Source organism: Xenopus laevis, chromosome 5S (assembly GCF_017654675.1).
Source record: "Xenopus laevis strain J_2021 chromosome 5S, Xenopus_laevis_v10.1, whole genome shotgun sequence".
Classification (NCBI taxonomy): domain Eukaryota; kingdom Metazoa; phylum Chordata; class Amphibia; order Anura; family Pipidae; genus Xenopus; species Xenopus laevis.
Window position 1 is genome coordinate 8,738,670 of NC_054380.1, and position 144,179 is coordinate 8,882,848.

The following is a 144,179-nucleotide window of genomic DNA, read 5'->3' on the forward strand; positions in this document are numbered from 1 at the left end:
CGAAGTTACGCTAGTGTTGGTTAATTTGCATACAGCGTGCAGTTAAAGTACAATGGACGTATATGTTGCAGCAAATACATTACATTACACAAGTCCAGGGAACCTTAATAAAATAAAGTTGTTATATTGCCCTACACATGAGCCCACTGTATAGTTTATGTGCCATATGTTAGGAAATGTAGGGGGGAAGCCGGGTACCCTAAAAAAAAAATACGCACTTTTTTCAGGCTATCAACCAGATAAAGGAAAAGACGCCAGAGTTTTTTGGGACTTGGAAAAATTTTCAACTAAAATTTCTACAAAAGTAAGTCCTATCTACTCCATTGCACTCGCCTGGTCTGAGGTGGCAAAGGCAAGTCTGGCGATAGAGGTAACGGTCCTTAAAATCAAAAGCTTAGTGAATTCGCGAAGTAACGCTCTTTTGCCTGGCGTTAGAGTGCGAAGTTGCACCAGAGTCTATCACCTTCGCCGGCGAAGTGCCGAAATGACGTCACGCTGGCGAATTTTTGCCAGCGTTAACCACTTCACCTTTTAGTAAATTTGCCCCTAGACTCAAATGTATTTTGATTCAAAAAAGTCACCGCAACAAAAATGTCGCCAAAAGACTTCCTCTGTATCAACACACCTAGAATTTACAAAAAAGGTTTAACCTGATGGATTATCATTATCACTAACTATGGCCTTGACACTGAACTGCTGTGGTTGTTGATTCTACCTTTTTTGGGGGGTTTTCTAATCTATAGGAAAAGCACATTGCCTAGCAACACATAGTGGCAGATTTACTAAAGGGTGAAGTGGATAACCCTAGCGGCATTTTGCTAGAAATCACATCCACAGGGACATCGCCAATTTACTAACAGGTGTAGGCGACAATTCGCTAGTGAACTAGACCATTACTAGCGTTCATTCGCACTCTATCACCAGGTGACTTTTCGATCTGGGGAACAGTTACCTACAGAGTTGACTTCGCCACTTCACACCAGGTGAACTCCTAAAATGAAGCTACTTCCTCAATCTTATGTCAGTGACATCATATCCTGTGTGCCGAAAATGCATCAAAGAGATACTTTAACTGACAGGCTGAGATGGGACAGTCAGGTTGGCAAAACAGTCAGGTTTAGAAACTTCAACTAACAATTACTTACAAAAACAAACCTCTCAGCAAAAAAACAACCAACATGGCCTATGGATAACTTTTTAATTTTAAAAAGTAGTTTTTTAGTGTCAGTATCATTTTAAAGTTGTAAAAACGCTGGCGACATTTCCTTTTTTATAGCGGGATTACCTGCAAAAGTCCTAACTATTGAACTTTTTTGTGTTAACATTTTTCCCCAGACATTTGAGGGCCATGGAACATTCATTTTACAGTGGGCTCATGTGTAGGGCATTATCTGATCTCTTTTGTCTTTATTCAGATTCCTTGGACATTTGTAATAAAAAGTGGCCACTTCAAGCATTTGCACCAACATCTCTAATAAAGACGTTCATACAACTTTAATGTACCCGCCCTATTCAAATTGAAAAGTGTAAGAGGACTAACGAAGTTTCGCTAAGCAGAAGCGATCGCTAGCGTAATTTTGCTTTGAAACGCTCGCACTGCCGAAGTATCATTAGCGAAAAGTCGCCAGCGTTTGGCACCCAGGATGCAACTTTGAATTTCAGTGTATTAGTGTAGTGGTAACGAATTCTCGCCTGGTGAAATGGTGAAAAGTGTGCGAAGGAGTCGCTGGCGACAATTCGCCCTTTAATGAATCTGCCCCCTGGTCTTACTCAGTCTGCACTTTAGGAATCAAGCTAAGATTTTCTCACTTAATATGACCCAAGATAGTGGCGAGAAGCAGTTTCCCCTCATCACTTTAGTATCATGATCATTGTTCCACAATGGAGTCTTAAAATACAGCATTTTACTTTCAGCAACTCAATGACATAAAGATCATTTTGCCTGACACTTCAATTGACATAAATCCGATTTGCTGTTCTGCTTCATAAGGTCAGTGAAGCATAGGAACATTTAGGAGCTCTGGAGAGATATACAGACAATTCACTGGCCAAATCTTCCACTCATCGTAAGGACACGAGCATTAAACTCTGAATACATTAGCAACTTTTCGCTTAGGAGAATGGCCGTTGCTCCGCAAATTCACTAAAGTGTGGATTTTATTGAACATTACCTCTTTTACCAAAGTTTTGGGCCTTTATCAAAGACTGTGAAGAACGTACCTGGTGGTCTAGTGGGGTACGGTAGGGACGCCCGCCGCGTCGAGCGGTCTCTGTTAGGCCGCAGGTGCCGGTGTCTTAGGGCGCACGCTCTTGTGAAATTTAAAGGCGTAGGCGCGCAGTTTAAACACCATTTAAAGCCCATAAGGGCTGTGGGACCTTGCCGTGATAGGACCTTGTTCCTGGTGCTTTGTGCTTTTTGAGCTTCTGTATTCTGATTCTGGTTTTGACCCCTGCCTGGCTAAACCACTATCCTGACCTCTCTATCTGACCCTTGCCTGAATATCGACTACCCCTTCTGCTGAACCCTCCTGTCTGATTGATTACCCGGTTTTGACCTTTGCCTGCCTGATTACGATTGACATCTGCCTGCCTCGACCCGGCCTATTCTGATGACGATTCTGGTTTCCTGCATTGTACCGTGACCCTCGGCCTAAAGACTCTCGCTAACAGTCGTGCCCCTCTGTCTAACCAGAACCTCTAGCCTTGCACCTCTCGTTTAAGTCCTGGTGGCATCCAAGTAGCTGAGGTTTCCTCCCGAGACCAAAGGTGGTCACACTACAAGACCAGGGTGCTTGGCATTTGTTCTAGTGTTTAGTGATGGGCGAATTTGCGCCATTTCACTTTGCCGAAAAATTCACGAATTTCCCATGAAATTGTGAATTTATTCACCGGCGGCGAATCGCGCAAATTTGCCGCGAATTTGCACCTGGCTAATAAATTCGCCCATCACTACTGGTGTTGGGTTCCGACCGTGACAAGGACCCCCCAGCATCGTTGTTTGCTGCTAAATTTACAAGAAATGGATGACGGTAGTCAAGGCTCTGCAGCTTTATACAGTGAAAACTTTATGGCTGAGCACTTGGAACTATGTATATATATATATATATATATATATATATATATATATATATATATATATTTATATATTTATATATATATATATATATATAGTGATGAGCTCATCTGTCCCGTTTGCTTCTTGTACAATTGTGAAAAATGATGCAAAACACATGAAATGCTACGGGCGACAGTCTTGTCGCGGCAACTTTTTGTAGCAAATTATAGATATTTGAGTCTATGGATGACATTTTTTGAAACTGACCATGTGGCAAATTTTTGGCACCGTTCTGTGAAATTTTTTGCCAGCAGCGTAACTCACTGTGAAACAATTCCTGCCAAAAATGTGCTCATCACTATATCTATTGTATTTATACTGTTTCATTTATTATGGAAAAGGGTCAATGAGATCAATCCAAGCCTGAGTCCCCTAGAAATAGAGGACTTTTCATTTTAGCCTCACTATTTCACCTTTGATCTTGAAAGTAAAAAACATAATGTAGTTGAGGATTTGATGAGGAATAGACAAACAGACAAGCTGTCAGTGGGGATACAAGGAGCCGATGTATTAGTTGTGTCTAGTTCTTTTTTTTTCAGCCTATGAATCACAAATTAGTGGCATTAGGAGGATATTTGTTGCAATAATTCTGTTCCTTTAAACTCCTCTAAGTGCTGAGTAATAAGGTCACAGACAACCGCAGATAATTGAAATGTGTGACGAGAAGTTTTTCTGTAACGGAATGAACCTGCGTCAATCGATTTTGCAGAAATATTTGAGTAAATGCTGAATAGAGGAAGCCCAGGTCACCTGTTAAGACCAACCTTGAATTTTAGCCAAATAACAATCCATATTCATTAATCAAAATTTATTTAATAAAAGTTTTTAACTGTTTTAGAATCATTAGATTCAAAATTTTAGAGCATTCAAGCGAATGCAAATCAAAGTATTTGCCCCAAAAAACTTAAGTCCACCAAATTACTCCAAATATTCTAGGTGGTCCCCCATAGGCTAAAACACCAATTCGGCAGGTTTTAGATGGTGAATGGTCAAAGTCTTAGTTTTAAAGAGACAGTACATTTTTTGAAATTTGAATCAATAGTCAAAGTACACAAAAATATCTTGAAAATCTAATGTTTTTACTGCAAATTTTCACTTCTACCCTTGATACATCTGCCCCTTATTGTAGGCATCTTGAGATAATGCGTGAACCTAGGTATGTGCACCACCATTCTTTGTTCCGTAAAAGCAAAGAATACATGAGATCAGAAAAATTAAACAATACAGAGAAGAGAATTGGGAGAGAGTGTGTCACGGGTAATTCTAAACAGGGCCACCATCAGAGGGGGGACAGGGGGGACAATTGCATGAAGGGGGGCCCGGCAGTGCTGCAGTTTTGAAAGAGCCGGGCCCCCCCTTATGAGAGCCCGAGCAGTGCGGCCATTTCGCAAGTCCCGAATGTGGAAGTATCAAAAAGCCGAAGGACCTGAAGCCACGAAAACAGCCAAAGTCCTGAAGCGGCGAAAAGACCCGAAGTCACGAAAGGAGGTGAAGTTAAAGTCCTGAAGCCTTGAGTTCAATTCTACTGAACACCACTGTGTGTTTTTTGTATTTTTTTTAATCCCCTGGCCACCAATGCATTATTTTAATATTCTATAGGCCCCTGCCACCTATGTTTTTTAAAAAAAAAATGTTGTCACAATTTTTTTAACTTTTAAGGGGGCCCCTGCACAAATGGTTTTTTTTTTGTGGCCCCAATTTTTTTTAACTTGTAAGGTGGCCCTGGCGCCAATGTTTTTTTTTAAAAAAATATTCTTTGGGGCCCCAATTTTTTTTTAACTTGTAAGGGGTGGCCCTGGCAACAATGATTTTTTTTAAAAAAAAAACTTTTATGGGGGGCCCTGGCGCCAATGTTTTTTTTTAACTGATAAGGGGGCCCTGACCATCAATAGCTTTTTATAACTTGTGTGGGGGTTACTTTTTTAGCGCTTATGTCTGTGTGGTCTTTTAACTGTCATGGTGTGGGTGGGATATGGGGTGGGGCTTGGGCGCCAGTGTGGGCGGGGCCCAGGGGGACCCAAAAATTTTGTTGTACGGTGCCCCGTGATTTCTAATGGCGGCCCAGCTTCTAAATGCCCCAAAGAACAAAGTAAAGGAAGCCATTGTGATAGAAATTCAGACTCCCCCTTAGTAGTCCTTAGGGATTTAGAGATGTTAATTTTTTCCTCTTGTGTCTACAAAGCTGATCCTACAGTAGTTAAATCTCCACATTAATATCAGAAATATCCCTAAGGGGCAGAGTCATAACCTGTGATCTCACCAGTAGTCTATTAGTGTTGGCCTTTTGGAGAATCAGCTGACTCTTTTACTATCTCCCAATTGTGAGTCAATAGGCTAATTAGAATGATTTGAAACTGTACAGGGTGAATTACCAGCAAATGTACTTTTTTGTGGGTAAAATTATATCTTTATTGTTAAGAGGAAAAAAATGGTGTTCAGATTATATTAATATTTAAAAGAAAATGATTCGCCACAAAGTTTTACTGTTCTCATTCCCTCTTGGGAGGTTTATTACATTACTGTTAATATAACTCAAAGTAAGAGATGAACACATTTTTTTTGCCATCTATGGTTTCACTTAAAATTTCTGGGTTTTGCCCCCGGCCATACGATTTTCAATCAATTCAGATTTTTAGAGGTTTTCTGATTTATTCTCTGCTGGAAAAAAAACTTGAATTTATTAATATAATAATAATATAAATTCGAAGATCAATTAAAGATGTGTTTGGAGACCAAGTTAATCTGACGGTTTACACTGTTAGGGGTTTATTTATAACTCCGAGTTTAATTCAATATTTTCTGAAAAAACCTCCAACCAAATCCGCAGGTTTTTTGAGCTTATTTATTAATAATACTTTCCCGTAAATTTGTTTGCGGGAAAAAATCGTGAAAAAATAAGATTTTCAAGTTTTTTAGGGGATTTTTCATAATTTTCACGATTTTTTCATCCGAAAACTCAGAATTTTGCCCGAAAACTTCAAGGTATTGCCAAAAACCCAGCGCACATCAAAAAATCATTGGGACTTCTCCCATTGATTTATAGGCAACCTCGACAGGTCTGAGATGCCGGATTTTCAGATTGGACTTTTCCATCCTTGTGGTGTAATAAATTCTGAAAAATTTGTGATTTTTTTAAAAGTCTGAAAAAAAATTACGCATTTTTCGTGATTTTTGCATTCGGAGTTTAGTACATAACCCTCTTATTGTTCACTAAAATTATCCACTTTAAAACCTGGCTGCAGCTCCTTTGCTTCCCCAGTGTTTCAGAACCAATGTGGGCGCCATGCCACCCCCTAAAATCCTGCTGTCCTACGCCCGGGCCTTGGTGGCCTTTCCACAAATCCGGGCCTGTAAGATACCGAATAAACTCTTTAGAAGTGATAGAACCACTAAAAGCAAATTCTGTGCTTGTACTTTGCCCCAAATATAAACAATGAAAACTTTGTATGGCTCAGAGGAACACATTAAATATAAATGTATCTGTGTATTATGGAGCTGTTGTGGATGATGATAACTGCTGATGGATGTTTATTAGTGTTTAAAGGGATCCTGCCATTGGAAAACTTTTTTTTTCAAAGCGCACCAGTTAATAGTGTTACTCCAGCAGACTTCTGCACTGAAATCCATTTCTCAGAAGAGCAAACAGATTTTTTTATATTCAATTTTGAAATCTGACATGGGGCTAGACATATTGTCAATTTCCCAGCTGCCCCTGGTCATGTGACTTGTGCCTGCAGGAGAGAAATGCTTTCTGGCAGGCTGCTGTTTTTCCTTCTCAATGTAACTGAATGTGTCTCAGTGGGAAATGGGTTTTTACTATTGAGTGTTGTTCTTAGATCTACCAGGCAGCTGTTATCTTGTGTTAGGGAGCTGCTATCTGGTTACCTTCCCATTGTTCTGTTGTTTGGCTGCTGGGGGGGGAAAAGGGAGGGGGTGATATCACTCCAACTTGCAGTACAGCAGTAAAGAGTGATTGAAGTTTATCAGAGCACTAGTCACAAGACTTGTGGCAGCTGGGAAAATTACAATATGTCTAGTCCCATGTCAGATTTCAAAATTGAATATAAAAAAATCTGTTTGCTCTTTTGAGAAATGGATTTCAGAGCAGAATTCTGCTGGAGCAGCACTATTAACTGATTCATTTTGTGCTAATCCTATTGGACCATTTTTAATCAATTCAGACTTTTAGAGGTTTTCTAATTTATTCACTGCTAGGAAAACTTGAATTTTTTAGTGGTCTTCATATTTGTAAGTTCATTGTTAAGCTTTTTGAAAATTTGTACTTTTGATATTCTGATCTTTTAATCAATTACTTGACATTCGTGTTTTTAGAGAAACTGTGTTTATTTGTGGTTTCTAAAACCTCTAAAATAAGAATGCTGATGAACTAGCTTCTAGATGTGACTAGCACCGCCATAGAAAGAAACACAAGCTGCAACACTCCGAATCCTGTGTCAATGGTTTATTGTGGCGATAAACTAGGCAACATTTTGGGCCAACGCCCTTTCTCAAGAGCATGAGAAAGAGCGTTGACCTGAAATGTTGCCTAGTTTGTTGGCATAACAAACCATTGTCACAGGATTCGAAGCACTGCAGTGTATGTTTCTTGGAGTTCTATGAGGGTCCCTGGCAGGGGGACCAGCAGCTTGCACCCAACGTTACAACTAGAGGTTATAGTTCAAAGCACTTCATAACTCTGCCCCACCCTACATCTCTGAACTCATCTCTATATACTCACCCAACTACTTACTACGCTCCTCTACTGACCTGCTACTCAACTCTTCTCTCATTACCTCCTCACATGCTCACATTCAAGACTTTGCAAGGGCTGCACCCCTCCTCTGGAACTCTCTCCCACGGTCTGTCCCACTTTCTCCCAACCTTTCTGCTTTCAAGAAATCTCTTAAAACGCACTTCTTTCGAGAAGCCTCCCCTCACTCTGCTTAACTACCAAACGCAACACCACATACAATACCACATTTCTCACCCACTTAATTCAATCTTGCCCACTCCCACACCTTGTGTATTACTCCCTTCCCTTTAGAGTGTAAGCTCTTTTGCATAGGGCCTTCCTCACCTTTTGTACCGGTATTGATTGTGATGTATGTAACTCCATATGTTCTATGTATATAATTCATATGATTTAGTTGTATAATCACATTTACTTTACAGTGCTACGCAATATGTTGGCGCTATATAAATACATGTTAATAATAATAATAATAATAATAGGAGACACGCGAAATGCATAGAGATGGCATTATTTAGCTATGACAAGATAGAACAAACGGTGATAAAGGATAAACTTATCATACATATGCTCCAGGCAGCAAGAATGACAATCCCAAAATACTGGAAGAGTCAACAAGTGCTTAGTAAAACCGATTGGATAAAAGAAGTAGAACATACTAGGATGATGGAGGAATTATTGGCAATAAAGAATGGGACAACCAAAGCCTTTAGGCAAACTTGGACAGGCTGGGTCCGATATTTAGACTCTAACTAGCTATTCCATGAAGAACGAGATATAGCGAATGCGGATATTAATAACGACCACCACTAGAGTGATAGTTACCTAAAAATGACTCTAGACCTGCTTCCCCTCTCCCAGTCCTTTCTTCCCCTTCTTCAATCCCCCTGCCGTGACCCTACCTCTATTCCCTGCCCTAACTTTCCTTTCTTCTTTTCTTCCTCATTCGAACCTTTATCCAGTGCTTAGTTGTCAGTTATCGATATGTAAAATTGGGAGACAATTGTTCATGTTCCAATAGATGAGTATTGCCAGTTGGCGAAATTGCAGTAATATACTATAATATACTGAATACTGAGTTGACAACTGTTATTGGAATCTGGATGACTTATGCAAACATATGACCCTTACCCCTTTTTCCTTTCTGTACCCCCAGTTAATATGAAAGTAAAATAAAGACTTACAAATAATAATAATAATAGTTGAACATCACCCACATTTAATTGTATCACAGCCATAGAAGCTAGATTTTTAGGAAGCTGCTTTCATTCCACCTCTCAATTTTCCTTCCCCGTATAATAATGTACTGTAACCTTCAAGTTACGCTTTGTGGCAATTGCTAATATGTTGGTTATTATACCGGTAACCGTACAACTGAAGCATTTTGCATTCATGCTACATGCTAACTGTCAATTAAGAACCCAACTTTTTACCACACCTTTATGAAATAGAGATAAATGCTCATATAGTATTGTTGGGTCAACATCAAGATGAATTGTGTCTATGAATTCCCAAAGTTTCTTGGTGATGGCCAAACCCATGGCTCCCCAGGCGTATGTGGAAATGCAGTGGCCTCTAAACATGTAGCTTTTCTTGTTTTCTTTGTGTGTTGAGGTTATTAAAACAGGCTGTCCATATGGTTCTATATTTTGTCTTTAAAGAACTTGCTTTGATGCTCAACTAGACCAAGACCTTTCCTGCGGGCAATATACCATTTAATGCATTTTAGAAGTATTTTTTAATCCGTTGTTATAGATAAATTTGTCATAAAGTTGTTTAACAAGTCTTTCTTCAAAAGTTTATATACAGCACTTTGTATTTGAATCTAAACTTCTAGCAAACAAAATCACTTTTTTTGTCCACCCACATCTTGGAAGCTAAAATCCTTTTAGGGCTCAATAAATCATTGGAAAAATAAAGCACAAACCAGCAAAATGAAATACTACGCTGCACTTTTGATGCCATTTATTTCTGTTTTCTTTCCCCCCAGTGTTTAGCCTCTCTCCTCTATATACTGTATATAAAATGTTTCAGTATAGGGAAGTCAAATCATGATTTTCTATGAGTTACAGTACAGGTTTGTTATGTACAGTTCTCCAGCCTTAGAACACACTGCAGCTATTACGCACAACAATTTTTGCAATTTTTTCAGGGATCAGATTTGGATTCAGCAAATTCAAATCCTGCTGAAAAAGATTTGGTGCATTTCTAATACTGTATATAGCAAAAGATTCTTCTCTGTTCATATAGTTAATATGAAACTTCTAAACTCTTTGAACCATAATAAAACTCTGTGTGAGTCGCCCGTACATTTTTGTGTTTTTTTTTGTGGCTCCTGTAATTTTTGTATTTTACATTTTTGGTTCAGTGACAGATTGTTCCTTGTTTTTAGCCATTTTATCAAATATCTAGTGCTACCAATCCCTATTTCTGTAGGAAATGAGAGCAGAGCAGACAGTAACCCTTCCAACACTTTCCCCTTGTCTCTATATATTAGGTACCTATCTAGTGTTACCAATCCCTATTTCTGTAGGGAAATGAGAGAGAGCAGACAGTAACCCTTCCAACACTTTCCTCTTGTCTCTATATATTAGGTACCTATCTAGTGTTACCAATCCCTATTTCTGTAGGGAAATGAGAGCAGAGCAGAAAGTAACCCTTCCAACACTTTCCTCTTGTCCCTATATATTACAGGTACATGTCTCTATCTAGTGGTAACAATCCCTATTTTTGTAGGTAAAATGAAGGCTGAGGCCAGACCATCTTATAATTTGTGCACTATTTATATTAAAGGCTTATTTGTATTCAAACATTCTGACAATATCCAGACACTATACACTAAACAACAGGCTACAGACATGGCACATTTCCAGAGTTGTTATATCCTCTAAATCCTCCCTGTCTGTTTCTTCCACTCTACTTTAATTACTATTTTCTTTTACAGACAAATAACCCTTTTTTTTAAGGCTCGCTATTATACACGCCAGTGCTGGCATTTTTTTAAAAAAAAATAATGCATTTTAAATTTGATTAGTATGCAAATTTTTTCCTAAAAGCGAGTGTGTCAGAATGATGATTATTCATCAGTGTTATTTTAGGTTACCTTTCAGTTGCAATCAGCACTGCAAATGTTTCCAGCTAGAAGATACGCACAGCATAAAATAGCAGCAGAATTTTGTTTAGCAGAATGGACATACTATAAAATATAAAACATATACTTGTGCACTTCTAGAAGCTTAGGGGGGAATTTACAAAGATCTAGATATCTTGGGTCCTTAAAGGAGAACCAAACCCTTTATATTAAAATCCCCTATCCTACATAGACCCTCCCCTCCCTGCTCCCCCCCCAGCCTAGGTGTTACCCTCGGTAAATGACCCTAACTCTTTACTTACCCCTCGTTGCAGATTCAGCGCATTAGAGTTCACGGGTGCCATCTTCTTCTCTTTGGTGATCTTCGGGTCTTCTTCAGGCAATTTCAGTGAAGAAGATGGCGCCCGTGAACTCCGATGCCCTGAATCTGCACTGAGGGGTAAGTAAAGAGTTAGGGGCATTTACCAGGGGTAAGAGCTAGGCTGGGGGGAGCGAGGTCTATGTAGGGTAGGGGGTAAGGTTTTTTAATTAAGGATTTAGTTCTCCTTTAAATCTTGGCTACATTATCCATGCTACTACATAAATCAGTTCCCTTATAAGGTCTGAAACAAGAGAAATTATATGGGTACCTACTCTTATTATCTTTTGAAAATATCCCTTTCATATCTTTTAATACTTACTCTTAAACGACATGAATGCTAAACGAAAGCATTTAATAATAGCTTTCAGCTAAGAGGTACAGAGACCAACTTCTTTTTATAATTCATAATCCTTTAATACAACCTTTAATTACCAAAATATGAGTAAATAAATGTTACTTATCCAATTCTAATTTAAAATATAACATATAATTAGTGTTCCGATAGGCCCATTAAAATTAAACGATGTACAGGCATGTTGAAATGTCCAAAACCGTAAGAATAAAAATGTTTCTTACGAAGACCAGAAAGAAAATCTTATACTTTCTTGCAGTATATTCTGCATATTCTGTTTCTGAGGTTATATTACATTTAGCATAGATCTTAAAAAACCTACAATGCCTATAAATAACTGGACTATTTCAATTTATTTTAGTTCTTTACCCTTCTTCTGACAAATCTTCTGCTCTAACCAATTGTTCTGTAATGTCCCCTTTATATTTATTTTTGTTAAAATGTGCAAAATATTCTGTGTAGAGACCCTAAAGTTTAGGTATTTTTGGACACCTAAGTGGTCCTTTGATTCACCCAGGGTCCATTGTGATTCAAGGTTTTGCCCAGTAGGTGGCAGAGTGTAAAAGTTTAAAATGGAAAACACACATGTGATCAGGGCTCTTTTCCTGGATCCCGCCTTGTGGGGAGGTGGGTACAGGAGTGGGTCTGATTATTTAGTATCAGAAGTTTAAGGGGCAAATTTACCTAGGGTCAAATATCGAGGGTTAATTAACCCTCGATATTCGACTGCCGAATTAAAATCCTTCGACTTCAAATATCGAAGTCGAAGGATTTAGCGCAATTAGTTCGATCGAAGGAATAATCGTTCGATTGAACAATTAAATCCTTCGAATCGAACAATTCAAAGGATTTTAATCCATCGATCGAAGGATTATCCTTCGATCAAAAAATTGATAGGAAGCCTATGGGGACCTTCCCCATAGGCTAACATTGGCCTCGGTGGGTTTTAGGTGGCGAACTAGGGGGTCGAATGGTCGAATAGTCGAACGTTTTGAAGGTCGAAGTAGCCCATTTGATGGTCGAAGTAGCCAAAAAAAAACTAAGTGAATGGGCCCCTTACTGATAGTTGCTCTAGGAGCAAGAGATAGTGGCAAGGTAATTTAGTGAGCAGTTTTCTGGCTCCGTCAAAGAAGTTACTTTCACAAAGTAACATTTATTTACTCATATTTCGGTGTGCTACACCTGCATTTTTAGTATATTGCGCATAATATAGTCAGTAGTGAATCAAGTACATTCATATAAAATGTAGTTTATTGTGGTGCCCACTTGTGCTGTCATATCTTGTGTATACCCCCAACAACGCACATTAGAAAAAGAGAGGGTCTGGGAAACCAGGTAAAACATTTTCTCAAAACAGTTATTCTAAAACATTAATGACCCATTTGAAGATTCCAGAGTAAAATTTTAAAAAATGTGACCTAATATGACTATTTAAAGGACTGTAAGCTTGTTCCTCAGGTTCTCACTCCCTTTGTTCCTTCTCTATAATTTGAGACAGTTCTTATGCTACTACACTTCCCTTTATATGGGAGGCAGATTTATTCACTTTCAATTTTTTCCCTGGTTGTGATTTTTTCTCTAGCATACTGTATTTATAAAGAAATGTGGGGTTTATTTATCAAAATCTTACCATTTTCTGAAAACTACTCCGACCAAATCCGCACGGACTTCCCCCGTATTTATCAATACATTTTCTTGAAAAATTTCTTGTGCAGGGAAAAGACTCAATAAAATAATTAAAAAAATTAGAATCATACAAATTTTTGGGAATTGTCACCAAAAAATTTGACTTTTTTTAATTTGACGCCCGAAACATGCAACTTTTCCGGATTATTGCCTGAAAACCACGAAATCTTCAGATTATTGAACGAATCCCAGCGCAGATCAGGATATCTTCCAATTGCAAACAGGACATCTGCCATTAATTTATACATGAACTCGGCAGGACTGAGATTGAGTTTTTTTTATTTGGCCTTTTAACGCCATCTGGGTTTGATAAACCATGAAATATTCAAGGGGTTTTTTTTCTATGAAAAAATTGTGTTTTCTCCTTTCAAAGTCCGACCAAAAAACATCAGACTTTAGTAAATAACCCGCTTTGTATTGATTCATTGGGAAAAAAATGGATTTCAATGGAAATTGCATAAAATATTGAAAATATACCTCCCAATGACTTCTATAGAAACTTGACAGGGTCAGTTCAGAAAATTAGAATTCTAGGAAAAAAGATTTTAGACTGTTTTATGCAACGATTTTCTCAAACCACAGAAAAAAAGATGTTTCAAATATCAATAAATGGGCTCCATATTGAAGATTTTTATTATTGTATTCCACCTGCTATTTTACTAGGGTAGATTCCTTGCATCTTTAGTCTTTCTCCCCTACTTGTTTCCATCCTCTTGACAATGTTGATTGATAAACCAAAAGCCAATTGATGATGTGAAATGGTTTGTTAACCAACAGTTTTATCATGAAAAATTGTACTATACCAAAAAGTCAATGAACTGTGACCCTAGGACCAAGGGCATAGCAACAGATTTAGCAGAAGTTGCACAGTTCGCCAGACACTAATTCTGGGCAAATTTCCACGTTTTGTTGCAGGCGAATTAATTTGCGAAACTGTAGTGACAATTTGCCAGCGAAAAATCCGGCGTGTCAAAAAAAATTGGTGTGTGTCAAAATTATTTTGATGCCCCTTGATTTCAATTAGTTTATGCCGTTTCGTGCATTTTTCGGTAAAGCGAAACGGCACAGATTCGCCCATCACTAATTGGAAGTAATTAACCTCACAACAATGGAGCTGAGACAAAAATGCACCATTAAAGCTTGCTCCATCTGTAGATTGAGAGAACGGATGGTATTAGGAAAGTGGTGATCAATGCATGAATACATTGGAGTATTTAAACAAAAGGAAGAAAAAAAACCATTCTGCCTTCACCGCAAACAGAATTATTACACTTTCAAGGGCTTTAGATTTGTATTTAGAATTTGACTTACCTTTTTAGTAATGTGTTGTTTGCCTTGGGCAGAGCCAGTACAATTTTCTGTTCCATTAAATATTCAATTTACCTTTTGCTCCTTAGAGGGTGGAAATGTTCTGTTTTGTGGTTTTCATGGAATTCCACTACTGTGACTTCCAGTTCTACAGTTAGGTCCATAAATATTTGGACAGTGGCACTGGGACACTAGAGTTTATCCATCATGTGACACAGGACAGAAGCACAAGATGATTTCTGAGCTGTTCAGAGACAGTGGGACTCATTTATCAACACTGGGCAAAATTGTCCATGGGCAGTCACCTATAGCAACCAATCAGTGATTAGCTTTTTAAAGCCAGCTCCAAGTAAAACAGTAAAAGCAGCAATGTGATTGGTTGCCATGGGTAATTGCCCATGGGCAAATTTGCCTGGTGTTGATAAATGACCCCCACTGTCTGCTCAAATCCAGCTAAATTCACTCACATTGATTGGGAGGCGTTTTATAATGACCCAAAACATACAGCCAAAGCAGCCCAGGAGTTTATTAAAGCAAAGAAGTGGAATATTCTTGAATGGCCAAGTCAGTCACCTGATCTGAACCCAATTGAGCTGCATTTCATTTGTTGAAGACTAAACTTGGGACAGAAAGACCCACAAACAAACAGCAACTAAAAGCCACAGCATTAAACAGGAGGAAACCCAGAATCTGGTGATGTCCATGAGTTCAAGACTTCAGGCTGTCATTGCCAGCAAAGGGTTTTCAACCAGGTATTAGAAAGGAACATTTTATTTTCAGTTTTTTAATTTGTCCAATTACTTTTGAGCCCCTGAAATGAAATGATTTTGTTAAAAAAAGGCTTTAGTTCCTCACATTTTTATACAATCTTTTTGTTCAACCCCCTGAATTAAAGTTGAAAGTCTGCAGTTCAACTGCACCTGAGTTGTTTCATTTAAAATTCATTGTGGTCATTTACAGAACCAAAATTAGAAAAAAAAGTTGCCTCTGTCCAAAGATTTATGGACCTAACTGTACCTGAGCTGAGAGTGGCCTCTGATTTAATATTTTTTTTTTTTTACGTCATCATATTTTCCTACAACAAATATTTTTGTGTCACAGAAGGGCTCTGGATTATAATTTAATACTAATTAATTTATGATAGATAAATTCCTCTGGTTGAATATAGTGTTAGTGCCTAATTGACCCTGTAGCTCTCAGATCCTTCAAAAGAACAATACTCAACAAAAGTCTGCAATACAAATCCCACGGGGGGTGGGTCTTCTCAAAAGTTCCCCTGAAGGACCAGAACATTGATTGAATAAACATTTTTTTTTACATTGTTTTACAAAAAGTCCCATGAACGTTCCATTTATTTTAATATATATTCTTTTTTATATAACATATTTTATTTCTTTATTCATTTTCAACACTTGTGCAACACGCAACTCTCCTTTTTCACTTTATTTCCCATTTTGTGAAATACCCAGATAAATATTATCCTTAAACAAATGATTGGATGATTCGTATGCTCTTGAGACCATTGACAAGGAGTCTTTATTTATTTAAACCCCCCATTCTATAGTGGTTTCTCTTCCAAGTACCAAAAAATACAACTTTTTTTCTTTAATTCTAGTACAAAAACACCAGTTTTCATTGCAGAATTTTGTTTACTGTACACTTTGTAGCAAAATGTATAATCTTTTTACGTGGACATATTTCTCTAAAACTCCAAGTATTAAACATGACCATAAAGGATCGTTACACAGCCAGGTCACAATATAGCTCTCATTTCTTTTTTTCTTTCTTTGTTTTTATTTTTTTTTCCATTTATGATAAAAAAAAATACACATTATATTCACCTTGATAGAATTTCTGTACAAAATGCTTGAGAATGCCAATGATCAGATAAATTGTTGAACACAGAGCTAATGGAAGTCTGCAACTGCTGAAAGTAAATGTTTCCCCCAGTAAAGTCATTAATGGGAATGGTGATGGTCCAACCAAATATCCATAAAAGTCCTTCGAAAAAACGTTGGTACTCTCCGGGGTATATTCTAACTAGGAAGTGCAAGCCGTCAGGGAAATCCTGCTACTCCCACTCGATACGCTCGATTGTGTTGCTGACATCTGGAATGACAATTTTATCTTGTCATATCTGATTAAATTCTGAGCACTCTGTATTTACTTACTGCATAAGGGAGGTACCTCAAACATACTTTTTATTCCTTGGGGGAAATCAATACAAAATTGGTACCTCCCTAATAAAATGTTTTAATAATAACACGGATGAACTAATGTGCCATTTGAGGCAAATAACGCCTGTGCTTTGGATAACCCTATCAACATTTCCATTTCACATGTTATAGAACTTGATCCTACAGCCTTCACACCCATTAGAAACTATTTCTTAAACTTGCTTTCCTATTGGTTTCTAAGGAAACAACCTTAACAGAGGTGTAAATAAAAAAACATCATCTAGGGATTTTTTTGTCTGCATTTATGTAGATTTCATATTATCTGAAAAGCTCTATCAAACATCATCTAGGGATCTTTTTGTCTGCATTTATGTAGATTTTATATTATCTGAACAGCTCTATCAAATATACAGTAATAAATAAACCAAAAAAAAATGGAAAAAATGAAGGAAAAAGAAAATCATGACCTAGAAATAAAATAAGAGTTGGTACACCCGCAAATTATGTCGACTGGGTTGAATGGTTGCCTCCATCAGTTGGCTGATGTCTTGAAAGTTCTTCAAACTGTTGCAATTAAGGGCTGGCATTAAGATGCCTTCTTCAGTCAGTTCTCCTTTGATTTCTTTGATAAGGAGCACTTAGACTTACACATGTGCTTCTTTTCTGCTTTAGTAGAACCGCCAACCACTGTCAGTGCTTATCACAACTGTCGTAACTCCTGCTGCGGATTGTAGTATTTAACCATCTCTGGTTCCAGAGATCTAGTGATACGTTTCACATTTTTTTGTACTCTAAACTTGCTATCAAAAAGCAAGTTTAAATGGCAACAATGGAACCATAATACTCTAGTTTACACTGTACTTTCCATCACCCATTCTGTGCTGTCATATGTGAATTTGGTTGCATTCCCTGCCAGTTCACTATCGGTGTATTGTAACAACATGCCATTAACTGAGAGGCTTCTCCTAGTCCAAAAGTTTGATATTTTTGTTGGGTAGCTACAGCACTGTGTGGTGGCAAAGTCCCCCATATCAAAAGAATGGCTACGTTTTGCTTTACCCTCCAAAGGTAACATGAGATAGCTACGGACTTTGGACTCATGGTGGCCCAGCAAAGGTTCTTTGTCTGACTGGTGGGCTGTAGTTGAAGTCCTGGAGTCCACAGTGTCCTCCTTTTTTTGACACCTCAGTTCTAGGGAGGCAAATGCTCCCATTAGTTTATCAATGTTATGCTTAGACCTGGAGACATGTCTCCATTTGTTAGACAATGTGCTTTGATTACTGTGTAGGCTATAATCATCCCCATCTGGACTATTCACAGAACTAGAAGAGGATGAGACACTACTGTGCGCAGAACCACACTGGAATTCCATTAGTTCATTCCTCACCACCACTTTTGGGCTGGTTTGTGGTGGGGCCCCATTCTGCACTGTATTTCCTCCATTAGTCTGGGAATATACATTGGTGGCATTGGCCATCTTCCCCTGGGAATAGTTGCAAATCTCATATCTTACCATTAATATAACAATGAAGACCAGCAATGTAGCAACTATGATTCCTCCAATTACAAGTATCATGGTTCCCCCCAAGAATTGGCTGTGCATGGACTGGCATTGTTGATAGTCCTCTTGTGTAAAGAACTGGGCACAACCCACTATGTTTGTTGCAGTCAGCGTTGTTGCAGTGTCATCCCATATAGCCAAGACGCAGAGGTCGTAAGCAGTCCCCGATACCAAGTTATTCACAACGAAGGCTTTGTTCGAAGCAGGGATCATCCTTGAATAGAGTAAAAGAAAGAATTTTGATTTACTCAATTAGCAAAGCAGAAGGCAAAGCCCATATACATCCTTTGCATTAAAATTCCCAGGAAACGCAGATATAAAGAACTGAAATATCATTGTGCCACAAGGAATTTAGGATATTCTGAACCATCTAACTCAAAGAAACTGCATGCTATGAGTTCTTATAGATGTAACTCCTTGCTTCAGATATTGATATTTAGGTAACACATGTATGAAAGAACATGTAACAAAGATTAAAGATCAGGAACATCACATTTTGCATGTATAGACCATAAAGTGATAGATAATGCATTATTGGATGAATACAATAAATAATATGACAACCAACTGATGTGAAAGGATGTTAAAGGAACAGTAGCACCAAAAAATGCAAATGTTTTAAAATCACGAAAATATAATGTAGTTTTGTGCTGCACTGGTAAATCTGGTGCATTTGTTTCATAAAAACTATTATAGTTCATATAAACAAGCTGCTGTGTAGCCATGGGGGCAGCCATTCAAGCACAGGATCCCCAGTAGATAACAGATAAGTACTACTATAGTTTATATAAACAAGCTGCTGTGTAGCCATGGGAGCAGCCATTCAAGCACATGATACCCAGTAGATAACAGATAAGTACTACTATAGTTTATATAAACAAGCTGCTGTGTAGCCATGGGGGCAGTCATTCAAGCACAGGATACACAGTAGATAACAGATAAGTACTACTATAGTTTATATAAACAAGCTGCTGTGTAGCCATGGGAGCAGCCATTCAAGCACAGGATACCCAGTAGATAACAGATAAGTACTACTATAGTTTATATAAACAAGCTGCTGTGTAGCCATGGGGGCAGTCATTCAAGCACAGGATACACAGTAGATAACAGATAAGTACTACTATAGTTTATATAAACAAGCTGCTGTGTAGCCATGGGGGCAGCCATTCAAGCACAGGATATACAGTAGATAACAGATAAGTACTACTATAGTTTATATAAACAAGCTGCTGTGTAGCCATGGGAGCAGCCATTCAAGCACAGGATACCCAGTAGATAACAGATAAGTACTACTATAGTTTATATAAACAAGCTGCTGTGTAGCCATGGGGGCAGTCATTCAAGCACAGGATACACAGTAGATAACAGATAAGTACTACTATAGTTTATATAAACAAGCTGCTGTGTAGCCATGGGGGCAGCCATTCAAGAACAGGATATACAGTAGATAACAGATAAGTACTACTATAGTTTATATAAACAAGCTGCTGTGTAGCCATGGGGGCAGCCATTCAAAGCTGAAAAGGGGGAAAAGGCACAGGATACAGAGCAGATAACAGATAAGCTCTATAGTATACAATGGGATTCTTAAGAAATTGTTTGTTATCTGCTGTGTATCCTGTGCTTGAATGGCTGCCCCCATGGCTACACAGCAGCTTGTTTATATAAACTATAGTAGTGTAGTAGTAGTAGAAGGGCAATGGTACATTATATTGTCATTCCTTTAAAACATTTTAATTTTGAGGTGTTATGGTTCCTTTAAAGTTGCTATAGATAACATTGAAGAAACCATGCCTTCATTGTCACATCCAGCAACACAGCCACCAGAACTTTCAAGCCTCACTCACTTTAGGTGATTAGAAAATTGGGTTGTTAAATCATTGCACAGGGAAATGCAAGAAGTAACCAGTATTGTAAATGTACTGCCTATAATCATCCAGGAATTTCCAAGCATTCTCTACATGACATTTACCCCTCAAAAACAGTAATATTGCTTTATTATTTTAGGGCAAACATGATTTTATAAACATGCCTTCTCCACATCTTTGCAGTGAAACACATAAGTGGAAGCTACTAAATTGCTCAGTGTAGGGACAGAGATAATCATTACAACATTAGCAAACAACCTATATTTATGCAAACTAGTCGCATGATCTATTGGCATTTAGGGAGTGAGCTTGAACAGAAGGCTCCTATTAATATTTATTAATTAAAATATTTTAAAGCTCTATGGAATCAATAACCGACTCTAATGTTTCTTTCATGGGAACAAAAGATAAACCTTGCTGCATTTTCCCTTTAAGTTTGCTTGGCTTTGAGAAGCTTTTAAGTCATATTTAGGCAGAGAAAAACATCTTAGCCAGATTAATTGCAATGGTGCTTCTAAAAATCAAACCTGCTAAAAGCTGCAAGTGTAAAAATAAATATATATGGATTAAATTGATTTTAAAACACCTGGAGATAGACTGATCGATTCTTCCAGTAGAGCTTGCAGAGTGCATTGATTAGTGAGGAAACGTGGAAAAAATGCAGTGGCATTTTCGTCCTTGAAACTCTGAAGTACAAACAGCTTTTGTTTTAAGCAAAAAAAAAAACATTTTTTTTTTTTCAGATTTTCTAGATTAAGCCAAAATGGGGTCTTGGACATGGTACATTGGAGTCTCATTGTTTCAATGTGAATCTAGTGCCTCTCTGAGATGGACATACAGCTCTGTCATTAGGGCCACATAGAGACGGTTGTCCTGTGTCTGCACATGGTCATTGGAAATATGGAGACTGTAGGACAAGATGAGGGCAGTAGGGCAGGGTTATGGCAAAATGGACCAGTAGGATAATAATTAGCAGTAGGACAAGATGGCAGAAGCAGTAAAGGATGTAAATTGTAAGACTGCAAGAGTAGGACAATAGGAGACAGTAGGATAAGATGGAGACATCTGATTAAGATGATAACACTAGTGCAATGCTCAAAAAGTAAGGGAAGATGGAACCCAGTAGAATGAGATGGAACAGTAGGACAAGATGACAGCAGTAAAGTATGATGGCGTATGTAAGAAAGAGCAGGGAACTCAAAATAGGAAACAGAAAAATGCTGTTCATCTGACTAATACCCCCATTATTTTGGGTGGTGGAAATGTGTTGGGTTTTATGTAAATAATTTTTTGGCTTATCTGATATTTTGAGTGCCCTGCTCTTCTTTACTTATTTGACACTTAAGGGGTTACCCTTCCAGAGAGCACCATGACCATTATTTTCTTTATTCATTGAGGTATGCACCACCAATTATCATACTAATGAAGTAAGATGGAGACAGTAAAAGAGATGGCATCAGTAGACCAAGGTGGAGACCACAGGCAAGATGGTGACAGTACTGAAGAACAGGAACTATTGAGAAAATTGCAACAGTAGGAAAGGTTGGTGGCAGTAGGACAAGATGGAGACAGTAGGACAAGATGAAGACAGTAAGACAAGATGGAGACAGTAAGATAAGATGGAGACAGTAGGACAAGATGGAGACAGTAAGATAAGATGGAGACAGTAGGTCAAGATGAAGACAGTAGGACAAGATGGAGATAGTAGGACAAGATGAAGACAGTAGGACAAGATGGAGACAGTAAGATAAGATGGAGACAGTAGGACAAGATGAAGACAGTAGGACAAGATGGAGACAGTAAGATAAGATGGAGACAGTAGGACAAGATGAAGACAGTAGGACAAGATGGAGACAGTAAGATAAGATGGAGACAGTAGGTCAAGAGGAAGACAGTAGGACAAGAGGAAGACAGTAGGACAAGATGGAGACAGTAGGACAAGATGAAGACAGTAGGAAAAGATGGAGACAGTAAGATAAGATGGAGACAGTAGGACAAGATGGAGACAGTAGGACAAGATGAAGACAGTAGGGCATGTGGGGATGGTATGGCTAGATTGAAGAAGTATGATAAACTGATGACAATAGTGGCAAGATATTGACAGCAGAACAACATGGCAGCAGTAGAGTTAGATTGTGAGAGCAGAGCAAAATGGAAACAATAAGACTATACGTGAAAATGTACAGTGTATATTCAATAGTAGAAAATGAGGAATTGTGTGTACAAGAGTAGTACAGGTATGGGACTTGATATCCTGCATGCTCGGGACCTAGGGTTTTCCGGATAATGGATCTTTCCGAAATTTCTACCTTAAGTCTACGAGAAAATCATGTAAACAGTAAATAAACCCAATAGTCTGGTTTTGCTTCCAATAAGGATAAATTTTATCTTAATTTGGATCAATAAACGGTACTGTTTTATTATTAAAGAGAAAAGGCCATAATTTTTAATAATTAGTATTATTTGCATAAAATTAAGCCTATGGGAGATGGCCCTTCCGTAATTCGGAGCTTTCTGGATAACAGATTTCCGGATAACAGACCCGTTATCTGTACCAGTGATAAGGGAACACCTTATTTTCTTCAAGCTTTTTCAAGTTTCAAACTAAACTTACTCTATGAAATTGAATAAATTCCTGTTTTACAGTGATTTCCCAAATTAACTCTTTGCACTGACCATCAGGATGGAAAAGAAGAATTAGTCAGTAAAGTATCTGGCAGTGATAAGTCCGAAGTTAATTCAACTTGCAGAGAAATACTGAAAATGTTTCACCATCGGAGCAGCCTGAGTAGTGATACGTAGATGACTTAGGGAGTCCAATTGCTTCAGACTTATCACTACTGGATACTATATACACAGGTATGGAACCTGCTATAATGGATCTTTCCGTAATTTGGATCTTCATGCCTTGAGTCAACTAGAAAATCATTTCAACATTAAATAGATCCAACAGGCTGGTTTTGCTTCCAATAAAGATTATTTTAATTTTAGTTGGGATCAAGTACAAGCTACTGTTTTATTATTACAGAGAAAAGGGACATCTTTTTTTTTTCAATTGGATTATTTCATTATAATGGAGTCTATAGGAGATGGCCTTTCTGTAATTCGGAGCTTTTAGATAACGGGTTTTAGGATAAAGGATATAATACACAAGATCCACAAATATCCTGTCAATTGTATCCTTACAAACGGTTCTTAGTGATGTCATTTGTCACATGACTAACTGAAATGTATGTATTATAATAAATAATGTACCCCCTGATGTAAAATATAAGGGTACTTGGAAGTACAAGGTTATTGTAGGGCTGTATTTGCCCATGTGACATAATTAACCAAATGAAACTTGGGTGCTTAATTACCAAAAGGCTGTATTTTTTTTCATTTGGTTTGATGTTTAAAGGGGTGGGTCACATGCTAAAAGTAAAGTTTTAGTAAATTATAAAATGGCAAATTCAAAGCAACTTTTCTTTTTTTTTCTTTTTTATAGTTTTTAAATTATTTGCCTTTTTATCCTTTCAAAAGGGGGTCGCTGACCCCGTCTAAAAACAAATGCTCTGTATGGCTACAGATTTGTTATTGTTACTTTTTATTGCTCATCTTTCTATTCAGGCCTCTCCTATTTATATCCCAGTCTCTTATTCAAGTCAGCGCATGGTTGCTAGGGTCATTTGGACCCTAGCAACCAGATGGCTGAAATTGCAAACAGGAGGGCTGCTGAATAAAAAGGTAAAACCACAAATAATAGAAAATTGTCTCAGAATATCACTCTCTACAGTATACTAACAGTTCATTTAAAGGTGAACAACCCTTTTTAAGCCTTAAAGTGCACATGAAATGTTGTGGTGATGACCAACAAAAGACGTATCCCTTTATATCCACATCAAAATAAAAGCAGCAGCACATGGATCAATACAGCAGAGGAATCGTTTAATTTAGTCCCAGTGGTTACATTGCTGAGAAACTGGAGCCTCGTACTGCAGGGGCCACATAACTGCAGCTCAATTCCCATCCAGCCGAGCGACAGTCTCCCGCACATCAGAAATGCAAATTATTCAGCGATTATTATGCAGTGCCAAGCTGGGCGGTGCCTGCAGATCTTAGGGACCCTCTGGCGTGTGATTCTCATGCAATGACTGTATCTCATTTACTTACAAAGTACCCAGGAAAAGGGTCAATTAAGCATCATTTTGTTTTAGTCCTGAACGAGACGTTCATCATTTAGGCACAAATACAAACACATTCCTCCCTAATCACACGGAAGAACAGTTTCCTTCTGGCAGTAGAATAATGTGACAGCGAGAAGGGACCAAGTTTAATTTAGCAGGAAAGTCTGCTCACCGCCTATACAGAGAGATCCCATAAAACGATGGCAGCCTAGGTATTCCTCTGTACTAAGCACAATTCAGCAGGAACAGCCCCTAAGTTTGCTCATAGTCTGTACAGAGAGATCCCATAAAACTATGGTAGCATAGGTATTCCCCTGTACTAAGCACAATTCAGCAGGATCAGCCCCTTAAGTTTGCTCATAGTTGGTACAGAGAGAACTATGACAGCATAGGAATTCCCCTGTACTAAGCACAATTCAGCAGGAACAGCCCCCTAAGTTTGCTCATAGTCTGGACAGAGAGATCCCATAAAACTATGGCAGCATAGGTATTCCCCTGTACTAAGCACAATTCAGCAGGAACAGCCCCCTAAGTTTGCTCATAGTCTGTACAGAGAGATCCCATAAAACGATGGCAGCATATGTATTCCCCTGTACTAAGCACAATTCAGCAGGAACAGCCCCTAAGTTTGCTCATAGTCTGTACAGAGAGATCCCATAAAACTATGGCAGCATAGGTATTCCTCTGTACTAAGCACAATTCAGCAGGAACAGTCCCCTAAGTTTGCTCATAGTCTGTACAGAGAGATCCCATAAAACTATGGCAGCATAGGTATTCCCCTGTACTAAGCACAATTCAGCAGGAACAGTCCCTAAGGTTGCTCATAGCCTGTACAGAGAGATCCCATAAAACTATGGCAGCATAGGTATTCCCCTGTACTAATCACAATTCAGCAGGAACAGTCCCTAAGTTTGCTCATAGTCTGTACAGAGAGATACCATAAAACTATGGCAGCATAGGTATTCCCCTGTACTAAATACAAATCAGAAGGAACAGCTCCACTAAGTTTTTGTTATTATTCATGTAACGTAACATCAATACAATTTATTGTCATGAGACTGATTAGCGTATGTTCCTAAAAGTATGAACATTACACATTCATTTACTCTTTTTAAACACTTATTGATGGGGTATATGAGGACACAGAGATCAGAAGAAGTGAAGACAGAAGAAATACATTGCTTTAAAATGCCTTTGACTTTCACCTCCATCATCTAAAAATAACGGAGCGGTGCCCAGTGCAGAGCTGAGAGCAGCGGCGCATGTTATTGATTGGTGGAGGGGAGATCTGATGCATGTCCTGCAGAAAGAAGCCAAGTGTTTCTCTGCTGTTCTGGCTTCTGCGTCCCACAACAGCTCTGGCCAATTAGTTTAGGAAGGAAAGGTTACATTCGCTGTTCTTTATTAAGCTGCTCCTGGACTTCTCTCTATGGAGGGAGACGGGATTGTAGGAGGGAATGAGATGTGTCTATAACAAGATCTTTTTATGGACAATATTAGGGGAGCAATTGGGGTGCAGGGAGGTGAGTGCTGTGCTCAGGGGTCAGAGGCAATTGCATTATACGAGTTTAAAGAAGAATATAAATTTGCCAGGAAATGTTCAGGGAGGGAAATGCTGGATCTTTAGATCCTGAAAGTGTTAAATGTGTTTAATTAGGTGAATATATGAATTGGTTGGTTGGTTTTCAGCAACAAACAACTACATGTTCATATATTGTGTGACTCAGTAGTCCCAAATATACCTAGGGTTGCCATCTAGTCTGTCTAGTATTTTACTGGCCTGACTGGTAAAAATTATGTTTGACCCCAATGTGTATAATTGAAATATACAGGAAGGCCGGTATTTTTTTCCAAAAAAGGTGGCAACCCTAAATATATACCCCATACATATACTGAAAAAGCACATTAATTAAGCCCTCTAAAGGGACAGCTATACCCCTGTGCTGCACCCCAGGAACTGCTGTACTCACTGCCTATTTTGTCTCCAGTGGATCCCCACATTTTGCCAAAAGAAATCTCCTTTGATTTATCAAAGCTTAAATATATTGCAATATATGGACAAAGAATCCCTGTTTTATTTAAAGGGTAAGGCATTTTTAGTAGCTTAAAGGAAAAGGAAAGCTACGGAGGCATTTTATTGCCAATAGATTAGCTGCAGTAGTGCAAGCTAGAATGCTATATTTATTCTGTAGTATGTTTTACCATACCTGAGTGAAAATCTCTAAAAGCTCTCTGTTTAGGATAGCAGCTGCAGTATTAGCTTGATGTGACATCAAGTCCTGCCTGAGTCTCTCTCTGCTCACTTATAGCTCTGGGCTCAGATTACAGCAGAGAAGGGAGGGAGAGAGGAGCAAACTGAGCATGCTCAAGCCCTAGCCCTGGAGGTTTAAGCTGAAAACAGAAAGTCTGATACAGAAGCCCATGAGTACACAATAGAAGGAAAGAAGTGTTTCTTTTGACAGAGGACTCAGAGCAGCATTACTTTGAGGGTTTACTGGTATATTTAAGTGGACCTTTCTGATAAAACTTACTTAGTTTTAACCTTTCCTTCTCCTTTAAGGCACAACATGTCTCAATGTCCTAAATATATTGATAATGGGTTGAGTGCAGAGGACTCTTGTATTTGTCTGTATGTATTTTGTGGTCACAGCCTCATTGCACCCCCGCTTAATGTTTTCAAAAAATTATATTTCCCTTGTTTGATCCCGAGCAACTGTGCCTATTGTGCCAACTTAGGCACTTAGCAATAATCTTTAAAAAAAATCCCCAAGGTACCACCCTGTTGCACAATTAGCATAGACTGTGCATGAGCCTGTAAGCAAAGAGGGTGCAATCCGGTACCTTTGACAGCATTATAACAGGCAGTAAGGACAAGGCTGCCTTGCAAGTGATTTTTGAATAGACTTTCTTTTGTACACTCTTAACCCCTCTTATATTTTAGAACTAGGAAAATGGTCTGATTACAGTGCTACGCAATATGTTGGCTATATAAATACATGTTAATAATAATCTTTAGGGCCACTGTTGGAGTGGATGTGACATGCAGAACACACAATGCAACATGCTGCGTCCCACCTGCGTTTGTCGCTTACATGCGTCTGTGTGAGTACAGCCCCCTTCACAATAATTGAGTGCGTCTACTCCTGCGCTCCCCTGCGGCTGAATGGAAGAAAGCGAAACGCAGAGGAGCGCAGGAATAAACGCCCACGTGTAAGAGCCCTTCTTAAGAGCAGAATTGGATGCAGTGAGGAATAGCACCATTTAGCAAGTTTGGTCAAGAAACCTCAGCTGATCCAAGTTGCTGAGAGAATATGTTGGGAATTTCAGAAGAGGAAGAGCTCTGTAACATCCCGGGCAGATTAGAAGTTTATAGGAGGCCCTTGGAACTCACTGTTCAGCCTGTAGCATTCTGTGGTCTGAACATATTTACTATTCATTGTGTGTCTCCTGTGAGTCTCACAATCATTTTCCATAGATCTGGGCGGCAGTGAAATTCTGCATCTGAAAAATTGTATTTCTTCCCTTTTGTTGCTTACATTGCTAATCTCTTCCTAGTGCGGAGGCTGAGAGCGTGAGGGACATTGTGCATGTTATAACAGCTTGTCCACTCACATGTAGCATTCTACAGCATACAACTGTCACAACAATCACTCTACAACATGGAACATATGTATTTTGGTTAGAATAGTCAGGCTACAGTATGTGACATAGGTATTGTCAGAACAATAGAGATTCTACCAGATGATACAGAGATAACTCGGTGCAGTAAGTAGTCTACTGTATAAAATATTGTTGATTTGCTCAGTGTTGGACTGGCCCACTGGGATACCAGGAAAACTCCCGGTCGGCCCAGGGGTCAGTGGGCCTTTTGCTTCTAACCACCTGAATTTTTTCATGGTCATTCCCTATTTCTTTATGAGAACAAAGAGGCTTAATAATGAAAGAATGTAGTATAGTATGTAGAGAAACGAGACTAGGAGAATAAAGAGGTTGAGTGAGGAGAGGAGGTATAAAAGTTTGGAAAGTGGGCCCACAGCCTAAGGTTTTCTGGTGGGTCCCTGGCATCCCAGTCCGACACTGGATTTGCTCACAGAAATGTTTTTATAGCATCTAAGATAAACAGTAATGAAAAGCATCGGATCCTAGGCACTCTGTATAATAGATCCCATACTGTATATTTATATAATAATCAAGGTACATAGGATAAACTCTGCTTATACAGGACTCTACAGCGTAACAGAAGAGTTAAAGTAACTGATGAAATGATACCAGTTGAGATGTGTTGGTATATGGGCCCTAGTTATAAGCTGGTGTGCAAATTAACCACAAAAATTGCATTCAGGCACTCAAAAACCATAAAGGTCACCAAAAAATAAGTTAAAAGCAAAAAAAAGTATTCGAGCAACCTCTCTATTGCCTTTCGTGTTTCGTACGATTTTTGAACCGTGTGTGGAGAGTCCCGACATTTTTCGTCCGGCGGAGATCGGTGGTTTGGTCGATCGGACAGGTTAAAAGATTTCTGACGGCTGCCGATAATATCTCTGCGTGTATTGCCGATCGTATGATTTTCAGTGGGAGACTGTCACCAGCTTTGGTCGAACATAACTTTTGTACGATTGCTGTCAGGGGCAGAACATCGGCTGATCTTTTCTTTTACTACTTTATTTGATCGGAATGGTTAGTGGCAGGTCGGGAGATGGGGAAGTCCGATCGTACGATTCGTATGATCGGATCTTTGCGTCTATGGCCAGCTTTAGCGTATGGGCCCTAATTGTACAGTTGGTGGGTCAGTAGCGGCATGAGATTGAGAGGGTGTGTAACTAATAACAACATTCTGAGATTGGGTTTGAAGAACATATGAAGTGATGTAGAGAGAAGGGAGCAAGAGGGAGTTGACCTCTGTTGGGCTGCAAGTGATGCCTGGTCAGATAGTCGATAGTGCTGAAAATGTTGAGTCAATTATGCTGCAGGACTGGAACTAAGGGTAGAGGGAGGAAGCATTTTAAAAAAATTTTTCTTCTCTGTAACAGTACCTTGTACTTGATCCAAACTAAGGTATAACTAATCCTTATTGGAAGCAGAACCAGCCTATTGGGTTTATTTAATGTTTAAATAGATTTCTAGTAGACTTAAGGTATGAAGATCCAAATTATGTTAAGATCTGGAAAACCCCAGGTCCAGAGCATTCTGGATAAAGGGTCCCATACCTGTATGTGCCCATTTTAACCAAATCGTTCAATGTATTTTAAAAAAAAAAATATTTAATTTTCGTTCTCCCTGTAGTAATGTACAAGGTACAATAGCTTGTGCTGGATCCTACCTGCATAAACTCATATCGGTGGTATAATACTCCTGTTGGGTTTATTTAATGCTTACATTTTTTTAGTAGACTTATGGTATAGTGATGCAAATGATCTGGATAATCCTTTACCCCAGGTCCCTAGCATTCTGGATAATAGATCCCATACCTGTAATATTCTAGTGCTTGCAGCTTCCCATCAGCAAAGAACCATAGAAGCTCAGTAGGATAAACCTGACAACGCAAAGCTTTTCGCCTCCCAAGATGTTTATACATTTGTATAAATGGTTCATTTCCTTTTAGATTTCCAACTGAGCTGCCGTGGGCCACTGGTGCTGGATTTGTGGTGCTAGAGCTGGAGGCCCCGTATGGCCCCTAGTTGCTAAATGTACTAAATAATAAATAGAGTGTCTTTCCTTGCCCGGAGCTGTAGAATGAGTAGAGAGCATACAAAGTATTCTTCTGCAACCCAAGCTTTCCTATGGTTTATCCTGTATACACACACACACACATATATATTATATATACACATTCAGTCTTGTCCAGTTCATTTCATCCCTGTTACAGTGTGTCAGTCTGATTTATACCCATCCTGCAGCTCAGAACTTCAGTAGAACATTCACAATGCACAAAGCTTCCATTAACGAATACGTTGATTGTAATTTAAATTGCTTATATTTCTCAAATGCTTCGTAGTGTCAGAAATTAACGCTAATGCTAATGAGTCTGCACAGACAGACATTAGGTTATTTGCAAATTACAGCGTTATTTATTATAAGCTTCCATGTTATTAAACTTTCACAAGCGCCCGCTTTAATTAGAGGCCCTTTCTGCTAACATCTGGGTGAGACTGCCGAGACAATTCCAAAAACATTTGATTTTACAATATATTTTCAAGTTCTTGAAGTGTCAGAATCATGTAGTCTAATGTAAAATATTAGAGTTTTTGTTTTTTTAAAAAGATTTTTGAAAAAACAAATCATGGGGAAAAAAATCCTGCATAGTGTGTATGTGAGTTTGATAAGGATATTAGATTGTAAACTCACTGGGGCAGGGAGTGATGGGAATGTTATAGGAACATTAGATCATAAGCTCACTGGAACAGGAACTAATGGCAATGTGATAGGGAAGTTAGATTGCAAGCTCACTGGGACAAGGACTGATGGGTATGTGATAGGAACATTAGAATGAAAGCTCAGGGGAACAGGAACTGAATGGAAATGGGATAGGGATAAGTGATGACCGAATTTTTTCAGGAAAGGATTCGAGACGAAATTCTGCACTTCACCATCTACAAATGTGTTCATGAAGCTGCAACAAAAATCTGCCATAAAAATGTTGCCGCAACAATGCAGATGAGAAAAAATTGGGTTCCATGCAGGATGCTGCTACGCTAAAAGTAAGTGTGTTGGGAGTTTCCTTAACTGAGAAGGATCTAGGGGGTTTTGTAGACTTTGTCTATTTTTAACCTGATTTAACTGTGTAACAAAAAAGTCACCAAGACAAAATTGTCGCAGAGACAAAAAAGGCACATAAGAAAAAATGCCCATTGACCTTAATGTATTTGAAAACACTGTAGAATACAGTAGGTAAGCACTATATTAATAAAGGATATTTTAATAAATATAAAAGGACAACTATGCAAATAAGGGCGTTATTTACAGACCAAATAGAACAAACCCTCTCTGTCAGTTCTAGGGAACAAAGCTTTAAAAAGTATAGTATTAAAGCAGAAAAAAAACTCAGTGCACCCCGCCGGCCCAGACGCCCCCCGCACTGCCATCTGACCTCCTCTACTGGCCCCGATTGCCTCATGTCTTGAAGGAAGAAAGATATGAGCAGGGTATGGAACCGTTGGAGGGGGGTTGAGGCGGGGGATGGAGGGTTGCTGGGGCCCCTCACACAACAACCTGTTGGGTCCGGATCCCCAGTATGACGTTTTATTTATATATATATGTATGGTACTGGTAAATTAATCTCTCAGTATTATTTATCAGGCAGTCCCCTAGTGTTATAGACACCCAACTGGGTCCTCAAAAACACTTAGGAGGTGGGACCTGTTCCTATTCCTTCTTAAAGCTATGCCCCTTGGTGTTCACAATAGTGACCAGTAGATGGCCCTGTGCTAAAGTATAAAGTCCTGGGCAGCCATGGGCTCAGGGTCCATCTTGAGCTTGCTCTGGCCTGAACAGGCAGGCAGAGCTCGAGTGGAACCTAGACAGGTCAGGTCTAGTAAGGATAGGCTACTCACCTTAAGAGGTCACTCTAGGAGTGACAGATAGTCAGGCTATTAAGCTGAGCAGCCTAAGGCTCCGACAAGGAGAGTCAGAGGGATTAAGATCCCGGGTACTAATTGCCCAGAAGTAGGGAGTAAGTGTACAGACTTAGGGATGTAGTGATTCCCCTGGGTTCCACTAAGGGAAAAGGCACCACCCCTTATACCACTGCACATTGTTACCATCATTATCCAATAGTCCATTGTTGCCATTTCTTATCTCCAAACTCCAAAACACAATTATAATACTATCCTAGCAGCACAATGACAATAAATCCAATCTGAAAATGAACAGCCGTGAAATAAATTTAATTTTCAGTTTTTCTATGACTTGTGAAGTCTAAGTTTTAAATAACCTCAATTTCCTGCCACCCCAGAAGCTTTTAAGACACTTTAATTCACAAGTTATTTGGAAAGCTCTATTTGAGCACAAGAAGACTAATTAAAATAATTTCCATTTGACCCCTATCTGCTGGAACAGGGACTTTTCCAAACTTGTATTTGTTAGAAGCACTACAGGAACAGTGTTGATAACCAGGCACACAAAGAAAAAATTGATCAGAGCGTTAATCCCTTGGTTGAAGTTGTTCAAAATATCAGGCACTAAATTCTATTTCGTTTATGGAATATTTTATTTTTAAGTTCCATTTTCATGTAAAGACTGAAACAGACCACTTTGCTGTTGTACATTGCAATTAGGAACAAATGTATTAAAGGGGTTATTCACCTTTGTGTTAACTTTTCATATGATGCAGAGTTTGGTATCCAAAAAAAATTTGCAATTGGTTTTGAGTTATTTAGCTTTTTTTTTTTTAAAAAAAAAATAGAAGATTTCCAGTTTATGTTTTCAGTCAATAATAATAATAATAAATAAAAATAAATATGTAGCCTTACAGAGCATTTGTTTTGTAGATGGGGTCAGTGGCCCCCATTTGAAAGCTGGAAAGAGTCAGAAGAAAATAATTCAAAAACTATAAAAAAAAGAAAACTGAAAAACCAATTGAAAAGTTGCTTAGAATTAGCCATTCTATAACATACTTAAAGGTGATCCATCCCTTTAATCTTGCTGCTGTAATTCAGGACTGACTGATGCAAAATATCAATTGCAATAGATTTTTTATTGTAAAACAAAACTCAATTGTCCATGAATAAAAATAAAAAGACAATTGGGAATTTTGCCACAACACACTAGGAAGATATTTCTATGTCCTTATAAAACATACCAGAAGGATTACAATAGAATCACAAATAAATTACAACCCATGTAACAAAATTAAAAAGTAAAAAAAAGTTTACCGTCCCGTAACATATAAATCAACTAAATTTTTTTTCAAAGCAAATAAAATACAAACTTTGAAAAAGTACAAGGTTTCTGATAACTTCTTCTCCATGCAAGGATAAACCAGAAAAAACAACAAAAATAGCTGCAAAATTCTAAAGTGAAAAAAAAGTGCACAGTTAAAAACTATTTTATACATTCTTATATCGAGTCCCATGAATCCATGTTTCATATAGAAAAAATAAATGGATTCCCAGAAGAGTACTGAAGACCTGAGTAGAACTGAAGGAAAAGCAACAAATTGAGAACATCAGACTTTGAAATGATAAATATTTGTGAAATTGCAGAAGGTAAAATGAACATTTTCAAAATGTACAAAATATTGTGTCTGATGGAAAAGGGATTTTAATAGGGTTGCCACCTTTCCTCCAGACTAACTCTGGATGGAGAGGTGGGGCTATGATATAGTCAGGGCGGAGCCATGTCATAGAGGGGAGGGGCCATGTCATATAAGGGCGGGCTAGGTTGAGTCGATCAGCGATTGGCCAATAGCCACGTCAATCTCAGGGAATCCTAGCCAGTTTCCTGGAAAACTGTGGAGGCATTTTTGGACCCGTACAGCCCTTCAAAGAACTGGGCTGTCAAGGTCAAAACCGGACAGGTGGCAGCCCTAGATTTTAACCACACTTTACTTTTACTGGACTACATTTCCCAACAACCAACCAAAAGTTGTTTTCCTAAAGCAATATCGCTCAATAAAACTTTGATCAGGATCTCTAAGGTCAGAGACAAGATTAGAATAGCAGAATGCTCAGTGAAATTTCTTGCTGCTGTAATTTCAGCGGCATTTTTGGTAAAGATCAACATCATTTTCTCATTCTCCAAAAAATTGCTCCCGCTGATAGAATTTTTTTTCCATTGATCCGATTTTTCGCATATTTTCTCATCAACATTTTTTATTTCAACTAAAAATACAGGTAACCCAAGTCTGCTTAGATCCTATCAAGCCAATGGGCAAATCATTGTGTATTTGAATGGATATTCACCCATTTAAGACTTTACGATAAAAGTCTACGAGCTCAGTGTTAGAAACATTTTGACAGATATTCCAACAACCTATATTTGTGCAACTTAAACACATAATTTTTGCTTAGACTTCGAAGAATCTAACTCTATATCATGAAAACTCATTGGAGAAAACTGTGATTTTTGAATTGTCATTTGGAAAGTTTCAGCTGTGAAGTCGCTATTTAGTCATGTGCAAGGAACCCATAAGCTTGCTAAAGGCAATGATTGTTTCAAGGAAAAACTGTTCTCAGTAAGCGAGGCTCGTTACAGATAGGATTGTTTCTCAGCAGAGAAGAATCAGTTATCATGTATATTCATGAAATTACCATCTTATTTGTATGCAGGGGCGCTCCGCCAATGAGGAGAGTTAAGACACTCTCCTTAGGCGGCAGCGCCCCCATGGTTGCCAGGGGCGGCAAAAATGCTGCTCCAGGTAACTAAGAGCTGAATTTCCAGTTTTCAACCTGGAAATTTGGCTCTTCTAGTGCCCCCCGACCCCCATCTGGCGCTGAAGGTGAGTGCTGTGGGGAGGCGGGGGCGGCAAAATCGAAGGCCGCTTCGGGCAGCAAATTGGGCAGGATCGCCCCTGTTTGTATGTATTTGGGCACTGTATATGTATATATAAAATACTAGGCCACCTTTCCTGGGCCCAGCATTTGGTCAGGCTCCCCTTAGAGATTACAGGGCAGATTTATCAAAGGTCGAGGTGAATTTTCGAATGAAACAAAATTCAAATTTTGAGCTATTTTTTGTGTACTTTGACTAGCGAATAGTCCAAATTCGATTTGAATTTGAAAAAAAATTGAAAATTCGAATATCAAAATTTATCATGTACTGTCTCTTTAATTTCTATTTTAGCCTATGGGGGACCTCCTAGAACCTATCTGGAGTCAATTAGTGGACCGAATGTCAAAAACCTGAAAAATATAAAATCCGAATTTTTAGTAGGAAAAAAAAATCACACATTTTACAGAATTTATTAAAACCCGAGGATAGAAAAAGTCTGAATCCAAAAATCCGGCATCTCAATGGAAGACATCCCAAAGATTTTTTGATCTGCGCTGGGTTTTGTGCAATAATGCGAAGTTTTCAGGGGTTTTCGGGCAAAAAAATTGGAGTTATTCCAGTGATCACCACGGAACAATCCTCTTCCGGCGTCTTCTTTCTTCAAATTTCCCGGGGAAAACGCATGCGCAGTTGAACAAAATAGCCGACTTTTTAGTTAAAGTTCAGCTTTTCGTTCTGATGCACATGCGCAGCCGCGTGAAGAAAGAGGAAGACGGAAGAGGATCGATCTGTGGTGCTCACTGGTATAACTCTGGGCTGGTGCCGTTTTCTGCTGATAGGAGCCCGGGGTTTCAGGTAAGTCAATAAAATCACTTGGGGGTGCCTAACATTTGGCACCCCCAAGTGCACAAAGCCTTTCCTTCTCCTTTAAAAAGGTACATATAATTGTGCTGGCCCAGAGGAAGAATATTGAGAAAAAAATATTTGTATTTTTCTAGGGGAAAATGGACCTATCAAGTATAGTTGATATCTTGAGATGATTGTGCTCCTTCAAAGTGTTCTTGAAGTTATTCAGCATCACAGCAGAGTTTAATTATAACACCCTAATATCATTATCAAGAAAACCATTTAATTTATTGTATATTTTAACACTAAACCTACATTTACCAAATAATCAGTGATTAGCAGTTTTGTCAAATGGAAGGCTAATTCTGGGTTTTTCAATATGAGGCATGTTCCAAGGCTTGGGTCAGGATTGGGTTCCATTAATTTGGAATGTACTTTGTTCTAACGATGTGTAAATGCACTTTGTTTTAATGAAGTGTGAAATTGTTTAATTTTCTGAGCAGTTTTTGTAATGAGGTTTAAAATGGAATTTGAAGCTTCTCAGATAAATATATTTGGTTAAGGTTTGATGTGCCTTCCATGGTGAACGGATTAAGGATTTACAGCACAAGCCTTCTAGTCTTTATAAACTACTGATCTGTGCAAATCCAGTTTTATGTTTAGAACAACAAACTCATTGCCACAAGACAACTTTGTGCCTCTAACAATATCAATAAATTCAAAGATATACAGAGGGAATTTTTCTTGGTACACTAAAGCTACTAAAGCTAATTATCTGCTGTCTTATATACAAAGGACATTTAAGGAGAACTAAACCCCCACAATAAGAAAAAACCCTACCTACTTCCCTAGATTGTCCCTCCTCCCTGCTCCCCCCCTGCATCGTTTGTTACCCCTGAAAGTGTCCCTAACACTTTGCTCATGTATTGGTGCAGAGTAAATGCAGAGCTCATCTTCTGGATCTCTTCAGGTCCTCTTCTTCAGGGTGATATCACTCCAACTTGCAGTACAGCAGTAAAGAGTGACTAAAGTTTATCAGAGCACAAGTCACATGACTGGGGGCAGCTGGGAAACTGACAATATGTCTAGCCCCATGTCAGATTTTAAAATTAAATATAAAAAAAATCTGTTTGCTCTTTTGAGAAATGGATTTCAGTGCAGACAATATCCCTATAAGAAGGATATTAACGAGCTGGAGAGAGTACAGAGACATGCAACTAAACCGTTAATGCGGATGGAACAATGAAACTATGAGAAAAGTATATCAAGGCTGGGGTTGCTTCTCTAGAGAAAAGGTGCTTGCAAGGGAACATGATTACTCTTTCCACAGACATTAGAGGACACTATAGCATTATAGACAGATAGCGGGGGATGATTTTTCACATAGAAAAAAATAAAGCAGCAAAAATTGTTTGAGGTGATGAGGAAAGCTAGATGGTAGAATGCCCTGCTGGATGATGTTGTGATGGCTGATTCTGTTAATTCTATTAAGAGGGACTTGGATGATTTATTGAACAAGCAGAATATCCACAGCTAAAATGATCTCAAAATCTACTGTTAGGTTAGTATACTATAGGTATATATAGTGAATAAAGTAAAGCCCCTCAGGAGTTTCATGACCATATAAAAACATGAGGCCGAAGGAGTTCCATGACCATACAGGTCATGGAATTCCGAGGTTACTTCTAATATCCTCATATTTTGCAACAGGGGGTACTTTATTTATTATAATACACAAGTTTCAGTGAGTCATGTGACAGAAATGACATCAGAACTCACCGTTTATAGCTGATGACATCAGAACTCACCGTTTATAATTTACAGGATATTCATGGCTTTTGTGTATTATATATATATATATATATATTATGTGTAAATGGGTGGTTCTCTCCCATATGTAAAAGTAAAGACTAATGTGGAAATGTAATAAAAGGTACAACGTTTGCTACTGTTCTAATTACCTATAGCAGCCCACCAGCAGGTAGCATTCAATGATCACCTGTTTAAAAGCAAGTATCTTATTGGCTGCTATGAGATAGTGGACCTGGGCAAACTTAGTGCCTTTTATTACATATGATATGTCCCCACACTGTGTTGTCTAAAAGAAAACAGCTCATGGAATCAGTTTCTAAACCAGTGATCTCCAACCAGTGGCCCATGAGCAACATGTTGCTCACCAACCCCATGGATGTTTTTCCAATTGACCTCAAATCAGGTGCTTGTTTTACGCATTTATGGTTTGGAGGCAAGTTTTAGTTGTATAAAAACTAGGTCTTCTGCCAAACAGAGCCTCCTGTATGTTGACAGTCCACATCGGGGCTACCAAATATTCAATCACAGCCCTTATTGGTACATCCAGAAACAATTTCATGCTTGCGCTGCTCCCCAACTCTTTTTATGTTTGATTGTGACTCACAGGTATAAAAGGTTGGGGACCCCTGTTCTAGACATCAAATGAAACTCAATAGTTTGTTCCTATGGTATTTTGCTATCGGCCCTCATAGCAGGGGTGAGATATTTTGAGCAAAAAAAAAAAAAAACCCAAGTTAATACAAATTCAAAAACTTCCAAATGTATTTGTAAAAGTTTAATGTGTAATTTTTTAAATGGTTCCCCTTTAAGAGTCAGGGCACACGCTCAGATTCGGGAAATCAGTCGCCTGATGACAAATCTCTTCTTCGCAGCCGCTAATTTCCCCGAACTTTTAGAATGTAAATCGCCGGTGGGATGGCACTGAAGTTGCCGAAGTTTCCGAAGTTGCCTCGCGAGGAAACTTTGTGCGACTTCAGACAACGAAGCACTCCGAGTGCCATCCCACCGGCGATTTACATTCTAGCCAGCAGGAGGCAGTTCAGGGAGATCAGAAGAGGAGATTTGACGCCAGGCGACTAATCTCCCCGAATCTGAGCATGTGCCCTTACCCTTAGAATCTAATATATCTCAGCCTGGCTAAGAATGCAGAATCCCTACAGCATTATATTATCAGATATTTCCAGGCTGTACCAGAGCCTCTGCTTCTCCAATTTATAATTTTCCATCCAAAGCCATCTGTGCCCGGTCAAGAAAGAACATAATCTGATTAACTTGCGTTTTAAACATATGTTGGAGGTTTCTTTATCGGGTTCTGTTGGTTCTAGCGGAACACTTTGCACTTATAAAAGGTGACAACAGCTCTCTGCTTATTTCAGCAAGGAAGTCTCCCGTTTCGCGTCCCCTTTATTTCCATCAGGATTATTGCTCCTGATTTCCTAATGAGATTAACTAGCATTTTCTGCCTAATAACCCGCTGAGAGCTTGTCAGTTGCCATGGAAGCAATAAATACATTTTCATTAAGGCACAGCCAACTGCACTTTCAATGAAACAACACTCACTTGTCCACGTCTAATTTATATGTATTTGTATATAAAAAACGAATATATAATTAGCAACTTGCAAATGGCCTGCTCTACTTTGTTAATGCTTATAAATATTTTCTTCCCAATGGATTAGAAAAAAAACCATAAAAAAAACCAACGTTAATTAGATACCAGGGCTCATGAGTTATTCATTAGATATTGAGTTCTTCACTAGACATGAGAAAAACGAATGTGCTTATTTTTGGCAAATTAGAAGTTGAAAATGAGTTGGTAACTCAGTGAGACGAGGATGTGCCTTTTACAGTAAGAGACTGAGGTGGGAAGGGGACATGTCAGTTGATCTTTTTAAGTGATGTCCTTGATGATATTCCTGGTGCTACAACATATGATTGTGGTTCCATCTGGTCATAGTAGTCAATACATGCTTTTATGAATAGAACAACATTGTGGTGAACAAATTAACTGTTGGACTGTCGTCACTTCTGCCACCCCAATGAGCAAGGTGGCTATAAATATTATTCAAGGTCGGACTGGGCTAGGCCACGGCCCTCATGGTCCCCACCCACCCAGGCAGGGTTGGACTGGCCTGGCGGGATATAGGGAAAAAACATGCATGTGTGCCGAGCGCGCCTCCATGCGATACGAGAGGCGCCTCACAGTAGGGGGACTGGTGGGCCAGAGGGGGGCCCTGGACAACAGTCCCGGTGGGCCCCAGGCCCCCCAGTCCGACCCTGCACCCAGGCCCTCTCCCCCCGATTGGCCACCTGAGGATGCACACATCACTCCACTGAAATCACTAAAATGTTCTGGGCATCAGATTTTTACCTGAAGAGAGAATGCGTATTAGTGATGGGATACTAGAGGACAGACCACAAAATCTAGCAACTCCCCGAAAAAAGGGGGTTGACAGCTCTGAGTCTATAATTCCACTGCTGTGCAGGACACCTAACTAGGCACTTTCAAGGACTGAGTGTCAGGAATGCCCGATGGTGCTCCAGTCTTCATTGGTGTTGCATCCAAGATGGCGGCGCCCATGACCCACGTGGGCCTGTTTGATGCCGGCACGAAAATTGAAAATAAAAGGACTTCCAGGTCACGTGTTCAATGCCCGATTATAGGAATTGCTGACTTGTGTTCATGGATTTCCTAAATTGCTGTTTCCTAATTCTGATCCTTGCTGCCTGCCTTATAAATCTCTTGCCTGAACTTGACTACGCTTACGCCTCTCCCCTTTGGATACCGCAAACTTGGACTTTAACCCCTGGGCTTCCTCCTTCTCCTTGGTTCAGATTTCTAGGCCAGAGCAGTTAAAAATGTCTAAATATCAGTAACTTTTATGAAATCATTTTCCCTTATAGCAGCCATGGCACTTTCTCTCTCAACACTTTTCCAGTTGATGCAGACTGCTAGTCAGTTCTGGATTCAGAGGAAGGAACTTTAATGTGTTTATTGTCTATGTTTTGAACAACTGAAATGTATTTTGTGAAAAAAAAAGGTTTGCTGTGAATAAAACACAGGCGATTACCTGGGTGTCACCGTCTCTTGTTTTTGAAAGTAATTACCACTTTTGACAACTGAAATTATTCCCATAATATATATATTTGTTGATAAATTAACAACATATTACAGCAGAATATTGCTGAGCTTTCCTCGGGCTAAGCTTAGAGCAGAGTCTCACGTCATGAATCACAGAAAGTATAAGGAATATTGAGAATCTTTTTTCTCTAAAGGGATACGGGGAAATATTTCTCTTCAATAGACAGTTATCATAGTAATGGACTCGTATGTCACTGTTATTTGTCAAAAACCATGGACCGTGCTCAGTTTGCAGCAAAATGACAAACAATTTCATGTTACAATACAAGGTGATGAAAATCACAACTGATATGTCATGTTTCTCCATTTTCACCAAGGTTGTTTTGAGCTGGAGAAGCAGTACAAGTGAATCAAATGGATCAATAAAGAAAATTAAATAGTTTGCTGTACACCTTTATTTTATTATTTGTAATTTATTTAACGCTGACATATTTCCGCAGCGTTTCACAGAGATCGTTTGTCGTCCACATGAGTCTCTTCTGTTTAGTAGAGCTAACAGTCTAAGATCCCTATAAGATTATATCATCAGAAGTCAATTCATCTCCCTATAGGTTTTTGGAGCATAGGGGGAAACCAGGGCACATAGGGGCAAATTCACTAAAGGACGAAGCGCCTAACGCTAGCGTTTATTCGCTTGCGTAGCGCATTTTCGTTAATTTGCCGATTCACTAACAGACACTGGCGTAAATTCGCTAGTGTTACTTCGCACCCTTACGCCTGGCGAATTTGCACAATGGACGTAACTACGCAAATTCACTGACGCGCGCATTTTTCTGAACACTACCTTTTACGCTAGACTTCTTTCCTCACCTCAGAACAGGCGAAGTGCAATAGAGTAGATAGGGATTGCTTCAAAAAAAGTTCACATTTTTTCAAAGTCCCAAAAAACATTGGCGTTTTTTCTTTTTTTATGGGTGATAGGCTGAAAAAGATCGAAATTCTTTTTTTGGGGGGCTCCCCTCCTTCCCCCCTACATTTCCTAACTCATGGCAACTTAACTTACAGTGGGCACATGTGTAGGGCAAAATAAAACTTTTATTTGATGTTTTGAAGGTTTACCAGGCTTGTGTAGTGCTGCTACGTATACTTCCATTGTAAATTCAATTTGGCGCCGTATGCAAATTAAGTATCGCTAGCGTAACTTCGCTTTGCCTGGCGAATTAATGCTAGTGCAACTTCGCAACCTTTCGTTTCCCATGAGCGCAACTTCGGATTTTAGTGAATTTGCGTAGCACTGGCGAAAATTCGCCTGGCGAAGTGCGGCGAAGCGGACGTTGGCGCAACTACGAATCAAAATGGGCCCAAAATAGCACAATAATCTCCCTATGTAACATAACAGCAAGATTCCTGACTAACGATTGGCGAATAAATTCACCAGGCGCAAATTTGCAGCGAAAATGCCGAGTTTTTCTGGTGGCGAATACATTTTGCGAAACTGCAGCGTAAGTCCGCAGGTGAAAAATCCATCGCGTTGAAGAAATTTGAGTGCGCATCAGAATAGTCGCACCTATAAACATTGTCGTGCGTCAGAATTATTCAGACACTCATTGACTTTAATGCATTTGGACAAAATCGGCGTGCGTATAATAATTGTAACGGGAGTCAAAATTGACGCGCGTCAAAATAGTTTTGACGCCCATTAACTTCAACTCATTTTGCAAATTTTGCGGGAAATTAGTGAATTTTTTGGAGAAACGGGACAAATTCGCCCATCACTATTCCTGACATGCAGCGAAGCAGCATTTTTATTGGTCAGTCGTCTTGCTTCTGTAATTTGGTTTTCAGTACGTTCTTTAGAGAACTAGAGGGCAGAATGGGACAGTTTTATATACACTTATACCTTATTATCAAAATCCAAATTTTTCTCAGACCAAACTACAATCTGCGATTGGACCTTATTGATTAATAAAAAAGGGCGATTTAATCAGTTCGGGGACAAACTTGATAAAATCGAGCGAAAATCCAAAATCTTAGCTGGCCATACACTATAAGATCCTCTCATGTAGCGAATCATCCCACGATATGCCCACCTTCGATGGGAGATCTTGGGCTAATTTGATCGTTGGCCCTCGTGCCAAATGCGCGAATCACAAAGATGGGAATACGAACTGTGAGAATGAGAACGACATTAACTAGGAGGTCTGACAGGAACATCAAACCTGCCCAATCAACTTCTGCCCAATTTTTGTCTAGATATCAGTAAGGGGTCCCTATACATTGGCAGATAAACTGTTAAATTGGTCTAAAGGACTTAACTCAGCATCTTAAAGGGCATGTAAAGTTTTTTTCCCAAATTGCTTAATTATTTTGACCCTTTTGTGAAAAGCCTGCATTTTTAGAATTTTTGACGAAAAGTCAGAAATAGTAATTTTTTGGCTAATTCCATCGCAGACCACAGAAACTTCCAAATAGGACAGGGACCTCTCTCATTCACAGTATATACAACCTCAGCAGGTCTAAAATGCCGGATTTTCGGATTCAGACTTTTTCCATCCTCGGGGTATAATAAATCTAAAAAAATTCTAGTTTTTCTTTACCAAAAAAAAAATCGGATTTTATAGTAAAAAAAAAATAACATTTTGTCTCTCTTTCGAAACTCGTGTTTTTGACATTTGGGGGCAGATTTACTAAGGTTCGAGTGAATTTTCTAAGCTAAAAGAGTTAGAATTTCGAAGTAATTTTTTGAATACTTCGACCATCGAATAGGATACTACGACTCTGAATTTACTTCAACTTCGATTCGAAGTAAAAATCGTTTGAATATTCGACCATTCGATAATCGAAGTACTGTCTCTTTAAAAAAAACTTTGACTTCAATACTTCGCCAAATTAAACCTGCCAAAGTGCTATGTTAGCCTATGGGGACCTTCTACAACCATTTTCTAAGTCTTTGTACATCGAAGGAAAATGCTTCGATCTTACGCTAAAATCATTTAAACAATTATTCCTTCGATCGCTAAATTCGGTGAAAAAACCTTCGACTTCGATATTCAAAGTCGAAGGATTTCAATTAGAGGGTTGAATTTTTTTTAACTTCGAAATTCGACCCTTAGTAAATCTGCCCCTTGGACTTTAATAATTAACTCCCTTAGGGGGTTATTTACTAAACTTCAAATGCCAAAAATTCTTCTTTATTAAAACTCGAGGATGGAAAAAGTCAGAATCAGAAAATCCGGCATCTCAGACCTGTCGAGGTCGCATATAAGTCAATGGGAGAAGTCCCAATGCTTTTTTGATGTGCGCTGGGTTTCGTACAATACCACGAAGATTTCAGGGTTTTCGGGAAAAAAGCATTAAATATCGGAGTTTCTCTTAAAAATTCGTGAAATTCAGATTTTTTCCCACAAACCAAATTTTCGGGAAAATGTAATAATAAATAAACGGAAAAAACTTGTTGTGAATTTGATTTGAATTTTTTGTTGAGATAAATTCGGACTTTGATAAATACCCCCGTATTGTTCGTCTGCTCTTCACTATTTAATACACCTTCAGTTTATAAAGTAAGAGTAGAGAAATGGTCTTTGATGGGCACAGAACAAGACAAATGAACCCAGACTATTTCATTTAAACATAAACAAGCTGTGAGGCTCTATCTGTTCAATTACCATTGAAACCTCGGTATAAATACCCAGAAATATCTCAAGAGACAGACGCTAATTCTTTCATTTACATATTCCTACGCACCATCTATGTTCACCAATGGCAAATGAGTGATAGTAAAGCACATGGGAAGGGACAAGGGACCAAGCAGGAATCATGTGATAACTCAATCAGAAGTGGCAGAGACATTGGGCCCTTGGCTGGTCGGGACTTCAGTCGCTCCGATGTCAGAGAAATCTTGAGAGGTTAATATTTATAATTATCATTTCTGAACATTACACATGACCTTCATTATGAAATACACTTTTTTATTGGCATTTGATACGGAATATTCCATTAAGAAGCCGCAGAAGGTATATGTTTATATAAACATTTCTGCAGTCGTATACTAAACCAGAAATGAGGAAATGCTTCCTTTTGGAACAAACTCTCTTAATTTTAACAGCTTTTTTTTTAAAAAAAAAAAATCCCTCTGAATTTGCAGAATTTGCAAAAAAATTATAGTTGCAATTGTTTTCTTTCTGAACAAATTCCTAATAACTAGTGATGGGAGAATTTCTCACGTTTCACTTCGCCAAAAAATTCTCGAAATTCCAGTGAATTTCACGAAACGGCTATAAATCTGCGAAACTCGAATTTTGCCACGCCGGCAAAATAAAGTCGAATGGGCGTATGAATAGTATTGACGTGCTGTTTTGACACGAGTGACATGTCCGACGCGCATCCAAATTGTTTTGACTCTGGGGAATTTTCATGAATTTATTTGTCTGCGTGAAACGCGGAGATTCGCCGCAAATTCACGCAAGCCAAATTTATTCGCCCATCACTACTAATAACATTTAAATCCAGCATCTTAGACTTCAACAACTTCAAATATAATTAGCACCTACCATATGGTTGCAATTGTTTTCTTTCTGAACGAATTCCTAATAACTAGTGATGGGCGAATTTCTCCCATTTCAATTCGCCAAAAATTTGCAAAGTTCACTCAAAATTCTCGAAACAGCTAACAATTAGCGAAACTCTAATTTTGACGTCCGCGTCAATTTTGACACCGGCGTTAAAGTCAATGGACGACTGATTAGTGTTAACAGGCGATGGTTTTGATGTGATCGACATTTCCGACGCACATCCAAATTTTTTTGATGTCGCAAATTTATTCTCCGGCGGCGAAACATGAAAATTCACAGCAAATTCGTGCCTGGGGACTTTATTCGCCCATCACTACTAATAACTCATTTAAATCCAGTATCTTAGAAGATCCAATGCCTTTAAAGGAGAAGGAAAGCTACGGAGGTATTTTATTGCCAATAGATTAGCTGCAGTAGTGTAAGCTAGAATGCTATATTTATTCTGTAGAATGTTTTACCATACCTGAGTAAATAGCTCTAGAAACTCTGTTTGTTTAGGATAGGAGCTGCAGTATTAATGTGGTGTGACATCACTTCCTGTCTGAGTCTCTCCCTGCTCTGGGCTCAGATTACAGTAGAGAAGGGAGGGGCGGGGGAAGAGCAGCAAACTGAGCATGCTCTTGCCCAGGGCAATGAGGTTTAAGGTGAAGGCAGGAAGTCTGATACAGAAGCCCATGTGTACACAATAGAAGGAAAGAAATGCAGTGTTTCTTTTGACAGGGGACTCAGAGCAGCGCTACTTTTGGGGTTTACTGGTATATTTAGATGGACCTTTCTGATAAGGCTTACTTAGTTTTTACCTTTCCTTCTCCTTTAAATATAATTTGCACCTACCACGTGGCTGCGTGGAAACAAGCAGAATGGACCTTTGCATGTTCCTTCTCTTGTGATACCAAGGTAAAAGCACAATTGTCACATATTGACAGAGGCACATGGCGCCCGGCATGGCGGAGCTCTCCCGAGATAGCCAGTGATTAATAGCTCACTCTCACGAGTTTAACAACCATAACATATTCTGTGGCAGAAATCGAGCTTCATTTTATTATGCAAATGAATTAATACTTGCATGCAGGATAGTGATGTCTAATGTGCACTGAAAATATTAATAAGATCCCTTCTCTGTCAGTGCCTGGTTCATATCAAAAGGTGAAGGAGAAATTAGTCTCTTATAATAACCATGGATGAAATGAAGGGGGTCTGTAACATTTTAATATTAATTAGCTTTGTTGCTGGGAACATACTGGGATATAGTTACATAGTTAGTTGAAAAAAAGTCCATCAAGTTCAACCCCTCCAAAGAAAACCTAGTACACATCCATACCAACCCGTCCATCAGAGCTGGACCAAGTCAGGTGCCCTAGGCAACCTGGCTGGCCACCTCACCCCCTCTCTTGTGTTCCTTTTCGCTCTGACGTCAAGTGTGCACACACTTTCGCGTACTGATATCAGAAGGGGGCACAAGATAGCGCCATAATGTGACATATGCACATAGTGTGTGGAAGAGGCCCTGGACTAGGGCTACATGCAGAGCTGTCAACCCCCCCCCCCCCCCGAATTCATTGGGAGGTATCAGAATTTGAGGTCTGTCCCCTATTCTCCTGTCACTCTGGCACATTTCCCCTATTTTTGACGACTTCAGGCGATTTTCCACAATTCACGGCATAAAACCGATGTGGGTATTTGCAAAACTTGCGATGTGCACATGCACATCGCAATTTCTTTTGGTCCAGGAATACTTGTGTGTATGCACTTGACATCACTTCCATTGACATCACATACCAGGACATTTTTAAGGTCCCCCCACTGCGCACTCTGTCAGATTAGCTCTGTACATGCCCAGCACCCCCTTCACCTTTGTACCCTAGGCATATGCCTCTTCTGCCTGCCCCTAGTTTATGCACTCATATAAACTATATATACCCATATCTATATTCATTGTAGATTTTAGTATCACAATAGCCTATAATATTTTGAAATCATCCAAGTCCCTCTTATAGTCATTAACTGAATCAGTATCACAACATCACCCGGCAGTGCATTCCACAACCTCACTGTCCTGACTGTGATGAACCCCCTACGTTGCTTCAAATGAAAGTTCTTTTCCTCTAGTCTAAAGGGGAGGCCTCTGGTACGGTGATCCACTTTATGGGTAAAAAGGTCCCCTGCTATGTGTCTATAATGTCCTCTAATGTAGAGCAATCATATCCCCTCAGAAGTGTATTTTCTCCAGGGAGAACAACCCCAACCATGACAGTCTACCCTTAAAAATTGAAATCTTCCATCAGTCCTTAACCAGTTTAGTTGCATGTCTCTGCCCTCTCTCCCAAAACTGCACTGCACACTCACAAAATGAGGTCTCACCAGGGACCTATAAAGCAGCAAAATTATGTTTTCACCCCTTGAGTTAATGCCCTTTTTTATACAAGACAGAACTTTATTTACTTTAGTAGCCACCGAATGACACTGCCTAGAGTTAAACAGCTTGTTGTCCACAAAAATCCACAAACCCATCTCAATTAAAGATACCCCCAACACATGCCATTTATAACTCACATTTACTTGCAAACACTTCTAAAGGCCAGACGGTGGGGGGAAACAGGAGCACCATAAAGAAACACAGACATGGAGAAAATTTCAATGCAGAGTTCACAAATGAAATCAAACTAGTACAAACCTAGTGCCCCAATGTTGCAAAATAGCAATGGAAACCCCTCCACTAACATGCTGTGCATATTTATTTCTTCATCTCATATCTCATTAATTACAAATATAGCAGTCTACAGATTTTGGCATATATAGCAAGCAGGGCCAAATGCAATGGGCCAAATCAGGATATTGGAATATTGTCCCCACCACGAGACAATCATTGAATCAGAACCAGCTTAAGATTCTTTTACTTTAGACATTGTTTGCTTGATTGATTGGTATAGAAGCCCTGTGGTAACTGACACCTTAAAAAAGGTTCTGGTTTCATTAAAATGCATTTGTTTGCCCTGAATAATGACTTTCCTGTACAATGCAGATTCTATAACAAATTTAAACAAATGCCTCCCATAAATATCTGGACAGACAGGCTGAGCCTGGAGCGGCCGTTTGAAAGACAATTTTCTAAAATGTAGTGCAGAGAAATTACCTCTTTTAGGAATGGTATTGAAATATCATAGCTCCTTATGATTGCCTCGGCAAGAAACATAGAATATAATACAAAAACAATGTGCACTATCTGTTTTTTAAAGGTCTCATCATTTTTATTTGATATTATTATATCTCATATAGAACATTACAGAGGATACGAGAGCAGAAGCCTCCCTTTGGAGATGAGATGTCTAGACAGCCTGTGCTCTGGTCACGGCTAGAGTGATTTTGCTGACAGATGTGATGACTTCACTAGCATTATTGTTTATGCATGTAAAGAGTTTAATGGTTTCATCAATTTCCTCAATGTCAAACTTTATTTAAAATGACCTCTTTTGGCCTTGCTTTGATGGTCAACACTTGAATACTTAACCAGCTTCTCAAGAGACCAAGAAAACATACCAAAGTGGCTGCTTAACAATTACACTGCCCCACAGGGATATACTCACTTGTTAGTTTAAAAAGTCTAAACACTTGTATTAACTTAGACCTAAAAAGAGATTTTATCATGTTGTAGTTAAGATGTGTATCTGTATTCATGACATAGAACTTGCAGAAAGCACCTTAGAGTGATACTGACACCAAAAACATTTTCATGTACATTTGGGGGCCGATTCCCTAACTTCGAGTAAAAAAACTTCGAATTTCAAAGTGTTTTTTGGGCTACTTCGACCATCGAATGGGCTACTACGACCTTACGACTACGACTTTGAATCTAACTATTCGAACTAAAAATCGCTCGACTATTCGACCATTCGATAGTCAATGTACTGTCTCTTTAAGAAAAAACTTCGACCCCCTAGTTCGCCATCTAAAAGCTACCGAACTCAATGTTAGCCTATGGGGAAGGTCCCCATAGGCTTTCCTAATTTTTTTTGATCGAAGGATATTCCTTCGATCGTTGGATTAAAATCCTTCGAATCATTCGATTCAAAGGATTTTATCGTTCGATCGAAGTAATAATCCTTCGGTCGTTCAATCGCGCTAAAATCCTTCAACTTCGATATTCGAAGTCGAAGGATTTTAATTCCCAGTCGAATATCGAGGGTTAAGTAACCCTCGATATTCGACCCTTTGTGAATCGGCCCCTTAAAGTTACCTGAAGGTCATGTTGATTGTTTTTCACTGACAGGTCTGCTTTTGTAAGTATCTGGCACTTAAAGTTCCTATACCTGACTGTCAGAGTTTCTAATGTTAGCAGACTACTACACAAATATGACAGCCTCCTTGTGGAGGAACATGAGAGATCAGATGTCTATGAAGGTTTTCATTCATCCACGTCACAGTATATCTAGTAGAAGTAAATCTAGAGCAACTCGACTTGCTAATTATTGCACTACTCATCCGATCAACTTTTCAGTTCCTTGTGAAGAAGCTGCTTGGATGAGTAGTGAAACATCTTCAATGATCACTCAGCAAGACCACTTTTATGGCAAAAATGATAAATAGCATGCAAAACAATGTTATAATAGATGTTAGAAAAAAATTGAATTTCTGTTGTCAGTATCTCCTAAGCTCCTTCAGTATGTTGCCCTGACTATATCAAAGAATCACAGAATTTCACACAGCCACGGATTTTGGAAACCTAAAAGGACTATTCGGCTATAAGACTTAGCTCCCACACTTCTAAAATTATTTTAGACTGTAAGCTCAAAAGCATGCAGGGCTTGGATACTAGACATTGTGGATTTTAAGAGCTGATCACAAAGCCTTAATCATGTTTCATGGCACCCTGCACCTATTTAAACCGTGTCTATTCACTTAGTATTTCCTCTTACTGTCTACTGTTGGCACAGATGTCTCATTGTGGCCTGATTCTTGACTGCTGTGTTATTCTTCTTGCCCCATCCTTTTGCCTGGATTCTGATGTTTATGTTTTGCTACCTGGACTACTCTATATCTTCTACTTGTTGATCTTTGGATGATCTCACAGCATTATGGGAATTTTGATGGAATAAAGTTAATACATCTGATAATGGGAGACATCAATCACATTCCCTGCTATCATTTCTCTACTCTGTGTAAGTATAACATTTAAACGGTTCAGCCTTAAATACCCACTGTGAGCAAAATGAGGCTTGGTATTTGAGTACAGTACTTGGCCTTGAAGATAAACCATGAAATCTTCGTTCATTACAAACCTTATTGTTTAAGGTTTATGGGGTGGGGGTCTGTTAACAGTACTGACAACTAACATCAACATCATTTGTTACTTGGTCCCTAGTGTATTAGGGACATTGAATAAAATACTTAAATCTATTATCTCGTCTTTGTTTCTCATAGATTTTAATTTCAGCCTTTGGCCAATATCCTGCTCAATTCTTGCTACCTTCTTTTTGTTTTCATGACTGCACCACTACTGCTGTAGGACAATGTGCTTTTATCTCTTTTCTAGAAATATTTTTCTTGAATGCTCTGCCCTTGTAGAATATTGTAGTACTGTTTTGTCCTTGTCAAGAACTAGCTCTTGTTGGCATTCTTCTGTTGTGCTCTTTCTGGCATCTATCTGCTCATGATAGCTCTTCTACTCATTGTTCAATCTTGTCTAATGAACTGTACTACTTCCCTTTCAGCTGCTGGATCTTGCCTTCATTCTGTTCCATCACTATTACATTGTTACTAATAACATTCATGTCCTTCTGCTTTGCTCTGTCTACCTGTATATGACTTCTTCAATGGTACATTTCATCATTATTTGCTCTACTCTCTTGTCTCCACCATATTTCTCTTCTATCACTAATCTCCATATTTCTGAACTGTGAACTCTTTTTTCCTTTTCACGGCCTTGTCCTCCCACATTTCACCCAAGTTTACATACAAGCTGATTCAGCAGCTTTAACATGTGTAGGGATGTATTTGCTATTCAAAAACAAAATTATGAAACACAATGTATTGTTTCTTGACAATGCAACATACACTTTTAAATGAATCGCCATTTTTGCCATTTTATCATTGCCACTAGGATTTGTCAAATTATCATTTGTTTTTGTACAATGGTCCAGTGAAATGGGCATGAGGGAAAACAGTTATTTTCCATGAATGGCAACAAGTCCAGTTTCTAATATTGTCCTACCTAAACCAAGGAGTTAAGGCCCCCCTTACACGGGCCGAAAAAAGCCAGACAGATTCGGCAGCTTAATGCCCTTGTGTGGGGCCATCCGACTGGCTTATCCCATCGATATCTCGGCCAGATCTCGTTCGGCAGGTTAAAAAATCCTGTTGGATCGCGGTTGCATCTGTGTGTGTATGTATCGTGATCCGACCACCCTAGGGCCCACGATCGGATCAGCCTGATATCGGCCACTTTAATGTGGGCATATCGGGGAGAAATTCGCTCGTTTTGCGACATCGCCAAATGAGCGGATCTCTACATCTATGGCCACCTTTAAGCAAGAACTTTTTGCATTACACCCACAGGCCTGACATTGTAAATCTGATGTATATTTTAATACAAATTATATATGCCATACATGGTTTTTGATGCAGCATTTGAATATGAGTGATATGCCAGGGTAAAGTAGTTTAAGGTGACTTTGGGTTTACTTCATTCAACCTTCAGTAATTTTTTTTTTGTATTTTAAAGCACTTGAAATGTGGTATGAACATTTCCACCCACGCAAACAATTCAGTTTACAATACTAGCAAATAAGTTTCTTTTCTTATGTATTCAACGCAATTTCATGAAGTTTTCCAAAAAACTGTTTCTTTGTATTTAATGCAATATAGTAAATGTGTCTTCTGGAGGGGTTTGCACTTATAGCAGTGCTATATAATGGCAACAGTACTAGTTGACTTGCATAGGCTTGTTGACTTGCATAGGCTTAGACACCTTGCTTGCAGTTTGCGTGTTGGAGTAGAATTATAGGGAATATAGGCAACATACTGTACTTAAGTTATTCTATATGCCAACTGTATATATATTTAGGTATGGAACCTGTTATCCTGAATCCGTGATTTAGGGATCTTAAGAATCTTAGGAATGCCTTCAATAAGGATTAATTATAATTTAGTTTGGGACAGGTAAAAGGTAAGGAAAAATAAATCACTTTTAAAATGATTTTGATTATTAAAATTATTTGATTGAAATAGAAATTAATGGAGAATCTGACCTATTTCGCTTTGCCAAGATTTTACAAAACTGCAAAAAAATTTACCAAACGCATAGAACTCAATGGTTATTTTTTCACGCAACGATTTTTCTGTGCAACATTTTTCATATGGCACAACATTTTTTTTTTACTATCCATTCGAGTCAATTGGCGTTTTCTTCTCTGCAAAACTCAGCAAAATATTTTGAGATGACCGTCCCATAAGGATGACTTTCTGGATAACGTGTTTCCAGATAACGGATCCCATAAATGTATATTATAATACATAATATTGACAACTGATTTGGGTTACTGGCTGAGAACATGAGAAACACAAGGCTGAGAATGAGTCATTACCAACTGAAAAAGTGAAGCTGAACGTATCAGACAAGTGTAGTAAGATGAAAAATGTGACAACTGGGTTTCTTCAACACTAAACAAACTCATATTTATAAAACATCTGCTGAACATTGATAGGCCACATACAGAATGAAGAAGTAAAGATGCAAAGGTTAAAGCTGAAGGGCCATATTCACTACTGTCACAAATATTAGACTTTTGGAAGATGCCCTGTGGACCATACTTTTACTGCTGTTGGGTCTTCTGGATTTCTACTATACAAGGGTCCTGGAATATATGAAATACCTTAGTCTGATTTACTGCAAATTTAATTAGTAACATCTACATAGCAGCGGGAAAACAAAATAAGGGGGGTAATATTTTCTTTAGATGGATACAAAGAGATAGTAGACCTCTAAGGTAACCTTTGCACTTCCTTGCAAAGTATGATGATCTGGTTCCTGTGGCTCATATTTAGGGGGTTATTTATTCAAAGTCCCAATTTATCTCAATATTTTCTGAAAAAAACTCTGACCAAAGCCGCACAGGTTTTTTCGGCTTATTTATTAATGCTTTTTTCAGAGAATTTTGTTTGCGGAAAAAATCCGAAAAATAAGAATTTTACGGAATTTTCACCCGAAAACGTATTGCACGAAACTTAGATCAAAAAAACTTTTTGACTTCTCCCATTGACTTATATGCGACCTCGGCGGATTTTCGGATTCAGACTTTTTCCATCCTCAGGGGGATATTAAATTCCGAAAAATTTGTGATTTTTTGGGTTTTTGGTAATTGGAGTTTAATAACCTCCTAAGTGTTAAATATTATAAACATAGAACAACTGATCACTGAAGTTTGAAGATACTGTACAAAAGTTTGGAAGTTTTGCGGTGAAAGAAAATAAACTGTGAAAAATAACATTTAAAATTCACACCATTTATTCTTCCTTGAAATTGTTTTTAATAAGCCGTAAAAATTCCCTCCTTATTAATTCAAACAGCATGTTCTATTTTGTGCTTGTCATTATGATAATATTGCTGCGTGTGGGAAGAAAATGAGAACAAAATGTTTCGATGGCATTGCACGAGGATATCAAAAAAACTAACAAACAGAACGGACAAGATGCCAACATCCAAATATTTGCTTTTCCTCAGTAATGAATAATGATACATAAGTGCTCTGAGATTAAATGGAGCCTTGGACAGGGGGAAATGAGCAAAAGATGACAGCAGGTTTGTCAGAAAGTGTCATTTGCCAAAACGACAGTAACAAAACTGACATCAATTGAAAGGGTTAAAGAAAAACAGGAACGCAAAATTGTTGATCATCCTTTTGAACTGGCAGAAGCCCTGAATTTATTGCAGTGGGTTCTGGAATCGGCTCTAGTTCAACAATGTCTATTATTTGTGACTTGGTCAGATCCAGGGGCGATCCTGACCCCTCAAGCCTAAGCCTGCCACCCCCTCCAGAAAGTCGGCTCTTAAAGGGGATGTAAAGTCTAAAATAGAATAAGGCTAGAAATGCTGTATTTTGTACACTAAATATAAACATGAACTTACTGCACCACAAGCCTAATCAAACAAATAATTTATGCTTTAAAAGTTGGCTACAGGGGGTCACCATCTTGTAACTTTGTTATACATCTTTGCAAGACTAAGACTGTGCACATGCTCAGTGTGGTCTGGGCTGCTTAGGGATCGTCATAAACAAAGCTGCTTGAGTTCTGCATGGCTGGGAAGTAAGGCGGGGGCTCCCCCTGCTGTTCATAAGTATGATTGTTTCCCTGCTCAGCAGTTAGGGACCGTCTGACAATTCCTATCCACAGCAGTAAATGAAGGGAGAATTTCACTGCATACAGTCAGGTTTATTATAAAAACGGTACACATTTTTTAATTAAAGTATATTGGAGATAGGTTTCTTTTTCATTAAAGAAAGTAAAAATGGGATTTTATTTTTTTGCCTTTTCATGCCCTTTAAAAGTACCAGGAGCAGCCCTGACCAGCTCCCCATGTCACATCAGAGCCTTTTTTTTTCAGGTTTTGAATTTGGTTGAAACAGAGTGCCTGGCTGAAACGCGTCCAAAGCCTAATAGTAATGTGTGTGTTTTTACATTATCACGAAGTAACATCCATTCACAAGAGCTACAAGTCGCCTGGCGATAGAGTGGGAATCTCCGCTATTGTCTATCTCCTTCACTAGCAAAGTGACGCCTGCGCTCGTTAGTAAATCATCGAAGCCCCTGAAAGCGGTAACACTGGCGAATCTTCGCCATCGTTAGTCACTTCGCCCTTTAGTAAATCTACCCCCAAGTTGGACAATCAACATGTATTGTGTTCATATACCAGGTGATCTCATAAAAAAAAATAGAAAAACAGGTAAAAAAATTGACCATAGAATAAAGAGTAAGTTTATGGATCACACTTTCCTGAGTGATCAGGTGTCAACCCACTTGAGTCCATAGTCTGTCAAATATCCTGTACTGAGGATCATTAGTGGCCAGTATATACATTTCTGTATATTCTCTTTTACTATGGGGCAAAGGTTCACATTTCTTATACTATATACTGTGAAAAGGAAAGATCTGGAGAAAAAGTTCCCCTGATACTAAGGGGCAGATTTACATAGGGTCGAATATCGAGGGTTAATTAACCCTCGATATTCGACTGCCGAAGGTAAATCCTTCGACTTCGAATATCGAAGTCAAAGGATTTATGCAATTAGTTCGATCAAACGATCGAATGAAAAAACGTTCAATCGAACGATTAAATCCTTCGAAACGAACGATTCAAAGGATTTTAATCCATCAATCGAACGATTTTTTTTCCAAAAAAAGCTAAGAAAGCCTATAGGCTAACATTGCACCTCGGTAGGTTTTAGGTGGCAAAGTAGAGGGTCGAAGTTTTTTTTAAAGAGACAGTACTTCAATTATCGAATGGTCGAATATTCGAATGATTTTTAGTTCGAATCATTCGATTCGAATGTCGAAGTAGCCAATTCGATGGTCAAAGTAGCCAAAAAAAAACATTCGAAATTTGAAGTTTTTTTTATTCTATTCCTTCATTCGAGCTAAGTTAATGTGCCCCTAATAGTTATATTATGAAAACCAGGTTTTAGACTTTAGACTTTCAATAAGAGCCACATTATCATGAGGTTTTTTTTTTTTATAGAGAACATTTGCTTTAAAAGACACGTCCTTTAAATATGTAATTACTTCATGTTTTACTGTATTTGCTTTGCTAACCACATTGCACATCAATCTTCCTTTTAATAATTCATCTGCCAGTGTGATGGAAATTATACTTGGAGATAATGGTCTTCATGAATATGAATTTTTTTTAGCATTCTTCCATTAGATGCATGAGTTTTAAATATGCATCAAATAATATATGTTTTTAATGTACATATTATGTAACAAAAAAATGGGATGAATATGAACCATTTGACAGCTTGAGATAATACCAGGCTACTGTATCACCTGATAAGCGAGGCCAAATGTGTTTTATTAGCAGAGACTATATTTACATGGTGTCAGATAACTGGGGCTATTACTTGGCCCGCCAGAGTTAATTATTTCTTTTAGCTCCACCGTGTAGAAAGTTCATCAGAACCCTTTATACTCAATCAAGGAAATTACTTTACAAATTGTTAAATGAAATATAAAGATAAAAATAATTAAATATATAGAAATAGTAAGTGGCCACGCTGTGTCTGTCATGAAATAGTAAGGAGCCACGCTCAAATAGTAATGAAATAATAAGGAGCCTGGGATAGTAAGGGTCCACGCTTTGTCTGCCATGAAATAATAAGGGGTCACACTGTGTCCGTCATGAAATAGTAATAAGCCTGAAATAGTAAAGGTCCACGCTGTGTCTGCCATGAAATAGTAAGTGGCCACACTGTGTCCGTCATGAAATAGTAATAAGCCTGAAATAGTAAAGGTCCACGCTGTGTCTGCCATGAAATAGTAAGTGGCCACACTGTGGGGCCGATTCATCAAGCTCGAGTGAAGGATTCGAAGTAAAAAAACTTCGAATTTCAAAGTGTTTTTTTGGCTACTTCGACCATCGAATGGGCTACTTCGACTACGACTTCGAATCGAAGGATTCGAACTAAAAATCGTTCGACCATTCGATAGTCGAAGTACTGTCTCTTTAAAAAAAACTTCGACCCCCTAGTTCGCCATCTAAAACCTACCGAAGTCAATGTTAGCCTATGGGGAAGGTCGCCATAGGCTTGCCTAAGTTTTTTTGATCGAAGGATATTCCTTCGATCGTTGGATTTAAATCCTTCGAATCGTTCGATTTGAAGGATTTAATCGTTCGATCGAAGGAATAATCCTTCGATCGTTCGATCATAGCATTTGCGCTAAATCCTTCGACTTCGATATTCGAAGTCGAAGGATTTTAGTTCCTAGTCGAATATCGAGGGTTAATTAACCCTCGATATTCGACCCTTGATGAATCGGCCCCTGTGTCTTTCATGCAATAGTAAAATGCCATGCTGTGGTCATGCTTTTTTTCTTGCTTGAAAAAATGTGTTTTTTCTGATTCTAGGGGGCAAATTCACTAACTTCCGAAAATTCGCCAGTGACGGCTTCGCTCACAGCGCAACACTTTGGTAGGTGTAGATTCGCCAGGACAACGCTAATTCAATCAAATCTGGTTGCATCCAGTGCGCGAATGCTGGCAAAGCTGCGCTAGCATTACTGCGCCAAGTGAAGCAAAGTTGCGCTAGCGTTGGCTAATTTGCATACGGCGGGAAGTTAAAGTACAATGGACGTATTTGTTGCAGCAAATACATTACACAAGTCCAGGGAACCTTAATAAAATAAAGTTGTTCTATCGCCCTACACATGAGCCCACTGTATAGTTTATGTGTCATATGTTAGGAAATGTAGGGGGGAAGCCGGGTACCCCCCCCAAAAAAAATTTTTGCAGCCTATCACCCTGAAAAAAGGAAAGTACTCTATTGCACTTCGCCTGGACTAAGCTGGTGAAGGCAAGTCTGGCGCAAGAGGTAACGTTCATTAAATCCGCATATTAGTGAATTTGCGTAGTTTTGTCCATTCACCAGAGCGCAAATTCGCCAGGCGAAGTACCGCTAGAGTCTATCTCCTTCACTAGCGAAGTTACGTCGGCGACCATTAGTAAATCGGCGAAGTACTGAAATGACGTCACGCTGGCGAATTTTCGCCCGCGTTAGTCACTTGGCCCTTAATAAATTTGCCCCTAGATTTCTCATAAATAGCCGTCAGGATTGCAAAAAGCAATCTGAATTACAATTTTTGCAATCAAATTTTGAAAAAACATAGCTAAAAAAAAACAGCTTTAGTACTGGCTCTCTTCTCTATTTCTCCCCATCTATTCTATTCTCTGTTTCTCTCTTTGCTTTTATTTCTGCTTATCTATTCTTCCCAGTCAGAGCCTAGCAGGGAATCCAGGCATGTGGATGACAAGACTTTGCTGTTTCATTTTATGACAGTCGGAGAAGACACAGATGAATTCTGGCCTCTCACATCTTGTAGAGAACTTGAGCCTGGCACACTCTAATTTGTTTTTTTTTTTTTACAGATTTAGAAAACTTACAATTTTCTTGAAAAAAGTGAACAAAAGGCACATTTCGCAGGTAACCCCTGTGACCTCCAATTCTATGGGGAAGTCATCGGAAAGTGCTCACACGGTGATCTATCTGCACAATGTTGGGATACAGAGCAAATGGAAGACGGAAAAGCTCTAGGATATTGAAGCTTATCTTATCCTACTCTAATAACATGTAGAAATTGCATTGTAGAACTTCTGCACGAATATTGCTTGGAAAAAATATAAAAAACTGCCATTAACATAGGCAAGGCTTATTTCCTATAAATTGTGATTTGCCAATAAGTCATCTGCTAATGTATTTCACAACCTTTTAATAATATTTCATTTTATTCATGTAGTTTTTGCCCAATTTTTGACTTATTACATTTCCCATTGTGTATGACAAAGATTTGTGGACACTGGTATTGTGGGTTATAGGTTTCTTTCTTACTTATTATTTGTGATATTGGAACTACAGGTATTGGACCTATTATCCGGAATCATCGGGACCTGGGGCTTTCCAGATAACGGGCCTTTCTGTAATTTGGATCTTCATACCTTAAGTCTACTAGAAAATCATATAAACGTTAAATAAACCCAATAGGCTGGTTCTTCTTCCAATAAGGATTAATTATATCTTAGTTGGGATCAAGTACAAGATACTGTTTTATTATTACAGAGAAAAAGAAAATCATTTTTAAAATTTTGGATTATTTGATTATAATGGAGTCTATGGGAGGCGGCCTTTCCGTAACTCGGAACTTTCTGGATAACGGGTTTCAGGATAACGGATCCCATACCTGTATTCCTTTTTAGTGGTGGGCAAACTTATTCGGCAGGTGCGAATTCGCTGCAAATTTCCACATTTCGTCACGGGCTAATAAAAGTATTTTGATGCCGGCGGCAAAAATAATTTTGCGTTTCGTGAATTTTTCGAGACAAATTCACCCATCACTCTTCCTTTTCTATAGTGATGCCCGAAAATATTCGCCAGGCACGAATTCACACCGATTTACTGGCAAATAAATTCATGAAACTGCTGCAAAAATTTGCCGGGGAAGATTCTTCTGCATCAAAAAATTTTGGGCACATGTCGGAAAACTTGCTCATGTCAAAACCGTTGCGCGTCAACATTATTTGGAGTCCCATTGACTTTAACACCAGCGTCAAAATCGACACATGCGTCAGAATTTTGAGTTTCGCAAAATTTTTCTACGTTTCGCAAATTTCCAGCTAATTCTTCAGTGAAACAGAACAAATTCGCTACTTTTCTGTTCTGCTGCTCTCTTGTTTGGAATTTTAAAGGGGCAGTTCACCTTTCAGTTACATTTTAGTATGTTATAGAATGGCAATTTCTAAGCAACTTTTCAATTAGTCTTCATTATTATTATAAATTATTTGCCTTCTTCTTTTCACTCTTTCCAGCTTTCAAGTGGGGGGTTACTGACCCCATCTAAAAAAACATAGACTCTGTAAGGCTACAAGTGTATTGTTATTACTACTTTTTATTATTCTTCTTTCTATTCAGGCCTCTCCTATTCATATTCCAGTCTCTTATTCAATTCAATGAATGGTTGCTAGGGGAATTTGGACCCTAGCAAGCAGATTGCTGAAGCTGCCAAATGGAGAGCTGCTGAATAAAAAGCTAAACAACTCCAAACCCACAAATAATAAAAAATGAAAACCAAATGTAAATTGTCTCAAAATATCACTCTCTATATGATACTAAAAGTTAATTTAATGGTGAACAACCCCTTTAAAGGAGAACTAAAGCCTAAAAATTAATATGGATAAAAATGTCTTATTATATATAGTGAACTTATTGCACGAGGCTAAAGTTTGAGCTTGTCAATAGCAGCAATGATCCAGGACTTCAAACTTGTCACAGGGGGTCACCATCTTGGAAAGTGTCTGTGACACTCACATGCTCAGTGGGCTCTGATTGGCTGTTGAGAAGCTAAGCTTAGGGCTCGTCACAGCAGCACAGAGCATGTGCAGTGAATCAGCAGAAAAGAAGATGGGGAGCTACTGGGGCATCTTTGGAGACACAGATCTTTACTGCTAAAGGGCTGTGGTTGCCTTGGGCTGGTACAGAAGCACAAAACATAACGTACAACATATCTAGTCTAATTCTTTAGTTAAACTTTAGTTCTCCTTTAACTGTTTTTACTGTGGTGCAAGTTACCCTGGTCCTAACCGTGTGGTTATTGGAATGGCAAATGGAAGAGGAGAAGGGTCTGATTATAAAGATTAAGCCCTACAATAAAACTCTGGCCTCAAATGGATTTAAATTCGAGTTTCCAGGCATCATTAAACCCTAGCAAAAAGCATTTTAAATGTCATCTGAAAAGACAGAATGGAATGACATATAATCCAAAAACTGCATATGGCCTTATGTCTATATTATAAAAAAAGACTTAAATGGAAGCCTTCTTATGTACAGACGATTCTGTTCAGTTCCTTCACTCTAATATACTTGTACGTTATCCCTTGAGTCTATGAAATGTTTTGAATGAATGTTCAGAGCATTACATCCTGGTTTGATTACAGAATTACATACACTGTATACAGAACATAATGTAGGTACAGATACATAAAGCTTCTTATATTTCATGTCTACTCTATGTCCAATCCCCAACACCATAGAGATTTACACTATGTCAGCTGAACATTGTACAAACCTGCCAGTAAATAAAGTCTCTCTTAAATTCTTTCCTAGAGTTTCACCCACTAGTTGCGCCCTATGAACCCCTGTTCCAATATTTCTCTTTCTCTTAAGCACGTTTTGTTGTATTTCCTTTTATATTACGATATCTGGAACATGCAGTCATAAACACAGTATGAAATGGCCTTGATTGTATCACGTTTTTGTTTAAACAGCAATACTGCTACAATATCTAAACATGTTAACAGTTCTCACATAAACAGTCTCCATTCTTATCAGCTCTGTAATATATTTTTCATATATTATGGAATAGATTAATGCAAATGTAGAGACCCTGAGGTTTAGGTTTTACTCAGGCAATTCCCCCTGTATTTGGACACCTAAATGGTTTGATTCCCAGGCAGCTATGTCCCTTATGGTCTATTGTAGTTTAAGGTTTCCCCAGTAGGTGGCAGTGTTTAAAAGTTTAAAATATAGAGCACGCATGTGCTCAGGGCTCTCTCTCCCTGGATCCCACATTGCGGGGAGGTGGGTACAGAAGTGGGTCTGAGTGCTGACAGGTCCCAAGTTCGGGAAAGTTTATTTAGCAGCAGACATTTGTGTAACAGTCACTCTAGCAGCAACATTTAGAGGCAGTGTAGTAAGTAAGCAGCGTTCTGGCTCCAACAAGGAGAAAAAATGGGTTTAGCACCCTTTCAGTGATCAAGCCGTCAGACAGGGACATGAGTGGGTGAGCTCAGGAGCAGGAGAAGTGCCAAGGATTAAGATAACCAGTGGGATCCCTAGTGCTGGGGAAAATCACCAAGACAGGCTGTACTTCCCCTTAAAAGGGACCTGCCTGCAGTATCTTAAAGTGTGAAAGTTTTCCACTGATTGCTGTGAATATACTGGAAGATCCACATTGCTTGATTTCTGGGAACAGTTCCTGTTCAATAAAGAAGTGTATCTGTTTGAAGCAACTCCTGGACATTCTACTTCCTGATCCCTACGAGCACAATCGTAACAAATACAGTTTGCTAAGAAGCATCTGTATAAATAATCCTCTTCCTTCAGATGCGGAATGTGGGGCATATCTATTTATCTGTCTCTCTATGGATCAGTGGCGTAACTAGTTGTTACTGGGCCCCATAGCAAATTCAATTTAGGGCCCCAAAATATTTATAAGTTGGCCTATTTTACCAAGATATATTAAAATTGCTAATTAATTAGGGTCTCACTGGGCCCCCTACACTCCTGGGCCCCCCTGCAACCGCAGGGTCTGCTTCCTCTATAGTTATGCCCCTGCTATCGATCTATCTATCTATAGAGAGATGGGGCAGATTTACTAACCGGCGACATTTTGCCAGTGTCAGCTTCGTAGCCACCGCAACTCTGCACCAGGCGCAATTGCGCTACGGAACCGCTAATTCACTAAATTGCGAAGTTTCGTTCCGGGTGAAGAACGCTGTGACTTTTCGCTAGTGTTAATTCACTCATGCTCTCATTTTTTGGGAAACGTGCTAGCATTCCTTTGTGCCTAGCGAAAATTCGCTAGTGGTCTTACGCTTAGGTCAATTTGCATATGGCGGGAAATTTAAAGTTGTATGGAGTTCTTTATTGTAAATGTTGGTGCAAATGTTTTAAGTTAGCAATTTTTAATAGACATGTCCAAAGAACCTTATTAAAGACAAGAGAGTTAATATAATGCGCTACACATGAGCCAACTGTAAAATGAATGTTCCATATGTTATAAAATGTCTGGAGAAAACCGCTTACCCAAAAAAAGGTGTTAGGACTTTTGCAGCCAATCCTGCTTCAAAAAAGGAAAAGTCGCCAGCGTTTTTTGAACTTTAATGCATTTTCGACACACAGGATATGATGTCACTGACATAAGATTGAGGAAGATCTAGCTGCTTTTAAAGGAGAAGGAAAGGTTAAAACTAAGTAAGCCTTATCAGAAAGGTCCATCTAAATATACCAGTAAACCCCCAAAGTAATGCTGCTCTGAGTCCTCTGTCAAAAGAAATACTGCATTTCTTTCCTTCTATTGTGTACTCATGGGCTTCTGTATCAGACTTCCTGCCTTCAGCTTAAACCTCATTGCCCTGGGCAAGAGCATGCTCAGTTTGCTCCTCTCCCCCCTCCCTTCTCTGCTGTAATCTGAGCCCAGAGCAGGGAGAGACTCAGACAGGAAGTGATGTCACACCATGTTAATACTGCAGATCCTATCCTAAACAAACAGAGAGTTTCTAGAGCTTTTTACTCAGGTATGGTAAAACATTCTACAGAATAAATATAGCATTCTAGCTTGTACTATTGCAGCTAATCTATTGGCAATAAAATGCCTCCGTAGCTTTCCTTCTCCTTTAAGAACTTCGCCTGGTCTGAGGTGGAGAAGGCAACTCTGGCGAAAGAGGTAACGTTCAGTAAAATCCGCACTTTAGTGAATTTGCAGAGCAATGCCAATTCGCCTGAGCGAAAAGTCGCCTGATGATAGAGTGCAAACCAACGCTATTAACTGTCTTTTACGCTAGCAAATTGTCGCCTATGCCTATTAGTAAATCGGCAATGTCCCTGCGGGTGGCGACACTGGCGAAAAGTCAGTAGCGTTACCCACTTCTCCCTTTAGTAAATCTGCCCCTTGGACGGATAGATAGACAAACCATCTCTCAGGTGCCATCTGCAGATAAATGACACCTCTCTGATGCGCTTGACCCAGACAAATCCTGCTCCACCTGTGAATTTATTTTTGAATCAAATCATTTCTTTATAAAACAAAAAAAACATTATCTGGCATAAGAATGGCTTTCATATCTGCGCAACTAAATATTCATGAGAGTTTCTGAATTTCTAAACAGTATACAATAAAACTTTCCCAAATAACATCTTTTTTTTTTTTCTCCCTCCCAGCTCAGGTTACGAGTTCTTTTATTCGTTCTCCAATAAATGTGTCCTTCACTTTACAGTATATTTACCGGGAAGCATTTTATTCTCAGGGTTACAGTGTGTGTTTTATGTACTAGAAACAAGCAACATTACTTATTAAAAAAAGGAAGGAACTTAGACAAAAATTCCATCTGAGCTCTATACTGCATTGCAGCAAAAGTTTAGGAATTACGCTTATTTTGAAAACCAACATTTTGTGCCTACCCGTTGCACCTACTATTTTTATATTTAATGCCTTAATAAGCCTCATATCCCCAGGCCCCAGTCAAGGTAAGAGTGATTGCACAAGATGAATAATTATGCTTTGGCTCACAGTAATGGAATGAAGGGTCTCTTTATCCTTCACACGCCTGATTTATAAGAACGTCCCCCTTCAGTGACAATTCTCTGGATGCCAGCAGTTTTCTAAATGAATAAAACAGCAAGCGAGACGGACTAAATAACCCCTCCTGGGCTAATGTTGCTGACATTGCAGAGGTTGATTGAAGCATTGGATGTGGATTAAAACCACACAAATCCAAACACTTCAAGGCCCTTTCCATTCACTTTTGTGCTAGTTCATCACTACTCCATCTGCTACAAACCATACTAACGGCCAGATTTATCAAAGGTCGAGGTGAATTTTCAAATGAAAAAAATTTGAATTTCAAGCTATTTTTTGTGTACTTCAACTAGGGAATAGTCAATTTGAATTTGAAAAAAATTTCTCTGTCTCTTTAAAAATTCAACGTCGATCGAAAACTGACCTATTCGACCAAAAAAAAAACTTCGACTTAATTTCGGTTGGTCTTTTTGAATTTGAATTTCGATGTTTTTTCAATTTGAAATTCGACCCTTGATAAACGTGCCCCTAAGGTACAATAAAGACAATGCAAAACAAATATAATCTTGACAACACTTAAGAATAGTGATGGACGAATAAATTTGCAGGATGTGAATTTGCGGCAAATTTCAGGATTTGGTTCGGGATTCGGCCTTTTTCAGCAGGATTCGGATTTGGACGAATCCTTGTGCCTGGCCAAACTGAATCCTAATTTGCATATGTAAATTAGGGGCATGTAGTGAAATCACGTGACTTTTCATCATAAAAGAAGAATTTGTTCCACTTTTTCCTTTCCTGCCCCTAATTTGCATATGCAAATTACGATTTAGGTTTGGTTCGGTATTCGGCCGAATCTTCACCAAGGATTCGGCCAAATCCCAAATAGTGGATTCGGTACATCACTACCCGAAAAAAATCAAGAAACTGCTGCGAAAATTCGCCAGTGTAAAAACAGGAGCGAGTCAGAATAGTCACGTGTCACCTGTCAAAATTATTCGGATGGCCATTGACTTTGATGCATTTGGATAAAATAGGCATTGCGTATAAAAATTGTTGCGGGCGTCGAAAATTTACGTGCGCCCATTGACTTTAACGCATTTTGCTAATTTTTCTACGTTTCGCGAATTTCACTTTAAATTTGGGAATTTTCCGGCAAAGCAAAAGGGAAAAATTAGCCCATTACTACTCAAGGAACATTAATCATATAAGACAATAAGGCCCATTTATTAAACATCAAATTTTAGCAGTATTAGATCTTTCCAGACCATGATTAAACTCATTTTCTCTTGAATTCTCAGAAATGCCATGAAAATTATTAAGGGGCAGATTTATCAAAGGTCGAAGTGAATATTCAAATTAAAAAACTTCAAATTTTCGAAGTAATTTTTCGGTACGTCAAATAGGGCAAATTCGACTTCGACTCGAATTGAAAATACTTCACAAATTTGACCATTCGAAAATCGAAGTACTGTCTCTTTAAAAAACGTCGACTTTGCTACCTTAAACCTAACCTATGTTAGTCTATGGGGACCTCCTAGAACCTATAGCCAGTATTTGGCTAAGTTTTGATCTTAAAAATCCTTCGACATTGACTTCGAATCTCGGACGGTTGAATTTCAACGTTTTTTTCACTTTGAAATTCGACCCTTGATAAATCTGCGCCAAAGAGCACAAACAGAAAAAAATGCTTAAAGTAACAGTAACATCAAGAAATGAAAGTTTATTAAAAGGATGGTTCACCTTTGTTATTAAATGCCTTATTCTAAACAACTTTTCAATTGGTCTTTATTGTTTATTTTTTACAGTTGGTGAATAATTTAGCTTCTTCTTCTAAAGGGCATATTTATTATGCTGTATAAAACGTAATTTGCCAAAAAAAATGTTTGCTGTAAAAAAAGCTGTGTAAAATAAATGGCAAGTATATGAATGTGTGTAATTTGATACCATGCGAACGCCAGATTCAACTCCGTTATTTTATGTTGCTTCCAACGAAAGTCACTCTAAGAAAAAACACAAATATTTTACACCATTTTTACCCTGTCTTTTTACAAGTCTGACAATGTGTGGTGTATTATCCCACTGTTTTTTTACACAGCATAATAAATATGCCCCCAAGTTTTTCCAGCTATCAAATGGGGGTCATTGACCCCATCTAAAAAAAGAACAAATGCTCAGTAAGGCTACACATTTATTAATACTTATACATCTTTCATCTTTCTATTCAGGACCTGTCCTATTCATATTCCAGTCTCTTATTCAAATCAATACATGGTTGCTAGGGTAATTTGGACCCTAGCAACAAGATTGTAGAGCCGTTGAATAAAAAAGCTAAATAACACAAAAATATGATGCGCTAAAAAATACAAAAACCTCCAAAAGCTGTAAAAATTCAAGTTTTTCAAAAAATTATTAGCAAAATAAAACCTGAAAACCACTAAAAAAATTGACTTCTATAGGTACTTGAAAGCTTTTACTTGCCAACGTTTTGTATTAGAGTTTTTCATAGTTTGTACGCTTAATTAATCTTAATTTTTGGAGGAAAAATATGATTTGTGGGGAAAAAAGAATTCTGGTAAATAGTCCCCTCAGTCTATGGTCAAAATTCTCTTTATTGTTTAGGTCTGTGAAGATCTGCAGTTACAAGAGGGTTTTTATTGCATTTAGGGGACTGTTTATCATGCTATGTAAATTATTTTATCCCTGGAAAAATAATTTAAACAAAATGGTTAATATATTTGTGTGTTTTCTTTTACAGAGACTGTTGCAGTATTTAACACCATTATTTGAAGCCGGTGGTGTAAACCATTCAAATCTTTGGGGAGAATTCTGATGTTCAAAGGGAAATTATTCACAAAAATGAAAATTTAATATAAAATATAAATACATTGCATACAAAATGAGAAATATATAACAGGGTTCGTTAGGAATTATATTTTCACTATATTAGATGCGATCACATAAACCAAGTTAAAAAAATCTCTGCTGAAATCTTCAGAGTGTATTTCCAGATGAGAGAATTCTACAAGTCTCAGTTCTGGTTTCTTTATCAAACCTGATCCAATAAAATTACAAATTTTAGTACAAAGTGCCAAGATGCAGTGTTGCCTTTAAATCACATGATGGGAAATGGGTGTCGTTAGTGTTCTGTATTGTCTGCTTAAAGGGGAACTATCGCGATAAATGAAATTTAATAGAAGCTTCATCATACTGAAATAAGAAACTTTCTAAATACAATCAATTATAAATTCTGCATTGTTTCTGAAATAATCAAGTTTATTGTCACTATTCCTCTCTCAGCATCTGTTTCTCTTCATTCTCTCTTCATGCAGCAGTTGGGTGTCAGATATTCATTGACAGTTAGATCCAATATATCTTATAGGGGGCTCCTTTTGCCTAGAAGATGTATTAGAGCTCACTCTATTAAACTCACCAGACATCATGTCTCTCTACATGCAGGATTTGTGCAAAAGGCAGTTATTTTGTTAGATTTTGTTTGTAATGGAATCAGTTATTTGAGTGAGCTCTAATACATCTGCTATGACAGGAGCCCCCTATAAGATATATTGGATCATTCATCTGACACCCAACTCCTGAATGATTTAATTTTAATTGATTGTATTTAGAAGGTTTCTTATTTCAGTATGAGGAAGCTTATATTAAATTTTCATTTTCGCGATAGTTCCTAAAAATGGCTGTTTCTTTCACTGCATTGTCAAGCGCCCGCTGGTTTTGACATGGAATAATTTTACACTGTAAATTGATACACAACTTGATAAATAGAATATTTTTTTACAAGGTGGTGCCTTCATTTTCAATGACAATGACACATTTTAAATTCATTTTGAAAACTCACATTGACAAATATCTTGAATTTTGAAAATAGAACTTCCACTTCTTTTGACTTCTACATGAACTCGCCAACTGTCAGATGCTGATATTTTTATATTTGCATTTTGGGTTTTTTTGGATTCAAAACATCTTGAATATTCAAGTTTCCAAAGCAAGTGTGAAATCACAAAAAAAAAATCAAATCAGAGTGAAATTAAAATTTTGCAAAATCTACTTTCTTGAGAGTCAGTCCGGGGTCAGTAGAGTAGTCTGTTATGTTTTAGTCTCATTAAAAGGTTTTGGAACTGATAGATATAATTTTCCACAGTGTTACAATTTCTATATTATTTGCTGGTTTCCTAAAACTAGTTCAGAAATATTTTTTACATGTTTTAAAATGCATGATTACTTTGCTTTTCTTTCTTTGGAACTTGTGATGGGAAATCTAATCACAAACATTACACTAAAATACAATAATAGGTACAATGGAGATGGTTATTACTAAAGGCACTTTAACGGTTCTCATCATCATTTCAGTGCTTTCGGAAAGATTTTGCAATTTTAATACATTTTAAATTGGGCTCGGAATAGGACTTTTTAACCCTGAATGATCATCCTCTGTTTTATTTTTGTTTTTTTTCAGCCCGAGGTAGATTTTACTGTTTCCCAAATTGTGTTTTTATTTTCATCTTTTATGTTTTATTTTGCTGATTTCCAGACTGACTTTACAGATGCTTTTGAAATAGGATGCACTGAAGACAGAACCTTGACAAATCCTTTGAGTGGTTTTACTGCTGTCAGACACACAAAGGCATCATTTCTGAAAGCTTGATATTCCAGGCAGAAAAAAAAGTGACAAACTGGAATTACATACATTTATACTCAGCTGCAATCAGAGAAAAGTTTATTAATTGTTGGTATTTTTTTAACCAATCAGTAACAATACCATAGTGTGTGAAACAGCACAAAGACAGTCTTAAAGGAGAAGCAAACCCAAAAGTTAAAAAACCCTTAACCTACATAGACCCCCACTCCTCCCCCACCTAAGTTTTACCCCAGGCAAATGCCCCAAAGTTTTTACTTACCCCTCTGTGCAGATTCTGTCCACCGGAGTTCACAGGCGCCATCTTGTTCTCTTCGGTAATCTTCAGAATGAGACCGGCGAATCGGCGCATGCGCAGTTGGAGCATGCACCAAAACTTACGAAAATTGCAGAAGCACCGATCTCATTCTGAAGATTGCCGAAGAGGCTAAAGATGGTGCCCGTGAACTCTGATGCATGAATCTGTACCAAGGGGTTAGTAAAAAGTTAGGGGCATTTGCTCGGGGTAAGACTTAGGCTGGGGGGGAGGAGGGAAGGGGGTCTATGTAGGGTAGGGGTTTTTAAATTTTGGGTTTGCTTCTCCTTTAAGGCTTTGTTGGGCAGTGCAGGGCCTAGCTGGGCAGGAGCCTTAGGATACCTGGCTAACCAGCTTGCCACTCCCCTCCACCCGATACACTTGTGCAAACAAGAGTGCATGTGTAGTGATGGAGCGACAAGAGTAGGGGTAGGCACAGAGGAGAGGTACTTACCTAGTGCCCCCCCACACAGTTAGGTACTTCCTGCTGATTGTTATCCTGCATACTGATTAAGAACAGCCAATTATAGTGCAGTACACCCTATTTAAGGAGATACTGACATCAAAAAATAACATAAACAACATTATCTTTGCATGCTATTTATAATTTTGCCATAAAAGTATTTGCCCAATGCTTTAACATTATCTTTCTTATTCCCATGTTCCTCTATGAGGGGGCTGCCATATTTGTGCAGCAGGAGTCCATTAGCATTAGAAACTCTAACTTCCCTCACATCTAAATATTAGTAGTGTTGTGGCGTGTTCACTGCGGCCTGCCCCTAGCTCTTGCTCTGCCTTGGCCCTGTCTCCACCAGCTCTAGTTGTCCTTCTTCTTCACCTGCTTTGCCCTGGTTCCATTCTGTCCTGCTTCTCCACCACCATCCAGTTCTAGCTTCTGATTTGCAGCTTCAATCTTTGGGGTGGATTTACTAAAAGGCGAAGTGGCTAACGATATCGACTTTTCAGCCAGAAATCACATCCACAGGAACATCGCTAATTCATCAACAAGTGCAGATGACAATTCGCTAGCAAAAGAGACCATCATTAGCGTTCGTTTGCACTCTATCGCCAGGCGACTTTTCGCTCAGGCGAATGGCCGTTGCTCCGTTTTACTGATTGTTACCTCTTTCGCCAGAGTTGACTTTGCCACCTCAGACCAGGCAAACTGCTAACATGAAGCTAGGTGTAAAAATGCTGCTGACTTTTTCTTTTTTAAGCGGGATTGCCTGTATAAGTCATAAATTTTATAATTTTTTTTTTCTCCATAAATTTGAGGGCCATGGAACATTCATTTTACAGTGGGCTCATGTGTAGGGCAGTATCTGATCTCTTTTGTCTTTACTAAGGTTCCCTGGACATGTGTAATAAAAAGTGGCCACTTCAAACATTTGCACCAACATCTCTAACAAAGACGTCCATATGACTTTAATGTACCCGCCCTATTCAAATTGACCTAAGCGTAAGATCACTAGCGACTTTTCACTAGGCAGAAAAGAACGCTAGGGAATCTTAGCTTTGAAATGTTAGCACTGAAGAAGTATCGCAAGAGAAAAGTCACCAGAGTTCGGTGTCCAAGATGCAACTTTGCATTAGCATAGTGGTAACGAATTTGCGCTTGCCAAAGTGTGCGAAGCAGTCACTGGCGACAATTTGCCCTTTAGTAAATCTGCCCCGTTGTCTAGTTCCTTATTTCTCTTGAACAGCTCCTCACCACCCTCCTCACTCTCCTATCAGTGTATTTGGGATTTCCCATTAAATTCCTGATAATGACACCTGTGTTCTACTGAGTAGTCAGGAGCAGTCAGTGTGATAATTTCATCCTAAGGATCTTTCCATTTGGTTTCCACTTTTTATTCTACAGGGTTTATTTTTTTTTGCTATTTCTATTCCTAAGTGCTTCATATGAGATTCAACTTGTTGTCTGGTTTTCTGACTGTCAGGAAAATTTCATCGGCCGCTTAGGAAAGTTTCAACGAACTGACACATTTTTCAAAGCAGATAAACGTGCCAGTTCATTAGACTGTGTTGGACTGCTTTGAGCTGAGACAGATTTTCTCATAAGAAGGTTTTGTTCTGGTGCAAAGAAAATACTGGTGACCTTTTACAGAATGTTGAAATGAAATTGAAAACAAAAAACTATTTTTTTTTTTGGTATAAAATTACATTGGTGGAAAATAAATATATTGAATATTTTTTTCCAAATGAAATATATTTGCACCTATGAAAAAAGCTGTTTTTATACAAATATGTACATGAAAACAGTTTTTGAGTGTTAATGGATGCCTTCATAAACCCACATCACTACTGATGAGCTCCAAGAGATTTTATTAAAGGGATCCTGTCATCAGAAAACATGTTTTTTTCAAAACACATCAGTTAATAGTGCTACTCCAGCAGACTTCTGCACTGAAATCCATTTCTCAAAAGAGCAAACTGATTTTTTTATATTCAATTTTGAAATCTGACATGGGGCTAGACATTTTGTCAATTTCCTAGCTGCCCCCGGTCATGTGACTTGTGCCTGCACTTTAGGAGAGAAATGCTTTCTGGCAGGCTGCTGTTTTTCCTTCTCAATGTAACTAAATGTGTCTCAGTGGGACATGGGTTTTTACTATTGAGTGTTGTTCTTAGATCTACCAGGCAGCTGTTATCTTGTGTTAGGGAGCTGCTATCTGGTTATCTTCCCATTGTTCTTTTGTTTGGCTGCTGGGGGGGGGAAAGGGAGGGGCGTGATATCACTCCAACTTGCAAAGAGTGATTGAAGTTTATCAGAGCACAAGTCACATGACTTGGGGCAGCTGGAAAATTGACAATATGTCTAGCCCCATGTCAGAATTCAAAATTGAATATAAAAAAAATCTGTTTGCTCTTTTGAGCAATGGATTTCAGTGCAGAATTCTGCTGGAGCAGCACTGTTAACTGATTCATTTTGAAAAATTTTCTTTTTCCCATGACAGTATCCCTTTAAGAAGACGGTGATAAATGAACAAATGGACTTCAGAGCATAAACCTTCTAAAAATGGAAATTGTCTTTTCCTTTAACAGCTCGGTGCTGTGATACACAACAGCAGAATTGTCTTTGAAAATAATTATGTTTTGGACCTTCTTCTGTTGGATGATTTTCCTCAGCTTTGAAATATTCAAATTTCTTTTGTGCAAAGCAGCCTTTTATTTCTGCTGCTTCATGTCAACTGATAAAATAGATGAAAGTATAAAAGTAGAAGTAAAAATAAGTCTCTTTCCCATTTCCTTTCACAAAATTAACCTCATTTTTATGCAGCACAAAAAGGCAGATATGAAGACATTCTTTTCTCCTGATCATTTGTATTGTTTATTGTAGAATTTAAATACTCAAAGAACAAAGGAGTCAAAGTAGATGTGGGGATACAGATTAGTGTGCCCCACAGGGAAAAACATATTTGCTATCTGTACTCGTGTAGAAATATCTTTCACTGTTCCCAAAAGGGTAAGAAGGCTATTCTGTGTCCATACAAAACAAGGAAACCAATTTTTAGCATTCCTGTTGATGTTATGGTTCCCAAAGATAAAGTAAGGAGAGGAGCTTAAAGGGGAAGTAAAGTCTAAAATAGAATAAGGCTAGAAATGCTGTATTTTGTATACTAAACATAAACATGAACTTACTGCACCACAAGCCTAATCAAACAAATGATTTATGCTTTCAAAGTTGGCTGCAGGGGGTCACCATCTTGTAACTTTGTTATACATCTTTGCAAGACCAAGACTGTGCACATGCTCAGTGTGGTCTTGGCTGATTAATAATCAGAATATACAGACTGCACTGGGTCCTGTGTTGTCATGTAATCTAATGTGGATTTTATAGTTTTTGTATTGTTTAATACAAACTTTCTCCATCTCTGCAGAACCAGCAGCTGCAGCAAAATAATCCTCCAAATAGAATCCCAGTTTTTATGTTTAAATCTGGCTCCATGATCTTTGTCCCTGCAGCTGGAGTTGGAAACAGTAAAGGGGATGCAAAGGCAAAAATAAAATGCCTTTGCAAAAGGGAAACAATCATACTTATGAACAGCAGGGGGAGCCCCCGCCTTACTTCCCAGCCCTGCAAAACTCAAGCAGCTTTGTTTGTTTCCCTGTAGAGCAGTCGGCGACTGTGTAGAGATTTGTATTGGATTTTATATTTGCCTTTACATCCTTTACAGCCAGAATTCTGATGTGTCACCAAGCTATCTAAGGTATAAATACCCCATTCAATTAGACTCGAAAATCTCAGTTTTTGCGTGCTTCCAGCACTTCCGCATTCGTGACTTCATGTACGCCATTATTACGCTGGTGTTATTATGCTGGAGTTATTATGCTGGGTAAATGCCCAGCGTAATTAAGCAGCTCCCTACTTACGCAAATACTGATGACAGTATCAGTGTACATCATATCATAGCAACACAAGTGCACATTATATAAAGAAAATAAAGGTTTTAGTCATCAAATTTCTGTGCTAATAGGGATGGAAATATTTAGTCATTAAATCTCTGCCCAAAAATGTGCTGAATGTATGAAGCACTGAATTTTAGCACTGTCACTTTATAATTGAATTTATGCACAATTGCACTTTTTTCGTGGTAACATATGTCACTTTTTCCCAAGGAATGGGGATTTTTAGTAAGATGCACTGTCACTTTATTAACCTCATGATCCCTTTTAGGACAATTTTTTTTAGCTTTAGCACCATCAAGACTGATATGCTCTGGATAATCTTATTGCAATCCTGTGATGAAATAAGGACACAGGACTCCAGAGCATCAAAGTCTGATTGATCCTTTTGTACTATATGAATATATATGTATACACTTCTTTGTATAAATGTCTAGAATTGTTTAGAGATATTTTTAATTGTTGGCAAAGCCAGGTGATTTAATCTCCATACTGTGTTGAAAAACGCTGCTCTCGGTAGCTAAAGTATGATATAATCCAGCACATTTTTGGGCAGAGATTTAATGACTAAATCTTTCCATCCCTATTAGTGCAGAAATTTGATGACTAAAACCTTTCTTTTCTCTGGTTGCTATGATATGATGTACACTGATACTGTCATCAGTATTTGCGTAGGTGGGGAGCTGCGTAATTAAGCTGTGCGTTTACCCAGCATAATAACGCCAGCATAATAACGCTGGCGCATTTGATGTCACGAATGCAGAAGTGCGCGAAAACTGAGATTTTTGAGTCTAGTTAAAAGGGGTATATATACATTAGATGGCTTGGTGACACATCAGAATTCCCCTTGACATATACATATACCAGTTTGTCTGATATATATTTGTTTACTATAGACTATATTAAAGAGAATTTTAAAATACCACCTTTGTTTATTAAGTATTATTTTCATTATTGAGTATGCATCCCCTCTCTATCCTTATATATGGTTTGGGTAACTGAATGTGGGGTTATCCTGGGTTATTTGTACCTCATATTTCTCAAAAAGAAAAAGCTTTTTTCCCTTTCTAATACTGGGAGTGCCCTCCATTAACTTATATTTGTTCTGATAAACTTCAGTAGCTCTTTACTGCTGTACTGCAAGTTGTAGTGATATCACCTCCTCCCTTTCCCCCCCAGCAGCCTAACAACAGAGCAATGGGAAGGTAACCAGATAACAGCTCCCTAACACAAGATAACAGCTGCCTGGTAGATCTAAGAACAGCACGCAATAGTAAAATCCAGGTCCCACTGAGACACATTCAGTTACATTGAGTAGGAGAAACAACAGCCTACCAGAAAGCAGTTCCATCCTAAAGTGCTGGCTCTTTCTGAAAGCACATGACCAGGCAAAATGACCTGAGATGCACCTACACACCAATATTACAACTAGAAAAATACACTTGCTGGTTCAGGATTGAAATTTTATATTGTAGAGTGAATTATTTGCAGTGTAAACAGTGTAATTTAGAAATAAAAACTACACCATAAAAATCATGACAGAATTCCTTTACCAGTTATAGAAGCTCTTAAGGCATATACGAAAGGCCAAATAATGATAATAATAATAAATGTATGCCTATGATTTAGGAGCAGATTTATCAATGGTCGAAGTGAAAATTCAAATTAAAAAAATTCAAATGTCTAGCTTTTTTTGTATACTTCGGCTAGGGAATAGTACAAATTCGATTTGAGTTTGAAAAAATTTAAAAATCAGACTATCGAAATTTATCATGTACTGTCTCTTTAAACATTCGACTTCGACCATTCGCCATCTAAAACCTGCCAAATTGCTGTTTTAGCCTATGGGAGTCAATTGGTGAACTTTGAAATTTGACCCTTGATAAATCTGCCCTCAAATGTTTTTTTAGGCAAGAAATGCATAAGGCTGCATAGATAAAGTTATGTTCTTATTTATTATTATTACTAATTATTATTTAGTATTATTATTTTATTTTTATTTTGTGGCCAAGGTACCTAATGTGCCCATTAGCTATTATTTGGCTTCGTCATGATTTTCTGCTTCCCCAAGATGAAGATCAGTGGTTGGAGCGCCTGGACCATTTTTTTGGATTTGTGAGTTTTCAGCTACTTGTGTGTACTTGTGCCCTTCATTTTTTGTTTCATATTATTGATGCTCACCAGGTTTAAATTACTCAGTTTTTTCTTTTGAATTTCTTTTCGATAAATTCATGTCAAAAACTTGAACTATCATTTGAAAAAAATTGGTTGTGATCACTTTTTGACACAATTTCCCAAATAACCAAAAAATAAAAAAAACATTACGGCATCCAAGAACATTTTGAAGTTTCAAAAACAACTCTCTGGACATTTTATTTATAAAGAAAAAGAAAACACTAAAATTAGTCACACGCACAATTCTTCATGTAGTTAAGTCAATATCCAAACAGGTGACTCTCAATGGGATTGGGATTTAAAGCCCCACTAAGTCAGTAAGCTGATGTCTGCAACAAGTGATAGGTGAATTTCTTCCGATTCGATTCGGGAAAAAAATTTCCCGTGAAAAGGTCAAATATTTGCAAAACTCGAAAATTGACGCCCGCGTCAATTTTGACCTTCTGCCTTGTACCTGACCATGATCCATTGCTCCCAGCACCTGCATCTTCTGCCTGAATCTTGACCACGATACTTAGCTACCACGTATTGGACTTCTCTGGTATTGGGCTTTAAGGCCCTGACAGTTAAACACAGCTGAAGTGGCCATAACATTTTATCATTTCAAAAATAATAATTCATCGTTTAATATTTCACTAATATTTTCAATATTACTGGGATCCTCAAGTATCTATTAACATAGTCCAACTAGTGAAATTACTATCTAAACAGGACATGGGATTCTCTGATTAAAGGCGCAAATTATAAAAACCCATAGCAGCATTCCTTGGTCAGATAATAACAAATGTTATTGGTTGCTAAGGGTTACTAGACATTGGCAAACTGCATTTTTAATTACATCATATCCTGATAGTTGTGTTTAAAGTGTGCTGTCCTGATAAAACTGGAAAGAGGAGGGGAGGACGGAGGCAAAAACATTGCTCCTAAAATTCCTAAATACATGGTTAGACCTCTAGACCCTCGTTTGCTTCTAAGGGAGCATCTGGGTTATAAAACTACCAGTATCCCTCTATTCATTGCAGCTAATGGTAAAAACACTCAAACCAGTTGATAGCTGCATAGCCCTCCCATTCTACTATAAAAGCCTACTTGGGTAGAAAGGATAATATGAACCTGGTCTACTGAGTGGTGGGTCATAATAAAGAAGCTCTTGGGACTGACCCAGTTAGAAATAATGTAACTAACACAGTATAGAAATCGTAAAAAGCCAATTTGCTCTATATCCTGCAGAGAAATTCAATAAAAAAGGGATTTTATTGATTTTAGTTTGTTCTTTGCATTCTCCTTGCTTACTCCCTCTGGTACAGAACAGAGTTCCTGGCAGAACAGTTATGTTCTTTCATCATAAAGGCCCATTTACTATCTGGGTCAATGTACCTCTGTAGGGAAGCCTGAGTTTGTATCAGAAAAAGACACAGAATTTGCAAAGTTTAGTGTATGAAATAACATTTGAAGGTTATAACAAGAGCAAATTTACACAGAGAAAAACATAGTTTTGCTTTAAATAAAATGAGTTTGATATATGTTTGATGGAGACCTTGTGTAACTTGTCTTACTTGTCAACATTATTTACAAATACAAAGCAAGCCATGCATTTCCTTTATCATAAGAAAGAAACAGTGGAGTTATGCATGAGTTTCAACAACCAAAAAAGGCACTTGTGAGTCGACATGATTACTTTATACAAGTACATTAGAGGAAACAGTCGACAGATAGAGAGACAGCTTGTTTCTCCATAAAGATGATCACCACACCAGAGGCCACCCCTTTAGATTAGAGACACAGAACTTTCAGTTGAAGCTGAAGTGTAGGTGGTTTTTCATGGTGGGGACAGTGAGGTTGAAAAATACCTTACAGGGGCATGCTGTGATAGCATAGAATCCATTAATGTCTTAAAGAGGGGCTTTAATGATTTCTTGGATAAGCTATTGTGATATCAAAATTTACAATTAGTGTAGACATTGGTATATAGCATTTATGTGAATGTATGGAAGGGTCGGTGTTAGTGTGTGCGTGTATGTGCTCTGGGGTTTCATTTGGAGGGGTTGAACTTGATGGGCTTTGGTCTTTTTTCAGCCCAAGTATAATAATGTAAAATAACAGGAGATGGGAGAGGCCAACTGACAGACCTGAGAAAGAGTCCTTGGAGAATAATTTCAAAATTTTACTTCCACTATGATGCCGCATGGGCGTTTACAGATAGGGACAAGGGGGAGGCACTTACCCCTCCCTGTACTTGTACTTCATAATGAAGGATATTTACTTACCATATATATGCATATATTGTATTGTTATTTTTTACGTGAACACATTTCTTAAAATTACCGTTAAGAACCTACAATATGTTTATAAAAGGCTTACATCTTGTGGTCAGCACCGCTTCAAATAATGGACCATCCCAATACCTATTCTACTGCTCAGAGCAGCAGTCCAGTTTAGCTTCACCCCTTTCTTCTGTGAGAAGCTTCCTTCTCCTCAACTGTGTGACGAATGAGAGAATCAAAGTAGAGAATCCGAGTAGAGAACCTCCTCCTGATGAAGCAGCTTTTTTCTCCAGGGCAGATGAGTGTGAATCTGTCAGGTGTGTTAAGCGGTGTGTGAGTGCCAGTATCTGTGCATAAAATGAACTGTTCGTGTTCATGTGTGTAAGAGCAACTGTGTGTAACAAGGTCTGACAAACTCTTTGTGTGTTATATAAACCATAAATTAACCTGTGTATAGCTGCGTAACTACATTCATTATTGAATTTTTTAGGTACAGGCTGGTTGTGGGTTTTGCATACAACCATTCTCTCATTGCCACAAAGCACATACAGTTCCTTACCATGCTGCTCCATTGAACCCCCCCACCTATCCATGGCCTCACTGTCCTCTATTACCATTTCCCATCTTATTCTGCTGAGGTGACCCCCACACTCACCTCTCCGTCTCTAATAACTCTCTGCCTCACTCTATTCACTGTCCTCTTTTACCCTTTCCCTTCTCATTCTTCTGAGTTACCCCCACACTCACCTCTCAGTGTCTAATAACCCTTTACCTCACTCTATTCACTGTCCTCTTTTACCCTTTCCCTTCTTATTCTGCTGAGTTACCCCCACACTCACCTCTTCATTTCTAATAACCCTCTGTCTCACTCTATATATCTGTATAGATAGAAATATCTATAATATTATAATATATATTTCTGAACCTCACCCCCTCTCCCCTTATCTTTTAACCCTTACGCCACTCTGGGAACAAAGCAGCTTTACCCTAGGCTAAAATAGAATGTATAAATAAGATTCTATGCTCGTGACATTTTGTTGTGCACAATCTCTTCCTGCTGTTGTTACTCTACGTTATGTACAGTAGAACCCCCATTTTACATTTTTCAGTGGCCAGAAAAAAATTGTGTAGAATCAGGAAAATGTATAATGTTTTTTATATTGGTGGGACCACAATGTTATAAAATGAGGGTATGTAAAATGGAGGCTTCATCGTATGTATCCAGCTGTAACTAGAACTCTAGAGGGAATAACTAGTGATGGGCGAATTTATTCGCCAGGCGCGAATTCGCGGCGAATTTGCGCGATTCGCCGCCAGCGAATAAATTCGCGAAACTCCCGCGAAAATTCGCGGAAAAAATTCACCGGCGTCAAAATTTTTTTTTTTCGAAAAACGGACGCCAGCGTCAAAAATGGGCGCCGGCGTCAGAAAAACGGGCGCCGGCGTCAAAAACGGGCGCCGGCGTCAAAAACGAGACGCCGGCGCCGTTTCGCTAATTTTTCGCCGTTTCGCGAATTTCGCGAATTTTTCGGCGAAGCGAAACGGCGCAAATTCGCCCATCACTAGGAATAACATTCTACAAACCACTGGCTAATAATTGTGCAACACTTACTACTTTATATATTTATAGAAATGCTCTAATTTGTGTAAAATGTATTTTGCTTTTTTCTTTTTAGCTTTTTTAAGCTAGACACCCATGTACATAGGGGCTATTGACTGTCACACTTGTTATACTTTTCCTCACCACCCACTGACTCCTTTTGTTGGTTTTCTGCAGCACAAAGCCTCAGTAATTCCAATTCCAACAAAATGTAGCTGTGAGGAGTTTATAAACATGTTTAACAAAGCAATGTAATACACACCAATGTTGATTTTATTAAAGTAGTTTCTGACACAGATGAAGCCAATTTAGGAGTATAGTCATGGTTTTGTTGTTTGTCTGTTTAGGAGGCATGAAAAGTGAATTAACCAAATATCAGCCTTAAGTGCTGAGGTCATGGTTCCCAAAATGTGGCGCTGGCTCCCCTGGGGTGGGCTAAAGCAGTGACAAGAGAGTGTCAGCCTCAAGGTTACTTAGAGTGAGTTTTGCCTAATTGGTCTTTTAGATACATCTGAAAGACTAGCTGGGTCCTTATTAGAGTGAGTTTTATTGTGGATACTTATTTGCTGTCCTAGATATTGTTCTGCTGAATGACTATTATATTAATGTTTTCCTTAGTCTTATACATTAAGGGGACGATTGGCCAAAGGATGGATATTCAAGGGGACTTTGTACCAAAAAACTCTTAACAACCACTGCACTAAGGGAGAGATAGAAGTAACACCTCACTTGACTTTGTGCTCCCAGTCATGGCATGGCCTCTGGGAAATGGGTGGGGTTAAGGTGGAATATTTGGCATCATTGGGGAGTGACCAGACTGGATCAGGGGTGTAGTTATGCACAAGAGGGGCATTTTCTTTCACTGTGACCCCATTTTGCTTGTTGGTAGAGCATACCACCCAGGTGACAAGTGGGCTAATATCTGGGTGACCTTGGAGGGAGGGCCCTGATTACTTAGATGTATAGTGGCCCATAACTATTGATGACCACACTGATTCCTGTTATCTTTTCACAACAGGGTGGAATTTATTAGAGCAGACTGAATAGGTGCATCGCTACTCTCTGCAACATGTTAAGGATGGTCTAGACCAGTGATCCCCAACCAGTAGCTCGTGAGTAACATGTTGTTCGCCAACCCTTTGGATGTTGCTCTCAGTGGCCTCAAAGCAGGTGCTTATTTTTGAATTCCAGGCAAGTTTGAATTGCATAAAAACAAAGTATAGTGCCAAGTAAAGCCTCTTGTATGCTGACAGTCCACATATGGGCTACCAAATAGCCAATCCTCGAGAGGCAACTTCGGGCGATTTCGAGAATAAAATCGCCGCGAGTGCATTGCGCTGGCGTTTTCTCATTCAAGCGGACGGAAGGCAGTTCGGGGAGATTTTCGCCCAGCAGAAGAGGCGATTAGTCGCCAGGCGACTAAATCTCCCCTAAACCTTAAAGGTGCATCTTTTTGACTCCATTTTAGCACTTTGCACTTGTACTTTGTTTGTATATGTTTGGAAAGGAACCATTCTGACTTCCTCTGTGCATTCTATAAGGTGTTTGATATAACTGAGCTCCTCAATCTGCCACGTTTGTTTCCTTCAGGTTTTGCTCTGATTTAAGATAAAAGCCTGTACAGTACAGCTTCTAGTGGGAGCACAATTGCAGGTGGGACAGTGAGAGATGAGGCGACATGACGAGGCACAACATGTGAGGGAGCCTGACAGGCCAAGGAAAGAAGGGGGGCTATAGTCAAGGGGGAGGAGCCGCGGACACCATTTTACACAGAGGGGCAGGGGGAAAGGCGCCATTTTGAATCGGTAGCGGGAAAGGAAAGTTCAGTCAGGAAGGTTTGAGGTAATTCTGTACCTGTCAGCGACAGAATGTCGGCGGATATGGAGGAATTGTTGAGCCAAATCCGGGCTGAAGCTGAGAGACGTGGGGGCGACTGGCTGCGGAGACTCCTTCTCCCTGTGATGCAACAGGAACCGGAGCCTGCTCCCGGGGCACGGAGATCCAGGGCCCTCAGCCGCCTAAGCCCTTCCCCACCTTCCCGCAGACTGAGAGCAAACACCCCGAGTCCCGGCGTCCCAACAATCACCTCAGAAGTCCAGGCGCGACGGGACATATTAGCAGCGGAGGCGGCGCAGCAGCAGGTCATTCCCCGAGGCAGAACCGGGATGACGCAGCAACTGCAGCCGAATCCAGCGGAGGTTCCAGCAAGTGACAGAGGACGTTGGAACGGGAACAGCAGCGCGAGGCCACCGAGCGGCCCAACAAGTGGAAGCGGGAACAGTCGGTTCTCAGCAGCAGACGAGGGAGTCAGTCCCGGATCAGAGCAGCGCGGAGCAGCACGGCGGTGGCAGGCGACTTACACAGAGGCAGGTCCAGGCGCCTCCGGGGGGCAGAGATGGGAAGACGGGACACCAGGCTGCAGCCAAGGGGGGAGGCCAGCGGGCCAGATGAGGCCACCTCCAGAAGGAGCAGTATGGGCAGGCCTGGAGGGCAACTCAGGCCAGGAGCGAGCGGGACCAGCCGTAAGATGGACAAGAAATGCCTCAGGAGATCAAGGGTGGCCGTCAGCTGCTTGGGCCCCCATGGATAGGTGCGGGCACTTGGAGGCGGGGCTGGGGGAGCTGACACAGGAGAATAACTGGAGAGTGGCCCCCCAGGCCTCAGTATATGCCACAGGGCCACTGAGGGGATTAACAGCGGGGAGCAGTGAAGCAGCAGCAGCACACTGTGTCCCCTCCCCTTTTGTGTCCCAACAGGTCCTTGTCCAGGAGGAGCCACTGGGAGAAAGGCTGCCAGGATATTCTACACTGGAACAGAGCAGACAAGGAGCTGCAGGTACGACAAGCAACAGCCTCACTGTAACAAGCACAGTAATCATGTGGGGGAACTTGGGGGTATGTCAGGGGCCGGGGTCAGGACCGCCACCAGAAATCACAGGGCCCCATACGACAAAATTTCCTGGGCCCCCTGGGCTGCACCCACCACAAGCCCCACCTACAGGTCCGCCCTCCCCACCCCACAGGTCCGCCCCCCACCACACAGTAAAAAAACAAAAAAAATATTGGTGGCTAGGGTTCCCACATGTTAATAAAAAATAAAAAGATATTGGTGGTCAGGGCCCCACATGAGAAAAAAAATTGGTTACCAGGACCCCCCACCCCCACATTATAAGAAAATTGGTGGCCAGGGCCCCTTAAACGTCCATGCCTTCCTGAAGTCAGCAGCTCTCAGAAAGATGGGGGGCCCGGCTAATCAAGTAAGTGTGGCATGGCAGGACCCCCCTTACCCTCCGGGCCTACAACTGTCCCCCCCCCCCATGGCTGCCCTACCCGGGGTAGGGCCTTTGAGGTTTTTATGACGAATTTGAGTCAGCTGTTTGGGCAGTTAGAAAGTTCCCCATTGAGTCTAGTACCCAAGAAGGAACCCAGCAAGTTTAGGATGATATATCATTTATCGCACCTAAAAGGTGGTTCAGTCAATGATGACATAGATATGGACTTGGTTAGAGTGAGCTACACATCTTTTGACGAAGCAGTCCGGCTGGTGCGGGAGACAGGCCTGGGGCATTAATTGAATCGGACTTTGGCCTCCTGCCAGCGCACAGGGGGTCATTGCACCTACTGGGGTGTTTTTTTTGGGGGGGGATTACTATGTGGATTGCTGCCTGCCCATGGGATACTCCATCTCCTGTGTGTATTTTGAGGCATTCAGTACCTTTCTGGAGTGGGTGGTCAGGTCTCGGGCGGGGGTCAACACAGTCATCCATTATCTGGATGATTTATTGTGTGTGGGCCGGGTAAGTGTGCACAGTGCTTTTTCAGACACTGCAGGAGGTGGCAGACTTATTTGGGGTCCCCTTGGTTGAAGTTCCTGGGCATTGAAATGGACACAGTGCACCAGGAATGCAGGTTTCCCCAGATAAGGTCCAGAGGCTCAAAGAGGAAGTGGATTCCACCCTGAAGGCAAAGAAAGTCACACTCAAGCTACTCCGGTCGTTGCTGGGAAGACTTAACTTTGCATGCAGGATCATCCCCATGGAAAGGGTTTTTGCCAGGGCCCTGGCCAAGGCTACAGCGCGCGGGAGTAAGCCACACCATTTCATTCGGCTCAGCCGGGGGAACAAGGTTGATTTGACGGTCTGGAGGGCATTCCTCCAGAATTTCAATGGGAGGGAGTACTGGCAGCAGGAGGTGCAAATTGCCCAGAGGATCAAACGCTGCAGGGGGATTCAGAGCATACTATGATGGGAGGTGGTGCACAGATTCATAGCCGCAAGGGTGGGTAGAGTCAAAACTGACCATGAACCTTCTTGGAGTTGTTTCCAATAATTGTAGCAGTGGAACTATGGGGTCAACACCTAGCAAGGCGCAATATTGTTTAACGCAGACAACATGGCCGCAGCATTGGCTATCAATAATTTAACTTCTTCCTCTCGGCCAGTTCTGAGCCTTTTACGGCATTTGGTGTTATGATGCTTGCAATTTAATGTGAACTTTAGGGCAAAGCACCTTCTGGGGGTAACTAATGAAATTGCCAATGCTCTATCCTGTTTCCAGTGGGACAGGTTCCGGCGTCTTGCTCTGGAGACAGCGGCACAGGGAGACAGATGCCCCAAGGTGGTGTGGAAGATTGTGTAAAAGGTATGTTGGACTGAGTAAGGTGGTCGTTGCTTCCAAAACATGGGACAGATACAAGAAGGTGTGGGCAGAGTGGTACAACCTAGTAGAGGTAGAAGGGGTGGCAAGCGATGAGGAGCGGTTGGGGATATTGGCATGGCAATTGGCGTTTGACTTTGAGAAGGGCATATTGCCCAGGATGGTGGAACAAAAGTCAGCTGCTTTATCATTCTTGTTCAAGTTTTATGGGTGGAAACATTATACAATAGAGTTTGCTATAAAACAAGCGGTAAAAGGTTTTAGTAAAAGCAGGAAAGTGGCGGATACAAGGCGTCCAATAACATTAGGAATACTTGAGGGGCTTTTCGATCGACTAAAGGAGGTAGCACAGTCATCGTTCGAGGCCACCCTATTCAGATTGGCTTTCTCTTTGGCATTCTATGGAGCGTTCAGAATATCGGAATTAGTCAGCGAGAACAAAAAAGGTCATGGCGGGCTTCAGTGGGGGGACGTCTGGGAACAGGCAGGGGTTTAGTAATCTTTTTAAGACAATCCAAGACAGATAAAGGAGTAAAATTGTTGATGGTCCCACTAGCCAGGGCGGAAGGCTGCCGCATCTGTCCGGTTGCATGCCACAGGGAGTATAGTAGGATAAGACCCAGCAAACGGGGTCATACCTGACACCTTGACTGTACCGCGTTATAGCGTTTCCAGTTCATAGCAGTATTGAGAAGGGCACTGAAAGGACTGGGTCTGGGGGACAGGGAATATGGCAGCAATTCTTTTCGTATTGGGGCGGCTACGGAGACCATGCGAATTGGGAGATGGGAATCAAACCGGTTCTGGACATATGCCAGGTCAGCAAGGGTGGAATATGCAGTTGAGGCAGTAGATGGGTTATAACAGGAGGCAGCATATAAAATAATAAAAAAAAGTTTGAATATGTGAGTTTCAACTTGTTCTGTTTTTTTCAGAGGAGCACCTATGCTCAGTATGGATAGTGGGAGACTCGATCATTCAGCAGGCGGAGCAGCGAGCAAAAGTTCGAGACAACGGAGAGCAGTTAGGTTTCAAAGAATCTCGGGTGATCCTGCAGTGGAACGGGGTAGAAGGTCTTTGCTGGGATGAGGTAGTACCATTGATAATACAAAATGCTAAGCACTGGGGGTCACCCAACATGATATTGATTCATTGCGGGGGCAATGATTTGGGGCAATGCCCCATGAAGCATTTAATAAAGAACATCAGAAAGGACTTTTTGAGGCTGTGGTCATTATTCCCGGGAGTAAGTTTAGTTTGGTCAGAGATTATCCCCAGGTTACAGTGGAGGGGTGCAAGATCAGTCTCAGCGATAGACAGGGTCAGAGTGAAAGTGAATAAAGCTGTTTCAAAGTTTGTGCAGGCTAATGGGGGTGTAGCAATCAGGCACAAAGATTTCGACAATCAGTCTGTTTACTACAGCGCTGATGGGGTACATTTAAACGAGGTGGGAATGGAGTTATTTAACTTCACTTTACGGGAAACCATACAGTTTGCGTGGGAAGCTTGGAGAAACATGCAGAGCTGAAGGCTGTCCTTCTCTGCATGCTGTGGCGGCCCATGTCAGTCTGCCAGGGGAAGTGGTTTCGTCAGTTATCGGTTTGTGGGATGGTTTAACCCCTAAGGTGGGTGACCATTGGGCCTGGATAATGGTTTTGGAAATGCAGTAACGACTTGCTGAGCCTGGATTGTGGGAGTGTTGTCCGAGTTAGGTATTTGGGTGGTTGGAGGATATTCACCTAAGTTATGGAATGGCAGACTGACAGGGGGTTTGGTATTTGCACTGTTCAATGCATGTTATTGCTGTTAAAAGGATACATGTAAGTTAATGTGTATTGACTAATTTTGATATATTTGGATGGTTATTTCTTCTGTTTGAATTTCTCAATAAAGCTGTGGCCGTTATCATCCAACATGATATTGTCACACGCGATTTTTTTGGGGGGTCAGGTAAGTCAGGATGGGATCACAGTGGGTGGTGCTTGGGTCATGTGCCTACATCACTCTTGTAACAGTCGGGAAACTCAAAATAAGATGATTCTATTGCTTCCAAATGCTAATTTTAATACCTTGGCCTTTTAGTCTATGAAGGTTAAAATCCTTGCACTCCTGTTCCATTGTAGAAGCAAATACTTCATGTTAGATGATCGGTTGCATTCTGTTAAGGTGAAACCCCATTTAGAAGTCTACTGTAATTGTAACCAAGCATAACAAGTGTTAATAGAAGTACATCGAACTTGCAGACCTAGTGTTCTCTCCGGTGATGTACCAAAACAAAAGAAAACAAACCTGAATACATTTTACATAACTGCATGTATGACAAAACCATAGTAAGTGTTCCTTTTGTGTAAAATAAGTTCTGTTAATTCAAGGTCATTTAGAAAGACCTCAAACAGAAGTACAAGAACGTTAATGGATGCAAAAGCACAGCCCTTTGCACTTATTATGAAAAAGCTTCTGTCCAGGTTCTGTGCTTTGTACTTGGTTAATAAATGCACATTGCAGCAGCAGAATGGGGCACACCCACCACCACCTCCTTATTAACGCAGTGCTAAGGAATGCAGGTAGAGCTGTATTGATAGAGCTAGCTGCAGGGCATTGCTCTCCAAAATACGAAGTCATCTACGCTGGAGGATCACTTCCCTAAATGTCAGAAATTGCCCCTTATTATGTAAATGTCTCATCACAAATCACAACACGACTTTATCAAATACGTGTGACGTAAACTTAGGGGCAGATTTATCAAGGGTCAAATTTGAAAAACTTCGAAATTTGAATTCAAAAAGACCAAACAAAATTAAATCGAGGGCTTTTTTGGCTGAATAGGCCAGAAAGTAGTTCCATCCTAAAGTGCAGGCACAAGTCACATGACTGGGGGCAGCTGGGAAACTGACAATATATCTAGCCCCATGTCAGATTTCAAAATTGAATATAAAAAAAATCTGTTTGCTATTTTGAGAAATGGATTTCAGTGCAGAACAATCCCATCATGTCTGACTTTTAGCATTTTTTACTTAACGTATTACATCAGTTCTGTCCCTGCACTGTGCTGACCTGTCTTGCAGGAGTTGCATATTTTTGCACTTGCTATCTGTTGTCCGGTACATCTATGTTGTGTTGTGTAGCACCATGGTCCTAGAGGAACGTTGTTTCGTTTCACTGTGTACTGTACAAACGTATATGGATGAAATGACAATAAACTCACTCTTGACTCTTTAATTCTGCTGAAGCAGCACTATTAACTGATGCGTTTTGAAAAAAACATGTTTTCCCTTGACAGTATCCCTTTAAGTTTTATTCATTTCTTTGCAATAAAAAGCCTATTTTAATTAACAGGGTTTCCCATTAGCAGGACTGTAGAAAATTGGGATATAATAATCAAATGATTTATAAGATAATTAGCTACTCTGTTCATTAATTTGAAATTAGAATACTTTAATGATACCGATTCAAATTCAGAGTTTTTTTTAAATAAGTAATACTTGAAATACTTGGGTAGATTTATCAAGGGTCAAATTGAAAATTAGAATTTTTTAATTTGAATTTCGAGTTTATTTTAGTGTAATTCGACTAGGGAATAGTCCAAGTTTTAAAAAATATGTTGAAATTCGAATTTCTGAATTTATAATGTACAGTTTATGGGAGTTTGTATAAACACCCATAAACTAAGTTCGACCCTTGATAAATATGCCCCTTGATGTTGGCCTATTTCTCGTCCATAGTAAAATCAGTCCTTAAAATACATAATATACTGAATAAAAAAATAAAATGTATTTTTTTTTAAAAAAAAAAAGATAATGCATTTCTATTTTTCAAATGTAAAATTAATAACCTTTAATAACGGTAACAAAAGGTTAATCAGTGGTTAATGAAACAACAAAAATTAGGTGTGGTTAATGGAACAGCTGTAGAAGTTATTCTTATTTCAGCATTCATATTTTTAAACCATAAAATAACTGAAGAAAATGGTTTAGTAATTCACACTTTTTTCTATTTAAGAGGCTAATTAAGGAACACTTTAATAAATATTACTGTTCATTTTCTCATTGTCACCAAACTGTGAAAAAGGCAGCCGTCTCAAATGTTCCTTTCTGTGCTAAATTGTCCAATGAAAAATTTTAATGGTTTGCAGGCAATTAGAAATTTATTGGAGACATTTGTTTTGATTGCAGTGCATTAATATATGTGTCTTCCAATATCCCATGAGGATATGCAGCTACCTTTCATGTGCAATAACACAAGAACATTTCCCAGTAATACTGTAGCATTTTAATCAGCCAATAGAACTTTACAAACCATCATGTGTTTTTATTTTTTTCTATTGGGGGCAAAAAAAAAAAATTGAACAGAAGGAATGAACCCCGATTACAGAATATTTAGAAAATAAAATTACTGGGGGTAAAATTATTAATCTGATGTCCCTAAGCAGTAGAGAAATTAATTAGTTATTTTTTTGAAAATCCTTCAAGCAAAGAAGCAAGGTTATATAATATTTACAGTTGGGGAATCAACTGGTGATGAGTAAATTAGGATTTAAATTATGTATTAATTGGAATTTAAATTAGTGTGAAATACATCAATCAAGCTGAACATAATGGAAGTTTGCAAGCAAAGCCACGTATTTGAGTCTGCAGATGATGAGAATTTATTTAGAATACAATGACAAATCCAAGGAATGCCTTTCCCTTTCTGAAGGTCATACCCATCACATCCTACTTTGGTGAAGCTTTGGTTGATGTGGTTGTACTGTATTTCACTATAAATAATATGTAGTGAGGGCTCTCTGAATTCTTTGGAGGTCAAGGTACAAGACGTTGAGACATTGACTTGAGACATTGACATGACACTTCACTCCCAATTCCATTTGAGTATCACAAATGGAATTGGAAGCTTTGCGGCAGAAATTAGGAAAATCATCATGGCAATTATTGTTTTAAAAATTCTCTTAAAATTGTCTTCATCCTATTCAAAATATAGAGGATTCATATTCTTTAAAGGAGAAGGAAAGATGTTTCACAGTTGGGGTTGCCAAATGTTAGGCACCCCCAAGTGAAAGTACCTGTAACCCTGGGCCGGTGCTCCTATCAGCAGAAAACTGCACCGGGGTTATACCAGTGAGCATCACGGAGGCTGCTTCTTTCTTCCAATTTCCCAGGGCAGACGCATGCGCAGTTGAGCAAAATAGCCAAGCTTTGAGTTAAAGTTAGGCTTTTCACTAATTCATAATGTGCATGAAAGAAGAAGCAGGAAGAGGATCGATCCGTGGTGCTCACTGGTATAACCCTGGGTCGGTGCAGTTTTCTGCTGATAGGAGCACTGGCCCGGAGTTTCAGGTAAGTAAATACAATCACTTGGAGGTGCATTACATTTGGCACCCCCAAGTGTGAAACGACTTTCCTTCTACTTTAAGAGGTCTATAGTAAGAAGCCAGCTATGCAAAACTGAAATCGGAACAGGGCACTTGGAGCTTGGCCTTTATTATCTTTTAGCCACTTGCCCCAATCCCTTCTGGCATGTGTTTTCTACTGCAGAGCACATAAAGGTAAAAATAAATACTATGTTAAGACAAACATCTGTCTTGTTGCATTTAATAAGTAAATGTATATGTTTCAACTTAAATACAAATTCAACAAACCTACTGAGCATATCTTGTACGTAACCCTTTCTACTGCAGAGCACATAAAGGTAAAAATAAATACTATGTTAAGACAAACATCTGTCTTGTTACATTTAATAAGTAAATGTATATGTTTATTCAAATAGTCAAGTTTTTTCAACTTCAAATTGAATTTTGGCTTATTTGATAGTCGAAGTACACAAAAATAGCTCGAAATTCTTTTTTTTTTTTTTTACTTCGAATTTTCAATTCGTTCCTTGATAAATCCGCCCCTTAATATTTGACTGAACGTGTCATTCCCTGCTGCCAGATGTGCATTATCATTTGTTTCTCTGCCCAGTGCAAATATTGCTTAGAAAGTTTTTCTATCCAAAAATAAATGTGTCACTATAAAAATAACACACAAGCTGGCATTTCTGTTGCATACATAATTCCCAGAGGCAATGTGGATATTGGTATAAATCATTTATTCTACTCATTTTTAGACTTAAGAAAGACAGGTTTTTTTTGTTGATAAGATGGAGAGACTTACCTTTTGTTCTTGTGACTTGTGAATGCAGTTGCAAAATTTTGACATAGTACTGTATGTATCCACGGCTAAACCTTGCAGGTTATGTATTTTTAATCCAAAAGATACATCAGACAAGAGAAAGACATTGTTTCCTTGAGCTAGATACATTTTTTTGGTCTTTTTGGAAGAATATTAATATTTGAAATGACTTTACCTGTATATTAGAACTTCATCATCTGAGCAATTGTACTGAAGCTGGTACATTTTTACTTTTGGGGCAGCCTTGCTCACTGACCATTTAACCAGAGCTGTGGTAGATGTCACTTCTGACACCACAACAGCTTTTTCTGGCGGTGTTTTAACTTCTCCTCTGTTAGTTTTAGCAGAACTGGTGATGTCAGACAACCTTGACTTCGGAGGGGCCGTTCGTCCGGTGCCATTGCTGACATGTGGTATCTGGACTATTGATAGCTCCACAGGTGCAGTTAGTTCACCGGCCGCATTGGCCGCAATGCAGGTAAAAGTACCATAATCCTTTGAAGTGGTGATGAAAATATCTAAAGTGCCATTGTCATACACAGCCGTCCTTGAGGAATTTCCAATGAGTTTCCCATCAGGAGCAATCCAGTGTATGACTGGTAAAGGATCCCCAACAGCTTTACATTTTAATGATGCGGTTTGTCCTTCCAGAACAAGTAGCCTTTGAGTATACTGAGTGATTAAAGGTGGCTCGCATACAAACTCTTCTTCTCTAACATACCAAAAATACCTTCCTTTAACAGCAGAAGGAGAAGCACAAGTTTCCATGTCATCTTCTCTGTCTAGTCTTCTTAACCACAAGAGTTCACAATTACAGTGAAGCGGATTACCTCCAAAGCTAAGAGATAAAGGAGGTGAAAATGGAGTAGCAGATGTCATTGAAACCTGCGATCTTGCAAAAATTGGATCTGGAGGTAGTTTTTGCAGCCTATTAGAAGTCAAATCTAGTCTGGCCAATTTGTGCAGATCCTGAAATGTACCCTCTGTTATATAATAAATCAGATTATGATCCAAACTAAGTTGATGGAGGTTCACCATTCTCCTTACAGCTTCCCATGGTATAGACTTAAGGTTATTATAAGAAAGATCCAAGTCTTCCAACGTTTGTAAAAGGTCCTCAAAAGCGTCATCTGAGATGCTGCTTAGTTGGTTATTATTCATAATCAGATGCTGTAGATTGATTAATCCTCTAAATATTTCATCCCCAAGACTGGTCAGTCTATTACTATCCAAATGCAATGAACGAAGGCTCTCTAGATCAATAAATGAATAGGGCTGAAGGTAACTGATAGTGTTTCTAGACAACGTCAGGTCAACAAGACCAGTCATGTTGGCAAAGTCATGTCGATTGATGCTTATAATAAAATTCCCTCCCAGGCGAAGTTCAACTGTCCTTCTGTCAATATCTATGGGTACAAAAAGTAGTCCCTTTGATGGACACAAGGTGCCTAATGATTCTGAAAGGTTTTGACACACACAATATTTTGGACACGAGTTGACCATTACTGCCATTCCAAACACCAGAAGACTGCAGAGGATTTTTTCCATTTTAAGTCAAACAAAGATACCTAAAAAGCAAAAGAAATGCATTGTTGAATTTATAATGTAGGATACTGCAATATCAACAAGATATAAAAAAAAAGTTGAACTTTTTGGAGGTGAATTTTTTGTAAATACATGGTGATGGACAACATTTTAGACTCCCTATGTTCTCTATCAAGTCAACGCTACTACAACATTTGGGGGCCGATTCACCAAGGGTCGAATATCGAGGGCTAATTAACCCTCAAAATTCGACTGGGAATTAAAATCCTTTGACTTCAAATATCGAAGTCAAAGGATTTAGCGCAGATAGTACGATCGAACAATCGAAGGATTATTCCTTCGATCGAACGATTAAATCCTTTGAATCGTTCGATTCGAAGGATTTTAATCCAACGATCAAAGGAATATCCTTCGATCAAAAAAACTTAGGAAAGCCTATGAGGACCTTCCCCATAGGCTAACATTGAGTTCGGTAGGTTTTAGATGGTGAACTACGGGGTCGAAGTTTTTTTTTAAAGAGACAGTACTTCGACTATCGAATAGTCGAACGATTTTTAGTTTGAATCCTTCGATTCGAAGTCGTAGTCGAAGGTCGAAGTAGCCCATTTGATGGTCGAAGTAGCCCATTTGATGGTCGAAGTAGCCCAAAAAACACTTCGAAATTCAACGTTTTTTTACTTTGAATCCTTCACTCGAAGTTAGTGAATCGGCCCCTAAATGTGCTTAATAATGTCCAGCCAAATCTGCCTTTTTTGTTGTCTACAATGTTTCATTTACCATCCAATATTTATTAAAATGTCAGCTTTTATTTACATGTGGAAAGGTATGATAATGATCTTTTTAATTAGCGTGACATGGTGGGACATGTGAGTCAGATGTCTAGACACATTTAGCTTCATATTTACTTTTTTTTTTTGCTCAACTCTCATTTGCAATACAACCAACTCTTTCTCTAGGGGCAGATTTATCAAGGGTCGAATCTCGAATTTATGGGAGTTTTTTAAAACTCCCATAAACTCCCATGAACTCGAAATTCAACCAATCAAAATTTATTAAAAAAAATAAAATTTGCTAAACTCGTGTGAATAGGATCAAGCTGAAAACTCAAATAAAAATAAAATTTGAGTTTTAAAAACTGGATTCGAGTTTTTTCTCCGAAAGGCAGCAAACAACTCAAAATTGATCCGGGACGTCTCCCATTGACTTGATTTAGGTGTCAAATAGTCAAGTTTGAATACTTGAAGTGCCAGAGTATGATAAATCTAATTAGAATTTTTTAAAAAAAACTAGTTCCCTAGTCAAATTTGATAATTTTGTTTTTACAAATTCGAAAATTTGAATTCAAAATTCGAATTTGCAATTCAAACCCTTGATAAATCTGCCCATTAGACTCAATTGCATTTTAACAGATAAAAAGGTTTTTTTTTCAATTCTCTATGATATAGTAACATAGCATTTTGTAAAATGTAAAAAGAATATTCTTCTAGCATGAATAATAAGCTATACACACACACACATACAGCACATATGTTTATGATGGCACCATTGTAAACAGTTTGGAAGGCTCACTGTTGTATCTACAGTTCTGCCCCACACCAGGAACTTTGGTATAGTTACACCACTGTGTTAATCTGTTGCATATCAGGATTAAACATACTGCAAATCAACATTTTACCAAGTTTTGTAGATATATCTCAATTTTATTCTCTTCTGGATAGATATTTTGATAAACATTCTTCCATTTATCTCTATAGGTTCAGCAACTAATTGTAACAACAAGATCTCTGGTCTAGTTTCCAATATACCACATATTAATGATACAGGTGTAAATGCAAGGTTCACTTCCCCTAATTCAAGTCCATCAGTAACCTATGCTTATCGACCCAAGGGTATCTTATCATGCTAGTATAAAATGGGATAAACATGTGCTAAGTATCTTTTTGGACTCCACCATAGAATGGATCTGTTGGAGAGCATCAGGTGATGTTAGGCCTCAGTATCTAAAGAGAACAAGTCAGACCTTACCACAACCCTTCCTTACAGAAGCCATGGTGATAGGGACTCAGTAATGAGGTAAGCAAGTAACAGACTAGCATCCAGTCATAGTATGGTAGTTAGGTCTAGTAAGCAAGATGAGTTCTGTTTACCACCAAGGAAAAGTATTGGGATTAGTATTCCTAAAGCCACACATGCCAGAGTAGGGACTTCAGTGTGGTTGTGCTCAAGGTAAAGAATTTCCCTCAATGATTTCTTGTACCAAGTAACTACTAGTGATGGGCGAATTTCTCCCGAAAAATTTGCAAAACTTGAAAATTGTGATGCCACTTCAAATTTGATGCCGGAATTAAAGTCAATCGGTATCTGAATAATGTTGATGCATGACGGTTTTGACACAAGCGACTTTTCTGATGCGCGGCTGAAATATTTTTGATGCCGGCAAATTTTGGCCCGAGTTTTGCGAATTTTTTCACCGGTGGCAAAATGCGGAAATTCACCGCAAATTCGCGCCTGCTGAATTTATTCGCCCATCTCTAGTGACTACTTTTTTGTTCAATAAACTAACCAATGTATCAGTTTTAATAATGTTGCAAGCCACTGCATTAGACCAAAATAATCAGATTGGTATCCTGCACGCAGTCAAATCGCAATGAGAATAGTAATAAAATTTAGTATCACATGATGACTGACACTGAGTTAAAGGAAAACTAAATGTTGGGAATCAGCTGAAAAGAAGATGAGGAGGGGTAGAAGAAGATGGAGAGACTATTTAAAACATACATATCAGTGCGGAGTTCTGTGATGCCTACACACCCAACTCATTTTAAATTATTCAGAGGATTGTGCCAAATTATAGAAATTGATTTGCTCCTATTTAACCTTTTAAGCCCCCCCCCAAGTTGCTTTTAGCTGCACAACTCTGATTAGACAATTAGCAAAGTGATTGTGTTACACAAGCAAGGTGCTGGTCTGAGGTCAAAATGACTTATAGTATTTGCAAAAGAGGAGTTAATTAATGTTGGCCATTACACTGGTGGCATTTAGGATTGGAAAACATATAATGTGTTGTGTATATTATTATCATCCTATTAGCATTAATTGAGTGTAATTGGAACTTCGGTGGAGTCAGACACTATGAATCTGTCACTCAGTGTATGGCTCAGTCATTTCTAATTATTTTCACTACAAATAGAGGGTTATTTATCAAAGTCCGGATTTAACTCAATATTTTCTGAAAAAGACTCCGATGAAATCCGCAAGGGTTTTTTTTCATCTTATTTATTAATACACTTTCCCTGAAAATTTTGTTTTTGGGGAAAAATCGTGAAAAATATAATTTTTTTTAGATTTTTGCTTGAAAACTCTAAAAACTTCAGATTATTGCACAATATCCAGCGCAGATCAAAAAATCTTTGGGACTTCTCCTATTGCAACCTCGGCAGGTCTGATATGCCGGAATTTTGGATTCAGACTTTTTCCATCCTCGGGGCATAATAAATTCTGAAAAAAATGGTGTTTTTTTAAAATTCCGGTTTTATACAACAAAAATAAACATGAATTTTTCAGATTTTCAGCATTCAGAGTTTATTAAATAACCCCCATTGCATTAAATCACACAGGGAGGCATTGCTGTTGATGAAGAAACATTTCCCTAGTAGAAGGTTTAGATCCCACTTTGATCTAAAAGATGGAGCTTAGTCTCCTGATCCAAGATCTGTGGAAGTTCTACCTGCAGGGCAGGGATCAAAGTGTCAGATTGCCCCAGGAGCACATGCATAAAAGCTCACTGTTGAAAAGTCATTGCTAGTTATGGGTTAATAAAGTTCCTTGGAATATGACTGAATCCATCATTCTCATTGCCTGAGTATAATGGAACAGAAAGGCATTCATTTTTGCTGATTTTTTTTAGCAAGCTGTAAGCCGTGAGGCTGAATGTGTTATGCAAGTTGCGAAGCCTTTGAAATATAATGTAGAGAAAAAAAAAGAAGAGGCACAGTGAATTCATCCAATAAGATGCAGATTAGAAATGGGAGCTAAGAAAACTTACAATAATGACCGGCTTGTTTGTTGCCGTTTTTTATTTATGGTGTTTCTACGAACTCTCAATAAACTGCCACAACTCATGTAGCTTCTGTTTGTTGTCAATTACAGACCATTAATGAGTTACATTCAATCAATTAGCGTTTGAAACTCGGGCTAATCTACATGTTATGACAAATTAAAGCAGAGAATGTCCAGTTAGATCCGATCACCCAGCATTTAGTCTAGACATCTCTATTAACCCCAAATAAGTTTGTGTCCCAAACAAGTTTAAAGGGTTGGTTCGCCTTTAAAGGGATACTGTCATGGGGAAAAAAAAAATTTCCAAAATGAATCAAAATGAATTCTGCTCCAGCAGAATTCTGTGCTGAAATCCATTTCTCAAAAGAGCAAACAGTTTTTTTTTTATATTCAATTTTGAAATCTGACATGGGGCTAGACATATTGTCAATTTCCCAGCTGCCCCAAGTCATGTGACTTGTGCTCTGATAAACTTCAATCTCTCTTTACTGCAAGTTGGAGTGATATCATCCCCCTCCCTCCCCCCCCCCAGCAGCCAAACAAAAGAACAATGGGAAGGTAACCAGATAACAGCTCCCTAACACAAGATAACAGCTGCCTGGTAGATCTAAGAACAACACTCAATAGTAAAATCCCATGTCCCACTGAGACACATTCAGTTACATTGAGAAGGAAAAACAGCAGCCTGCCAGAAAGCATTTCTCTCCTAAAGTGAAGGCACAAGTCACATGACCAGGGGCAGCTGGGAAATTGACAAAATGTCTAGGACCATGTCAGATCTCAAAATTGAATATAAAAAAATCTGTTTGCTCTTTTGAGAAATGGATTTCAGTGCAGAATTCTGCTGGAGCAGCACTATTAACTGATTCATTTTGGAAATTTTTTTTTTCCCATGACAGTATCCCTTTAAGTTAACTTTTAGTATAGTATAGGACAGCCACTTCTAAGCAACTTTTCAATTGGTCTTCATTTATTAGTTTCTTTCGTTTTTAATTATTTGCCTTCTTCTGCTGACTCTTTGCAGCTTTCAATTGACCCCATCTAGAAATCAAATGCTCTGTAAGGCTACAAATGTATTATTGTTGTTACTTTTTATTACTCATCTTTCTGCAGAAAGATGAGCCTCTCCCATTCGCTAAGGCAATTTAAAGTTTAAAGGGGATATTCAAACTCCACAAAACTTTTCCACTGCACCCCCAACATTTCTGTAGGTTACACTTGTTTCGTAAGTGAATATCCTCAGAACACAAATAATTCGGTGTAGCTACGAGCAAGTTAGTCATTTGAAATGAATCAAGGGCATTCTGTTACAATACGTCTCTAATTATATGTAAAACATATTCAGCCATCAATCATACCGGTAGTCATAATATCATTTCCGCCTTTGCTTTGCAGGACACGGTTTTTATTGTTCTCGCATAGGAACAAGAGCGGAGCTGGAATGCATTTAATTGCTGTCCCTGGAGAAGAACAAAAGGAGTCCTCATTCAGCCAATTTGAAACCTTTCCTCCGGGACCACCAATCATCTTCTGCCACAGCTAGGACATGCAAGAGAAGGCTCCTCAATTACACAGGAATACAATTTATTCTGCTGATGCACTCCCTAACAGAACTAAATAAATAACTACTGCTGCAATATTTAAATGCCGGGGCCTCTGCATGTGGAAATAATCAAACAGCCTTATTTATAAATTAAAAGCAAAATCTGCTTAGCAACAGGATTTTTTCAGTCTTTGAAGACAAAAAGAAATTATTTTACCAGCAAACAGGCTCAGCGCTCTAATTTATTAATTTTAGAAAAATGTTAATATGAGACGCTGGGGAATTTCTCCTGTAGGAACAGTGTTGTGCCTCAGAGAACAAGTGGATGGTTTAGCAAGTTTTTTTTTTACTGTGCATAAAGTTTATTTACTCCAATCAAGTTCATAAAGCGAGTGCACCGCATAGTGTTTCATAACTCGCTTTAAGAGATCAGAGAATTGCAGCGCCATTACTTCAAAGCATTTCATTTGTGGCTCATCAAGAGTAAAACTGATGAGATTTACTCACACTGGCAGATCAGCAATTTCCGTGTAATTCCGCGCATGCGCAGTTGTCACAAACCAGCAAACTGCTCCAAATGCGAAGAAAATATTGATCTCCCAGTCAGCTTACAGAGGAGCCGGAAGATGGATGCGTGCAACTCCGCTGGAAGAATCTGCACCGAGGGGTTAAGTCTGGAGTATGGGGCATCTCCCCGAGGGGGGGGGGGTAGTTAGGCTGGGGAAGGAGGGAGGGTTTTGTCTACCTGACGTGGGGGGTACGGGTTTGTTTCCCCACAGGTTGAATTCTCCTTTAACATTAATTTCTTCCTTAATTGCCCAGTGCAAAAAATCTTTGCATCAAACTGACTCTCAACACCATCCCGTTGGCCCCATATATCAGAGGTAATAAGGAAACCATGACTTAAAGGAGAACTAAACCCTTAATGAAAAAAACCCTGCCCTACATAGACCCCCCCCCTCCCTGCTCCCCCAGCCTACTGTAGCTGCTACCCCTGGTAAATGTCCCTAACTCTTTACTTACCCCTCAGGGCATCGGAGTTCACGGGCGCCATCTTCCGGCACTTCGGTAATCTTCGGGTCTTCCTCCTTCACTTTGGCAATTTCTGTGAATTTCAGCGCATTCGCAGTTGTTGAGAAGTGGAAGATTGCTCCAACTGCGCATGCGCAGATACTCATTCCAAAGATTACCGAAGAGAAGAAGATGGCACTTGTGAACTCCGATGCCCCGAATCTCCACCGAGGGGTAAGTAAAGAGCAAAGGGCATTTTTTCAGGGTAACACCTAGGCTGGGGGAAGCAGGGAGGGGGTCTATGTAGGGTTAGGGGGGTAGGGTTTTTTTTAATTAAGGGTTGAATTCTCCTTTAACATACTTATAAGTTCATTCCGTCTTCAGTGTTTTCCACTATGTATCCTAAATTGACTTGTTAGTAGATATATTAACCTTTATTTTATTGTCGCTGCAAGCAAAGGTTCGCTTTTGTTGTTAATGGCCTCCAGCATTGTGCAATAATGAAATTAAGAACAAAATGATCTAACTGTTGTTTTTTTCCCCGTAGTTCCTACAAAAGTCTTAGGGGGTTATTTACTTAAATCCTAAACTTCTTACTATTTACTTAAAACCACTTCAACCAAACTCCCGTGCACATTTGTACTGTATTTATTAATTAAATTAACTTGAGAAAATCTGGTGAAAAAGACTTAATTAAATCGTGAAAAAATCTGAATTGTATGATTTTTTCAAAATTTGACCCAGAAAAATCTATTTTTTTCGGATTATCAACCTAAAAACCACAAATTAATTGTATTATTGTATAAAAGCCAGCTCAGCTCATAATATCTTTCAATTGTAAATGGGACATCTGCCATTGACTTCTACATGACCTTGGCAGATTTGAGATGGAGTACTTCTTTTATTCGGACTTTTAACAACATCGGGGTTTAGCATCTGTGCCATAAAAATAGGAACCTAGGGGGGCCCGAGGAATTGTGCGGAAGTGTCGTCACGCACACAACGTAAGGGGCGTGTTTAGCTCTGATGCCTAGGGTGGCATCAGACCTGAATACAGCCCTGGCTATCACCCTCTCTTTTTTCCCCCCAGCAGCCTATAAACACAACAGTGGGAAGGTAACTAGATCTCACTGACATCTGCACTGCTAAAAATGCTCCCAGTGGTGGAATTGAGAACAGCACTTAATAGTAAAAATCCTAGTCTGGCCAACCCAAGTCATGATTACATTGAGTAGAAGAAAAAAAAAAACTGTCTGAAAGTAGTTCCAATGTGAACTGTTGCCTCTTCTGGAAAACACAGGAAAAATGCCCTGAGATGGCTGCCTGCACACCAATATTACAAATGAACAACAGTACATTTATTGATTGAAGAATAACAATTTAAAGGGATCCTGTCATTAGAGATGTCGCGAACTGTTCGCCGGCGAACTTGTTCGCGCGAACATCGGGTGTTCGCGCTCGCCGGAAGTTCGCGAACGTCGCGCGACGTTCGCCATTTTGGGTTCGCCATTGTTGGCGCTTTTTTTTGCCCTCTCACCCCAGACCAGCAGGTACATGGCAGCCAATCAGGAAGCTCTCCCCTGGACCACTCCCCTTCCCTATAAAAACCGAAGCCCTGCAGCGTTTTTTCACTCTGCCTGTGTGTGCTGAAGAGATAGTGTAGGGAGAGAGCTGCTGCCTGTTAGTGATTTCAGGGACAGTTGAAAGTTTGCTGGCTAGTAATCGTTTTGATACTGCTCTGTTATTGGAGGGACAGAAGTCTGCAGGGGTTTGAGGGACATTTTAGCTTAGGTAGCTTTGCTGGCTAGTAATCTACCTTCTACTGCAGTGCTCTGTATGTAGCTGCAGTGGGCAGCTGTCCTGCTTCTGATCTCATCTGCTGACTGCTGCAATAACAGTAGTCCTTGTAAGGACTGCTTTTATTTATTTTTTTGTTGTTTTACTACTACTACTACTACTACTACTATAAGAGCCCAGTGCTATTAGTCTAGCAGTGTTGGGGAGTGGGACTGGTGTGCTAATCTGCTGCTCCTAGTAGTTCAGCAGCACCAACTTTAATTTTTTTTTTTTAATATTCATTTTTTTTTATTTTACTTTTTTTATTTTACTACCGCTGTAGTAGTGTATAAGTTGACCTTTTAGGCATTATTTGCCCTGTAGGCATTATTTGCACACTGTTTTCTTCAACCCGCCATCGAGCTGTGTGACCTTGTTCACATTCTGTCTAAATATCCATAATATTACCGTCTCCAGAAAAAACACCGGAGTCACTTTTTTCAAGCAGCCATAATATATTTTACGTAATCCGTATCCACCGCTGTAGTAGTGTATACGTTGGCCTTGTAGGCATTATTTGCACACTGTTTTCTTCAACCCGCCATCGAGCTGTGTGACCTTGTTCCCATTCTGTCTAAATATCCATAATATTACCGTCTCCAGAAAAAACACCGGAGTCACTTTTTTCAAGCAGCATTCATATATTTTACGTAATCCGTATCCACCGCTGTAGTAGTGTATACGTTGACCTTGTAGGCATTGTTTGCCCAGTTTTTTTGGCCACAGCCACTGAAGCACAGAGGCCAGAAAAAATATGCCATATAAATGCTGAAAATAGTCATTTTTTGCCATACGTTGACTCAACGTATATGGCAAAAAATGACTATTTTCAGCATTTATGTGGCATATTTTTTCTGGCAACTGTGCTTCAGTGGCTGCAACCAAAAAAACTGGGCAAACAATGTCTACAAGGTCAACGTATGGCGAAAAATTACTATTTTCAGCATTTATATGGCATATTTTTTCTGGCAACTGTGCTTCAGTGGCTGCGTCCAAAAAAACTGGGCAAACAATGTCTACAAGGTCAACGTATGGCGAAAAATGACTATTTTCAGCATTTATATGGCATATTTTTTCTGGCAACTGTGCTTCAGTGGCTGCGTCCAAAAAAACTGGGCAAACAATGCCTACAAGGTCAACGTATGGCAGTTGTTTAAAGAGAACAGTAGATTACTAGCCAGCAAAGCTACCTAAGCTAAAATGTCCTCAAATCCCTGCAGACTTCTGTCCCTCCAATACAGAGCAGTATCAAGCAGATTACTAGCCAGCAAACTTACTATCATCTGTCCCTGAAATCACTAACAGCTCTCCCCCTACACTATCTCTTCCAAGCACACACAGGCAGATTTTTCAGATACATTTTTGCCCTTGATCCCCCTCTGGCATGCCACTGTCCAGGTCGTTGCACCCTTTAAACAACTTTAAAATCATTTTTCTGGCCAGAAATGTCTTTTCTAGATGTTAAAGTTCGCCTTCCCATTGAAGTCTATGGGGTTCGCGAACCGTTCGCGAACCGCTCGCATTTTTGCGCAAGTTCGCGAATATGTTCGCGAACTTTTTTTCCGACGTTCGCTACATCCCTACCTGTCATAGGAAAACATGTTTTTTTTCAAAAAACATCAGTTAATAGTGCTGCTCCAGCAGAATTCTGCACTGAAATTCATTTCTCAAAAGAGCAAACAGATTTGTTTTATATTCAATTTTGAAATCTGACATGGGGCTAGACATTTTGTCAATTTCCCAGCTGTCCCTGGTCATGTGACTGCCTGCACTTTAGGAGAGAAATGCTTTCTGGCAGGCTGCTGTTTTTCCTTCTCACTGTAACTGAAGGAGTCTCAGTGGGACATGGGTTTTTACTATTCAGTGTTGTTCTTAGATCTACCAGGCAGCTGTTATCTTGTGTTAGGGAGCTGTTATCTGGTTACCTTCCCATTGTTCTTTTGTTTGGCTGCTGGGGGTGAAAAGGGAGGGGGGTGATATCACTCCAACTTGCAGTACAGCAGTAAAGAGTGATTTAAGTTTATCAGAGCACAAGTCACATGACTTGGGGCAGCTGGGAAATTGACAATATGTCTAGCCCCATTTCAGATTTCAAAATTGAATATAAAAAAATCTGTTTGCTCTTTTGAGAAATGGATTTCAGTGGATTTCCCTATGACAGTAACCCTTTAAGTGGTAGGATGAATTATGTGCAATGTACACAGTTGAATTTAGTAAATAAAAACAATACTATAAAAATCCCTTTAATATCATGTGTAAGGACATGTTTGAATGGTGCCAATGATTACGACCAGGCCTATTGTATGTGTTTAATGTAATGGACTGATAAAGCCTTTTTAAGCAATCAAGCCTTTGTGTATAGTTGGTAAACCTTCAATGAAAGGTTCCAGTAGTAGCTAAGAGAAAAAACAATAGGCATTTGTTCCATATTAACATCATCTCTGCCATTTAGGCTTGGCACCCCAGGCCAGTGATCCCTAGTGGGGCACTAGGTGCACAGTTTGGAAACCACTGGCCTTAAATCGCACAAAAACCAAACCATTAATTCTAAAAATATACTGAGCTAATGAATTTCAGTTTTTAAACAGAATTCCAGCCATCTGGGCTGAACACTATACATTATCCTCACAGGAAACAGCATTCCCATTCCTGGTGGCCTTGTCTTGCTGGTGAATGCCACGCACCAATAAACAGATTATTAATCACTGTTTACATGGATGAACCTGAACGTTTTAGAATGGAATATGGTTCCACCTGCCTTCCCTTTCACAGCTGCCATTTAATTGTGAAAGGTCTCTTGTGACATTTTCAAAAGCACTGCCGTTATTTATTGGGGCAGTAAAATCCTATCATAAAAGAATTGTATGAAAGAGAAGAACCTACATAGAGATATAAGTGAATCCAAAAAGAAATGGCTAACACATTTGAATAGATAGAAAATAGGTTGAGATGGCTGAAAACATAGCTGTACTCCTTATCCATCCTCTAAATCCAGGGTGCTGGAGTGTTTTTTGCTTTTTTAAAGTTCTTCTTGTATGACTTCAGTTTAGAGTAGGGGTCATAGAGTGGTATTAAACCAACTCACTGGCCAACTGAAACCAACCATAGACCTTGGGTTACAATCAGGATGGAGACAACACAAAATAACTTAGTAAGTTAGAAAAAAGACACCCATCCATGAAGTTCAAACTTTTAACTTTTTTAAAAAAAAAAACCCATCTGAAGCCTCTCCAATTTGCTTCAACCCCTTCTTAAAGCTATCTAATGTATCAGCCTGTACCACCGATTCAGGGAGAGAATTCCACATCTTCACAGCTATCACTGTAACAAACCTCTTCCCAATATTTAGGCAGAACCTCTTTTCTTCTAATCAGGTAAATAAAGCATAAGAGAGATTATTATATGATCCCTATATATATATATATATATATATATATATACCGTATATACTCGAGTATAAGCCGATCCGAGTATAAGCCGAGGTACCTAATTTTACCTACGCAAACTGGGAAAACTTATTGACTCTAGTATAAGCCTAGACACAACTACAGCCCTGTCTCCCAGCAGCGCACCTTCCGCCAAAGAGACTCCCCCAGCGATCGACCGGACTTCTTTGCAAAGTTGATGGTGACAGAGAATTGTGCAGAGAGTGCTGTGTGTCATAAAACCATCACTGATCTTTCGTATAACCAACAGATGGCGCTGTGTGATATTGCCATCACTGTTAATCCTTTATTCAACCAACAGATGGCGCTGTGTGATATTGCAGTTACTGTTATTCTTTGATATAACCAACAGATGGCGCTGTGTGATATTGCAGTCACTGTTATTCTTTGATACAACCAACAGATGGCACTGTGTGATATTGCAGTTACTGTTATTCTTTGATATAACCAACAGATGGCGCTGTGTGATATTGCAGTCACTGTTATTCTTTGATATAACCAACAGAGGGCACTGTGTGATATTGCAGTCACTGTTATTCTTTGATACAACCAACAGATGGCGCTGTGTGATATTGCAGTCACTGTTATTCTTTGATACAACCAACAGATGGCGCTGTGTGATATTGCAGTCACTGTTATTCTTTGATACAACCAACAGATGGCGCTGTGGTGATATTGCAGTTACTGTTATTCTTTGATATAACCAACAGATGGCGCTGTGTGATATTGCAGTCACTGTTATTCTTTGATATAACCAACAGAGGGCACTGTGTGATATTGCAGTCACTGTTATTCTTTGATACAACCAACAGAGGGCGCACTGTTATTCTTTCATAAAACCACAAGGGCATTGTGGGATATTGCAGTCTCTCCCCAAGTGTACTGTTGGTATAGGAATGATTAAAAGTGACTGCAATCTCGGCTACTGCCCGATGACCCGAGTATAAGCCGAGGTAGACTTTTTCAGCACATTTTGGATGCTGAAAAACTCGGCTTATACTCGAGTATATACGGTATATATATATATATATATATATATATATATATATGAAAAAATGGCAGAAAGGACCAGCACTCCGTGTTCCAAAAGAATTCAACAGTTTATTCAAAACTCACAGTGTCTCCAACGTTTCGACCCTCTTTGGGGTCTTTATCAAGGATAAAGACCCCAAAGAGGGTCGAAACGTTGGAGACACTGTGAGTTTTGAATAAACTGTTGAATTCTTTTGGAACACGGAGTGCTGGTCCTTTCTGCCATTTTTTCATATATAACTACATTTGACCTAGCACCCGGCAAGAAAACGTATGTGAAGGAGTGCGGGTATTTTCTACATTTCTGCTATATATATATATATATATATATAATCGTTAAAGGATGGACCAGCACTCCAGTTTCAATAAATAATGGTGCTTTTATTCACATGCACGATGTGAATAAAAGCACCATTATTTATTGAAACTGGAGTGCTGGTCCATCCTTTAACGATTATACAATACTACTTTGACCAAGCACCCGTGAAAAAATCTAAGTGGTTGGAGTGCAGGTACCTTGGACATATTATATATATATATATATATATATATATATATACCTAGTTATCATATCACCCCTTAAGCGCCTCTTCTCCAACGTAAACATCCCCAATTTGGCCAGTCTTTCCTCATAGCTAAGATTTTCCATAACTTTTGCCAGCTTAGTTGCCCTTCTCTGTACCCTCTCTAATTCAATAATGTCCTGTTTGAGAGATGGAGACCAAAACTGTACGGCATATTCTAGATGGGGCCTTACCAGTGCTCTATACAGTGGAAGAATGACCCCTCCCGTGACTCTCTGCCCCTTTTAATACAACTCAAGACCTTATTTGCCCTTGATGCTGCTGACTGGCATTGCTTGTTACAGCCAAGTTTATTATCTACAAGGATTCCAAGGTCCTTTTCCATAATGGATTTGCCTAGTGCAGTCCCATTAAGGGTATAAGTGGCTTGGATAATTTTACATCCCAGGTGCATGACTAAAAATAGTAATTTTAGTTGTAATATTTAAATGGATAAGTCTAATTGTTGACTTTTGATAAGCACTCAAGGCCTTGGTTGGAAATTATGTTCTCCAGTACATAATGGTCCTTGTGGTCACAAAAATGTCTATACTATACACATCGATATACAATTTAAATTTCTCAAAATTGTATAATCTTCTTCCTCAGTTGGTTGCATATTATCCTAAAGTTGACTTTACACAGGCCAATAAAACCTGGCAACAGACCAAACCGGCAGCTTATTTGACAGTGTATAGGGGCCCTCTGATGGGATCCCCCGACCAATATCTGGCCAAAAAGCTTCCACGTGTTGATTGGTCGGGTTAAAAAGTCACATCACATTGAGGACCATGTCGGTTTGTTGATTTGGTCCTCGCATGGACCTCGTGCATTCTCCTCGTTGTGATCTGATCATGGGGCCCAAGGGACCATGATGGGATCAGCTCAATATCACCCACTGATGGTGGCCATATCAGTGAAAGATCCATATGGGCAAATCTGCACATGGATGGCCACCATAATGTCACTTAAGGGGACTAGGAACAAATTTCAAAGAATCAGGGTGCTTCCATATTTGTAGAGCAGTCATTAAGTGTTCAATATGTGGGCACCATAATATTGTTTTAAGCTTATACATACTGTAGACGCCTTAGCTTTATAGCAGATACACACAATTTATGGGCACGATTTCTCAGGATAACTAGGTAGAAGGTGTAACTAAGTACTTATTATAAAAAGTGAAATGAACTGAAACATTTTATCACTATTGAAAGAACGATTGGCTTCCTGCATGGACAATAGCACCATCCTAAAAGACATTTGAGCTATATGATGAGTTATTTGTACTGGGTCAAGATGTTCCTTCTCCTTTACATCAGCTCCCTGGTCTCATCAAAACGTTGGACTAAAATAAAACTATTTCCTGCCCTGTTTGTACTGGTGATTTCATCCTCCTTGTGCTTGAGAACTGTATTGAGACCAGGGCATTATGGAAGATTAACGGATACCTTTATGTCAAACTAACGGCAGCAAATCTCTTCATATCCCATCACTGCACAAGAAAATGCATGGGATTTGCTCAGACCAGAAGACAAATGTATTCTAGATGGGCAATGTAATGTTACTTTTCCTGTGTATTATGTCGATCCAAAGAGCATATATTTCTACTTATAAGGAAAGTCATATATATAGATATATATACTTTGTATTAGATGCTCAAGAGACTCCCTTTATAATACTTTTCTCTGAGATTAAACTTGGTCTAATGTTCAATCTATAATATAACTAGAAATCCTAGTGTGGAACGTTACGGTATATCATGTGCCATTATTTCTCAGTTTTTACCCCCATGGGATCATGTTATTCTTTAATACCTCTCTCTCTCTCTATCTCTTCCCAGCTGCAAGGTGGATAATGAGGAGGAATAGGACTTTAAGGAAACAGTTGGGACTGCACAGAACCAGCTATTAGGTAAGATGAAGAGGTTTAAAAAGGAAGCAGAATGAACAGATTCGGGTAAAACTGTGAAGTAGAAATGACAGTTTGCAAATAATTCAAGTTCACTATGTAAATGTCACTTTACCTCATACAGTAAGAGATACTGTTCCTCCTCGTGTGTACTTTATAATGCACAAGTGAACAACATTATATTAAATTAATTAGACATATGTGATTTTATTTTTCACCTTTTTGTAACAGTGAGTGTTAAATATAAAATACATTGTCCTTCCCAATGAACCTCATTGTCGTAGCTAAACTGCCAGGGACAGATTCATTAAAAAATGTGCATTAACATTCCCTTTAAAGTGACTATATTAGTAAACACTGAATACTACAGGTTCCCTGACCTGTAACGGTGTGCCTTTACAGTATATGGTCACAGGACCACCCAGTGACTTTTTAGACCCTTATAAGTTACAATAGAGGGTACATTATCCCTTATAATATATGAGTGATACTCAGAGTTCCCTGTATAACTCAGCCTGCAGCCTTGTGCCTTTATATGGTCACAGAACAACCCCTCAGTGACGTCTAATATCCTTATCATTTACAGTAGGGGGTACATTATCCCTTATAATACATGAGTGATACTCAGAGTTCCCTGTATAACTCAGCCTGCAGCCTTGTGTCTTTATATGGTCACAGAACAACCCCTCAGTGACTTCTAATATCCTTATCATTTACAGTAGGGGGTATATTATCCCTTATAATACATGAGTGATACTCAGAGTTCCCTGTATAACTCAGCCTGCAGCCTTGTGCCTTTATATGGTCACAGAACAACCCCTCAGTGACTTCTAATATCCTTATCATTTACAGTAGGGGGTACATTATCCCTTATAATATATGAGTGATACTCAGAGTTCCCTGTATAACTCAGCCTGCAGCCTTGTGTCTTTATATGGTCACAGAACAACCCCTCAGTGACTTCTAATATCCTTATCATTTACAGTAGGGGGTATATTATCCCTTATAATACATGAGTGATACTCAGAGTTCCCTGTATAACTCAGCCTGCAGCCTTGTGCCTTTATATGGTCACAGAACAACCCCTCAGTGACTTCTAATATCCTTATCATTTACAGTAGGGGGTACATTATCCCTTATAATATATGAGTGATACTTAGAGTTCCCTGTATAACTCAGCCTGCAGCCTTGTGCCTTTATATGGTCACAGAACAACCCCTCAGTGACTTCTAATATCCTTATCATTTACAGTAGGGGGTACATTATCCCTTATAATATATGAGTGATACTCAGAGTTCCCTGTATAACTCAGCCTGCAGCCTTGTGCCTTTATATGGTCACAGAACAACCCTCAGTGACTTCTAATATCCTTATCATTTACAGTAGGGGGTACATTATCCCTTATAATATATGAGTGATATTCAGAGTTCCCTGTATAACTCAGCCTGCAGCCTTGTGCCTTTATATGGTCACAGAACTCCTCAGTGACTTCTAATATCCTTATCATTTACAGTAGGGGGTACATTATCCCTTATAATACATAAGTGATACTCAGTTCCCTGTATAACTCAGCCTGCAGCCTTGTGCCTTTATATGGTCACAGAACCCCTCAGTGACTTCTGAAATCCTTATCATTTACAGTAGGGGGTACATTATCCCTTATTAGGGCAGCCATCAGGGGGGGACAGGGGGGAGAGTTGTGGGGGGCCCCGTAGGTAAAGGGGGCCCAGCCACGCCACACTTACTTGATTAACCGGGCCCACAACTTTCTGAGAGCTGCTGATTTCGGGAAGGCATGGACGTTTAAGGGGCCCTGGCCACCAGTTTTCTCATAATCTGGGGGGGGGGGCCCTGGCCACCAATGTTTTTTTTCTCATGTGGGATCCTAGCCACCAATATTTTTTAATGGGGGGGCCCGGGCCACAAATATTTTTTTATGGGGGGTCCTGACCACCAATATCTTTTTATTTTTTATTAACATGTGGGAACCCTAGCCACCAGTATTTTTTTTGTTTTTTTACTGTGTGTTGGGGGCGGACCTGTGGGGTGGGGAGGGTGGACCTGTAAGTGGGGTCTGCGGTGGGTGCAGCCCAGAGGGCCCAGGAAATTCTGTCGTATGGGGAACTGCGATTTCTGATGGCGGTCCTGTCCCTTATAATACATGAGTGATACATAAGGATAATATCCTTATCATTTACATACACAATCACACACGCACACTGGTTTGTGTACATATCTTGTATCATGAAACATCCCAAACAAGCACGCTTAATCCTTATAATTATGTTTTAATACTCATAAAATCATGTTTTACTTAAAGCTATTTCTGTTCTGCTTTGGGAATATTGCAGCTGGTAGAGGCATCTAAAACTTGTATCTCTCCATCTGTTACTGGAATACAGCTCCCAGCTTCCCATGACAACATTTGGCCATTGGATCTCAGGATTCATGCTGAGCTTTAAGGGGAATGAATCTCGATAAGCTGAAAAGGAAAGTATAAATAAAAGGCAAGATAGTGTCACATAAAAGAGCAACTTGTATATATAGTATAGTTGTGTACACTGGAAAGTGTTGGAAGGGTTACTGCCTGCTCTGCTCTCATTTCCCTACAGAAATAGGGATTGGTAACACTAGATAGGTACCTAATATATAGAGACAAGAGGAAAGTGTTGGAAGGGTTACTTTCTGCTCTGCTCTCATTTCCTTCAGAAATAGGGATTGGTAACACTAGATAGGTACCTAATATATAGAGACAAGAGGAAAGTGTTGGAAGGGTTACTGTCTGCTCTCTCTCATTTCCTACAGAAATAGGGATTGGTAGCACTAGAAAGGTACCTAATATATAGAGACAAGAGGAAAGTGTTGGAAGGGTTACTGTCTGCTCTCTCTCATTTCCTACAGAAATAGGGATTGGTAGCACTAGATAGGTACCTAATATATAGAGACAAGAGGAAAGTGTTGGAAGGGTTACTGTCTGCTCTGCTCTCATTTCCTACAGAAATAGGGATTGGTAGCACTAGAAAGGTACCTAATATATAGGGGCAGAGACAAGAGGAAAGTTACTGTCTGCTCTGCTCTCATTTCCTCTAAAGAAATATGGATTGGCAACACTAGATTGGTGCCTAATATTTAGGGTCAGAGATGTGCCTCCTCCCACTCACCCCTCACGATTAAAGTGCTGTCAAATAGAAACAGTGTGGTTTTCATTGGATGAACATTGGCCTCCATGATCCATCTTAGAGCTCAGAGACCTCTGGCAATTCTGATTCCTGCAGTGCAGTGAGTATGGTGCAGATTGGGCCTTGTTCTTGTACGTTGCAGGTAGTAAATGACAGAGCCGGGCCAAGCCGGGCAGGCGCCCTAGGCAGCCTGCCCGGCTGCTGCGCCGGCTAGTTGCACGCTTCTGCGCATGCGCGAAAAGACACGTGAGCGCATAGACGCTTCTGCGCATGCGTCCGCGTACTCGAGGTCGGCAGTGAAGGGACCGGACTAGGGGTAGGAGTAAGTACGTGCCTGGCGCCCCTCCACCTTTGCGCCCTAGGCACGTGCCTACTCTGCCTACCCCTAGTTCCGGCCCTGGAAATGACTCCTCATATCTACAATTACCCTACAAATAATAAGCACACAACCTGCAGTGTAAACATTTCCTAAGTTAATCTTTCTTTTCACTTTGAGATTTGACTATCACTTCATTTTCTCCACATCTGATATGCTTGTCCTTGCCCCTTTATTGTACTGGTGACTTGCATGGGTCTAATGGGGTAGATCTGCACCCATCATGTCAACCCCATGATCCAAACCCACTGTTTGCTGCTCCTTAACATCATTTGAGGATGGGTTGAAGGTTGGAAAGATGGAGGAGCAGATTTGAAAGAAGTAGATCAACATGTTCTACCAGGTCTGCCCACAACCTACACAACCAGCAGCACACAGACATACATAATGGGAAACTTCAGCAGTAGGAGCCACACTGCTCAGGATCTACGCCTATAGCACCAGATAGGGTCTTCCAGTTGGTCAAATCAAATAAATTAGCTCGCTATGACATGGTAGCTACCTATGACATGGTCAATATCTGATTTGTTTGGCCTGACCTACTGGTGCTATAGGTGTAGAGCCTTCTAGAGCTGAAGTTTCCCATTATGTTTGATTGTATCAGGGTCCTTTCTACATTGTATAGTGGCTTTGAGGTCAATCTGGTGATGGTGGTGGCAGTAGGTAGATTCTCTCAGCTTTTTAAGGTTAAATGTATCCTATCAGAGATGTTTGCCTTCTGGGAGGCAAATGATCTGTAGAACTCTTTGCAGAACATGTTTCTCTGATCTTTTATTTAATAACATCCCAGGCAGCACGTTTAGTTCATTTATTTATCAGCATTACAAGTCATCATCACGGGTACAGAACATCAGTTCAGCAGTATCATTATCATAGACACTTTGTTGGTAACAGAACAGCCTTTTCCCCCAATGTCACGTTTTGCTGTAGTGTTGGGTCTTTAACTAATAACTCCAGTGTTATTTCATATATTCAGCCTTTAGAGAACTACAGTACCTGACTTCACTGTAGCAACTGTGGTCTTCGATTTATTTCTTATCAGGTCTGAGTTCTGACATTGTGTATACTGTACATACACAACTCTTCACCACGGTGCCTCTTTGCTGCTCCTACATGGCTGCTAACAAAAAGTGTCACGACCGGCACCCAATACCAGAACAAGTGCCAAGCACCCTGGTCTCGGCTCGGCTTCACCAGTAGTGTGACCACCGTTCGGTTTTGGGAGGAGCCCTCAGCTTACTTGGGTGCCACCTAGACTTAACGAGAGGTGCAAGGCGAGATGTTCTGGCTGGCAAAGGGGCACGGCTGTTAGCAGAGTCTTTTGGGCCGAAGGTCACGGTACAAATGGAGCAGGCAAGAGAATCTTCAGACAGGCTGGGTCGAGGCAGGCAGATATCAAGAATCGTCAGGTAGGCAAGGGTCAAAACCTGGTAATCAAACAGATGGGATCAGGCAGAAAGAGTAGTTGAGATGCAGGCAAAGGTCAGAGTTCCGATATCAGAATTGTCAGAAACAGGCAGGGAAATAACAGATAAAGCTTACAGGAACAGACAGCACAAGGCTTCAGGAACCACTAGAATCAAGATTCTATCACTGGCAAGGTGCTGTGGACAGAATGGGCAATTTATTCTGTGCAGGATTCGCGCCAATGCGCGCTGGCGTAGTGCGCCTTTAAATTTCACAGAGACGTGCCGCGCGCGCCCTAGAGATTTGGCGCCTGCGGCCTAGCTGAGACCGCGCGACGCGGCGGGCGTCCCCGCCGAGGGGGCGTCAGGCGTCCCCCCACTAGACCACCAGGTATGTTTCTTACAAAAAGGAGTATTTGCTCTTACTTTATGGGTGAAATAACTGGCATAAATATCCTTCACTAAATAGAGAGATAATTTTAACCTTTCATCTGACAAACTTCTGTACACAAACAAACATGTTGAATATGCTGTGTGTTCCTCTGCTCTCAGTCCATATGGTTTCTGCAATATTAAGTTATACAAGTATGGGACCTGTTATCCAGAATGCTTGGGACTTTGAGTTTTCCTGATATAAATGTTTGAAAATAAAGAGGATTTCCCGGAATATTAAAAAATCGTGCGGCGTGATTTATGTCTGGATATTTAAACCATTAAAGAAAGATTCATGATGACAAAATGCTACACACTCCATTTAAATGTAAATTCCACTTGATGCCTGTGAATATGTATCAGATTATCCAAAGTATCGATAGACATGAACTGTTGCCATGAAAATTTTTCATTTTCCGCCAAGTCATTATTTTTTTGGCCCAGACAATCCCCTAAAGCTTTAAGTAAGTGCACAGTTCAGCATCTACCAAAAGGGATTATCCATTATTCATGGACCTCTAGATTCCTCTAGACTCAGAGTCTTGTATTAAGCTGACTGGGAAAATGGGAAGGTCCAAAATAAGGATATGTTACTATAGGCACCATCTCTCCCTACTATACCTGCTATCCCACAGTCACACTCCCTTCCCAGAGACTATTATCCACTGTTACTATAGGCACCATCTCTCCCTACTATACCTGCTATCCCACAGTCACACTCCCTTCCCAGAGACTATTATCCCACTGTTACTATAGGCACCATCTCTCCCTACTATACCTGCTATCCCACAGTCACATTCCCTTCCCAGAGACTATTATCCACTGTTACTATAGGCACCATCTCTCCCTACTATACCTGCTATCCCACAGTCACACTCCCTTCCCAGAGACTATTATCCACTGTTACTATAGGCACCATCTCTCCCTACTATACCTGCTATCCCACAGTCACAATCCCTTCCCAGAGACTATTTCCCACTGTTACTATAGACACCATCTCTCCACATACCTGCGCTATACCAACAGTCACATCCTTCCCAGAGACTAATTTTACCCCGAATGTTATAGCACATCTCTCCCTCACTAACCTGCTATCCACAGTCACATTCCCTTCCAGAGACTATTATCCACTGTTACTATAGGCACCATCTCTCCCTACTATACCTGCTATCCCACAGTCACACTCCCTTCCAGAGACTATTATCCACTGTTACTATAGACAACCATCTCTCCCTACTATACCTGCTTCCCACAGTCACACTCCCTTCCCAGAGACTATATCCCCACTGTTACTATAGACACCATCATTCACCTACTATACCTGCTATCCCACAGTCACACTCCCTTCCCAGAGACTATTATCCACTGTTACTATAGGCACGGATCTCTCCTACTATACCTGCAATCCCACAGTCACACTCCCTTCCCAGAGACTATTATCCACTGTTACTATAGGCACCATCTCTCCCTACTATACTGCTATCCCACAGTCACACTCCCTTCCCAGAGACTATTATCCACTGTTACTATAGACACCATCTCTCCCTACTATACCTGCTATCCCACAGTCACACTCCCTTCCCAGAGACTATCATCCACTGTTACTATAGGCACCATCTCTCCCTACTATACCTGTATCCCACAGTCACACTCCCTTCCCAGAGACTATTATCCCCACTGTTACTATAGACACCATCTCTCCCTACTATACCTGCTATCCCACAGTCACACTCCCTTCCCAGAGACTATTATCCACTGTTACTATAGACACCATCTCTCCCTACTATACCTGCTATCCCACAGTCACACTCCCTTCCCAGAGACTATCATCCACTGTTACTATAGGCACCATCTCTCCCTACTATACCTGCTATCCCACAGTCACACTCCCTTCCCAGAGACTATTATCCACTGTTACTATAGGCACCATCTCTCCCTACTATACCTGTTATCCCACAGTCACACTCCCTTCCCAGAGACTATTATCCCACTGTTACTATAGGCACCATCTCTTTCTCTTGTACCTGCTATCCTTAAGTTACAATCTATTCCCAGAATCTACTACACCATCTCATCCTATTATGCGTGGTATAACTCATTATTTTCCTTCTATATCTATCACTCAGCCTTCCCTCTCTCTCTGCAGCATACATAAGTATTTACTCATTAGCCATTCTGAAGGGGACACAAGCCTTATCTTATGACTGGGGCTGGATGCATATTTGCTTGGGAGCTGCTAAACCTTTTATTCCATGATTTCCCGATACTTGACACAGAAGAACATATGATATAGTGTCTAATTGCATAAAACCAATCTGCAGCTACATGTAAATGATCACATATCAGACAGTGCAAAGATCAAACCCAGCAGGGCCATAGTAGGCATATTTATATCACTTATTGCAAATTTACAGTACAAGGAGGAAAATAACTGATGCTATTCCCCAGAGAAAGTCAACATTATAATGAATGCGGCTACTCTGTGGGTGGTACAGTATTGAGAAAGATTGGGGAAAATCATAGAGATAATTTACATCCTGATATTGTCCATAGCACTGAAACAGATTCCAATAAACTCTTGTACAGACACATACAGAGTGAAATATATCCTCGGAGAGAATAAATCTCAGCTTTCATTTCTACATTGTGCAAAAGTCTAGGTCAAAAAGTGTGCTCGTGTTTTTGAGAGATGTGCTGATTAGGTTTGTTGAATATTTATTTGGCATTCTGTATTTTCTGGGGCAACTTTTTGAAAGTAATACCCCGGGGTGTAACTATAGAGAAAGCAGACCCAGTGGCTGCAGAGGGGCCCAGGAGTTACAGGGGCCACATGAGGCTCTAAATAATTACATTTCTACATATATTGGTGAAAAACAGGACAACCTCTCGTTGAGGGCCTTAAAATTAATTTGCTGTAGGGCCCAGTAACATCTACTTATGCCACTGGTAATACCATTTTATTTTACTACACAATTTTTTAACCTCACATCATCATAATTAGTATATTGATATAAGACTCCCAGGTCATGGCCTTTGGAATCTTGATCCATGGGTACAGAGAGCCAAGTACTGATACCTGCACATGCAATAAGACGTCTCACACCAAGATATTTAATTAAGAGAAGCAGAAATATAAGTTAAAGGCCAACTACAGCCACTATTCCTGTGCAAAAAGACATTCACACATTAATAATTATAAACAATACTTCCCAACCTCAACAAGGAAGTCAAAGATATTAAGCATTGCTCTCCATATACTCAGGGTGTGCAACCATTACTGTGATTTTTATGCCCATTCTCATTTGGGAGTAGGCACCATATTGAACTTCTCACCGATATTCATCTCTCCTCTATTGTGAATCATTGAGCTGGGAGATGTCCACTGTGAGATGACTTTAAAAAAGAGTAAAGTTGGTTTCTCCATTTATGAGAGGCCAAAGTAAGATTGTGCTTATATGAAATGTAATCTCTTCATTCAGCACCATTTTATTGGGTTAATAATGTGTCCTTTTATCCAGAATTTACATTTAGGATTAGAACAAAGGCAAAAGTAACTTGGGTACATTTTGACCTTATATTATAAAAATATGAAATGTTCTAAAAACGTCACATTCTGTAATGAGCAGAGAATTCTTACTAGACAGAAGATAATATAAATAATAACAGTATAAGAAGTCATATTCTGTTCTCTGTAGCATTAGATTTTCCAATTAGAGGTGTGAATCTATCACCTGAACCCAAGTTGTATTCCTTTATTTTCATTCATTGCAATGAAGGGCTGAACAAGGAAACATTTAGAAAACTCTAATGGTGTCACTGAAGTGCATTGCAGCATCGTTGCCTATAGAGAATCAATATTAACATTAAACATTATTCAAAAGAAATTGTTGTACTAGTTAAACTTAATTTGATTGAATGCAGATATGGCCTCTAAAATACTGGATTAAAGTGGACCTGTCACCCAGACACAAAAATCTGTATAATAAAAGTCCTTTTCAAATTAAACATGAAATCCAATTTCTATTTTTTTATTAAAGCATTCATAGCTGTTGTAATCTCATTTAAACATCTCAGCTGTCAATCAGATATTGTCTGCCCCGCCTCTATGCCAATGGCATAGAGGCGGGGCAGACAATTACTTTCACTTTCCATTCAGCACTTCCTACATGTCACTGCTCTTCCCACATTCCCCTGTTCTCTCCAACGTTTAATTGTGTAGCCAGGGCATGGGGATGGACATCAGGTCCCCCATTCTGGTGCACAAATAAGATTCTGAGATGATACAAGGCTTGTCTTAATAACAGTGTCCACAAAATGGCTCCTGCCTGCTTGTTATAATTATGAATTCCCAGACTGAAGGAAACAAGATTCAAATAATTTATATAGTGTAATTAAAGTTAATTTTGCTTGACTAATGTTATAAAATAGGATTTTTAATAATATTTTTGGGCGACGGGTCCCCTTTAAGTTATATTTGATATTTTGGTGCAGCAGGCAGCAAAATACCCCGACCTTTTGTGACCCGAGGACAGTGTAGCTTTATTGCCTTTTTAAAGTTCTATCTACAAGCACTGTATTGTCCCTTGCCAATTTAGAGGGGCTGAAATGCAAAAGCCAACGAGTTGTTCTCTGAGGGATTTCTGGGAATGTACAACCTGAAGGGCTGTTTATAAAGCTGGAGAGGGGGGAACTGAAGCCGGAAACAAAAGCTCGCTGATGGGCGAATGTAAATCTAACAACAGGTAGTGATTGGAGAATTAGAATAAAGTACAAGCCCTCTGTTGTGATATCCCTCCAGGTGTGTGTTTCCATTTTGCATTAGTGGCTGGAAGGAATATTTGGTTTTTGGAAGGAGATGGGCAAGTACAATAAAAAAACAAGCACAAAACAGTCGCAGTTTATAAGTCGCAGAATGTAACGTTGTATAGAGGGGCCGTAGAATCGATGGCGCTGGCTTGTCAAGCACTTTTGTACTTAACTGAACCTCTAATTAAGCCCCATTGGACAGTTTTACCCAAGGTTTAGCTAAAAATTAATTTTAGAACAGGAAAAGCATTATGAGAACTGGAGTCTTGGATGCAGAGCTGACTATTGCTACTGTACGCTATTTTGCAGCCTATCACCCTGAAAAAAAGTAAAAGTCGCCAGCGTTTTTTGGGACTTATAAAAATTTTCAACTATTTTTTAATGAACTCCTATCTGCTCTATGCACTTTGCCTGGTCTAAGCTGGCGAAGGCAAGTCTGGCGCAAGAGGTAACGTTCAGTAAAATCCGCATCTTAGTGAATTTGCGCAGTTACGTCCATTCGCCAGAGCGCAAATTCACCTGGCGTTAGGGAGCGAAGTACCGCTAGACCAGTGATCCCCAACCAGAAGCTCGTGAGTAACATGTTACTCTCCAACCCCTTGGATGTTGCTCCCAGTGGCCTCAAAGCAGGTGCTTATTTTTAAATTCCAGGCTTGGAGGCAAGTTTTAGTTGCATAAAAACTAAGTATAGTGCCAAGTAGAACTATAGGCTGCCAGTCCACATAGGGGCTACCAATAGCCAATCACAGCCCTTATCTGGCATCCACAGGAACATTTTTCATGCTTGTGTTGCTCCCCAACTCTTTTTAAATTTGAATGTGGCTCACGGGTAAAAAAGGTTGGGGACCCCTGCACTAGAGTCTATCTCCTTCACTAGCGAAGTTACACCAGCGACCATTAGTAAATCATCGAAGTACCGAAATGACGTCATGCTGGCGAATTAGTCACTTCACCCTTTAGTAAATATGCCCCTTACTGTGCAGTTTGTAAAGCAATTAAGTGAAAATATTCATTTAATGGGGTTTGGACCTACAGGAGGCTCAGAAACCCATTGTGGGCATCAAGTAGCACTGCCAAGTATTATAATGTCCTCCTGTTCGGAGCCATGACCACACGTGGGACTTCATATTAGAAAAAGCACAAATGCAGCTAATGACTAGGGAATAACTGGAGAGTGGAGAATGTAGCTATTTTGTATAAGTGAATGCCAATGTCTACAAGTAGGCATGCGACAACCACTTGGACATGATATTGAGAGTACCCTGGCTGGAAATGCATTATTTATCCCCACATAATTTCTTATTCTTGTCTGCCCCCCCACCTCCTCTCTTAATTATTCCCATCATATGCAAAGGTAAAGTGGAACTTCACCCAGGTACCATGTTTTCCTAAAGTAAGAATATAAATATAATTCGAAGCAATTTCTCAGTATATGTTGATTACAAATTTACAGTAATCATATGTAAATGATGTTTAGCAGTCATTGTCTGCTGCTCTCTGCACTGCTGGTTCTGGCTATATGTGTCTGAAACACTATTGGCAATTAACAAATTAAAGTGCAGTGTTCAGAGTGCAATTTGGGATTCAAATCACCTTTTTTTTTTTTAAACAGATAATGCAGCATTTTTTCTATAAAACTACCTTTGAGTTGTGCCAACACAATCGTAATTGCATTTTGATGTGTAAAGACTAGGGGCACATTTACTAAGGGTCGAATATCGAGGGTTAATAAACCCTCGTTTTCGACCCTCGAATTTAAATCTTTAGCAGAAAATCCTACGATCGATCGAAGTAAAAATCGTTCGAACGATTTTAAGCGATCGATCGAAGGATTTTTCTAGGATCAAAAATAAAGCTTAGAAAAGTGATGGGGAAGGTCCCCATAGACTAACATTGTACCTGGGTAGGTTTAAACTGCAGTAGTAGGTAGTCGAAGTTTTTTTTAACGAGACAGTACCTCGACCATCGAATGGTCGAATAGTCAAAGATTTTTACTTCGAATCGTTCAAATCAAAGTCGAAGGTCGTAGTAGCCTATTTGATGGTCAAAGTACCCAAAAAAATACTTCGAAATTAGAAATTTTTTTAATTCGAATCCTTCACTTGAGCTTAGTAAATGTGCCCCTATATGTTTCGGGTACAAGCCCTTTCTCAAGTCTCTCAAGATGTTAATTCCTTTAACCATTGATTTCAGAAAGTTTATTTAGGGGCACATTTACTATGGGTCGAATATCGAGGGTTAATTAACCCTCGATATTCGACCATCGAAGTTAAATCCTTCGACTTCGAATATTGAAGTCGAAGGATTTACCGCAATTCGTTCGATCGAATTGAACGATTCGAAGGATTTTAATCCATCGATTGAATGATTTTTCCTTCGATCACGAATTGCCTAGAAAACCTATGGGGAAGGTCCCCATAGGCTAACATTGGTGCTCAGTAGGTTTTAGGTGGCGAAGTAGGTGGTCGAAGTTTTTTTTAAAGAGACAGTACTTTGACTATCGAATGGTCGAATAGTCATACGATTTTTAGTTCGAATCGTTCGATTCGAAGTTGTAGTCGAAGTAGCCAAAAAAATACATTGAAATTCAAAGTTTTTTTTCCTTCTAATCCTAAACATTTACTCGAGCTAAGTAAATGTGCCCCTAAGTGTCAGAAGTTGCAGTCCCCATGACGGAGTGTGTGAAATTCCAAGTGTATATAAATAGTACCCAGAGAGCACTCTGTGTCTTTAAAATGTCATGTCTTTTTTGCAGAAAAATTGTGCACTACATGTTTCGGCTCATCAGCCTTCATCAGGTGCAGATCCATATTGTCTGTTGCTGGGGACAGTTACTCCGTACCTGTTCAATAAATAAGTTTATCAGTTTGAAGCGACCCTGGATTGCTGTTATTTTCAAGCTGGTTGGTCTGTGCACCAGGGGACAAACAGGATTAATCCGAGAGTAAGATGCTTAAAGGGGCCACTACACACTGCTGGGAGTTGCAGGGAGTGACCCATATTGTCATTAATTTTGACGTGCAACAATTTTTATGCTTACACCAACTTTTTTGTCTCTGCATATAAGTTTGCTGGCGAATTTTTGCAGCAGTTTCGGGAAACATTACGCAGATGGCAAAATGCGGAAATTTGCCACAAAACCACTAAATTTGCCCATCGCTAGTGTACAGTAGCAATAGTCAGCTCTGCATCCAAGACTCCAGTTCTCATAATGCTTTTCCTGTTCTAAAATTAATTTTTAGCTAAACCTTGGGTAAAACTGTCCAATGGGGCTTAATTAGAGGTTCAGTTAAGTACAAAAGTACAAGCCATCGCCATCGATTCTACGGCCCCTCAATACAACGTTACATTCTGCGACTTATAAACTGCGACTGTTTTGTGCTTGTTTTTTTATTGTACTTGCCCATCTCCTTCCAAAAACCAAATATTCCTTCCAGCCACTAATGCAAAATGGAAACACACACCTGGAGGGATATCACAACAGAGGGCTTGTACTTTATTCTAATTCTCCAATCACTACCTGTTGTTAAATTTACATTCGCCCATCAGCGAGCTTTTGTTTCCGGCTTCAGTTCCCCCCTCTCCAGCTTTATAAACAGCCCTACAGGTTGTACATTACCAGAAATCCCTCAGAGAACAACTCGCCGGCTTTTGCATTTCGACCCCGAGTCGTTGTTTTACATTTCCTTCCATTCTCTTATGCAGGGAATATATGGAGGCAAACAGCAATTACCAGAGCATTAAGAGCAAGTTAAATGCTACATAATAAAACTGTGTCCGTGGCCCTTAAAGCATATTTAATATTTTATAAACCTTTCCCTGCTGTTATTATAGCTCTCATCTCTGCTGCTTATGTCAGACTTAGATGCACTTGTGGGTTACTGCTGAGACCTTGTGTATCCGATTTATGGTTCACAAATATGATACAGATACTTTTATTATGACCACCCTTTGTTTTGCCCTGAGATTGCGATGGGTTCATTATAGCGAGCTGTAATTAAATAAGTGCAGGAAATACATTATCAACTTAATTCACTTTCCCTGGCTATACTGCAGAGTTCTGTATTCCTTAGCCGAGGAGTCACTTGTTTACAACATCTGCATGATGTTGTATCCCCCTACTGTAAATGATAAGGATATTAGAAGTCACGGAGGGGTTGTTCTGTGACCATATAAAGGCACAAGGCTGCAGGCTGAGTTATACAGGGAACTCTGAGTATCACTCATGTATTATAAGGGATAATGTACCCCCTACTGTAAATGATAAGGATATTAGAAGTCACTGAGGGGTTGTTCTGTGACCATATAAAGGCACAAGGCTGCAGGCTGAGTTATACAGGGAACTCTGAGTATCACTCATGTATTATAAGGGATAATGTACCCCCTACTGTAAATGATAAGGATATTAGAAGTCACTGAGGGGTTGTTCTGTGACCATATAAAGGCACAAGGCACAAGGCTGAGTTATACAGGGAACTCTGAGTATCATTCATGTATTATAAGGGATAATGTACCCCCTACTGTAAATGATAAGGATATTAGAAGTCACTGAGGGGTTGTTCTGTGACCATATAAAGGCACAAGGCTGCAGGCTGAGTTATACAGGGAACTCTGAGTATCACTCATGTATTATAAGGATAATGCACCCCCTACTGTAAATGATAAGGATATTAGAAGTCACTGAGGGGTTGTTCTGTGACCATATAAAGGCACAAGGCTGCAGGCTGAGTTATACAGGGAACTCTGAGTATCACTCATGTATTATAAGGGATAATGTACCCCCTACTGTAAATGATAAGGATATTAGAAGTCACTGAGGGGTTGTTCTGTGACCATATAAAGGCACAAGGCTGCAGGCTGAGTTATACAATACAGAACATTATTCATGTATTATAAAATATAACATATGCACTATTATACTTTATGATTGTAATATATATATTATTATTATTATAAGTCGCAGAAAAGTTTGATGACTGTAAATAGAATTTATATGTTTTTAACAGGACAAGGCCTTTTGGACCAAAAAAATCACAAGCTGACATGTAATTCACCAAAAGCAGAGCGGACTGAATAGGACTTTTTTGTACAGGTATGGGACCTGTTATCCAGAATGCTTGGGACCTTGGGTTTTCCGGAATGGATTTTTCTGTAATTTGGGTCTTCATGCCTTAAGTCTACTAGAAATTCATTTAAACATTAAATAAACCCAATAGGCTGGTTTTGCTTCCAATAAGGATTAATTATATATTGGTTGGGATCAAGTACAAGCGACTGTTTTATTATTATACAGAAAAAGGAAATCATTTTTAAAAATTTGAATTATTTGGATAAAAATGGAGTCTATGGGAGAGAGCCATTCCGTAATTTGGAGCTTTCTGGATATCAGGTTCCTGGATAAGGGATCCTATACCTATCCCACTATCTCCAAGCATTGAGCTCAGATAATACCGGTTTTATTCGAAAAGCTATAAGGCACCTTGTCTAAATGAGGAATGTGTCTATTAAACAGGTATAATCTATTATATGGAAACCAACATCACTGTGCTGGGAACCATGTGGGGCCTAGAACTGCTCTCGCGGATCACAGAATTCTTTATTCCTTATGTTTGATTCCGTTTGCCTCCCAGTATTCATCTTGCACAGCTAGAAACTTTCTTCAGAGGAGAAGTCCTATTGATGTCCAAAAGTACATGACCCGAACATCTGTCTGACAATAAATATGTTATGACTGTTACTCTGCAACCTGAAAAACCCACTGAGTATTTGCCAAGTAAACACAACTGGGCTCTTCGGTGTCAAACTGGCACACTTAATACAGCTTTGGTAGGGGCTGTGACAATAAATAGATAAAATAAAAATATACATGAACAGTAGGATTGTTAAAAGATAAACATATTTGTGTTGTGTTATGATGCACTAAAATGGCCAAAGTAGTGATGGGCAAAAAAAGTCACCAAACACATTGATGTGAATGGGCACTTGTTCGCATGACGATTGTTCAAACCGCACGACAAACCATGCAACAATATTTTTATTATCCATTATAGTCTATGGGTGTTCCTTTGGGGCCACACAATATATATATTAGGGATGCACCGAATCCACAATTTTTGAATTCAGCTGAACCCCCGAATCCTTCGAGAAAGATTCGGCCGAATACCGAACCGAATCCTAATTTGCATTTGCAAATTAGGGTGGGAAGGGAAAAACATTTTTTACTTCCTTGTTTTGTGACAAAAAGTCACACGATTTCATATGCAAATTAGGATTCAGATTCGGTTCGGCCGGGCAGAAGGATTCGGACGAATCCGAATCCTGCTGAAAAAGGCCGAATCCCAAACTGAATCCTGAATTCGGTGCATCCCGTATAGATACATATATATATATATATATAAATATATATATATATATATATATATATATATATATATATATATATATATATATATAGATAGATAGATAGAGATATATATATAGATAGATAGAGATATATATATACCGTATATACTCGAGTATAAGCCGAGTTTTTCAGCCCCCAAAATATGCTGAAAAACTGTACCTCGGCTTATACTCGGGTCAAGCGCAAAAATGTTCGCCGGCGTCTAAGAATAGTCGCGTGCGCCTAAGAATAGTCGCCGGCGTCCAAGAATAGTCGCCGGCATCCAAGAATAGTCTCCAAGAATATTCGCCAGCGTTCAAGAATGATCGCCGGCATCCAAAAACGAGACGCCGGCACCTCCAATGGGAGCAGAAACCCTCAATTTTTTGATTCAAACTTACCAGAAACTGCTGCATTTCTCACCCTAGACTTATACTCGAGTCAATAAGCTTTCCCAGTTTTTGGAGGTAAAATTAGGTACCTCGGCTTATACTCGGGACGGCTTATACTCGAGTATATACGGTATGTATATATATTGTGGTAGACCTTCCTTTCCCCCCTACTTTATATAGAGTATACAGTATAAAACCATGAGATAATTTCCTATCTAAATGCCCTGAGTCAGCTTTTAGAGCAACAAATCCATTTTTGTTTTCCGAGCCGCCGTACGAGCGCCGTTCTGCAATGGAATCCTGAGACTGTGATTATGCTAAGCCAATGGGGATTAAATATTTACACAAAGTTGTTCGGCTTCATCCCTTGTACTACTTTACCAACATCATCTTTGCAGAAGTCAAAGATCCCTTTTTTCCGATTAAGCGTTTGCCGTACCTTGATCGCAGGAACGTGCTGTCAAAAAGAATTAAAAATGAATATTTAATGGAGCCAATTTTTCGAAATCGACAGTAAGCACATTTCTCGTGTTATTTGGTTTATTGCAAGCGGCAACCTGTGCGTCGTTTCTACGGAGCTCCAGAGATGGTTTTTAACTAAAACACCAAAAAAAGGCAAGTCTTGTGGTTGCTGCTCTGTGATGAATAAAGGAAAACCGTGGGCTGAGTTGGGATTCATTATTTATTCTTTGTCCATGGGAAACACTATAACACCTCACTGCATTATTGCTCACAAAGTAATACAATATTGTCTTTTAGTTGGGATCGTAGGACATTCTAGTGACCCTTTAATGGGCGTTGGCGACATTTCGCCGGCAGTGAATTTTAGGTGAAACGAAACGGGTCAAATTCGCCCAAGCCTACTCGCCGCTATACCACTCTACCTCTCACATTGTTATCCAAAGAAAGCCTACAATATACTTTATTTTGATTAACACTTCTTTGCTGCTGTTGTTTTCCAGCAAAAATGACGCAGGGCTTTTGTTCAGACTCGCCAATAGATCCCCTAATTACTGAGTCCAGCAGCTCTGCCAGGGGTTTCAGTATCATCACTATGCTGGAACACAATGTTAGCAGAGAATGATGCTGGGATTTCAAAAGCCTTTTGTCTGGTGCTGTTTGAGACCAACTTATAATGATCATACCTGATGCCCGACAGGATGCTGGTACCTTTAATTAAATCGAAAGTGCAATTAGGAATACAAGAGGGACCTGCATGGATTAATTGGACCCTGCCGGTGTTCTAATTAGAGTTTTGTGCAGGTATATTGGATAGCATGAGAACTACTGAGTGTTCTGAGACTGTTGAGAATTATCTCAGTGAAATGTATTGCACACAGGGTATTGTTAATAATTTGCCATGCACCCCATCAGAGCAGGCAGTAGCATCATAACCATCATTAAAAAAGAAACAAGCAGACCATTTGTTTGATAATGTTTTGAAAGTGATTTTCCTACCTTTCTGCAGACACAATTTATCTTTTGACCTTAGCAGGGTTAATGACACTTAAAAACAGTAGGGATTCATTTTTGTTTCAATACCACCCAATCTCCAGTTGGGCAGCTACCCAAACGTCTAGACCCAGCTCACTAAAGAGTCCAAGAACATGCGTTAATGCTCTTTCTCTTGAATGCTCTAGAACTCAGAAACCTAATCTACTACTGAGAGTCCTTTATTAGTAAAACCAGGAATTTGGGTATGTCTATAGAGCCCACAAATGTTGTATTTTTGGAAATACTGAGCCCTTTTCAGGAGCTCCGGCCAATAGATGAAAATAGTAATGACATCTAGTATGCCATCTTATACAGGGTATACCACAAAAAGATATTAGGGGTCCTTTACTACAACCCCCTGATGCAATGGCTAGAGCACAAAATGGTAACCATCTATAACCCTGTATAAAAATATGATGTGCATCAAAAAAAATGCACCGCACGTCAACATTTTTTTGACGCCCATAAACTTTAATGGGCGTCAGCGACATTGTGGTTAATTCTAGCCGAAACGAGACGGGTCAAATTCGCCCAAGCTTACTCACCACTATACCACTCCACTATTTTTTGACCTTAGCAGGGTTAATGACACTTAAAAACAGTAGGAATTACTTTTTTGTTTCAATACCACCCAATCTCCAGTTGGACAGCTACCCAAACATCTAGACCCAGCTCACTAAAGAGTCCAAGAACATGGGTTTATGCTCTTTCTCTTGAATGCAAGAACTCAGAAACCTAATCTACTACTGAGGGTCCTTTGTAAGTAAACCCAGGAATTTGGGTATGTCTATAGAGCCCAAAAATTTTGTTTTTTGGGAATACTGAGCCTTTTTCAGGAGCTCCAGCCCATGGATGAAAATAGTAATGACATCTAGTATACCATCTTATAGAGGGTATACCACAAAAAGATATTAGGGGTCCTTTACTACAACCCCCTGATGCAAGTGCTAGAGCACAAAATGGTAACCCTCTTAGCCCTTATTCTAAAAGCACTTTTTTCCATGGTCTGGCTAGTTTCTGCACCTAGATTGGAAGTAGGACAGGCTGTAAGTATATTACTCTGTTGTGACCAGTTCTGTTTCTTCCTAATCTGTCTGAAATATGTATAAGTTAGGGGACTGGCATTGGAATGGTTATGTTCATTATCCCCCTCATATTTAAAATGATTCTGTTGGGCACACGTAGGACATCATCATATTTCTGGTCTAGATTTGGATACAACACAGTGAGGGTACACACAATATATAGGGCATAAACATGAGGGAATAATGTACACATTCTGCTTATATGGCTCATGATGTTGCATAATAGGAGGGCCCCTGTATCTCCAAAAGTTGACAATTTGTTTAATTAAGAAGGATTATTGTTCCAACATTCTTTTACACTGTGATAGGCAGAGGGCCCCCAATTGTGTGTTGTGCAGATATGTGTGTGCTGTTTGAGCCAACTGGAAACTTTTTCCATGGTAACATAAAACTAAACTCAAACTGAGCAAGAAGCAGAGAAGCACCAATGCTATTTATCTCACATACAGATGGAGCAAACTTTATTTGGACATCACATGGCTCACACAACACACCACAGAATAAAACATATCAGCAACTATTTCAAAGACCATGATGATCATGGTGAGCCTCATATCCTGATCAGGTTTGCTCCACCCTTAGGGTTGCCACCTCTCCTCTTTCCTACCAAGGACATAAGAAATTCACAAGATTCTTGGTTGATGTAAAGAACATTAGTGAATGCCTAAAACCAGTTAGTGGCTGGTATCAAATGAGTGAAGTGGCCATTAGTGATGACTGAATCTGACCCATTTCGCAGGGAATTTGGGCGACAATTTTTTTTTTTTTTTGAAGGGTGACAATTTTTTTCACCTACTGGAGTCTATGGCGTCTTCTTCATGCCCATCCTAGTTTCACTATCTATTCATCAGTGATAGGGCTACCCAATACAACTGTAAAGGGATTTAGTGTCCAAGAGAACGTTCCTTCCAGGCTTTTACCATGCTATCAGGTTCTCATACTTTGTTGTATTATTGAACTGGATTCATGGTTCCTGGAGGTTTTTCTTATAAACAGAGAATTAAATAGATAAGATTCAAAATGAATTACATTCTGAATCACCTTGGCTATTTCTTTGCTATTAAGTCCAAGTCTATATTTGAAGGCTGTTGAAAAATAAGCTATTCTTTAAAAACATTATTTCTAGAAATGACTCTGCGGGGTTCCACACAGTATAGCTCTTTTGGCTGCTACATCTAAGCAATTTAAAGGAGATCATTTTTAAACTGAAAATTTATATTTATGATATACTGTAGGTAGGGATTTTCTAGTACTATACTTATTTTGGATTTTTTGTTCTTGTAATCTCTGCAGTGTGGACCATAAGTAGAAATTTGGTTGCTATTGTTATTGCTAGGGTCATAGTATTACTGTCAGTTATGTTCATCCAAAGCCCTCAAACATGGCAAATGGTGTTTTCTTAAGACAATGGGGCAAATTCACTAAGCCGCGAAGCACCGAACGCTAGCGTTAATTCGCTAGCGTTTGGCATTTTCGCTACTGCGCAAATTCACTAACGAACGCTGGCGTAGTTTCGCTGGTGTTACTTCGCAACCTTACGGCAGGCGAATTTTCGCTAGCGACGAAACTACGCAAATTCACTAACTTGCACAGTGTACTGAACGCTACCTTTTACGCTAGACTTCCTTCGCCACCTCAGATCTGGCGAAGCGCAATAGAGTAGATAGGGATTGTTTAAAAAAAGTCAAAAGTCAAATCATGTTTTCTACATGATGGCTGATAGGCTGAAAAAGATCGAAAATTTTTTGGGGCTCCCCTTCCTCCCCCCTACATTTCCTGACTCATGGCAACTTACCTAGACAGTGGGCACATGTGTAGGGCAAAATAAAATTTTTATTTGCTGATTTGAAGGTTTTCTGGGCATTTGTAGTGCAGATACGTGTTCCTCCATTGAAATTTGAATTTTGCGCCGTATGCAAATTAGCCTTCGCTAGCGTAACTTCGCTTTATATAGCGAATCAACGCTAGCGCAACTTCGCAACCTTACACTACCCCTGTGCGCAACTTCGGATTTTAGTGAATTTGCGGAGCCCTGGCGAAACTACGCCTGGCGAAGTGCGGCGAAGTTGCGCCTGGCGCAACTTTGCATCTTAGTGAATTTGCCCCAATGAGAGCAGGGCTGTTCCCAAAAGACCGGTCTGCAGGAAGCATTCCAAACTGCCCAGTGAAGTAAGTCATTTGATTGTAACATATTTAATTGTTGCCATACTATAAGGGGCCCATTTACTTAGCTCGAGTGAAGAAATAGAATAAAAAAAACTTTGAATTTCGAATGTTTTTTTTCTACTTCGACCATAGAATGGGCTACTTCGACCTTCGACTTCGAATCAAACGATTTGAACTAAAAATAGTTAGACTATTCGACCATTCGATAGTTGAAGTACTGTCTCTTTAAAAAAAAAATTCGACCCCCTAGTTCACAACCAAAAACCTACCGAAGTCAATGTTAGCTTATGGGGAATGTCCCCATAGGCTTTGCAATCTTTTTTTGGTCGAAGAAAAAACATTCGATCGACGGATTAAAATCGTTCGAATCGAACACTTCGAAGGATTCAATCGTTTGATCGAATGATTTTTCGGTACGAATTGCGGTAAATCCTTCGACTTCGATATTCGAAGTCGAAGGATTTACATTCGGCAGTTGAATATCGAGGGTTAATTAACCCTCAATATTCGACCATAACTAAATCTGCCCCATAGACTTTAATCCCATTCCCCTTCAGTGATGATCTTGATGTAGAGACCCTGAGGGTTAGACATATTCTCAAGTAGTTTCCCCTGTATTTTAGACACCTTATAAATCCTCGGGTTAACAGTAATTTGATCTAGTTCAAGGTTTGCCCAGTTGGTGGTCTTGAATGGTCTTTGAATGCCATTTACTGAATAATTTTGCCATAAAAGTATTTGCCTGATGTTTTTACATTACCTTTCTTACCCCTCATGTTCCTCTATGAGGACTAGACATATCATGTGTTTCTATTTTGAAAAAGAACAATCTATTTCTTTGAAATCAAAGTCCAGTTTTTATTTCAGCTCTGCTACATTCAACCATCTTTTATGTACAGTTTAAGGGGCCGATTCACTAAGGGTCGAATATCGTGGGTTAATTAACCCTCGATATTCGACTAGGAATTAAAATCCTTCGACTTCGAATATCGAAGTCGAAGGATTTAGCGCAGATAGTTCGATCGAACAATCGAAGGATAATTCCTTCGATCGAACGATAAAATCCTTCGAATCGAACGATAAAATCCTTCGAATCGAATGATTCGAAGGATTTTAATCCAGCGATCGAAGGAATATCCTTCGATCAAAAAAAGTTAGCCAAGCCTATGGGGACCTTCCCCATAGGCTAACATTGACTTCGGTAGCTTTTAGATGGCGAACCAGGGGGTCGAAGTTTTTTTAAAGAGACAGTAATTTGACTATCGAATGGTCGAATAGTCGAACGATTTTTATTACGAATCCTTCGATTCGAAGTCGTAGTCGAAGGTCGAAGTAGCCCAAAAAAAACTTCAAAATTCGAAGTTTTTTACCTTCGAATCCTTCACTCGAAGTTAGTGAATCGGCCCCTAAGCGCTCATACCAAATGAGTGGGGACCCACTGAATTTGTGGCTCATGTAACTCTAAAGCTGCATTCACTTAACATTGACTTGAGAAGAAGAGAATCATTACACAGATATAGGAGTTTAACTATAAAGCAATTTCCGATATAGTAAGTTAATGATTTGGGCTGAATCTTTAATTCACTGATGTGCTGCAAATGATGCATTGATGCCATTGATGTTATTTTGATATGGGGATAATGTTTGAATGTTTACAGAGCATTGGGTGCTTAGCTATGAGTGCTTGGCAACCCAACAGCTCAGTGATGTTCCAAGTTACTCAAACTAAAGCTATATTTGCAGTGTGAGCCATGTGCAATCTGGCTGAGGACGGAGATGGTTTTCTTCTATAATAATAATAACCATTCTGAGAATATTCATTTTTTGGTACATCTTTCAGCAGTGGAGATCTCACAATGGGGCAATTTCTTTTGCTTCCACTACAACCTAGAGACTGCTGCAGGGGCAAGTTTAAGCACATCTCTGCAGGAGAAAACGGCATGCCCCAGGTGCCTTCATTTACTTTTCATTTACATTCCGTATGGAGCTAATTGTGCTACATTGCATTACGCTAATTGTACATTGCCAGAAAAGGTAACTTGCCACCGGTATTTTTTTTTTTTAATTGCTGCTATTTCTGATAGCTTAATAACAGTTAAACCATTGAATTCTGACACCGTAATTTTGAGCATAAAAGCCCATTTCTGCTGAGAGCGTTGCTCGCAAGATAAAGAACAATGCTCTCATTTTGCCGCCTATTGGAAAGTTGCTTTTTTCATAAACAAAGTCTTTGTGTAACCAATGTTCCAATTCACTGACTATAAAAGAGTTCTTAAAATAAAAAAAATAATAATAAATAATAATAATCTAGTGCTAAGAGATTGAAGAACACTTACATGACACTGCTGTGACACTGAAAAGCATAACTGAGAGAAGTCCAAAGAAAATAATATTTCTTTAATGTAAGGGAATTTGTAATGTCGGGCAGCTGGTAACCTTGTTACTCACATCATCCCCTGAATTTCTCCGCACAGCTTCTAAGTTGTGGTGAATAGAAATCGGAGAATCGTTGGCATACTAATCTCATGCAGCTTTTAAATGAGAAACGGAATTCTGATATTTTGCATAAAGGATAATTAAACCTTTAAAAAATGTAAACTTGCTCAGAGTGCTTTTCTCAGCACTTTTATTCTCTTTCCTAACTCTCTCACGTTTTTTATAATGCTCATCTATGTATATATTGTTATATTTCTGCCTGATGCCTCTTCTGAAAGAAACGCTGCCTTAATTAAGGTTCAGAATAAGTTGGCCTTATTTACAAACTAAGTTGCACTGAAAGAGCAGCAGTTGTAGTTAGGATAAATGTAGAATAGTAGTGACACTAAACAGGCCTGGACTGGGAGTCAAAATAGGCCCTGCCATTCCAAGTACACAGAGCAAACAGCCCCTACCAGCCCAAACAGACCCCTACCAGCCAACTATATGGTAACTTTTTATGGAACCGTGCAGCAGCCCCTCTGGCATTTGCCAGAACCCACAGATTGCCAGTCCGGGCCTGACACTAAAGCAAGATGGTAACAGTAGGCCAAGATGGTGACATTACAGGGATCCCCAACCTTTTTCAACCGTGAGCAACATTCAGATGTAAATAGAGTTGAGGAGCAACACAAGCATGAAAAATGTTCCTGGGTGGTGCCAAATAAGGGCCTTGATTGGCTAATGGTAGCCCCTATGTGGACTGTCAGCCTACAGGAGACTCTGTTTGGCAGTACATCTGTTTTTTATGCACCAATACTTGCCTCCAAGCCTGGAATTCAAAAATAAGCACCTGTTTTGAGGCCACTGAGAGCAACATCCAAGGTGTTGGGGAGCAACATGTTACTCACGAGCTACTGGTTGGGGATCCCTGCATTAGGGGAAGATGTTCACAGTAGAGAAGATAGTGAGAGTAGTAGTGATGGGCAAATCTGTCCTGTTTCGCTTCACTGAATAATTTGCGAAACGCATTGAAGTAAATGGGTGTCAAAATAATTTGGATGCACAACAATTTTTGACACAAGCGATAATTTTGATACGCACGACTATTTCGTTCAAAAACTTTATTTAATTTTGGGCAACCTGTGGTCCTTCAGCTGATGGTGCTTTGCAGTTACATGATAAAATGGGGACAGTAGAGCAAGATGCTGATAGTAGGCAAGGTACACAGAAAGATTGGAGACTACAGGATAGGATGGAAGAAAATAAGACCAGATTGTATGATATGGCAAGTTGAAGGCTATAGGCCAAGGTGGTCACAGGGCAAGAGGGCAATAGTGAAACTTTATATCAGTGCTCACAACCTGCAGTCCTTGAGCTGTTGGTGGATGGAAGTTTCACTAGAGCAAGATGGAACAGATTGACAAAATGGTGACAGTAAGGCAAGATGTTGACTGTAGGATACCATGGACAATATCTTATCCTGCAGTCTCCATCTTTCTGTATACCTAGACCTGAAACTGTTGTTGATATGCAACTTCTTGCACCCACCCAAGCAGATAACTGCTACCATCTGTAGAGCCATTCATTGGAAAGTCATGCTCAATATAAAATAATGGGTTTCCTCCAAAATCTATTGTGTTCCTGTTCCAGGGTTTACCAGAATCCAGAATTAAAATGCTATGATAATGCTATATGTGTGACAGAAGGTGAATTTCACAGTTAGCAATGTAACAGATTGTAATCTTTGCCAGTGTTATCTGCTTGTATCAAATGGCCGAGCCATTATTATTAGGTGCATATCGACTTGATAACCGAATACATCTTTTCATTTAAGCTGTTCATAAGGCATTTGTTTAGTGATCACTAATTGCTCTTCTTGTTGCTCATTACAACAGTTGTTTGCCCATTTTGCATCTTAAACTTATGTCAACCCTTCTTTGTTGTTACCAATAAGCCCATATTTACTTTCTCGCTACAGGCCATCCCAAATTGTCCTTTATTTAATGTTCATGATAAAACTGTTAATTGTCCTCTGCTTTCTATTCTGCTTTCCTTGTCCACTTCTAATTCCTCATTGTTGAAACATGTTTTTTTCTTCTGCTGTCTGGGACATATATCAAATAATTATGATATCATACTCAACAAAATAATTTTACATTTAAATTTAAATTAAAGTCAGTTAAGCTCAAATTAATTAGTTCTAGGACTTTGGACAGCATTTTCTTTTCACACTCTGATAGATATGTTAAATGCCATTTCTTTGGGTGCTATTTTGGGCTTTCGCCAGTTATGATGAGCTCCACAGTAACAATCTGTAAATGAACGCTAAATTCTTGAATGTTGATATATACGGTATATTCTTGTTTATACAACTTATGCACTAATTACAATTCCCTGCAGTTCTGTACTGTACTGATATCTCTTCCAGCCCACCTTGCAGTCACATTCATGACATCCTCTTGTGGTCTTCCTCCACACATTGTAATGATTGATCATTTGATGCCTTCTGCACTAGGTACAGATTTGGGCACAGGAGAAACTTTATATTATATTGGATTGTTGAATGAACATTTGCAAAAAAAAAAAAAAAAACCTATATACAAAATAGATGGTTTTATCTGTCATATTTAATATTTAATACCCTGTCCTGTAATATTAATAATATTAATATTTTTGGTGGGTTGAACTGTCAATCTACATTGCTTTCCCATCTTATTAAATAGAAGGCTCAATAAATCTTGGCACTTCAGTACATCCAGCCTGGCAGTGGCATTACAACTGATAAGAGAATACAAAACCATATTATCTTACAGATACAATTAGGTCCATAAATATTTGGACAGACAACTTTTTTTTTCTTCTAATTTTGGTTCTGTACATGACCACAAGGAATTTTAAATGAAACAACTCAGATCAGTTGAACTACAGACTTTCAGCATTAATTTAGTAGGTTGAACAAAAAAATTGCACAAATGCGAGGAACTAAAGCCTTTTTTTAACACAATCACTTCATTTCAGGGGCTCAAAAGTAATTGGACAAATTAAAAAACTGAAAATAAAATGTTCCTTTCTAATACTTGGTTGAAAACCCTTTGCTGGCAATGACAACCTGAAGACTTGAACTCATGAACATCACTAGATTCTGGGTTTCCTCCTTTTTAATGCTCTGCCAGGTCTTTACTGCAGCCGCTTTCAGTTGCTGTTTGTTTGTGGGCCTTTCTGTGAAATGCAGCTCAATTGGGTTCACATCAGGTGACTGACTTGTCATTCAAGAATATTCCACTTCTTTGCTTTAATAAACTCCTGGGTTGCTTTGGCTGTATGTTTTGGGTCATTATGAAACACCTCCCAATCAATGTGACTGCATTTAGCTGGATTTGAGCAGACAGTGTCTCTGAACAGCTCAGAATTCATTCTTGTGCTTCTGTCCTGTGTCACATGATGGATAAACACTAGTGTCCCAGTGCCACTGGAAGCAATGCACCCCAAGCCATCACACTGCCTCGGCCATGTTTTATAGATGATGTGCTATGCTTTGGTTCATGAGCTGTTCCAGGCCTTCTCCAGACTTTTTCTTGACATCATTCTGGTAGAGATTGATCTTTTTCCTGAACTGTGCTGGCTTTTTTAGATGTTTTTTTTTTAGCAAAGTCCAATCTAGCCTTTCTATTCTTGATGCAGTCTTCTCTTTATGGTAGACTTGGATATCGATACTCTACCTCCTGGAGACTGTTGTTCACTTGTTTGACTGTTGTTAAGGGGTTTCTCTTCACCACGGAAATGATTCCTCGATCATCTACCACTCTTGTCTTCCATGGACGTCCAGGTCTTTTTGCGTTGCTGAGTTCACCAGTGATTTCTTTCTTTCTCAGGATGTACCAAACTGTCAATTTTGCCACTCCTAATATTGTAGCAATTCCTCGGATGGGTTTTTTCTGTTGTTTTTGCAGCTTAAGGATGGCTTGTTTCACCTGCATGGAGAGCTCCTTTGACCTCATGTTGTCTGTTCACAGCAAAATCTTCCACAAACAACCACCCCCCCCTCAAATCAACTCCAGGACTTTTATCTGCTTTATTGATAATGACATAACAAAGGACTTGTCCACACCTGCCCATGAAATAGCCTTTGAGTCATTTGCCCAATTACTTTTGAACCCCTGGTCCAATTACTTTTGAAATGAAGTGATTGCTTTAAAAGAAAGTCTGCAGTTCATCCGCATCTGAGTTGTTTCATTTAAAATTCATTGTGGTAATGTACAGAACCAAAATTAGAAAAAAAAAGTTGTCTGTCCAAATATTTATGGACCTAACTGTTTTTAATTGTATATTAAGTTGCAGATGCATATAAGCATCATTTACATTGATTTAGCAACTAATGTCTTCACATGATTATCAAAGATAAAGAACAGTTCAGAATGGATCACTTTTAAGTTTATTTACTGGTTAAACAAAGTCATCCATGAAGGCATTTTAATCAATTTGCTGTGATATCACTTACAAACTTAGAGAGTAGTATAGTTGCATTTTTTAAAATCTTATACCATTGCATTTCTCGGAATTTTGGATGATTTTATTTTAATTATAAAAGGGTGTTGACCGTTACAAAACGTCTTATTTATATAGAGTATATTACACCTTAAAGTGTGGCTTTTCATTTGCTTTCTATTTTTTAATCTTTGTGTTTTTTAAAGTGTTTTTTTTCTTATCTTTTTAAATTTAAAGTTTCAAAATCAATTAACAGTTAGCACAACTAATCCATGGAGTTTTATCAGCTGTTAATATACAACACCCCAATTCTGCTTTGGAAAAGCCATAGACTAAGAAACCATAATTGTTTCTGCCACCATTTTTAGCCCTATTAAACTTCTTCTTCTTACTGTACTTCTGCTTACTATGTACCTCCAACTGTACCCTGTAAAAAGAACCCTTGGCATCAACAGGAACACTAAGGGCAGGTGTATCAGAAATCATTTAGACTTTTGGATTTGTGTATATATTTTTCATAATTTGATCCAACTGGCTTAACAGTTTGATGAATTGAATAGGTCAATTTACTTAAAATCAATATCATGCATTGTCTAATATGCTGATTTATTATAGTTATTAAAGGGGAACTCCGACTTCCAAACCAAAATTTGATAGAGAGGCCACATAACACAGAAACCCCTAATGAATAAATGGCATTTCTATGCTGAAATACAGCTGTTTAACAGCTCTTCTCTTTCTGCATCATTTGAAATCCTGGCAGGGAAGGAGGGACTAAACACTGATGTTACAAATTGTAACAACTTCTCCACAGCTTACAGACAGCATGCAGGAACTACATAACCCATAATGCATTGCAGTGGGATGTTCCTTTCCTTATTGAAATCACGTGTGCAGGGAATTGTGGGGTTTGGAGGATGCAGGCTGAGGACAGATGGCTGTTGATGTAAAGTAACAGTAGTCAGACAGCTCAGCAAAGTAGTCAGACGGATCAGCAGGAGAGCAGGGGGCTGGGCTTAGGGAACTGTCACAAATCATTAAAAATCATGAAAAGCCTACATACATTTTAATTAAAATATAAAGAATAGCAGCACTCACAGGGTTTTTATATACCAAAGAATAGAGAACTTTTATTAACCTCAACGTTTCGATCCCCCACAGGGATCTTCGCCAGGAGTATGCAAACAAACAGTTTGTTTGTATAAACTGTTCAGGGATTTGTCAGATCCCCAAAATAATAATAGGTCTTAGATATTGAATGATTAGCACCATGATTCAATGATCTTTTTCTTCCTTAGTAATTCAATCAATATCACTATTGAACACACGTGATTGAATTGAACTCAAAGTTAAAAAACCCTCGAATTGAAATCCTTCAACTTCGAATATCGAAGTCGAAGGGTTTTTATCATATTCGAATAGAGAGATTAAATAGTTTGAATCGAGGGATTCGAACGATTTTTAGTGATCGATCGAAGGATTTCTATTCAATCAAAATAACTTAGAAAAGTGCTATGGAAGGTCCCCATAGGCTAACATTGCACTTCGTTAGCTTTAATTTGGCGAAGTATGAAGTCAAAGTTTTTTTTAAAGAGACAGTACTTCGATTATCCAATGGTCGAATATTCGATTTTTACTTCAAATCGAAGTTGAAGTAAATTAGAAGTCGTAGCATCCTATTCGATGGTCAAAGTATCCAAAAAATTACTTAGAAATTCGAACTTTTTTAACTTCGAAAATTCACTTGAGCTTAGTAAATCTGCCCCTTAATGTTTAAATGAATTTCTAGTAGTCATAAGGCATGAAGACCAAAATTACGGAAACATCCTTTATCCGGAAAACCCCAGGTCTCGCGCATTCTGGATAACAGGTCCCATACCTGTACAGTTTATCTCTCCCAAAATATATAAAATGAGAAACTTCTATTATCTCAAAAAACAGTTGAGACTGCAGCTGAGCAATCTTGAAGCTGAGCAACATGAATATCAGTAAACACAAATAATCAACAGTTGAAGCGTTTCAGAATTTTCTAAGCTGTTTATGCAATTCACATCGCAGCTCTAAACGAAAATCCATATATTGTTTCAAATGTTCCGTCTGTAATTTAAATACCTGAGGATTTTAGTTGCTTTGAAGTCAATATTCAGCAGGAGATATTGTATTCTGATGTGGATACAGACAAAGAATTCTTTGAAATGTCTACAACAAAGGGATAAATATCTACACAAATATTTATTTTTATAGAAGAAAAAGAATTATGAATGCAGTAGCATCTGTTATTTGGAATTAACAATTCAGAGAACACTAGCAAAAGGCAAGGATTAAACTTTAAAAGTGAGTTATGTTCCATGCACTCAGTTGGGCTAAATTACAAAGGTCCACTAACCTATACATTATGGAGGGTTATTTATCAAGGTCCGAATTTATCTCAATATTTCTAATATCAAACTTCAAGTAACTCAGAATTCCAGAATGAACCTTATTTATGAAGAAAAAAGTCCCAAAAAATAGGGTCGGGCAAACTTCGGAGCCTTCCCCGAAAACTCTGAATTGTTCGGAATTTTCCGCAAAAGCTACCATTTTTTTCAGAGTTTTCTAAGTATTTTTTGCCAAAACCCCTTAATCATTGGATATCCGTACGGACATCAGCGCAGACACTGGGACCTTTCTCATTGACTTATACAGGACCTCGACTGTTTTAGATGCCGGGTTTTGGATTCTGAGTTTTTAGACCATTGGAATGTGTTTTTTTTTTTTTTGCTCGAAAAACGTCAAATTATTCAAGGTTCGGATATTCAGAGCTTGATAAATAACCCCCTATGTTTCAACTGCATTTGTCCAAAGGATCTAGCATCGGTATGTAGCACTGTATTGAAGATAGGTCAATCCTTGATAGAGAGGACCCTCGTTGTTCTTACCCAACCTGAACCTGGCTCCTGGTAGAGCATGCACTACACAGGACTCACTATCTCAGGTGGGTCCTCACTGTAGGATGGAGGAAGAATTACCTACACTCACAGCACATTCAATATCTCACCTTATATTAGAGAAAAATAGCTCTCTATTTGTTGAATCACATACGACTTCTTTGGGATAACGTCGCAGATGGTACAATATACAATCACTGCATCTGGTTATTTCCCTGGACGATATTGGGCCCAGGCAGAGTAATTGTTACAACCTGAGGTAGTACTCATTTGTAGATGAACTAGTCCCCAGCACATGAAGCATACTTACAGTGGTGCTTTACTTCAGAAATCTCTCTATTCCCAAGTCAAACCATTTGAGTCTGTGCTGGAAACCACAGGGTACTAAACCTTGTAGTCTACTTGTTGGGACCTCAGACTGCTCTACTAACTACCCTAAGCCTAACATAATCTTTCCTGACACTAGATACTCTTACTGAGGCTTTCTACCTCTCCATCACTAACCACCACTATCAGCAAGGGCGGTTCCAAAAAGAAAGAACCACATGGGGACTTCATTTTAAAGAAATTTGTAAAATGGCGAAAAATCAGCTTATCTCGAATTTCGACGCTCTCTGCAGTTTCACAAATTTATTCGCCGGCACAGAAACGCAGAAAATCGACGGGAATTTGCACCTGCCAAATTTGCCCATCACTAGCCATCTGAAAAGGCCAAGGGTATTTTATAGGTGTCAATAAAATAATTATAAATTGTATGTAGGGAAAGATGCTGTTAAAATAGATGATAAAGAAGTGCACACAAGGTGGTGTTGTCATAGTGGTCTAAAACATAAAAATGCAGCCACATTTTTTTTTATATTTTTCCTTCCTAACAGGAGACTTCAGTATTAACCTCATAAAAAATACTTTTGAACTGCAGAAAACAACACCATGTCCTATGTGTAGCAACTTAGAAACTGTGAAAAAATTTTTTGAAATGGCAAAAAATGTGCAAAACACATTGAAGTCAATAGGCGTCAACATTCTTTTAATGAGCGACAATTTTTTTGCATGCAACAATTTTTTCTCACTACAAATGCATTAAAGTGAATGGGCATTTTTCTTGTGGCGACTTTTTTGTTTCTGCGACAATTTTGTCTTGGCAACGTTTTTGTCTCTGCAAAGTTTATCCAGGTGGATTTTTGCCACAAATTCGCGAAACCAATTTGCAGATGGCAAAGTGCGGAATCCAAGCCTGGCGAAAAAATGTTGCCGATTTAAAAATTCTAGGCACAATAAAGGGGTTTGTTATATTATACTTCATTAAAGCACTGCGTATCTTGTAGGCGCTATATAAATAAATGATGATGATGATGATGATTTAGAAGTTAAGTCAATGGAAATAATTGTCATTTTGGGGCAGGTTGACATAGGAGATTATCCTATGTAATCTGGGGGTACAGCAAATAAGTGTTTACCCCAAAACCTGAACTTGACCTAAATTGGGCTTTAGGATATATATAATAGAGCTAATGGCAATTATAGGTAATTAATTATTATTTCACCCCAAATTACCTTCAGGGTGTGCCCCGTGCCAATTCTCCAGGTGCTATTGGGGGGCAAGACACACAGCTTGGGATTCTCTGTGTAAAGTTGGTATATGAGTTGAACTTGAAGAAAAAGTAAAAGATTAGAGGGACAGCACAATCATCTCCAAACTTGGAATTACTGGAAGTGAAGAGATGTCTTTGGTCCCCGTGTAAAAAATATTACATTATACATAGTGAACCAGGAAGAAATATATTCGTCAAGTCCAGACCATTTTTCAAGCCGCATAGAAATAAACTAACCATTTTCTATTGATTTTTTTTTGTGACATTTCTCTGCATTTTGCTATGATGGAGTTTGGCTATTTATCAAAAAGTGAAAGTTCTGCAAACATAATCAAAAGGAAAAGAAAATATCAGTTCTGAGATGTCAGGAAACTGTACTTTCCCAACTTTCTGAGTTCTCTATAGCCAAAACTTGGGTTTAATATTTCTATATTTATATAAAATTTGGGGTGAATTATTCGGTCAACGACCAACCACGACCAACCGTACAGGAATTATATTTATCTGTTTAGTGTCTAAGCGGGAAGCTTAATGCTTACAGTATAAATACCCTTTTCCCATGGAACACTGCATTACCCAACACTGCTTCGGTTTCGGCTGAAGGTGCAAAGTGCAAGCTGTTGTGTCATACCTAGGTCCAAGTGCTCTGCAAATGAGAACTAAGGGTAGCTGTAAGGCATAGTGCTGCAACATACTGAATAATCTGTTATCCAGAAAACCCAAGAATTCTGGATAATAGATCACACACTTAAATAAACATCTCCCAGACACTACAAATAGTGATGATCAGGGCCGCCATCAGGGGGGCACAGGGGATACAAGTGTACTGGGCCTGGGCCTGAAGGGGGGCCTGGCAGTGCTGAACTTTTCAAAAGAGCCAGGCCCCCCCTTGACAGTGCCGAAGCCGCGCCACCTCCTTCCAAAGTCCCAAACAGCCGAAGTGCCGAGCAGCCGAAGTTCTGATGCGGCGAAAAGACCAAAAGTCACAAAAACAGCCGAAATTGAAATCCTGAAGTGGCGAAAAATCCCAAAGTTAAGAATGGAGCCGAAGTTGAAGTCCTGAAGCCACAAGTTCAAGTTCTACAATGTGTGTTTTTTTATTTTTTTAAATCCCATGGCCACCAATGTATTATTTTTTTTTTTTTTGTAATCAAAGTTTGTTTATTGAACAAATATAGAAAATAACATGCATGAAGCATACAGAGTACAGTAATCAAGAAATACGATCAGGCAGTTTACAGATAGTATTCTCGTATACATCACGAATAAAAACAAATCATAAAAAGTACTAACCATTGATAGTATGTATTCGACTAGATTTTTCACCAAACATTCCTAAAATGCTGCTTTATCGACATCACCTTCAGAACCATATAAACAAACAAGATCAACTTTTTGTTGTTTCCCCCATAAATAGGTGCAGGATCCAGCCATATCCATAAAGGTAAGTTATAATACCGTAAAATTGAACATTGGTAGAACAAATAAAAGTAACTGAAAAGACATCCCTCCTATCAGCCCATTGCTTGTTGGTCTATCTGCGCAATATATTCTCTCCAAGGAAGCCAAATGGCCATATAAGTATTATATTTATTATTCAAAGAAGCTGTCATCTCCTCCATGAGACAGATATCATTAACTATTTGAAACCATTTATCTTTACAAGGAAGAGTAGTAGTCCGCCATAATAAGGGTATTTGAGATTTGGCTGCGATTAATAACTGTCTCAGTAAGTCTCGTTTGGAAGAGTTCACAGGTTCAAAATTGTGAAAAAGTAGGATAGCTGGAGCATCCCAGTTAACCGGTTCCCCAATAATGTTAGAACAAACCGCCATTACAGTATTCCAGTATGAATGTAGTAAAGAACATTTGAACCATAAGTGTTCCAGTGTACCAGGTTCGACCTTACACCTCCAGCAGAAGTCATTGTCTATCAAGCCCATTTTTTTAAGAGCTACTGGCGTCCTATACCATCTGGATAATAGTTTATAAGAGGATTCTTGCAATCTATTACTAATGGAGCATTTATTGACATTCAAAATAATTCTATCCCATTCACCCTCAGGCAGTGTAATATGAAGGTCCTCCTCCCAGTTCTTGGTAAAAACAGGGTAATCTGGGTATTTCCTATTAAGAATTAATCGATATAATAATGATAGCCCATGTTTCAGGGGGGCTGAAATTATGCATAATTGTTCAAAATCAGTTAAAGGTCTAATTAAAGACCCTTTAGATTGAAGCGAATGTAGAAAATGTTTTACTTGGTAACATCTCCACTCATCTCTCTTATGCCAGTTATCTTTTATTCCCTCACCTGGACCTAGGAGGCACAGGAGATGCCTAACCAGAGGGTTAGACATGCCAAAAGCAGTATCATATCCTGCATCTAAACAACCCGGCGGAAAACCAATGTATTATTTTAATACTCTAAAGGCACCGGCCACCAATTATTTTTTTAAAAATATTGTCTGGGGCCCCAATTATTTTTACTTGCAAGCGGGACCCTCACCAATTTATTTTTTACTTCTTAAGGGGAACCTGACCAATAAAAAAAAAAAAATCAAAAAACCTTTATGGGGGGCCCTGGCGCTAATGTTTTTTTTTTAACTTATAGGGGGGCTTTGGTCACCAATTATTTTTTTTAACTTGTAGGGGGGTGCCCTGATAACCAATTAAAAAAAAAAAAAACTTTTATGGGGGCCCTGGCACCACAGTATTTTTTTAACTTATAAGGGGGCCCTGACCATCAATAGCTTTTTATAACTTGTGTGTGGGGGGGGTTACCTTATTTAGCACTGATGTCTGTATGGTCTTTTAACTGTGGAGTGGGTGGAATCTGGGGTGGGGCTTGGGGGGCTGAGGTGGGTTGGCTTGGGGGCTGTGGTGGGCGGGGCTTGGGGCAGAGGTGGGCAATTTTGTTGTAAGGGGCCACGAGATTTCTAATGGCGGCCCTGGTGATGAAACTGACCTGTTTTTATTAAAACTGACCCTATTACTTACATTATATTCGGTGCATCCATCTCGTTGCATCCTCTTCCTCTCATTGCGTCGGTTCCGAACAAGCCACACCGTGGAGTTCAGCCCTAAAATTTTGCCAAATGCTTAAGGGCTGAACTCCACGGTGCGGCTTGTTCTGATACAACGTGATGAGAGGAGGCGGATGCGACGAGACGGATGCGCCAAATATAATGTAAGTAATAGGGATGTCGGACCTGCAAGCTGCCTGCATACGACACTACTTTCGGATGAAGTTGTAGCGTTCGCATCCGACAGTTGTGTCGTATTAGGCGCACCCATCTAGTCGCACCTGCTTCCTCTCATCACATCGGATCTGAAGAAGGTGCACCGTGTGTCAGAGCCCTTAGAGTCAATGGGTGTTTTTCTGTATATTTTTTCTTGCGTCAAATACATCGCAGTCAATTGTTCATGTTTTCCCAATAAATAAAGATGGCATGTATAGAGAAATTCTTATAATGCGCTTGGTGCTTTTTCTGGCAGAGTAATTGCATTTTTTTTTCTGTCAAAACAAAATGCCTAAAACTCCAGTACTGCCGCATTTTTCCCCATGCAAAAAACTTGTTGTTTTTTTTGCATAAAATTTTTTGCTACTGCCAAAAATGTAAAATTTGCCGCAAAACTGTATCCAGGGAAAAACT

The 144,179-nt window shown here is 39.3% G+C and overlaps 2 protein-coding genes across 3 annotated transcripts; one reads left to right on the forward strand and one right to left on the reverse strand.

Moving 5' to 3' along the window:
• Positions 1-15,704: 15,704 nt before the first annotated feature.
• On the reverse strand, positions 15,705-92,003 carry lrfn2.S (leucine rich repeat and fibronectin type III domain containing 2 S homeolog). Of its 2 annotated transcripts, XM_041564211.1 has the most exons (3): positions 90,616-92,003; positions 18,354-18,615; positions 15,705-16,772 (listed from the first exon to the last, which is right to left on the reverse strand). In XM_041564211.1, the coding sequence occupies exons 1-3, from the start codon at positions 91,986-91,988 to the stop codon at positions 16,704-16,706; spliced, it is 1,704 nt and encodes a 567-aa protein (XP_041420145.1). In that variant the 5' UTR covers positions 91,989-92,003; the 3' UTR covers positions 15,705-16,703. The 2 variants fall into 2 exon arrangements, with proteins under 2 accessions (XP_041420145.1, XP_018120390.2); XM_018264901.2 differs by having other exon boundaries at positions 15,709-18,615.
• On the forward strand, positions 81,320-86,186 carry LOC108717663. The gene is made up of 3 exons (XM_018264900.2): positions 81,320-82,453; positions 84,175-84,258; positions 85,209-86,186. The coding sequence occupies exons 1-3, from the start codon at positions 81,487-81,489 to the stop codon at positions 85,799-85,801; spliced, it is 1,644 nt and encodes a 547-aa protein (XP_018120389.1). The 5' UTR covers positions 81,320-81,486; the 3' UTR covers positions 85,802-86,186.
• Positions 92,004-144,179: the final 52,176 nt, after the last annotated feature.

Excerpts from the sequence above, each read along its gene's own strand:
- LOC108717663 (XM_018264900.2), top strand. The coding sequence starts at position 81,487 with ATGTCGGCGGATATGGAGGAATTGTTGAGCCAAATCCGGGCTGAAGCT. Across the intron at positions 82,454-84,174 it reads GAGCAGACAAGGAGCTGCAG|TGGGACAGGTTCCGGCGTCT; the intron begins GTACGACAAGCA and ends TCCTGTTTCCAG. Across the intron at positions 84,259-85,208 it reads TGTGGAAGATTGTGTAAAAG|AGGAGCACCTATGCTCAGTA; the intron begins GTATGTTGGACT and ends TGTTTTTTTCAG.
- lrfn2.S (XM_018264901.2), bottom strand. The coding sequence starts at position 91,988 with ATGGAAAAAATCCTCTGCAGTCTTCTGGTGTTTGGAATGGCAGTAATG. Across the intron at positions 18,616-90,615 it reads GATGAAGTTCTAATATACAG|GATGATCCCTGCTTCGAACA; the intron begins GTAAAGTCATTT and ends ACTCTATTCAAG.